Raw genomic sequence first — 121,896 nt, 5'->3', positions numbered from 1 at the left:
TGTCCTACAGTTTACAGAAGTTAGGATGTGTGCAATTAATAAATTAGTGGTTAATTTTTTGAAAACATAAATGGATTTGGGAATTTTAAGAGTACGGGAGAGTTAAAACATAATGTATTGAAATCAAAATTATGTGTATATAATTAATGAGCATTTAGTTCCACGATTTAATTAATTAAGATTTATGGATAACATTAAAGCCAGAGCGAGAGCAAGTCAGTTAAATATATACATAGCATGTACTCGGTTGCAGAGTCCAAAGACTCTCAAAAAAGCAAAACTCGTGTCGTCGCTTGCTTTGGCTGTGCGTTCAGATATATACAGCTATATAGCCGATATTTCCACTTCTCTCCTCGTAGGCGCACATTCGGTATACCCCTTCCACGCGTCTCCAAAATGTGCGCCTATATGGACATTTCCACGCGAATCCACTCTTCTCATACCCCTACCGTGCTTCTCAAATAAAAAAAAAAATGTGCGCCTGGTTCGGCCGCTTGGCCGCGGCGGGGCGCTCGAACCACTGGAAAAAAGTGGGCACACTCCGTAGCATGGCAGTCAGCAATCTCCCTATACTAATCTCTGCTCATGCATTGTTTACGAAACCTATCCTCAAGATCGGTGTAGGGCATAGAGGTATAAGAATAGAGGGGAAAAGCGCTATACTAGCCCATTAGCGGCAGCGACAGCATAACTAAGTGTAACGGGGCATCTGTCCTTGTTGCCAAAGCCACGTTATTGGCTACTTCTTCGTCCTGAATCCTACAGTTGATTCAATCTCATGTATGACTCGACCAATAACATAACTGCCAGACAAAGACAGATGCCTCGTTACGTAGCGAATTCTGCTGTCGCATATCACGCCCCCTTTTCTCCTCTATTCTTATACCTCTATGGTGTAGGGAGGATCGCTTGATTCGATGGGGAACCCTTCTCTGCTGCATGTTTGGCCATTTTGTCCACCTCTTCAATCCCTATTATTCCTGCATGCGATGGAATCCATACTAGTTTAAATACTTCATCCACTTCTAGTGCTTTTAGAATATTATTTTTGAATTTAAAAATTAAGTAGTGGAGATTCATATTTAAGGCCTTGAGAACTGCTTAATGCTGTCAGTATACACTTGATGAGTCTGAAGAAATGTGGTAGGAATAGCTTCCTGTTGCTAAGATAAAATCAAATGCTTTAATAAGTGCCAAGCACTCTGCAGAAAAGATGGAAGCATTGCTACTACTTAATATTGCCAGAGATTAGTAGGGAGATTGCTGCGACTGCCATGCTACGGCCAGTTAGCAGTTACGGCCTACGGAGTGTGCCCACTTTTTTCCAGTGGTTCGAGCGCCCCGCCGCGGCCAGCTGTCGAACCAAGGCGCACATTTTTCGAGAGTGCGAGACCAAAAATTGTTGCACGTACATGTTAACACAGGTACTTATTTTCATATGCATAGATTGCATAGGTTACCTACTGTGGTACGATAAAACTAATAAATGCGATAGTAAAATATACTTTAAGTATGTGGACATAGTAACCAGACCAGTAGTGAGCTGTATAGGTTTGCAGAGGTCGTTATTAGAAAGAAAGAGAGATAGACAGAGTGTAAAATGCCCGAGATATCAATAAAAAGTAAGCTGACACAGTTCTTCAACTGTCGAATCTTGAGACATGGAAGGATTTCTGTAGAGGATTTATGGGTAAGGGGTGGCAAGATCATTGATCCAGAAAAAATATTTTATGATGAGAGAGTCAAGCCTGATGAAAAAATCAACTGTAAAGGTGCCCTGATATCTCCTGGCTTCATTGATATTCAAATAAACGGTAGGCTAACTTAAGTCTGACATAATGCCTTAACGTTTTTGTGCTTCCTGAATAAAGAATCTGTTTTGTATACCTATTTGTTGAGCCAGGTGGTTTTGGAATTGATTTTTCATGCAATACTGAAAACGTTGAAAGAGGAGTAGACACTGTGGCCAAAGAACTTTTATCCTCAGGGGTGACAGCTTTTTGTCCAACATTAGTTACTTCACCTAAAGAATTTTACCATCAAATTCTTCCAAGAATAAAAAAACGGAATGGAGGTAGGCAAGGAGCAGCCATACTAGGGGTGCACGTCGAAGGACCGTTTATAAGTCCACTCAAAAAAGGAGCACATCCCGAAAACTGTATCCAAAAGTTTGAAAATGTGATTAATAAAGTCCCTTTCAATCACCATTCTTCTTGCTTCTAAACTATAAGTAACCCAGGTATTTTTTAATTCTTTCAGGGTTTTCAAACTCTGCTTGAAACATATGGCAGTCTTGAAAATATTTGCTACATCACGTTAGCTCCAGAAATTGATAATGCAATGGAAGTGATAAGAGAATCAAGAAAACAGGGTATAAAGATTTCTGTTGGTAAGTACAAACAGTAACAAAAGTATTATTCAACACAATTTAAGATCTTTATGACTAACTACTGACAATAATGAGGTGCATTAGTCTGATAATTATCTGAGGTATATTTGACATACATTGCTTTCAATGCATTATTATTCTTTAATCACATTGTAATTTTCTGTAAATTAACAATTACTTATAATTTGCAGGTCATTCTGTAGGAGATTTAAGCCAAGGAGAAGAAGCTGTTCAAAATGGTGCTACATTTATAACACATCTGTTCAATGCAATGCTACCAGTAAATTATTACTGAAATCACTTATAATATATATCTAATCAAAGGAAAACGTTATCATCTATACGTGATAAATACCATTTTTCAGTTTCATCACCGAGATCCTGGCCTTGTGGGATTGCTTGCTTCTGACAACTTACCACCAAAGCAAACAATATACTATGGTATAATAGCCGATGGTGTTCATACTCATCCAGCTGCTTTGAGAATTGCTCATCGTACGCACCCCAAGGGTACAAACTTTGTTTTGAAATTTGCAAGGTATGATCATGAATATTTATGAAAATTATTTTCTCTCTAGGTCTTGTTCTAGTAACAGATGCGATTTCCGCTCTTGGCCTTCAGGAAGGTGTACATCAATTAGGGCAACTTGCTATAGAGATTAGACAGGGTCGTGCATACATTGCAGGTTCAGAAACGTTGTGTGGTAGTATAGCTGATATGGCAGGATGTGTCAGATTCTTTCAAAAAGCATCAGGTAAATTTTTAAAGTAAACCTTAAGACAAAATCATTCAAGGAAGTTTGTAATTTTGGTGGTACAATGTTTAAAAAGAACCAACCAGTGGATAGTGGGTACTTTGGTATCCAAGTATGGAGCTACACGACGTTATATGGTAGCCAGTGTAATTACGAATTTTCCTGTACCATATACCTTCTATGAAACGATATTGTGTACAAAGGTGGTGCAATTATCGTTCGAATGAGTATACCTACATTCATTTAGTGAGGTTTCAATAAATACTTTAAAATTTAATAAATGGACGATTATTAACAATACACTACTTAGATAAGAAAAGTTTTAATCAAAGTTACAGCACAATGTGCTATCAGGCTGGACAGTACAAGAGTGATGAGCGCTTTTATCACATCTTTTGATGATTTCAAAACAACTTCCTACCGCCTATGCTGATTACATCTCCAACGTCATGCTCACATCTGTCACATACGCTCGCACATTTATTCCTAGTCCGTATTTAATACCCAAAATATAGTTGGATTCAAAAGGTTTAGAAAAACCATCGTGTAGTATCACTTTTTAAAATAGAGCAGTATTATTTACATATACCAGTGAATGTCCCTACAGCACGTTCATCACGTAGGTTTTTTTGACAGATGTTATTCAAACATCGAACATATATTCGAAATAGCATAAAAAATTGCCCTTGTTTAATATGCTTCCCGAAATGTTTACTTTTTAAAAATCTTTATTTTACATGTAACATTATGAGAGAATCACGTAAAATTGCATTTATTTCATCTGTAGGGATCTCCTAATTTTTTTTTTGTGAGAAACATTACTTTTAGATAAACGTATTAAATTTTCAAATATATCCACAAGTGGTTTAAAGACCCCCCACACCCCAGCCGAATAAAGCATAAAATATCAACAAAAAAAAGATTCAGTCGACGTATTTTAATTAGCTCCTGTCAGAAAAAAGTTTTACAAAATTACCTCCGTTTTATAAAAAAAGGTTATAACAAAATTTATGAGTGATGTCGACAACTTTGATATCTTCCGGAATAGGTCATATTTTTTAACTGGACCAGGCTTAAAAAATAGCTCCCAATAACCTCCAATGGCCCCCACCATTATTTATTGATCAAAAGTTCATAGATTTGTAAGAAATGCAAAAAATTGATTTTTCTATGGTATGTATATAGGGTGTAATCCGCAATCGCCGATCGCCGCCAGCAGTTACATGTGTGAGACGTGACGTGACACGTGACAACGTTGCGTGGTTGGGGGCGCTACTGTCAATTTACTGGTGATGTGATCCGCAATTCCGCCAGCAGTAAAGCAGACAACGTCGGTCTACTTACTCTTTTTCGTGACATTTTTGCTGTGATCCCGCGCAATCCCGCTAGCAGTAAAGCTGTTATTTCCATTTTTCTTTTTGGCACTTGAAACTATTTTTTTTGGTCTGCGTGTTTATTTACGTCTAGCACAATATACTTTGTTTACAATCGGAAAATATCACGAAAAAGAGTAAGTAGACTGACGTCGTCTGCTTTACTGATGGCGGGATTGCGGATCACATCACCAGTAAATCGACAGTAGCGCCCCCAACCACGCAACGTTGTCGCGTCTTACATATGTAACTGCTGGCGGCGATTGCGGATTACATCCATAGAAATCGAGAGGTCATCTATTCGCTATGCGCCTATGTCAGGTGGCGCCGTCGAGTGAGAGAAATTGTCCCTCGCTAAGATCGCCAAAATACACGGAGCCTTATAGGGAAATTTTTTAATAAATTAAAAAAAAGGTTACTAAGAGTGGATTGACCAAAAGAATCCGTGATTTGATCGTGTATAATGTAAGTGTACAGTAACAAATTTTTTTTGGTGTTGTCCTGTGTACTACAAGATCGGAAAAAATAAAAACATAGATTGCGACTATGATAACATAGCAAATAATATATATAAGTGCATTGTACATGCTTACACTAATATATATATAACGAGTGACCAGTTTGGAGCGAAACAACTTTGAAAGGTAATATCTCTGGACAGGGTTATTGGATTGAGCCTAAATTAGGTTTCTATGGCTAATTATGCCTTAAAAATCGATTGGTACCATTAAAATTCAATTTAATGTGTAAACGGAAAAAATAAATTTTTTATTTTTTGAATTACGAGATAGAGTGAGGTTATCCGTAGTTTTAATGAAAGCCCTGAACATGACTATCGATATTCAACAGTTTTTATTATGAGTAGTTTTTTAGAAATAAAGTAATGAGCATTTAAATACCTTTGTAATATCTCAGCGTTTGGTTAAGTTTACGGTATACACTACCATGTAGATGTCTGACTCGTTCGTTATCGCTATCACTGAAAAAATTCTATTGCCGTATTCAGCGCCATGAGTGGTGCGATAAACGTACTGAGCACATTCGGCGCACGTACACTAAAGAATATTTAACAAGTCATTTTAAAAATGAAGAGAGCTACACCTTAAACAATTCAGGCAATAAATTAGTTAAAGCTATGTAAAAAATTTACATACAGATATAAAATTTTCTCTTGCATGCTTTGCATGCGTTTAATCACTCTTTCCGCTCATTGAGACAAAAAATATCGTACGATACACGTGCGTCAAGGTAATCTTGACTCGGCTGATTATGATTCTCGCTTCGCTCAGGAGGATTACGACGAGGGCGAGTGTTCCGAGCTATCCCTGGCTTTTGCGTCAAAGAACAAAAAGATACCGGTCTTTGACAGGTAATGGAGGAACAGGGTTAAGAATGTAGTTCTCTATCACAAGGTGGTAGAGTAGTAATTTGTATATTTATAACGCACATAATACATCGTATAGATGTGTATATATGCAGCATGTACGATATTTAAAAGGGTGCTCTGATCGATTATACTCTGCAAATTTACCTTAAGCACTTCAAAAATCGATGTTTTATTACTCTACTAAAAATCAGTATAAATTATAGCAGAAAATTTTCTATTGTGCAAGAAATCAAAATGTCTATGATTATATGAAAGAGAAATTGTATAATATTTTGTTTTATACGAGTTTATGTTTCAACTGCGATCAGAAGCTATGTTCACTCGTATTTTAAAAGATTTTCTTTTTTTCTAATAACTTTTCCAAGAGAAAAGTTAATTAGAATGTACGCGATTTTGGTTGAGTGTGACAATAATTCTAGAGAGGCTGCTAGACAATTTCAGCGGAGATTTCCTTTCGATCTGCCTTTTCCTGGACACCTGGCGTTTTACAGGTTATTTCGATCAGTCATCATAGATCAGTTATCTACGTTTGATCATGCTTTGTCTTTGATGGCACGAGTTTTTTCTTACATCGAATTGAATTTATTTCAACGTTACTAGATTGGGTGTAAGATTTCAACAACATGGAGATGTCGTGGCACCCGCGCCAAGACGAGCGCGTCCAGTCAGGGATGCCTTAGTACCGATAGTCCAACCAACCAATCCAAAGCGCACGTAGAGCTGCAATTGAATTAGGTAAATATTAATATGCTATTAAGTCTGATAAAACATGACAAATAAGGCATCTTTTGAAGGAGGCTCATCACTTAATTAAAAGTCGAGAGAAAATTCTCAAGCTTACATATGTCAAAAGTTAACCCATTAACGCCCAAGCGTCTCGATTTTTTGTCAACTTTTCGACGCGATTATTTTTTATGTTATTGTCTTTGAAAAAATTCTGTTCTAACATATTTCGGCGTAAAATTTTATGCACTTTCCGAATCCGTTGTCAAAATTATGATTTAACATTTAGAAAGAAATATATGGCCGGTTTAAATTCAAAAAACGAGAAAATTAAAACAAAAATTTTTTCTTGATTTTTTTTTCTCATAATGCTACCGCGAATAATGTATGCTCTGATTGTGGACAAAGGTGGACAAATTGCTTTAGGTTTAGGAGGATATTTTTGTTATCTAACAATTTTTTTGTAGTAAACAAAGTAACTGTTCGATAATTATTTAATACTGAAGGAAATAAGAGTAGCTGAAGAGTATCTGAAAATTTTGAGACCGATACATTAATTATTGTTTAAGTAACAGCAAGTAAAACATTGTGATTAGTCCGTTGACCTATATATGAGGCGTTTCACGTCAACTCTCCAAGCGCATTGCGCGCGTGCAAAATGAGCATACTTTTTAGCTCGCTACTATGCTATTAAAATAATTTTTTTACAAATGCTTAAAACACGGTTTCGATGTATTTTTTTCTCACCTTTCAGATGCATTAATCAGTTTTTCAATAAAATGTCAAAATAATCTCAAAAATTATAAAAAAAGAATAAAAGCGGAATATCTGAAAAACTCCATTTTTAATTTTTTTTCAAGTAGTTTAGATCGAAAGAAATGGTCTTTTTACGTCGGTAAAGCAATGTTAAAGGATACGTTTTTTTTTATTTTGGAGCAATTAAAAAAACAAAATAAAGCATCGCGCGTTCCCCTTAGCTCGGTTTGGACACTTGATTACTTGATATCGAATCTCTAAATTGTATACTGTTAAGGAAAAGGTATGAGTGGATGTGTGCCGTATGATTTTGCTGCTCTCCATTACTTGTATTCATACTACTACACAGATGACAGCACCTGTCTGCATGCGTAAGGCAAGCGCTGCCCATCATTGTCTAAGCATACAGCGTGTAAAGAGGAGATAGAGGTGTGCGCGCGACTCTCTGCTGTCGAGGGTCAGATATTGCTCGGATGCTCTGCCGGTCGGTCATGTGTGCATGTGCACGACTGCACCTCGTTGAACTTGCGTTATGTAGCTGTGTGCCTTTGTGATTGAAATTGAATAAATTTTAATTGTGCTGTGTACTAACAGAATCTAAATTCACTACCACTATCCTTCATACCATCCCCTGAAGTTTCGGCGGCTGACCTGATACATCTCTCTGCGGTCCTACCGCTACAAATGGCGATCCTGCCAGGATAGTGGTATCTAGGGAAAAAGAAAAAGCCCGCGCGCTCTGTACTAAGAGCCGTGCAGTCATCACGCAGCGAAAAGACGTTAAGTCACACAAAAAGCAAGCACGCCCTGCAACAAGAGGCGTACACTCAAGAAAAAATTAACAAGCAACGTTACGCCACGAATTAAAAAAGTAAGCACGCCCTATACCAAGAGGCGTATCGTCAAGCATCAAGCATCCATCGTTAACACCGTAGCGCATCAACAACGGCCATTTTAAGTCTTGCAACTCTTGTGTTAAGTGCATCGGTCTGTGTTAGTGCGCGTGTTGGAAAAGGCAGCGTTTCTACGAAATCCAGCAGTGCTAACCAAAACAAAAGACGGCATCATGCCTGACGAAGAAAAAGCAGAGGTTCTCAAACTACTTGATCAGTTGTACCCTGATCAGGCAACGGCTATAGAAGCATTATACCGTGCAATCGACTACGTAAAAACACTTAAAGTTGAGCATCGAATTTTGCCAATTCTGAAAAGTCGATCGGATCGTCTCGAACAATGTTGGAGTCAATGCGAAGAACTACATCGGAGCATCTGCTCATATGCCACTCAAGCCGGCATAAATCAAGGAAGCTACTTCACGGAAAAACAATTTCAAAATGCCGAGGTAGAGTACATCAGTGCCAAGGACCAAGTAGCCATCTGGACTCATGCAGCCAACCCACCAACTCGACAAGTGACGGATCGGCTGGGCGGCGCGGAAATCAACGTCAATCTACCCAGGTTAAGCATACCTTCTTTGTCCGGTCAACTCACAGAATGGGTGCCGTTTCGTGACTCGTTCACAGCGCTTGTGAGATCAAACGCGTCATTAAGTGATATCGAAAAATTGCATTATGTGAAAGCCTGCGTCAAAGGCGAAGCGAGCGAAATAATTTGTAACGTACAACTTGCTCACGGGAATTTTAATACAGCATGGACTTTACTCGAAGCTCGGTATGAAAATAAGCGAATTGCCACTAGTGCACACTTTTCGGAAATTTTAAAAGTAGAGCCCATTAAAAAGGAATCGGCTTCCAGTTTGTTGAATTTACGAAATACTGTTCAACGTAACCTCGCGGCTTTACAGAATCTCGGGTGTCCTACTCAACATTATGGCGCAATTATTATTCATATCCTTACGGAAAAACTTGATCCGCAAACTCAGCGTGACTGGGAGGTTAGTATTGCTTCTACTACTACTTTACCTCAATATGACACCTTTGATAAATTTTTACTAGAACGAATTCGGGTTTTAGAATCTCTCGGTCAAGCTGAGTTTCAAAAACGAAATGTTCATTTAAATCAAAAACAAGTAAGCAATCAGTCACAGAACCGTTACGATAAATCTAAACATATGGAAGTAACATCGTATATTGTAACTCAACCTGGGTCGTGTCCAGTATGTGACAGCGATCATAAAATCTATAGTTGTTCAAAGTTTGCAGGCATGTCTGTGACTGACCGCTTTGATCAAGTGCGTTCGTTGAATTTGTGTTTAAACTGTTTAGGTAAAGGGCATAAATCCATAGACTGTCAGAGCTCAGGAAGCTGCAGGCAATGCAAAAAGAAGCATCATACTATGCTTCATAGAGAAACACCTTATCAAAATAATTCAAATAATCAGAATTCACCTGCTCATGGTCAAACGCATCTGATTGCTGACAATCCCATCCAAACTCATATTTCAATTCAAAGGCCACTTCAATCCCAAAAAGTACTGTTAGCCACCGCCAGGGTTTGGGTGTCGTCTCACAATGGTCGAAAAATTCAAGTTCGCGCGTTGCTTGATCAAGGGTCAACTTGGTCATTCTTATCTCATAAAGTGGCGGTTGCATTGGGATCTCCTTTGATCAATATAGCTGCATCAATGACAGGATTGGGTGGCACCCCAGCTGGTAGTACATCTCATGCTATCAACATTAAATTGTTCAATCAGACTCACCAGCTTGTGTGTCAAACTCAAGCCTTAGTCCTACCCACAATCACCTCGTATTCTGCTCATGCACCTGGTCCATTGACCAAGTGGAATCACCTTAAAGGTTTAAATTTTGCTGATGATCTTTCAGCCACTGATGAAATTCAATTACTCATCGGGGCTGATCTATACGGTTCTATTTTACTTAATCAAATACGCAAAGGAAGGATCAACGAACCGGTTGCTCAACAAACAGTGTTTGGATGGGTTGTGTTTGGTCCCTGCTCTAATGTGTATCCCACTATAGAGTTATCTGTCCCAGTGCATCGTTCAATAGCAGTAAATGATCTTGATCAGTTACTTCAGAGATTTTGGGAAGTTGAAAGTCTTCCTCAACAACCCATCATTTCTCCCGCAGATGAAGAGTGTGAAATGCACTTTCTCAAAACTCATTCGCGAACCAATGAAGGACGATATGTAGTTCGCATGCCATTCAAGTTTAATATGGCTCCACAGGTAGGACAATCGCGATCAATCGCAGAACGTTTACTCAAGAAAGTCGAAACGCGTCTAAGTTCTAATCCGGTACATCAGTTGCTTTATGCTGAGTTCATGAATGATTATGAGTCTCTCGGCCATATGACTCGCGTTGACAGTGGTCAGTCGAATAAATCTTCGATAATTTATACACCCCATCATTCCATTATTCGTTATATTCACATGCGGTGCCTACATGGTGGTATGAAACTTACCCTCAGTACTCTCCGGCAAACTATTTGGTTAATTAACCCTAGGCCGCAAATTAAGTCTGTTATATTTAAGTGTCTTCCTTGTGCACAAATACGCGCCAAATTGTCATCTCAGTTAATGGCCGATCTACCAAAGTCCAGGGTAACTCCATCTTCCCGCGCATTTTCATCTTGTGGCATTGACTATGCTGGACCCCTTCAAGTACGAATGGCGGGCGGTCGTGGTATTCGATCCCAGCAATGTTATATCTGTGTCTTTGTGTGTCTCGCAGTTAAAGCAATTCACTTAGAATTGGTCTCAGATTATTCTTCTCCAGCCTTCATTGCATCATTCAGACGTTTTATATCTAGACGCGGGACTCCCTCTCACTTGTACAGTGACCGAGGAACCACATTTCAAGGAGCTGATCGTTTGCTCCATGAAGAGTATATCAAGACTGTTTCAAGTCTACCATTCCAGTCATTTGTGACTGAGGAACACATTCAATGGCATTTTATCCCCCCCGCAGCACCTCATTTTGGGGGAATTTGGGAAGCGGGAGTCAAGAGTGTTAAGACACATTTAAAGCGTGTGTTGTTGGATCAAACTCCTACCTATGAGGAGCTCACTACGCTTTTATGTCAGATCGAAGCAGTTTTGAACTCTCGACCCCTCGGACCTTTAAACGATTTGGTTGACGACCTGAACCCACTGACCCCTGGGCACTTTCTTACTGGTGGGCCACTTAATTTAGTGCAACAATGTTCTCTCCTTGACAGCAATTCGAATCGTTTGACTCGGTGGGCTAGGATGCAACAAAATTTAGAACTGTTTTTGACAAAATGGTCCCATGATTATCTTCAGTCTCTGCAACACCGCACTAAATGGCGGCTACCTGAAATGGAACTGAAGATAGGTCACATGGTTCTTTTAAAACAACCTAACTGTCCTCCTGCAAAGTGGAATATTGCACGTGTAATAGAATGCTTCCCGGGCTCTGATGGTCATGTTCGCACAGTGAAAGTTAAAACTGCGAAATCTGAATATTTGCGACCAATTACGGAGCTGGTACTTTTACCGATTGACCTTGAGGAGAAGGATTGTAATTAAGATTTATGACTCCATGTGATTTAAATTTATACTTTTCATGTTTGTTGTTTCTGTAAAAAAAAAAAAAAAGTAAAAATGAATGGTTACTGCCATTCATTACTATGAACCGCTCCATTGATTGTATTGCTTAAATGATTTAAATTGGCTAATCGAACCGTTTATTGATAATTAATGTTTAATACGTCACTTTAATCTGTCTATATACGTGTATGTAAACTGTTCCTTTATTATAACTGATTATAAATTATACCCTACACGATAAGTTCATAGATATCTTTTGTTAAACTCAACACATCAATGTATCTAATTGTTGAAAATTGTATTTCAAGGCGGGCGATTTGTTAAGGAAAAGGTATGAGTGGATGTGTGCCGTATGATTTTGCTGCTCTCCATTACTTGTATTCATACTACTACACAGATGACAGCACCTGTCTGCATGCGTAAGGCAAGCGCTGCCCATCATTGTCTAAGCATACAGCGTGTAAAGAGGAGATAGAGGTGTGCGCGCGACTCTCTGCTGTCGAGGGTCAGATATTGCTCGGATGCTCTGCCGGTCGGTCGTGTGTGCATGTGCACGACTGCACCTCGTTGAACTTGCATTATGTAGCTGTGTGCCTTGGTGATTGAAATTGAATAAATTGTAATTGTGCTGTGTACTAACAGAATCTAAATTCACTACCACTATCCTTCATACCATCCCCTGAAGTTTCGGCGGCTGACCTGATACATCTCTCTGCGGTCCTACCGCAACATATACCATAAAATGTATTTTGAGAAATGACAAATATACAGTTTCGTTATTTTCATTTATTAAACTTACCATGCACACATCCATTTTTGTGGATGACCAAAAAAAATATAGTATCATAAATATTTTTTATTCTTATTGAGAGAATTTTAGTTTTTGATGCTTTGAAAACAGGTAATTGTAAAAAAAATGCCTATAGTGATACTGATAATCATAATGACTATTCTAATTAAATAAATAAAACTAAATTTGTTAATGACCATTGAAAGAACAATCGTTATTTTTACAGTTACAAAATTAAAATATTACAATAGTAAAAATACGGATCATCCTAGCTATATAAATCAATTTTTATATACATGTTCTTACTTTGTATTCTTTATTGACTTTTTAGATCTTTTGCACTTTTTCTAACTTGTTAAATTCTTCGTCGTTGCTTTTCTGAGCTTTGTAATAAATTTTTTTGGGAAAATTTTATAGTCGGAACACAGAGAGGTGTTTCTTAATATAAAAATGACGTATCCATCGGAATAATAGCATGATATTGTAGAGTACCTGGAATGGCTTTGGCTTTATCGATTCTAATTTTTAAATCCAAAACTGTCTTTTCATAAGACTCCTTACTGCTATAAAATATTTTCGTTTCTTTACAATAATTATGTGCCCAATTATACAGATCTTCTGCCTTTACGAATCGTGGAGCCCAGGCGAATGCGAGATAATTTATTTTGTTTTTTTAATTGCTCTAAAAGAAAAAAAAACGCATTCTCCAAAATTGCTTTACCGACGTAAAAAGACCAGTTCTTTTTATCTAAACTACTTAAAAAAAAAATTAAAAATGGAGTTTTTCAGATATTGCGCTTTTTTTTCTTCTTTTATAATTTTGGAGGTCATGTTGATTATTTTATTGAAAAATTTTACATTTTATTGAAAAACTGATTAATGCATCTGAAAAGTGAGAAAAAAAATACATCAAAAACATGTATTAAGTATTTGTAAAAAAAAGTATTTGAATAGCATAGTAGCGACCTAAAAAGTATGCTCATTTTGCACGTGTGCAATGCGCTTGAAGAGTTGACGTGAACCACGTCTTATACGGCTGATGAGCCTCCTTAAAGAATGCTTAATCTATCTGAACGCTGAAGGCATCATTATCAGGTCTCACAAAAAATTCTATTTATACTTGAATAAACTTCATTAGTACTGTCGGTAAATACAAATTTTTCCAGGTTGCGCAAGAGAGTCGCTTAGACTCGTTTTAAGGAAAGATCTTGATAGGCGCGCTTATCACGTACAGAATCACCAAGGACTGAATGACTTTGATTTGCTAAGGCGCCTAAGATTTAGTCGATGGATGCTTCTAAGAATTTTAGCTGATGAAAATTTTCCAGCGAGAATTTTATTCACAGACGAAGCTACATTTACAAATAAGGGAACGATCAACAGACAGAATGTGCGCTATTGGTCTGACGAAAATCCTTGCTGGATGCTCGAGAAACCTTTGAACCAATTCAAAGTGAACGTGTGGGCAGGTGTACTTGGTGACAGAGTTATTGGCCCACACTTCTTCGACGGTAATTTGAATGGGCAAGTGTATAATAATTTTTTAAGAAATGAGTTCCGAGAGCTTTTGTCCCAAGCTGATCGTCGCAACACCTGGTTCATGCAGGATGGAGCTCGCCCACACACAACTCTTGCTAACATGACAGTTTTAAGGTAATTAGTTTTGCCAAGCACGTTAGTATTATCATTATCATTTTTTACTAATCGTCGGCTTAGCGCAAGAAAGAGCCTTTTCGAGACATCAGGCAAGAGAGAGCCTTTTCGAACTATTAGGCAAGAAAAAGCCTTTTCAGATTTTGCGGCAAGCGAGAGCCTTTTCGAACTATTAGGCAAGAAAGAGCCTTTTCAAGATATCAGGCAAGAGAGAGCCTTTTTGAACTATAAGGCAAGAAAAAGCCTTTTTAAACAAAATTTTTTTTTCTCTGATTTTAAGTTGGTAATACGCACTGGATAATCTAAATGAAAGAATAAAAAGTGCAATTAGAAAACAGATCTGCTTCGGTACTATCTGCTAGAATTTTTTTTATTGAGAATAAATATTTTTCTCTTTTTCGGGATTTCCATATATTTTATTTTAAAAACATAATTTTATTAGACTTTTATTAGAGATATGTGCACGCAGTATGCTCTAAACCTATTAATTTTATTATATTTATTTTTCCATTTAGATAATCCAGTACGTATTACCAACTTAAAATCAGAGAAAAAAAATTTTGTTTGAGAAGGCTCTTTCTTGCCTTATAGTTCGAAAAGGCTCTCTCTTGCCTGATGTCTCGAAAAGGCTCTTTCTTGCCTAATAGTTCGAAAAGGCTCTCGCTTGCCGCAAAATCTGAAAAGGCTCTTTCTTACCAAATAGTTCGAAAAGGCTCTCTCTTGCCTGATGTCTTGAAAAGGCTCTTTTTTTCGCTAAGCCGGCATAATTACTAGACATACCAAACGCGCTTCGCGCGTTCTTTTTCCTTAAGTTAGTTGTCGGAAAAATTGATGATTTTCTTACAATTCTTTTAAAACTTAGAATCCGTGTTTTGAGAAGCGCTATCTTTGTGTCGTTGAAATTTTAGAAGGCCCAACCATACTATATTTTAGATATTTGTGTATAAAATTTTACTTTTTAACACGATAATCTCACAATTTGTATTACTCTGAGCCACCGTGCATCTAAAAATGATTAAAAAACTGCTTAAGACTACCTCAGAAAGTAAGGAAACTCATACATTTTTTTGAGAATTTTTACTACAGTTTTTGAGTGATAGTCGTCAAAAAGTTTTCTTCTTTTTTTGTAACATTTAAAATTTAAAGAAAAAGCCTTTGATTATTCATAAAATTTTTTTTTTTAGATACATTAAATAAATATTTTATTAAAACATGACTATAACAATGAGGAAATAACTCATTTTAAGCCCATTTAAAAAATTGGTGTACTTAATAAACAATAATTTTAATTTTTTGCCGGATATCTGAAGCTAAAAAAAACACGCATTATTTGACTTATTCATAATATCATATATGATTAAAATTAAAAATTTTTGACGTAAAATTTAACATTGAGATTTCATTTAAATAAAAATTATGGTTTACTTCAAGAATAGTTATTTTAATTTTTCACTGCGGGTTTTGTTTAAATCAAAATCAAGTGTCCATCTATAGCCTAAACGAATAAAAGGCTTTATTCAAAATTATTCTCCATTTTAAGATAGGATGTGTTGATTTATATTTTTACTTATTTTAACCGTTAAACAAAAAAAAAGATTTAAAAAACTTATTACTACGTACAGAAGATACTTTGGACGTCGCTTGATCTCTCAAGGATCAGATCATATTTGGCCATCCCGTTCTCCAGATTTAACCGTTATGGATTTTTTCGTATGGTCATATGTAAAAGAGCGTGTATATAAAGCTACACCAGCTACTCGTGAACAGATGTGTGATAGAATAAGATAAGTATTTGCGACCATCACGCCAGAAATGCTTCGCAATCGTCGAAGATCATTCGCACAACGCATTGAAAAATGTATAGAAAACGAAGGATCACACGTAGAACATGAAATATAACGTGAGTAACATAACTAACAAAAAAGTAGTATCTTTTTTTCCCTAAGTTGTGAAATAGTTGTTCTAAAAACGTATTTATTATGGTTTCTTTCAGATAATAGGTTCAGATACTGCTCAAGTTTTACTTAACTGTGGCTTAAGTACCGCCCAATTACCGCTAGAGTAAAGCTTGAGTCGCTTCTAAGTCCTGCTTAACTGCTGTTCAAGTAACCTTAAAGTGTACGCGCGAGTTACTGTGATGAAATATATTTATTTATTTATATTTTTATTTATTTTTAGGTGCTTACCAATTCTATTATATTCTCTGCTATACTATTTTTTTTTGTAAAAAGGATTTTTGCCGCTTATAAAAGGTAGTTTTAAATTGACTTTTTCTTAAATAGACTTGTCAATGATATCATTAAAACCAATGCCTTGACGAATCAAGTTTTTAATGAGTTGTTTGGATATGACAGATGAAATAGGCTCATAAGTAGGTGGTAATTTTGCTTCATTAGCACACATTTTATTTTTTTTAAATACTTTTCTAACAGAAAATTAACTATTGATGTATCATCCCACTATTGAGAAACCAACAACCCACGTGCCCGCGATGATGTATATAGCAATTAATACAGGCCTTACGGGAGAAATCCAGTTATTTATTTTTTTACCCTATTAAAGGATTTTAAACGGCAAAAGAGTCGGTATGGCGTATTGAGCTAACAATAAGCGTTAGACTGGTATTTTTTTGTTTGGTGAAACATTTCGTAAGGCCTGAAAAGCCAGTTATAGAAGAACTAAAGCGCGTCTGTGTGAGCGCGTCAACACATGTGTGAGTTAAATTTGCATCTCTGGAATAAGCTTAGGCACTCGGGTGATACTTAGGCAGCACCTGCACGGTATTTAAGCAGCCCCTGAGCAGTGCATGCGCAGCACGGTAGGCTACCGGCCGCAGCACAATTACAGCATGTAGAGGCACTATCACGTCTATTACACTTATTACTATAATGTTCGTCAGCGCAGTAGCTGCAGCGAGCTTTATTGACACATTTTTCCGCTATGTGGCCGTAACCAGCGCAATTGAAGCACTGCAGAACCGAGATATGATCGTCAACTCTACATCGTGTTCAGTTAACGCTGATTCTCCGCTGAGAATTTGAGACTTTTTTGAGACAAAATTGATACTTTTTGGAAACAAATTTGAGACTAAATTAATACTTATTTAAAGACTTTTTTGAGACAAAATTGATACTTTTTTAAGACAAATTTAAGACTTTTTTGAGACAAAATTGATACTTTTTTGAGACTAAATTGATACTTTTTTGAGATTTTTTTGTGACAAATTCGAGACTTTTTTGAGACTGAATTGATACTTTTTTGAGATTTTTTTGCGACGGATTCGAGACTAAAATGATACTTTCTTGAGCCTTTTTTGCGACGAACTTGAGACTAGATTGATAACTTTTTTTTAAAACTAAATTGATACTTTTTTGAGACAAAATCGTTACTTTTTTTAGACAAATTTGAGACTAAAATGATACTTTTTAAAGACTTTTTTGAGAATTTTTTGCGACAAATTTCAGACTTCTCTGAGACTTAATTAATACTTTTTTGAGACAAAATTGATACTTTTTTGAGATTTTTATGTGACTTTTTTGAGACTTTTTTGTGACGAATTTAAGACTTTTTCGAGACCTAATTGATACTTTTTTGAGACTAAATTGTTACTTTTTTAAGTCTTTTTTTAAAACTAAATCGATACTTTTTCAAGACTTTTTGAGACTAAATCGATACTTATTTGAGACTTTTTTGAGACTAAATTGATACTTTATGTGGACAATTTTAAGACTAGATTAACTTTGTTGCGACGAATGAAAATTTTGTGATAAAAAGGAAATTACTTTTATTTCAAACAACAAACATTTTTTATTTAAGTTGTATCAAAATTTCATTTAAACAATTATTTTGACTGTAAATTAATAATTTCAACATATATCAAACATAATCATTTTTTTTTTCAAAGAGTTGCACAGCAGAGTCATAGCTCGGCGGTAATCTTTTTCCGAAACCTGACAACCTTCATCCACTTCTTGGTTAACAAATTAAAAAAAAATTTTATAGATAACATACAAATAATATATTAAAATGTTGTTCAAAAGAAACAGAAAATAATTGTTTTATAAATTAATAAATGTTTTTTTTTGCTGCACGGACATGACTCTGAGCATATGAGTTATTTGATAGCAAATGAAGAAGTGATGTTAGTAGTAAGCCTCACACAGGAGGTGAAGGGTGCAGCTGTGCAAAACCAAAAGTTAGTTAGGAGAAATGTAGATTAGTGTAGTTTAATTTATTAGTTATAATGCTGTCAGAAGTATAGAGCAGCTCTCCGTGTAACAATCAAATCTTGAAATGTATTCTCACTAATTACGAATGCAAGGCGGTATACTTAATTACAATAAATAATAGCAATCTTACCTAGTACATCATCATAGATATCTTTAGGAATTTTGTTTGTTTTTATTTTTCCGGTAGGTGTCATGGTTTTTAGAGTTTCTTTTCCAACAATTTCCACCATAAGACGCCGAGCCATTAACGTCCCCTTTTTTTTGTTTTTTTGAATAATTGATGTCAACTTAGTCCTTGACACAAGGGATTTGATTCTAGAGTTATTAAATGGTGCTACGAAATGATGGTCTTGATTTGAATTTTGAGCCTGAATATTTCTATGGTCTTCCTGTATGTCGGGATCCTGAGGTAAACTCGATGCCGCATCATCATTTTCATTAGCTATACAATATTTAATTTATTTTATTTTTATATTCTATAGGGTTAACAAAATTTTCTGAGTGCCGAAGCCCATATATTTAAATAATGATACTACCGCAGCCGGTGTTACGTAAAAAAACAAAAAAAAAGTTTTTTTTCTACCTTTGGCGTTTTTAACCTTGTGCTGGGCACAGCACACAGTCTACTATTTACTACTTCGGGCGTTTTTGACCTTATACTGTACCCTTGGCAGGAAAAGAAGGATCAGTCACATAAGCGCGATGTAACCGGGGCTACCCTATTTCTACTTCTCGGGCGCAAAGTAAGGGCCCAAAGTAATAAAGTAATCGTTATTGTATTAACTAATCTCTCTATCCTTTCTTTTCTTTTTTCTTGAATTTATCACTGAAAGCCAGACGTGGTTTACCACAAGGCTTAAATTAATAAAGTTAATTCTTATTCTAATTATATTTGTGCACCTTGTATTCCTCTCCCCTTCGGGGAACCCGTAAAAATTATTATGTTTGACCCATCACGCTTTCCTTTTAAAATATAGCCGTTTTTTATATTTTTTTAGGCTATGTTGTAAAAGAATCTTTTAAAATAATAGCTTTGTTCCGCTCTATCTGAACACGGCCTTAGTCACTGCACACATGCGGATGGTGAATGTTGAACTCACTTTTCACCCTTAGGTGGTAGAAAATAGTAGTTTTCGTCGGGTAAGTGCCATCCCACCAGGGCTATTTTGCAGCTGTTTTCCGTAGGGTAGCCCCGCTTGGATCACGCTTATGTGACGGATCCTATTTTTCTTACTGAGGGCACAGCACAAGGTCAAAAACGCCCGAGGTAGAAAAAATAATATACGCAACTCAAGCGTAAGCCTTTGCGCCATTGTGCACACTTTCCGCCCTTCGACTACTTTGGGCCCTAGGGCGCAAAATTATACTTTGTGCTCTAGTGGCGTAATTTACTATTACTTAAGAGATAGTGTTAATAGTAGTTTTCGTCGGATGAGTGCCATCCCACCGGGGTTATTTTGCGGCCCACTGGACCTGCGAAGCAGGGGCCGAGGGTCTGTAGGGTAGCCCCGGTTGGATCGCGCTAATGTGACGGATACTATTTTTCCTACAGAGGACACAGAACAAGGTAAAAAAGGCCCAAGTAGGGAAAAAAATCTGGACACGAATTATACGTGATAGAATAAATAAACCTCATTTAAGCTTATGAAAAATAGTAAGAGGACGTCGGAGTAACTTGAGACACTAAGCGTGCAGTATTGTCAACCTTAGATTGTGATAAAGTCACTAAAGACTAAAGTAACTAACTAAAATGTAAATGATGCAAGGTGTGTCAGATACTGTTTTTTTTTTTGCAGTCTTGCACGTTCTACGAAAAAATACACCTTCGTCACTGTTAAAAAATTATCGCATCACTAAATTTAAACACTTGACATAATTTTGTTTTCCGTATAAACAAAAAGGGTGAACCACTTACAAGAAACAAAAGAAAATCTTCTGAACTTTTTTTCATTGCAATATAATTACTTCAAAACCCTTTAACTGTTACATACAAGATTAAAGAGTAACTTTTTGTATACATTATTCAAACGCAATTAATATAATAATAAGAAAGTTGTATTTGTTACCATGTACTAAATGATTATGTAATGTTATTTCAGTGTGTTAAAAGGAAATACATATTTATTGTGTTTCTGAATAAATTGATTTTTTCCATTCTCTCATGAAATTAAAATTGTTAAATTTATAACATTCATAATCAAGGATGATTTTAGTCCCAAGATTTCACTCTTACTTCAGGCTTAAGTACGGACTAGGTAGTGAAATTTTTACCTTCTGATAACCAATTATTATCATCGATTGAATCCCAGTTGTTAACTTTGAGATTAAAACCAGCCAATTTGAAGTGATTCATTTGATCTTTATGAGTCCATTTATATGGAACAACAATTTTTTTTTTTACAGTCCTCTACGATTGCTCTGGTTGTTATGTATAAATATATTTCACACGAAAACCTGCTTGGTGCTGATCAAAGAGCTCATTGGTCTCCATAAAGCCCATAAACTGCCGATGCACCAACCGCTCCGCTATCTTCGAGACTTCACACAGCTTAGAGATCGGTCTAGTGTCCGAAGGAGACGCCGGGGTCCTAATTTTGGGCAGTGGCGTGATTAACGCACGTTTCCAGAGCGCCGGGTATGTAGCCTCGCTGAGAGATTTATTAAGATTTACTAGCTCAGCTGATATGTCAAAGAATAGCCCAATGCAGTACTCTAGGTAGGGAAAAATTAATGCTTTGACAAGAAGAAATCGAGTATCGCACGGGATAGAGTCTCCGCACCTTCGCAGGCTTGAGAGTGCAGTTTAACACTTGCGAGAGACCGATACACAATGCGCACCCCAAGACAGCGTCCCGTCAAGTTCAACGCCCAGTATCCTCACAGAGCCACAATATGTGTTTGAAGTTTCAAACGTTGGAGCCCAACGAAAATCCAAAAAAAAATTTTTTTGTTTTTGTCGTAAACAACCCAATAAACCAACAGCAAGAGGTGTATAATACCGTTAAAAAAAAAACCAACATCTAACCAGTTTAAACATAATTATTAACCATCAGAGTAACATACGTATAAAACGAACATTAAGCACTACACCTCTCAGTGATACGTGGTGAAAAGAATCCGAAATAAATATTTCTGCATACCTATGGTTGTAAAAAATAAATAAAGTACTTTACAGGCCTCGAAAACATAACCTCAAATAGTAATAAACTCCTGAAATTAAAAAAAAATCGGAAAACAGACGTTTTTATGCTACCTACGTCCAGTAGGGACTGCGATGATTGTAAAACGTATAAATATTCTTACAAGCTACTAAAACTAGTTGCCCTGATTTTTTTCAGAATTAGGATACCTCACCTCACCGTGAAAAATGTCAAGAAATTCAAGAAAATAGCCTTTTTTCTGCCATTTTCGGTCATAGTCAGCCATTAAGTGCCCGTACAGAAACTGAATGATTTTTATTACTGTCTTTGTATCACATTTGGTACTATCAGTCATTTTTAGCTCTCGGAAACATAACCCCGTTTGGATATGTGATCTCAATGTTAGAAAAAATTCGAAAGAACGACGTTTTTACGCTACCTACGTCCAAAACTTGTGAATTATCCGCTAAACAGTTAACAACTTTAAAAGTAACTTCGTGGCTTTCTGGAGTAGTTCTGGACGCATATGCAGCAGTTCATGTTGACGAATGGCAGGATGTAACATATGCATATCAACAGATAGTACATCGTATATATTAGGAGAACACGCTTATGCAAGACACTGTAATATTCGGCACGTTAATAAAGTCCAATTTTGTTTGAAGAAACGGATATTCATGCTATATCTGATTCATAACCACTGGCAGCTTGTTATACTGAACACTGAAGATGGAACGATGATGCATTTTGTTCCTTATGGAAATGGCGCTGACAAGGACAGTGTACGTGAATGTCTTGATAGATTTATAAAATTTACCAATTCCTCTTTCAAAACATTGCAGGAAAAGGACTTAACATTTGTAGAACCACCCGCCAGGCCCACTCAACAAGATGGAGATGTGTATAACTGCGGAGTTTTTGTGCTTTTATACATGTATCATATAGGATTCGATGCATCTTTCCTACGCAACTTTAATGTAAATAGTTACCGATTAAAAGTTGCGCGTACATTACTGTTGAAATTGATAAATATGAAAAAGAGATGCTTGGTATGCTTTTCTGAGACGGTATCGAACAAAGTGCAATGTTAAACCTGTGATAGATATTGTCATAAGTCCTGCTTAAAGAAAATCGATGGAGCAACCAATGATGAAGAGAATGTAGTCACAAGCAGTATTAGAAATCGCAAACATGTAATTAAAAAAAAGTAGTATTATCAAATGATACAAAAAACGTTGAACAAACTGCAAAGAAATTTATTTGTAGACTTTGCCAACGTAATAAACTTGCTGATGAATAGACATTTTAATGAGAAAATTGTCATGACACAATTACACGTAAATCGGCAAATATCAACAAAAAATGTTTCTGTGTTCAGTGCCATATTAAAATAATTGTAATAAAAATATAGAAATCTCCAAAAATATTATAAAAGTCGTAATTAGCGAATAAGAGAATGTATATGCATGCATATTTAAAAAAAAAAAGAAATAAGCATCAAACAAATTTCCTATGATGTATGACATATGCTTAGTGCATCCACGCAGAAGTAAAGTATAATATGAACCACTTTGATATACGTAATAATTTTATGCAAGTTAAATTAAACAGTAGCTAGCATCAAGTGGCGTACGAAAACATAGTTAAATTACTGAATATCGATGTTTGCGAGAAATGAAAATGACTGTTAGTACCAAATGTGATACAAAGACAGTAATAAAAATCATTCAGACCCTGTATGGGCTTCTAATGGCTGAATATGACCGAAAATGGCAAAAAAAGGCTTTTTTCTTGAATTTCTTGACATTTTGCACGGTGAGGTTAAGTTTCCTAATTATGAAAAAAATTAGGGCAACTAGTTTAAGTACCTTATAAGAATATTTATACGTTTTACAATCATCGCAGCCCCTAATGGACGTAGGCAGCGTAAGAACGTCGTTCTTTCGAATTTTTTTTAACATTGAGATCACTTATCCAAACGGAGTTATGTTTCCGAGAGCTCAAAATGACTGTTAGTGCCAAATGTGATACAAAGACAGTAATGAAAATCATTCAGACTCTGTACGGACACTTAATGGCTGACTATGACCGAAAATAACAGAAAAAAGGCTATTTTCTTAAATTTCTTGACATTTTGCACGGTGAGGTTAGGCATCCTAATTCTAAAAAAAATAAGGGCAACTAGTTTGAATACCTTGTAAGGATATCTTCACTTTTTTCATTTATTGCAGCCCCTAATGGACGTAGGTAGCGTAAATACGTCGTTCTTTCGAATTTTTTCTATTATTGAGATCACATATGCAAACGGGGTTATGTTTCCGGGAGCAAATAATGACTGTTAGTGCCAAATGTCATACTAAGACAGTAATAAAAATCATTCAGAATCTGTACGGGCACTTAATGGCTGACTATGACCGAAAATGGCAGAAAAAAGGATTTTTTCTTTAATTTCTTGACATTTTGCACGGTGAGGTTAGGTTTCATAATTGTGAAAAAAATCAGGAGAACTAGTTTTAGTACCTTATAAAAATATTTATACGTTTTACAATCATCGCAGCCCCTAATGGACGTAGGCAGCGTAAAAACGTCGTTCTTTCGAATTTTTTCTAACATTGTGATCACTTATTTAAACGGGGTTATGTTTCCGGAAGCTCAAAATGACTGTTAGTGCCAGATGTGATACAAAGACAGTAATAAAAATTATTAAGACTCTGCACGGACACTTAATGGCTGACTATGACCGAAAATGGCGGAAAAAAGGCTATTTTCTTGAATTTCTTGACATTTTGCACGGTGAGGTTAGCTATCCTAATTCTAAAAAAAATCAGGGCAAGTAGTTTAAGTACCTTGTAAGGATATCTTCACTTTTCTTATTTATTGCAGCCCCTAATGGACGTAGGTAGCGTAAAAACGTCGTTCTTTCGAATTTTTTCTAACATTGAGATCACATATGCAAACGGGCTTATGTTTCCGGGATTAAAAAATGACTGTTAGTGCCAAATGTAATACAAAGACAGTCATAAAAATCATTTAGACTCTGTACAAGCACTAAATGGCTGACTATGACCGAAAATGGCAGAAAAAAGGCTTTTTTCTTGAATTTCTTGACATTTTGTACGGTGAGGTTAGGTATCCTAATTCTTAAAAAAAAACAAGGCAACTAGTAGTACCTTGTAAGGATATCTTCACTTTTTGCATTTATTGCAGCCCCTCATGGACGTAGGTAGCGTAAAATCGTCGTTCTTTCGAATTTTTTCTAACATTGAGATCACATATGCAAACGGGATTATGTTTCCGGGAGCAAAAAATGACTGTTAGTGCCAAATGTCATACAAAGACAGTAATAAAAATCATTCAGACTCTGTACGGGCACTTAATGGCTGACTATGACCAAAAATGGCAGAAAAAAGGTTATTTTCTTGAACTTTTTGACATTTTGCACGGTGAGGTTAGGTATTCTAATTCCAAAAAAAATCAGGGCAACTAGTTCTAGTACTTTGTAAAAATATCTTTACTTTTTTCATTTATTGCAGCCCCTAATGGACGTAGGTAGCGTAAATACGTCGTTCTTTCGAATTTTTTCTATTATTGAGATCACATATGCAAACGGGGTTATGTTTCCGGGAGCAAATAATGACTGTTAGTGCCAAATGTCATACTAAGACAGTAATAAAAATCATTCAGAATCTGTACGGGCACTTAATGGCTGACTATGACCGAAAATGGCAGAAAAAAGGATTTTTTCTTTAATTTCTTGACATTTTGCACGGTGAGGTTAGGTTTCATAATTGTGAAAAAAATCAGGAGAACTAGTTTTAGTACCTTATAAAAATATTTATACGTTTTACAATCATCGCAGCCCCTAATGGACGTAGGCAGCGTAAAAACGTCGTTCTTTCGAATTTTTTCTAACATTGTGATCACTTATTTAAACGGGGTTATGTTTCCGGAAGCTCAAAATGACTGTTAGTGCCAGATGTGATACAAAGACAGTAATAAAAATTATTAAGACTCTGTACGGACACTTAATGGCTGACTATGACCGAAAATGGCGGAAAAAAGGCTATTTTCTTGAATTTCTTGACATTTTGCACGGTGAGGTTAGCTATCCTAATTCTAAAAAAAATCAGGGCAAGTAGTTTAAGTACCTTGTAAGGATATCTTCACTTTTCTTATTTATTGCAGCCCCTAATGGACGTAGGTAGCGTAAAAACGTCGTTCTTTCGAATTTTTTCTAACATTGAGATCACATATGCAAACGGGCTTATGTTTCCGGGATTAAAAAATGACTGTTAGTGCCAAATGTAATACAAAGACAGTCATAAAAATCATTTAGACTCTGTACAAGCACTAAATGGCTGACTATGACCGAAAATGGCAGAAAAAAGGCTTTTTTCTTGAATTTCTTGACATTTTGTACGGTGAGGTTAGGTATCCTAATTCTTAAAAAAAAACAAGGCAACTAGTAGTACCTTGTAAGGATATCTTCACTTTTTGCATTTATTGCAGCCCCTCATGGACGTAGGTAGCGTAAAATCGTCGTTCTTTCGAATTTTTTCTAACATTGAGATCACATATGCAAACGGGATTATGTTTCCGGGAGCAAAAAATGACTGTTAGTGCCAAATGTCATACAAAGACAGTAATAAAAATCATTCAGACTCTGTACGGGCACTTAATGGCTGACTATGACCAAAAATGGCAGAAAAAAGGTTATTTTCTTGAACTTTTTGACATTTTGCACGGTGAGGTTAGGTATTCTAATTCCAAAAAAAATCAGGGCAACTAGTTCTAGTACTTTGTAAAAATATCTTTACTTTTTTCATTTATTGCAGCCCCTAATGGACGTAGGTAGCGTAAAAACGTCTTTTTTTCGAATTTTGTTCAACACTTAGATCACAGAACTAAACGGGGTTATGTTTCTTAGAGCTAAAAATGACTATTAGGGCCAAATGTGATACAAAGACAGTAATTAAAATCATTAAGACTCTGTACGGACACTTAATGGCTGACTATGACCGAAAATGGCAGAAAAAAGGCTATTTTCTTGAATTTCTTGACATTTTGCACGAAGAGGTAAGGTATCCTAATTCTGAAAAAAATTAGGGCAACTAGTTTTTGTACCTTGTAAGAATATCTGTACTTTTTCTATTTATTGCAGCCCTTAATGAGGGTAGGTAGCGTAAAAGCGTCTGTTTGCCGACTTTTTTTTAATTTCAGGAGTTTATTTCTCTTTGAGGTTATGTTTTCGAGCCCTATAAAGTACTTTATTTATTTTTTAAAACCATACGTATATTACTCTGATTGTTAATAATTATGTTTAAACTGGTTAGATGTCAATTTCTTTTCTTTTTTTTACGGTATTATACACCTCTTGCCGTTGGTTTATTGGGTTATTTACGACAAAAACAAATTTTTTTTTTTTTTGGATTTTTGTTGGGCTCCAACGTTTGAAACTTCAAACACATAGCAGCGTGACGCAGCCCACGTCTGCAGCCTGCCGCACATCCTCGATTATCTTCACGAGAGCAGTGTGTGCACTGTGCTGCTTACGAAAGCCCGACTGCAACTCATGCAAAATATGATTCCGCTCGACGAACCCGGTTATCTGCTGCCATGCCACAGACGCAAGCAATTTTGATGCCACGCAGAGTATGATCGACCTGTAGTCGCTGTGGGTGCCAGGGCGCGAGCATTTTGGTATTGGACTGACGATTGCCTGCTTCCATAGCGATAAAAAGACCCTGGACTGCAGGGAACAGTTGAAAATGTTGAGTAAAAATGGCTAGCAGGCAACGGCGAAGAGCCGCGAGTGGAATATTATCAACTTCACGAGCATTAGAATGCGCTGCACAGATCGCGTTGATCAGGTCTGAAAAAACAGTAATATGTTGGAAAAAGAACCGCTCACCGAAGCAAATCCGGACAGTAAGAAGCACGTCAGACAAGGGGAGTGCGGCAGTCGAGCCCACGAAAAATTTATTGAGTTCATTAGGGTTGAAAGACAGTGGCCTCTCGTGACTTGTGACGTCGCGTTTAAACTCCTCACTATTAAAGCTGCGATAAGAGCGAAAAGTTACCGTACCGCTGCCACCGAAAACCGCGAAAGTGAGAGTTGCAAACAAGGCGTCGTACCTGGAGATGCTTAGGTAGTGTACTTGTTCGAAGGATAACACTTGAGAGGAGTCGCTGACGCATAAGTAGTCGATCGTTGAGCGCAACAACAAGGAACGATATGTAGGGCCGAAGGGCAGTGGCTCCAGCGAATACTCGGACAAAAATTTCGTGAGTATAATACGCGGTGTAGATGGCGCAGAGCATGTCCAGTCAATATTTAAATTACCCAGCAGCATGGTAAAGTCGCGCGGTTCATCGCAGCCGCGAGAAACTTCACGGCACCGACGCGCATCGACACAAAGAGGAACTCGAGTCTCTTACGATAGACGTCCGGCTGAAGCGACCGCGCCACAATTCGGCATTGAATAGATTCGTGCACATACACAGCGACTCCGCCACCCCCCTTACCAATCCGATCAACATGCAGCAAATTATAACCCGCAATTCCGAATCGCTGGGAGCTCCTAGATGGCTTGAGCCAAGACTCACTAATACATAGTATGTGCACGCCTTAGTTGATAATCAACGAGCACACGTCGCAAAAAAGAGAGAGAGAGAGAGAGAGAGAGAGAGAGAGGCTTACACCACACCCTATTGAGCGGTGTACACATTACGGGCATGTTGCAGCATCATGAGCATGTAAATAAATTCTAATTTTAATTTTAATAAATTTTAATTGGAAGAAACACACGACACTCTTGGCTTTGGGAGAAAAAAGTAAAACCGCGAAGTGACTTTAACCTCTTTAATTTGTTACTGCGAAGTCCTCTTAAACTCTTACATTGATATTATTAAAACATAATTTATTAAATTGATTGTTATTTACCTTTATTAGTTTGGGTATCAATAATACACCGGTCTTTCGTAACTTCCAGGCCATCAAGATACTTTTCATCTTCTGCGAGATTTTATGTTAAATTTGATTTATAAAAACTATTGATTTATAAAAACTAAGAATCACTTACTGCTCCGCATCAATATTTTCATCGGAAAATATTTTTCTCCCCATTTTCCAAACCATTTGTTATTTACAAATTTCGTATGATCACTGGGTAAGACACTATATTCTCCTGATGGCCCGTCCCAAAACACCAAACAAAAATCCATTTTCACAAATATTAATCACGAGTAAAATATTGTATTTAAGCTTGTAATGTTGGACTTTAAACTTGTAATGATGTAATGAGTTAAATTTTTTGACAATTTGTGACAGTTTAGTGAATGCAGACTAACGTTAGTTTGAATGTACTGAAATTGCAGCGCTCAAATTTGTGTATTATCATGTATAGATAAAGAACATCATTTAAAAAAAAGGAAAAAAAAAACAACAACAGAACATGATACTGCTAAAAATTGTAACTGTTCTACATTCATAAATTTTTCTGAGCATGCAACTAACAAGGGACCAAGTTTATCCTCAAAGATTCGAAGACAGCAGTAGAAAAACAATTAGTTTTTTGTAAGAACAACGATGTTAGTGCATGCGGCTGGCTGCATTGCAACAGCTGTCACGCGCAGCAGACATGCAGATGGTGAAAATATTTAAAACACTTAGGTCGCGCCACCACTAAGCCTATACCCATGTAGCAGTTGCCGCCTTGTCGCCACAACAATCAGATCGAGTGTTCTTTATGGGACAAAATAGTCCATTTTCGATCTCGTCCAGTTTTAAAACGAATTGACTTAAAAAGATTCTACGAACGGCATCAAATTCGTAATTTTTTAATCTATAAAACCCTACCGGCTCCTAAAGTCCTTATGAATATCCCTGTATATTTTTTAGTACATGCGCTGAATGTGCACAATACGTTTATCGCACCACTCATGGCGCTGAATACGGCAATGGAATTTTTTCAGTGATAGCGACAACGAACGAGTCAGACATCTACACGGTAGTGTATACCGTAAACTTAACCAAACGCTGAGATATTACAAAGGTATTTAAATGCTCATTACTTTATTTCTAAAAAACTACTCATAATAAAAACTGTTGAATATCGATAGTCGTGTTCAGGGCTTTCATTAAAACTACGGATAACCTCACTCTATCTCGTAATTCAAAAAATAAAAAATTTATTTTTTCCGTTTACACATCAAATTGAACTTTAATGGTACCAATCGATTTTTAAGGCATAATTAGCCATAGAAACCTAATTTAGGCTCAATCCAATAACCCTGTCCAGAGATATTACCTTTCAAAGTTGTTTCGCTCCAAAATGGTCACTCCAAACTATATGTTACACAATATTTACGTGTTATCGTAATGAACTTGCAGAAAAAATTCGTTCAACAGTTAAAAATGTTTATGAGTTTGTAATATACACAACATTATGTTACGGAAAATAACGGAAAAATTTTATTATTTTCCACTGTGCGCACACTTATTTATTTCGGAGCAAAACGTTGTATAGCACTAAACGAGCGGACATGAATTGTGTGACGTGATTCTCATTCGGACCAAGTAAACGCAAAAGCACCTACATGGTTGAGAACCGTTGATGAGAGAGCACGCAGCTCACCTAATTTCAAAAAGGTTTAAGAATTATTTTCCTAAATTATCTAAATTATAGTACAGAGACGAGGGAAACAGTGCTTCGAAATTTTTACATTACTTTGAATAATAATGTTTAAAAACCGTATTTAACGGCATTTTTTTTAGTGCATTATATTTGCTTTGCATTAACCAACTGATAAAGACGAATCATCAATATTGATTTTTGCAAAAGTTATATAGTTTTATACGTGTGTTAAAACTACTAGTGTTAAACAAATCGCTATAAAATAGGTTCTTATTAACTTTTTTTAAAAATTCACACGGAATATTAAATTTAAATAGTTTTTTGAATTTTTGAGACCCGTTGGATCAAAATTAGACGACCACAGCAACTTTGGCGCATTATGCAATTAAGCTTCGAAAAAAATTTTGATCGTTAATAACTCTAAAAGTTAAAAAGCGATCGTTTTGGAATTTGGTGCAGTTATTCATATTAGTATTAGCAACATTTTCTGAGAATTTCAAGCTCCTAGGTATTTTAATTGTTGAGATATTGAATGTTTAAAAAAACGCACTTTTTCAACTTACAACGCAATTTGCAGGTTAACAATGGCACTTGGGATATCGCACCAGATCATATTTTGTAGATAATTAAGTTAGGAACAAAAAACTATATACATGCATAATGCTAAAAATGCACAGGAAAGGAGATACAAAGGAAAATGTAAAAAAAAATCTTTTTTTTTCCACAAATTGTTAAATTAAAAAATGAAGCACAACTTTTACAAAGTACGGGTAACGATAATCGTATTCTACGGCAAAAAATACATAAGAATCAATCGAAATATTGCTACCGCCCGGAAAATACACGTTTTCATATTATTTCGTCCCCGTCGTCTGGTCTAGATGTAGAATGCAGCGATTGCTATAGGCAAAAAAATTGTATATAAGCAAAAAATCTTACTTTGTTTTAATAATATTTGTGTAGAACTTGCATACATAATAATAGAAAGCAAAAGGATAAACTTTTTTTATAATAATTAAAAAAGATTAAAGATTAAGTGTTGCCAAGATGCAACGGCAATAATGTGAAAATTGAGAAAACCTGATTTATTCGTTACTGTTGCATATTACCCAAAATGGAAAGAAATAAAGAAAGTTTAGAAAAATTTTCTTAAAGGTACCGCTCCTAATAGTATACCGATTATTACTCTCAGATTGTCATACAAAACTAACGTCCATATTAAATGACAAAAGCAAGCAATATATTTTTGGAAATGTTATTTCGTACGTTTACACAATTAAATTTCAAAAAGAGGCCTACCAGGCTAACATTATTGTTACATGGCATCCTAACGATAAATTATTCACTACTACAGATATTGAGAACTATATTTCAGCAGAAATTTTACTTTATTTGTTCATGAACATTGATACAAGAGTATCCATCACAAATTATACTTTCGTGTGAAATATGTCATTATTTACAAAAATAGTGAAAAATCTATTGTTATCACCAATGTAAGGCTCAAGGAAACATTTAAAATTTTAAGGGGGGTTGAGGGGGCGAGGAGGTTGTTGACTAAATTTGGTCTCACAACTATATAATATAAGATATACTAAACCCGTGCCGTCAGACATAAAATGGTTTTTTGCTAATGAGTCACGCTGCCCGTTAATAGCACGAACGTCCTAAGAATTCTTTCAAAAACACCCCATCTATTGCTGCAGTAATCTTACATCCTGCGGGTAAGTTATTACTTTATCTACTTGCTATTCTATAGTTTTGGCCGTGGGTTATTAGATAATTGGATAAGTTGGAGCAATCGACTCGACACAAAATGTCAGCTTTAATTTTAGCGTAGAATCGCAAATAGAAGAGGATAAACCATGTGTGTACTAGTTGGAGGCTAGTAGCTTGGACTGCTCAGATGACTCAGCGTGTGGTACCTTCAATGCCGTTTGAGCTCTGAGCGCGCGGTGGCTCGGTCGGCTAGGTTGTGGATTGGGACGCGGGGGAGCCCGTGGTTCGATTCCCGGCCATAGTGCGACTTTTTCGGGCAAGTACCTCTGTGATTTTTCACATGTGCTTTTTCACCACGCAATGCTCCTCGAGGAGGGTTTAGGCGACCTTCTCGCAGCAAAATTGCCTAATTCCCCCTACCCCCCTCCCAGTGATGGGAGGCCTCCCATCCCTCTTCCCTTCCTTCTCCCAAGTGCTAAGTGCCCATAGTAGTGCCCTTATTAAAAGGAGCCGGACGTAGAGCACTATAATTTAAAAAAAAAAAAAAAAAAAAAAATTTGAGCTCTGATTTCAGAACTATACCTCACTATTAAAAAGTACGCAATCATTCATTTTTGATGTAAATTAAGTAATTAGCTTTGTAGTTTCGTGCACCTTTAGTTTAATCAATTTCCAATAATACAAATACGTATTTTGTCATTAGGGAAAGTCGTCAATTTTCGTGGCTCAACCCACCCGCGCTTCACCCTCGGGAAAAATTCAAGTTAAACAATACGGTATTCTAGGTTTCAACAACGCTACACTGCAACTCTCAGAAATCCGTCTTGATCCTGATCAAATGGCAGAGCAGTACAGGCTGTTGCATTCACTGAAGTATCCTCAGCAGCTGTTTGCATCAGCCGATCACAGTTACTTATTAATAAGTACATGCTCAATGACGCGATAACAAAGATTGAGATCATGTGATGTTTGCAATGTACTACCAGCATCCGCTCAAATTAAGCCGCTGCAGATTTTGCTTACATTTATGGGTATGTTTTATGTTTACCAACATTGAGATTGTTAAAAAAATTCAGCTCCATAAAGATAAGATTGGTTACATTGTAATTTATGGATAAGCTCCTCATTTTCGGAAGGAAGTTTTGGACATGTTGGGAGTATGAAGTCATGTTGTGGTGGGGTTCGATGAAGCATTAAATGAAGTATCCAAAAAGAAACAAATGGACCTTTTTGTAGTTTAGATACTGGGATCCTGCAACAAATTTAATTAGTACGTCACTTGACATCAGTTTTCTTTCAAAATGCCATGGCTACAAATTTGAGATCTGTCGTAAGAGATGCCTTAGGTTCTTCAATTGAAAAGAAACTGCTGTAAATATCAGTGGATAGACCCCCAGTAAATTTTAAAATGCTCAAGGAGTACTAGAAATAACTTCAAGAAGAATATAACACCTCCCTCATTGGCTTAGGTAGTTGTGGATTACACGTGGTCCACGGAGCTTTTAAAACTGGCATTGAAACCACTGAATGGAAGGTACAGGAGTTCTTAACTTCTCTGAACTATCTATTTTACAAAACACCAGCTCGGTGAGGTCACTTTACCAAGTCTACGTCTTCCAATGTCTTTCCTATACCATTCTGTTTTACTTGTTGGGTGAAAAATGATGAGGCTGGATCAAGGGCTATCGCCAGCTTGCCCTACTGAAGATATGGATTAATCAGGCCCGTAGTGAAGGAAGTAGTAACGTTTTAAATTAGAGGCACCTGAATTTCGGTAGAGTGGCCACTGCACTAAATGATAAGGTCCTGGGTGCAAAACTGCGATTTTTTGTTTCTACAGCTCAAGTTATTAAGCCTTTTCTGACCAAATTCCAGTCAAACAGTCAATTGACTCCATTGTTGTTCCTGAAACTGTAGTCACTTAGTATTGAATTAATCGAGCGCGTGGTGGAGAAAAAAGTTTTGCAGGAACATACTAGGATAATTAAGATTGATCTCACGGACTCCAATCTCATTTCTGCGAAGGATTTTTGTCTAGGCTTTGGAACAAAAGCAGTCACAAGGGACACAAATAAATCAAAAAGTTGGGTGATTAACAAATGAGAAATTTTCGCACAAGCTGCCGTAAGATGTACATCAAAATAATTTAAAAAATTTAAAAGCTCTCACCCCTAAATGATAAGATGATCCGTGCTGCGTCTTGTCTAAACTTCATTGTCGCTGCCAATACTCCGAGTCTAGCACAAGAAAGAGTTGAACTTGCCCTTGATATTTTTTGCACTCAAAAGAACTAGCTATCAGATGCTGAATCCGATCGAATTTAGAGGAGCTTTTCTACTCTTTTGAGAGAGCCTTACGTTCTGAAGCATTTGAAAGAGTTCAACACTAATACTACCAGTCTTGATGAACTTTGGTCGGCTCTGATAGCATTAGTACAGACTATCCTAGCCAAAGAAAACTGCTGCTTCTAACGTTGGAACTACGGTCAACATTCCTTTCTTTCTTGTTCCTCTTTGATTCACGTATTAGGTGAGTCTTCAGTAACCTGGTTTGCTCGAGATTTTCTCACACAGCTTAGCCACCAAACTAAGTCTTAGATTTGCTTGAAATGCACGCTTCTAACACGCAGCTTTAGCACTGAATTAAGACTTGCATTCGCTTAAAGGATACAACAAAACTCATTTTCTAACCTTTATAGCTACTTTAGAGCACTTGATAAAAGAGAAAGAAGAATATTGGTATGTGGAAGGAGTTTTTACACTTTTGCATTTAGGAGGACATGTCAGGTTAGATCAGTCAATAACCAATCAGAGCTTAACCCAATTGCTCTCGACTGACACGAGCATAGTCGTAGTTGAATAATTATGCAGTAGTTAATAGTTAAAACTGCTGATCTTCCCGATTTTACATTAGGTACAAGTTGCTGTCAAAATTGTGTAAGATGTTTCTTATGGATATACTCAGTAGAACGTGTTGAAATTATTAATTGTTTTCATTTTTAGATGTAGTAGTGCGAATCGATATTGTAAAATGAGCGCTTCATGAGGTTGTTTAGAGGGTGCACGCGTAGTTCGAGTTTTGCGACGGTAGCTTGTTACAAAAGAAGTAAGTTATACATCACGCTATTGCAGAAGCAAGCGTACGGCTTGATGTTTAAAGATCGCTAAACATTCGCTTTTAATAATTTGAGAAAGAAACTCTGTATTTCGAAGGGATAAATATTAAGTATAACATGGGATGTCACTACGTTTCAAAATACGAAACAGTGGTCGAAGACACAATGATTTCATAATTTCTTTTGCAATCATACTTCTATTACTATTTTATAAAACTGGAAGAATCTGTCTAAAATCTTCTCATAAAACAATTAATTTATCACTAAAATAGATATTGGTATTACTTAAATCAAGTTATGCTCTTCTAACTACTTTTCAGGCTTTTTTGGGATCATAATAGAAGCCTTGTCCTATAAAATCAAATCTACTTATCTCATTTTTTTTCAGATTTCAATTCCAAAAACGAGCTTTTTATATTGTTTAAGTCTAATAGTAAACGAAATTGTTTATGACTGGGAATTTTTTTGGAAGTAATATTGATACTATACTAGTTTATGCCATGGACAAAATTTTTTTTCCACGAAACATGTAATAATAAATTAACGTTTCTATTGAAATATTTTTCTAAACCTCCTGGGCCATTAATAAAAAAGTTCTAGAAATCGTGATTTGATCTTCATTTAATTTATCATACATTGATTGAGACATTTAAGTACAACAAATAATTTTTTTTAATGCTGTTTTCGTTTATTTCAATTTTTATTGGTGTGGGTTAATTGAAACTTTAACATAAATTTTTTTCTAATTGTAAATTTTATTTATATGTAAAAGTGCACGATTTTTGTATTGATTCAACTTTAAAAGGCAAACTAAAAAAATTAAGTATCTAACTGATATTCAGAAATTAAGAGGTTAGCACACAGAGCACGCAGGGGGCACGAAGCCCCAAAAGTATACGTGTATTTTCAGCCACCCTCATTCGTACTTGACCCTTAGGGCCCTCCAAAAAAACAGAGTAAATTGTTTTTATTCTAGTGGAAAATTAACGCACTAAACTTTCGATTCAGCCCCTCGTTGTTATAGTTTAATTCCCTTCGGCCCCCTTTCAACCCTCCCTTAGTCCCCCCCTTAAAATAATGCAAAATTTTTTAAATTTGATTGTAAAACCAACCCAATTAAATTTTTTCATTGCCCCTCATCTCAGCTCCCCAGCTCACCACACTTAATTTGTTCTTACGTCTACTCGACCCCTCTCATTGTTTTTCGACGCTTCTCTCCCCCCTTCTAGCAGAGAATCTAGAAGAGATCTCATAAAGAGTTACAATTTTCTTTATTTTCATGTAAGTTTTAGTAAATATCATCTTGTCAATGGTTCCTCGTAGTTTTAATCCAATTTGGTATATTTTTATCTATTTTTTCCACACCGTCGACGAGGCAAATGAACTGGCGCATCGATCCATTATTTGTAGTTATTATGTAAATGTGTGTATAATAAGATATACGCACCTGTAATTATAAAATGTTATGTTATAGGAAAATAACAGCAAGAGTGGAGATCATCGCCAATCAGTCTTTTTGTGAAACCATGACAATATGCTCTGTATGAAAAATGGTATTCATAATATAATAGATAAATCGATAGTACTCCATAAAACAATATTGCAACATGTGAAAAAGTAGCAATTTGTTAGCACTTTGCCAGTATGATATGATAAAACTATTGAAAAGTTAAAAAAAAAAAATTGTTTTTAAAATTTAACATTATCTAACGTATCCCTTTTAAACGTGAATCAAAGAGGAACAAGAAAGATGGGAATGTTGACCGGAGTTCCGACGTTAGAAGCAGCAACCTGATTATTGTCATCGCCACGAGTACTCTCGTGTAGGATTAGAATCATCGTTGCGGTCAACCTTGTGAGGTCTTGCGACTGCGTACGCGCAAGGAGTGGTCAACCAACGATCATAAAACTAAGTTGAGTTAAGAAAAATTACAAATTGTTAAAACATTATAAATGCGAATCTGAAACTTTATAGTTTATATTATTTGTAAAAATCAATTATTTCCGGCTTTACAAAATTTATTAAATTATTAGATAAGACATAACTTGGTTGTTGATTAAATTTATTCTTTTTATTCAAATATTTCAAGATTTAAAATTCTAATTGATAGAAACATAATTTTTACCTTGACGGATAAATTAAGTACGACTAAAAAATTAAATTGATAACGTATGGCAAGACTTTTACAAGGACGTGAGATTAAGAGACGAATAAAATATGCTACTACTGCATTACATAAGATATAAATTTAAACAGTAGGTCAACGCCAGCTCAGCGTACGACACAATAACACTACTGCTTACATATCATTCGTTGAAACCTAATACCACAGAGCTAAGTCAACGATTTAAAAGAAAACTATACTGTAAGTAAGAAAAAATAAGGCCTTCGGGCTGACGGTTAGTTCCTAACGAACAAAAATTAAATTCATTTGTTTGTAGAATGTATCTACAAATTTCGCTCTTCACTTAAAAGTATGAACGTAACAATTTAATATTTATATTCTTTCAATTGACCGATTATTTTCTAATTCACTTTTATTACTTTTTATTTTATACAGAAAACATTTTTTTTAGTCTTAGTGTTTTCCTCGACTATAAATAAATTTTAAGGTCGAAGTTTTAATATTATAAAATTATAATTAAGAAAACTACTGTTTTCGCATGGTCAATTATACGACGCGTTATGAAGATGTAAAAGTGAAAAAGGAATTTATATTTAAATAGAATTAGATAACAATTTGGAAATGAAGAATATTGTTTGGAATAGTATATTACGTACGAGTTTGCAAAGGCTTCGATTTACGAACCGAGAGATTGACGGCACGAGCCGGAGGTGAGGGCCTTAACGAGGTTCGTAAAAAAGCCTTTTCGAATGATTTTCGTAAACTTTTTTTCGCCTGAGAACCCAAATCAAGCGGCGAAGGTGCTATTTTGAGGTTAGAAGGGGGAAAAAATCTTTTTCATGTTAAGTTATCTAAAGTAGATAAAAGAATTTAATTTTTATATATTTTCAAAAGTATAAAATTCTATGTAATACTATTGCACAGTTTCTTTAAATAGTAAATGTATGTACAAAATGAATGAAATTATTTTAATATTTTTTATGACGTAATAAGGTAAATTTAAATAATTATTTCACACCGTTTACTTATCAAAAAAAACAACATTATACCGTGTGACTATACGTAAATATCATCCTCACGTAAATAAATACCTTCCAACCAAACAAAAACGTTAGATAAGTTCGATGTGTTGAGTTAATATTCTATAAGGAATTTCTGAAGCCCCTATACACTGGCAATGAATAGTATTCTTCCTAATAAATTTGTAGTTTTGGAAAATTCTGAAATCAAAGTATAAAAACGGTAAAATTATTTTTTTTTTTTTTTTTTTTTGCGCAACATACATTTTGTTTGACACTTGTGGTATGATTCGTCTCGTACTCGTGCTTCAACAAAATCAAACTAAGTAATATTTACCTTTGCCCTAATATTTGTGTATACTTTAGACATAGCAATTTAATTTTACAAAGTTAATTTTTACAAATAGCTCATAAATTTACTGAACGAAATTTATTTTCCTAGTAATATAGTTTCAGGATTTGTATCAGTGATGATTTTTTTTTTTCTTAGTTTTGTTAAACTACTTTATCGCATAATTTTTAGCAATTGTTTCTTTGAGCTAATAACATATATTAATTTACTCTTTCTAAAAAAAATTTTGAGATAAATCACTTGTTATTATACGCACCAAGTATTCCAAATATGTCATTTATTTGACTAGCTTTTATCATTATCTTTTTTATGTATTCATAGAATCAAAACATTTTAAATTGCAGTTATTAAATACCTAAGGGTTTCTCACAATAAAAAATTGTTTTTTACGAAAATGTGTACAAAAACCGTAAAATTGATATACAAGTTACTCATAAAATTGTCTTAATTAAATGATTTCTTAGTTAACTACCACTTAAAAAAATGATTATTTACGTATGATGAATAACTGCCCAAATTGCTGAATTTAATGAGGCTTAGGTTTACAGCTTGTTGTTCAGGCCACTCCAAGAAATAATTAAAGTTTCCTATCTTATTGTTCAGACTATGTTGAGACAATTATAGCTGTGTTACACGATTTATGTTAAGTAGCTGTTTCATCGAACAATATTTGAAGCAGTAAATTTCTTGATTGCATTTTTGACTCTTACGACACATGGTTAAAAAAAAATAAAAGGTTGCATCTTAATCGTTTGTCATCTCATTTTTCTCCGTGCGTTTTCAATTCTGTAGCCAAATTTGGGTTTCATTAAATATCAGAAACGGTAAAATTAAGGGGCATTACTTTTTTTTCCGATAAAATGGTTATTTTTTCAATAAATTCTGTTAACTAACTGGATACTTGGAAGGATTTTGTTGTTAAGGTAGAAAATTTCAGTAAAATTAAAATCAAATTTTTTTCTACAGTAAATTCGTCTACGAAGACCGTAAAAACGGTACAAGTAAAAACTTACCACTGTTACTAAAAAAATTATACAATTTATTGCTGATAATTAATTTATTTTTGTCGAATCTTAATATATATTTCAAAAGTAAGGTGTTCATGTTTTAGGTGCACGAAATAAGGTGCATAAAATTTGCTACCGAGTAAGTATCCTTCTTTAGCAACGTCACATCTCGTCTGTCTTTGTTTGGATGGTTGCGGATACGATTCGCCACATACGTTTCATTATTGATTGCCTAGTTGTGTGATATCCTAGTGATTAGGTTATATAAAAAACACCACCTAGTTATCGGCGAGGAAGTGATAAGACAGAGTCTTGGACCCTAGCCCTCCAAGCGAAAAGCTAGCGCTCTACCATCTCAGCCACCGAGAACTCCCAACGCTGCGCGCTATCTACTGTGATATTAGAAAGTATCTATAATCAGTATCACACTGCTGGCAGCTTGGCTTTGTTTAGAAAACATGCCTATCCCAATTATACACAAGAAAAATTTGGCTTGCAGCTAACTTAACAATAAGGATATTTTCGTAAATGCTGAGCTGGGAGAAAGTAGATTTGAGAATTTTGAGACACACAGCTCTCGTTTTCGATGTTCTAACGACTTCCTGGCCTATATTTATCAGTAAAGCTGTGAAAAAGGAATAAAGAGACGAATTAAACCAAAATAAATCAGGCATACCGGGAAAAACACGTAATTTTCGATATTTTAAAATTCGAGTATTCAAATCTGAAGTATATAATAGCACGGTCGTCGAGGCTTTATCTGAGTTTTCAAACTTACCTCGTTGTGCTCCCATGTGACTTAATTTTTACGTATCTTTAGTTGAAAAAAATTCCTTTTAAATGACTGATTTATTTTGAAAAATTAAATTTGTAACATTAGAACATTAAATTAAAACATGAATTCATATGTTTAAAAATAATATACACATCAAGTTTTTATTGCACATAAATTTTTTTCTTTCGAACGTTGGGCATTATCTAGGTTGGAGACGAAATGTTAAACTTTATTGAAATATTTAACATATTTTCATAAAGAGTAACAGATGATTTTTACCTTTTCGTGGTAAATAGCTAGCAAGGTCCACGGTTTTAACATTCTATAAGATTATTCGTTATTTTTTGATTTAGTATGAAAATATTATATCATGCTTTTATACATTTTAAATAATCTCATTATGAAACGTATTAAGAATTAAAGAGAAAAAAGCACTACCTTAACGGTTGTGTGAAAACGTAATAACAAATTACACTTTTCTGTGGTGATAATGAAAATGGGCATACTGACTTATCACAACATAATAATGTCAGAGTTAAGGAAAAACTAAAGAAAATTGTAAACAAAAATTATTATAATTTAAAAAAAAGAAGGTTGCACGATAATATAAACATTAAAATTCCTAATGAAAAACCAAAAATTTATAGCGTCATAAATAATGAAATAAAATTAAAATGTAACATTTTTACAAAAAATTTAGTCAAAAAATGTTATACATTTAATTACAAACGTAATTCCGCATCGTGCGCGTACCCCATAACAGTGAAAAAAAGCGTTTTCCATGTAAAGAAATCTCATATTTTCATGTAGCCTATCAAAAAATATTAAAAATTGCTTTTTTTCAGATATAGCATGTTTGTGTTTTTTTTGCAGTGAAAATACAATATTTTTAGTAAAGTAACCACACTATCAAAAAGCTGACTAAAAATATATTTATAATGCTATTTTTGACATTTATTGTGAATACAAATAAGGTCGCAAAAATGAGCTGACTTTGAGCACTCATGAAAAGGGTCTGGGACGTTTCGCGTAAAATGCCTCATGTATGTATATTTGTAGTGTTTAGTTTAATGCAAAACGTAAGCTTAAAGAGGGAAAGAGAAGAAGAGGAAGAATGCGAAAAAAATATTAGCCGTGGTCTCGATGTAGTAATGTATTTGTGTGACATGATACAAATACACATAATTTTAATTACATATCCAATTTAAATAATTTGCATGTATCTTATTTAATTCTCCCACTTTTACGTAATTTAGAAAAACTCTTTAAATGGTTTTAGTTATTAATGACCACTAGCTGAACTCATCAGTATGGCGTGCTTGTGATCTTAGCTGTAGACGAACACGACTGATTCTTGCTCTTTACGCGCTGACTTTTGATGAGTCTTCAAGATTGATACAGTGTGTTAGGAGAAGTTATAAGTAAAGAAATATGTTTGAAAATAAGTCAAAACTAAATCATACAATCGACAAAGATATAATAAAATAATCTTGTTACTCCTTTTATTTGAGTTTCTAGAACCTAAAAGAGTTAAAAATTCATTAATCTTATGGGGTATATACTAACTACACTTTTGCACCTAATTTACTAGTGGCCCCTCCATCTCGGCTTCGCCCGAGATTCACCGAGTTAAGCACCTTAGTATGTTGATACGTAATGAAGATCTTTTTTAATTAAAAATTTTTTATCTTTTCTTGTCACTTTTTGAAATAAAAAACTTCTGATTAAAACAGATTTTGTTCAAAATCTATGTAGTTTTGATCAAATAATAAGCTGTAAAAAAGTTTAAAAAAATATAATGATGCTGAAAAGTACCGTGCATTCCTTATGGCCTGAAATAATTGTTGGTCTTAGAAAAAAGGGCAGCTTATTTACACTTCCTAATGAAAAGAAATATTCGTTAAAATTTTAAGAATTTAAAACTGCCAAAAAATCTATAATCAACAATTTTTTTTTGAGATCAGAAAACTCAACTACCAGATTAATGAAGTCCTGGAGCCTCATCTCTTTATTTTTAAATACAAATATATACTACTCCACCCATTTCAATAGCTGGAAAATTTGAGCAATCAATGTCAGGGTTTTAATGAAAAGCTAATGTATTTCTTAATGATTTATTTATTCGTGATTTTGATGCTGAAGCCCTGTTCTGAGCTTTGACTTGAAGTCAAACTTATTAAAAAACTCTCTCCTCTCATCATTATACATAGCATACCCGTCGAGTACTCCAAGAAAGACATACATAGGTATGCTGTTGCACAGAATTTATCTGATTGCCAAAGTGACGATGTCAAAATCGTCTTTTTTCACCTAGCCAAGAGTATAAAACACAAGTCTTATGTCATCGAAGTCTCCCCTGAATGTTGAACTGCACTATTCTGTCGTGATCGGATCTGCCTAAGTTGGATCCAATTTCGTTTCGCTGAATATTTTCTCTGCTTCAATGCTACAAGTGTCGCAAACTCGCTTATGTGGCTGCCGATTACCAGAACACTACTGTATGTGCCCATTGTGCTGGTGAACACTCACAGAAGACTGCCCTCTGTTGCTTCAACTGCATAACCAACCAGCAGGTAAATCTCCAGCATTACGCCTTTGACGAAGATAAATGCCCTATTTTTTGAGCCAGCGTTGAGCGAAAAACACGTACTAGTAATTATGGGGAGTGATGTCCACTCGAACTGCACAATTCACATCAAACTGGGCCACATTAATTCTCAATCTTTTAGTGCACACTTAGTAGACATCCACTACTTGATGACCAGCAACACATATCAATTTTTGCAATTCGTGAGATTTCTTAAAAGCCAGGGATATCCGATCACTTGGTACATCTGCAAGGATTCAATATTAATAGACATGACCGTACAAGCCTGGGATGCGATGGGATTGCCCTATACGTACATCAATCTCTGACCTGCAGAATACTTGAGATATCCAGCCGTCCTTTCATTTACTTGAAGCGCACAGAATTTATACTTTCGGACATAAAGTTGTATTCTCTCACTATACTGTGCGTTGTTGTGTATAGCCCCCCCCCCCCTCAAATCTGGTTACTGGGTCGTCGTTGTAGTAGCCATCCTTAACTGTTCTTGTGCCTATGACACCCTAGTCCTAATGGGTGATTTGAACATTGAATGAATCTCTAACTCAACTACCTCCAGAAATTTTAAAGAAAGCGTGTGTCTTGAACAGGTGCCATTTTCACCTATTCATCACTGCTGTAACTGGGACTCTACTACTGATTATATTTTTCTCAGCTCTCCACATCTTCTTCAGCACGAGCAGCTCAGTATGCCTTGGATATCAGTTCATGATGCTATTATAGCTGTACTTGATATCCCTGCCCCATATAAGTCCCCACGGTACATTACTTGCAGGTCTTTGAAGAGTTTTAGCGAACAGGCCGTTGTACTGGATCTCAACAAGTGCAACTGGAACTAAGTCACGGAGCCCACAGATGTTAATGAGAAAGTTTCATCAACCTTATTTGGTCGTCATCTCGGTCGAGAGTCCAAAGAGCAGCATGGTGCAATACTCAAGTCGTGGAAAAGAAAGTGATTGAACGAGGAGTAGCCTAGTATCGCTTGGCATGCAGTCTTAAAGATGCTGGAGTCGTGAAATTGCAGAGAAACAGCTAGTTGCGATGGTAGTGTAATGAGGTCTTACAGTGAGAGATGAGTCGAGTATAGTCAAGTTTTGTCGAAAATATGCTAAAATCAAAACACATTACACCTGCGTATTGCTAATATAAGATCCTGTCTTTTAGCAGCAGGGTCCTCTGCTGCATGCTTAGTTGTTTCACCAATATTCTCAAGACTGGAACTCTCACATGCTTTCGAGAATGATTTTTTTTTAAAACCATGCCGTCAGATGCAGTCTGCTCCAGAAGTTCAAATACTAAAGTACTCTTTGTACCTAAAGCCTCCCTGGACATCTTTAAATTATTGTTCATCGTAGCAGCAGCCAGAGAATAGAACAAGCTATCAGTTGACCTCCGTAGAAATTTCTCAAAACTTAGCTTCTAGCACAAACTTCTGGACTTGATTCGATCATGTGATAGCTGGCAACGGGACGCTTAGCACACAATCTACCTGGGCTATTTTTTATAACCGCATTTATACCTATATTATTAATATAACATTATTTTTATTAATTCATTTTATTCTTATTTTATTTTATTTACGTAATCATTCATTTACTACACTCATACACCGTCTCTATGCCCATGTCAACGCATTTTCTTTTTAAGCTGCCACGCAGCTTCAATGTATTATCTTTAATTTTATGTACTCATTTTGTCAAGGCTACTCTAGGCTTACGTCCCTTAGCCTAATAAAATTAACTCTAATTGTAACTCTCTCTCTCTCTCTTTTTTTTTCAACCAATCTCTTTTTGTAATGCTAAGAGCTCTGTGGAGCTGGCCGGACCTGCAGCGGTACCTACGTATAAATCTTTTATTGCATGACTAGCGGCCCCCCCCCGTCTCCGCTTTGCCCGAGACTCACTAATTGGAACACCGTAGTGTGTTTACATGTAGTGTTAAACGTTTTCAGTTAAAAATTTTACATCTATTTTTGACACTTCTCAGAACAAAAATCTTATTAAAAACATATTTGTTCGGAATGCACACAGTTTATTTGATCCAGTAAAAAGCTGTAAAAAGTGAATAAAATATAATTATGCTTAAAAGTACCGTGCATTTCTTATGCCATAAAATAATCGTTGGCCTTAAAAAGCCGTTGATTTGCAGTTTCTCCCGTATAATCTAGGAACAGGGCTATTTTTGAAAGCTATAAAGATTCAAAGCTCAAAAAAAATATGTAGTTGAAAATTTTTTTTCTCTTGTCTCACAACTTTAAACCAGCAAAGCAACAAAGTTCTGGAGCTTAATCTCTACGTTTTTTATCGCAACAAAAATACAAACTCTACCTATTTAAACATCTGGAAGATTCAAGAGATAACTATGAGTGTTACAGTGAAAAACTGATCTCTCACTTAATAAATTCATTCGTCATTTTCTTGACGCCTAAAATTGTATTCATAAGATGCATTTCAAGTTTTACTTCTAATTCGACTTCTTGTGACTTTTGGTATAGTTGAGACTTTTGTGAGTTCTCAAGGCTTTTTTTTCAACTTTATATAAATCTAATGTATTTGTTGGCAAGGTAGTTTAACGTCCGATGACCCTGAAAAGGACCGGTGAGCTTCTTAAGTAAACTCTTTCTTGACTGAAGTTTCCAGCAAAAGTGATTGCCTCTATACCTCAGGGTGACCTTTTCTGGTCTGTTATTGCAGCACCACACTGATCAGGAAGAAAACTACAACTTTTGAAGCTTTAGAGCTAGTTGTAAAAACCTTTTCCAACGTCTCATGGTATAACGTTGAAGATGTTGGTGTCTAAAGCACCTTCTTTATTTGCAGCAGTTGTTTTAGTGATCTAAGGTGGAGAGATTGGTTTGTGATGCTTGCCCGTTGGAGACTGTCCCGTCGGCTCAAGTTTTTTTTCCCTTCATAGCTGTTAGGTTCGCCCAGCGCAGACCTTGGAAAGAATCGGTAATTCGTGGTTGAATGCTTAGAGTCGAGAGGGTAATGTAGGGTCATCGGTCACCGGGGTTCCCAGCCTTGCGAAGAACAACTCCGCTCGTGACGACTACCAGGGAATGACTGACTTGGTTTAATAGTGGCTGGCTTTACATAGTCTTTTAGTTGACGAATCGTCTCCGCAAACCGTAGTAAAAATGTATTTGTTGGCAAGGTAATTTAAATTTAAGTGGCCCTTCAAAGAACCGATGATATTGATGGTTAAGTAGGGAACGTAAATACTTATAATGGCCCTAAAAAGGGCTGGTGGTGAAACTTGCAGCTATTCCTTATTATTATTCTTGATGATGAAGAGCCAGCTGTGGGTAGCTTGACTCTTATTCTGTGAGTCTCTGTGTACGGAGACCGTACAGGAGGAAGGTATGACGCCACTCAAAAAATATATCGTCTTTAGGTCGTGCCCCGTTTAACCAACCGTTAATCGTTAGTCAGGAAAGTGGGCCTGGAGAATACCTTCTCTGTAGGTATGCCGTTGGGACGACCACTAAAAAGGAGGGTGTTGTGGCTGTCCGTACTCTTTAGGGATGTCTTCCCGGGCTTGCATTTGAAGTAGAAAATTCTCTAACGGCACCAAGTCAAATGGTTGAAGGGCCACTATGTGGTCAAAGTGTTTGAGCAGGTTGGGCTCTGGCTGTACACATCTCCTGGTATTCCACCGGAGACGTTGACGTTCCAAACGCCCATTTTTTGTGGCAGTCGGTTATTTTGACGATCCGAGATTATACCCGATTCATTTCGCTTACCCATAAAAAAAGAGTGTCATAGGTAGCCGGAATGCCCAGCTGCATGACGGACTACTCGGTTCTGGGTGTAGAGCCCATGATCGGCTATGATAATCGTTGTGTCGATGGGCCATGTTATAACCATTCTTTACTATCTCTGATTGCGGGTAGTTTCAATTCAACCTTGACGCCACCTAGCGGATCCTACGGAACTAAAGCGCAAAGCTATCTTATTTTAGAAAAACTTTGAGCTTTTTTATTGGTATTGTTATTAACTTTTTTAAGAAAAAAACTATGCAAAAACCATCTCGGAATCACCAAGAATCAGTATGCAAAATTTCAGCATAATCGGTTCAGTAGTTCTCGTGGTTAGCAATTACAACGGTTTCAGCGACTTCGCTTCAAATTTTAGTAAGATTCAAGTCAACTGGTACGCGTGATTTTGTTTTATCGAAAATATCTTTCAGTGAAATTAAATACACTTGTTTATTTGCCGGTATTAACACTAATGCCGTTATTAAATTTTTTTTAAGTGTTCTTCCACCCAGTATACAAGCTTTACGTGCGAGCTAAGGATGTTGCGAAACAGGCTATTTACGTATTACACATATAAATGCGAGCTCCAAGGGGGCTTACATTAATGACATTAAATGGCTGCTTAATAAACTAAACCTTGACATATTGGCTGAATCAGAATCCTGGCTTACGCTGACACGTGACTCGTCATTGTATTTAATCTCATCATCCGCCTTCTGCGTAATGACCGTTCCCTGAAATCGAAAACTGGTAAAAAAGAGTATGTTCAGGGTGAAGGCGTGGCTTGTTTCGTAAGAGATACAATTCGCTGCAGACTTCTTAGTTATATCATCCGTTAACGAAAATGAATTTATGTTTGTTGAGTTATCTTCATGAATGTCTCTAAAGCTTTTGCTGGAAGTTGTATATAGGCACCCTGAAGGTGAAATACTTTTGAAAATTTTTGAGGTCATCGGTAGGTCTTCCACGCGTTACTTTAATTTTAGGAGGTCTAAATATCGATATGGTCAGTACAGACTTCTGTTCGTCTCATTTTCTTGGGCTTCTTCGGGATCGCTCATTAAATTTGGTGGAGTTTACAGCCACTTATCACCGAGGGGCTGCAAAACCTTGGATATATCATTTCGTGGTTAATTTTCTGGATAAAAAGGTTAATATGGGGCAATCATTGGCACCGTTTATATGTGAGCATGATTATATCTGTATTCATTATAGAATTGAGGTGAAGTGCGATATCAGGGTGACTAGAAGGTTGCAGGATTTCAGGCATTTTCTAGGAGGGGTTTTTGGCTCAGATTTCTGAGGGTATGGACCAGGAGTCAAGCGTTTTATATAGTTATAACTTAAACAGTGCTCTTGCAAAGATCCGAAAAATTGCAGTTTCCAAGAAAATTCCTAGACTCAGAGGCTCCTTACTGTGATTGTCATTATCGTAGGCCTTCAGCCCCTTGGCTTACGAATGATCTGAGGGGCCGTTTCAGAACTCGCGATCATATGTACAGAAAAGCGAAGTGCACTAGCGACGCACGTTGATCTTTTGTGGGAGTATAGAACTCTTCGGAGGCTCATGAAGGCTGAAATTCGGTATGCTTGCGACACTTTTCTTCGCCAGGTGCTATTGAAGACTGCTTCTCCGCAGTCTTCGTAGCATATTCTGCGCCACTACAGCCTTGTTGCTGGTGGGCCCTCTTTGCAGACAAGCTTTTTTCCGCTGAATCTGCTAAGTAGATTTTATTCTTTGGTCGCATGTGCTTATGCCCCATTGTAAGAGATCGAAACCGCGCAAGTAATTTTTTGCTTTAAAAAATTTTATTATTACCGATTCTAAGTATGTATTTTTTATCCTATTGTTGCCTGAATCGCTAACTACCAATTATACATAACTATCCGATCTACTGTAATGTGCTGCGTAAACATAAGTAAGACCGCCGGGGCTAGCTGCCGTTCTATGTAATGGTCATAAACAAGACAAAAAAAGAAACTTAATTGTAAATTGTGCGGTTGATGAGCGGAAGTGTTGGAGTGACCATGAAGTGCGTTGGGATAAGTGGTACTTGACTCGGGGTGATCGAGGCACGAGAAATCCTGGCCTTTAGGCCAATAATCATGGACCTCGAAGGGCGCAATGTCCCGTTGTTATGAAGGTCACACAGCGTGCACAGGTAAAATTACCTGGGGCCGTTCAGGCTACAATTATCTCGATGGTGTGGGTTTTTGTTTGAATTCTCCCAGTTTGCAAGATAATTAACTTGCTTGACAAACCGACGCTCCACTCGTCTTTCCGACTATCGAAAGTCGAACGGTCGCAAAGCTCTTCGAAGTGCGTTGTGCTTGTGTGCATGTATTTGCGAGACGGTGAGGGGAAGGGGCAGAGAGGAGGAGAGGGAGCGAGAGGCGAACTGCGACGGGGAGAGTGGAGAGTTAGCGGCAGCGAGTCAGTTAGCCCACAGCGTTGAGCGAGTAAGGTGTGAATAACCATAATAATTTGTTTTTCTTAATAAACTAATCTAAAGTGCTATAAATCAACTTTGTCTGGTTTTTTGTATGTCTCATGTTCTTCCTTTCACATATTATTTACAGGATCTCGACCTTGTAGCCAGGGGTGCTTCTTGTGATGGCTTCTCATTTCGCCCATTTGCTGAGATTCAGGTGCGTCTGGTATTGTTGCACTGTCTCTCTGAGCGCAAAAGTCTGAGTAATGATGGTCTATCACTGCATTATCTTACAGATTTTTTTCCTGCTGTATCGCTCTTCTTTGTCCATATATTTAATACCTCATTGGCCACTCATACATACCCCAATCTATAGACGATTTTTAGTATTGTACCGTTATCGAAGGTTAAAAATCACTTGTGTCCCTCAAAAGCTCGTCTGGTAGCCAACTTTCCGCATTTTGGAAGGGTGCTGGACAACCTGATAGTCGATCAAATTTATAATTACTTAGAAAGCACTGCGTTCCTGACACCTCTTCAGTCAGGCTTTTGGTGGGGATTTAGCATCCAAACAGCTATTCTGTAGGTATCAGACGACATTCGATAGGGTAAGGATTAGGGGATAACCTTTTTTATATATTTCGACTTCAAAAAGGCTTTTAATACATTGGATCATCGTAGATTCCTGTTAGTGCTCAAACAGTTCAATTTCTTGGCTGATTCAATTTGTTTCGTCCACTCTTTTATGTTGGGACGTTCATTGTGGGTAATAAATGGGAGCCGGGGCATGACAGATTTGCTGTGTTATCTCGAGAATTCCTCAGTGATCTTCGCCTGAACCAGTACTGCTTCTCCTTTATGTTAATTTAATTACTTCATGCCCAAAATACAGTAAAGCTATGCTTTTTGCTGATGACCTCCAGATGTACATCCACTGCCTGCTTGGAGAAATCCCGGATACTATTGGGAGGTTTAACAGGGATATTAATGCTGTGGATTGCTGGACTGAGGATCATGGGCTGTCGTTTTATTTTTCCAAGATTAAGGCATTGATGTTGGCAACTCCTCAATTACATAAAACGCTTGACCGTTCAAGTGTACCATCAATTATTGTTCACGATACTGTGATGCCTTTGGTTACGTTGGTTTAGAATTTGGGCCTCATTTTCACGGACATTCTTACTCAAAACGCGCAGATTTTTCGGGTATGTTCGACTGTCCGTGGCACTCTGCATAGGCTTTAGTTTAGGGTGGGTTCGTTGTTGTGGTTCATAAAAAGGATTCTCATGGCTGCGCTCGTACTTCCACATATTGATTACGCATCGCTGGCTTACCTCGATCTCTTAAAGTACCTCCAGCTCAAGTTTCAAGTATACCATACGGTTGTAAGGTTTATTTTTGAGGTGAGTCGCGACGTTGAAATGAGGCCTCTTTATCAACAATTCGGTTGGCTCACTGTTAAGGCCCGAGGTACTTCCTGGGTTGTATGGTTCATCGGGTGCTTACCTTAGGAAAACCTTAGTATTCAGTGGAACTTTTTCCTCAGGTTGAGAGCCTGAGGATGTTTGTAAGACGCGTAACTGCTGTTTTTTTTATCCCTTTTGCCCGAACAGTTCCATACGAGCGATCTTTTGTTTTGAGTGCTTTGAAATTATGGGAGAAGATCCCTAGGTCTGTTAGATCAAAAAACACTTATGAATCTGCAATATTAATCAGAGGTCTGCTACGATATACATATAAATATACACACATACATATATATGCATATATATATCTTCCTTATTCTATTTTACAAGCAGTTTGTGGTTCAACTGATCGACCACAAAACCCACAATGTGCATAGCCTCCTATTTAAATTAATTTTAATTTTATAAGCATTAACTGATGCAGATTGATGCAAAAAGCGTTGATACATTATAATTTTTATCACGACGTCTGTGATATCACTTTAAATCTGTATTTCTGTATTATATATCCATTGATGTTTTATTTTAAATGACTTGTTCGTAAGCTGTGACGCTGAGATACCGTCGAGCCATCATCGACAGGCTAGGACGGATAGGGAAAAAAGGAAAAGAGGAAAGGTGGAGACGGCAGATAAGTTCGGGTCTACAAACGCGCGTGAAGCGTTTTTGTTGTTGTAGTCCGGATCCAGCCGTATGTGCCCGTGGCCGATCGAGGTCCACGGATGCACCCTTTTTTATTCTATGTATTTTGACCCCCTGAAAAGATTTATAAACGTCAGTTGCTTAACAACTGCGGTGTTACTGATCTACGAATGGTTATTTTCATAGTCTGCTGTATATCTATATACAATCTACGCATTTAACATATAGATCCAATCCATAGACAGCTAGAAGGTACAAAAACGACCATTCGTAGATCAGTGATACCGCAGTTGTTAAGCAACTGACGTTTATAAATTTTTTTTCATTTAGAAGTACATGCTTTGAGATAAAATATGAGTCTAGGTAAGTAAAAAAAATGCAACAGCAGCTGAGTAACACGTGATCAAAAATCTAAAAAAATGCATTTTTTCGATCTTGAGAAATTTTTTACTCAAATTCTACGGGGTTAAGGTATATGCATCCCAGTTGGTTTTTTTTTTCGAAATGTGCCAAAGAATGTCACCAAATTTTTTTTGGAAGCAAAAAACCAGATTTTTCAATTTGTTACTAAAAATTGTTAATAACAATTGAATGGCAATGATTCAAGTGATCCACCCTTTTTTATCGTGTTCAGGGAGTCAAAATGCATAGAATAAAAAAAGGTGGATCCGTGGACCTCGATCGGCCACGGGCCCATACGGCTTGTCCCGGACTATTGTTACGCGAGAAGCTTTTTTTCTTCGTTGCCGAAGTTCTGCTCGTTGTTGTGATTTTGTTGGTGGCATTAGGGGTGTTTGCGACAACTCGTGATATTCGAAGACCGCTGCGAGAGCAGATATCGCCAAGGGTGGGTGAACTGCCACGGGAAACCTTCAGGTACCGAGTGGCACCAGGTTGAAGAGCTGAGACACGACCCCAAGCGATCATCAGTCTTCATCAGGGATGCCTGCTGACTTGATGTCGTCGCACGTCCTCACTCCTCGACGATCGGAGGTACCAGCACTTCAGCATAGCGCCTGTAAGTACTTGCCAACAGGCAATTTATTGTAAAGGGCAGCGGTCCTTGTTAGCCTGCGTACTAAGTCTGCCCGTGGCGCGATTTTGCGCCACGAACACGTCAAGCGTGATTACTCGACGAGCGTACACACACAGACACACACACTCGTGAGCTGCGTTGTGTTTTTTTAAATATTTATTTAAAATATAATTTGTTTTAATTTCAAACTCATCTCGCGAGTTTTCATTCTTGGTGTGCCCGATTTCCCCTGTGTCATATGACGTGGAAGTCGTGAGAGACGATCACAACCAAGGTCGCTGCGGTGCTTGGCCCCGGTGGTGTTTCGACGGACGAGACCCACGTATAAACAATATAGTGAGTGTCGCCGAAGGTATCCAGGTAACATAGGCCCAGTCGAGGTCAAAACTTCCGCTTCGCTATTCCGCCTCGGTTGCACCCCGTAACAAAACATTTGTATTTGACTGTGATAACTGATTTAAATATTAGCCTGCGATTCAATCTGTATTTTTAATTTGTACTTTTTTGAACAAATAAATCTACTTCTACTTCTCTCTCTCTCTCTCTCTCATGTTCTCCCTCTTTCTTTCTCTCTCTCTCATCCAATCTCTTTTTCTCTCTCTTACGTTCTCTCTCTGTTAACTATACATGTGTGAAATGCATTTGATATGTACTGTGTTTATGTAGCGAGATCAAAGCGGTGCTGTGGTGCAGAAGACTAGGCATCTGATTGACACGCGGAAGACCTGGGTTCAAATCCTGATCAGTAGAACATAATTTTTTTATTAGATATCAAATGAAATTGATCCTAAATCATTCGTAGATAATACTTCTTCACGTGAAACACAAAAAAATATTACTAATCGTTGATGTCACTGAACGGCGCAAAAATTTAAAAAAAATGTGAGAGAAGAAACTCTAAAATAAAATGAGTAAAGTGAAAATTTTCAAGATAATATATAAGCCAATAAGGTATCAAAAAATACATGTGAACGTGACATTTCTAAATGATGCGAAAGTTTGTAAGTAAAGTTAAACGAAAAATTTTTTTTAATGAAGTAGAACGTTCAAAAAACCATATAAGATAGTAAAATATAAAAAAACTTATGGAAAACTAGATAGAAAATGTACGCGTGATAAATTTTTATAAGTTTAAACAGAAAATATTAAATCACCTATTTGCAGTGCTCTCCAACGCGACTGGCACATTTGCAGGAAATTCAAATACGTCAAAAATCCAATGAAAAAGGTATTAGATAAACACGATCTGATGCATTCATAGTTAATTATTAATGAAACTAAACTAACTTATAGTGTCCGAAAAATTTTTTTATCTTAAATTTACGAAACATAGGAGCTTGGAATACTAATCACTAGACTTGATGAAAGTCAGCAAACCCTCATTTTAACATCTGAAATGACTTATAAAAGGAAAATTATAATACAGTAATGATATAATCATGCTTGTAAATAAATTTAATTCGAGTTTTTTAATAATAATAATTCACAAAAGTTATAGCTAATGTATGGATGCAGTAGCGCACTGTTGTTTAATCTTTCCTGTAAGATGGATGACCACCGTCGTAGCAGTCTCGGGCGATAACGACATATATGATCTAGTGAAATGTGGTGCTTTTTAAAAACGCACACATGAGAGCTGCTGTACAAACTTTGACTGTATGACAATTAATACATCGATAATGGCTATTAATTAAGTGAGTAAGTGCACCCGAGACTGCTCGTTTTGAATAAGTATTAATGTTCACGAAAAAAGACTCCTTTAACTCAGGGACAAAGTGCGCTTGAGTCTTTTCGTTATTGATAAGTAAGAATATTAATTTATAAACGAGCACTATTAACCGAATAACATGGTGCACTCAAGTATCATAGTGCACTAGGAGTCATGACTTAAATAAATAATAGCGTTAATAAATGATAAAGTGCATTTAATTAGTGACCCAGTGCGATCAAGTTTTTTTGTGTACAATAAACAATAATTTTTAAAAAACAATCTGCTCTCGAGCCTCTTTATCATGCATAAATATTAATGTTGAATAATAAATGAGTACTATTAATCAAATGACACGATGCGCTAGAGTTTTCTCGTTTTTTACAAAAAAAAACATGAATTTATAACCGAGTAACATAAATTTAATGGTGCAGTGGGCTTGAGTCCTAATATTAATAATTAATAATATAATGGAATAAATTAAAAGCTATCAACCACGAGTCGCAGAGTGCTTGTGTCTTTTCGATTTTAATACATGATAATGTTCAGATATAATCATAGGAAATTAACTTTAAGAATAAGTACGCTAAAATCTTTATGCTCTACAAAAAATGTTGTTTTACCAACAAGCGCCATTAACCTAACAAGCAAGTGCGCTTGGATCTTCTTGTTTTTAATAAATTATTATTTTAATCCATAAATATGGGCCATGTACTGTAGGCTACTTCAACAGCCTACAATTTTTAATTTTATTTAATGCTACGGCATTGTCGTCGTTTGCAGTGCTGTAGTAAACTTCCTTGGATATTATTTCAGCTGTTAAAATGATTAATAAAATGATGGCCCAGGCCTACTTCAGAAGAATTAAAAATTTTTTTCATAAGTTGTCATGATTAAAAATGATTGATCCTTTTGTTATACCTCCAGTATTTACAGAGATATAGGAGTTAAAGGTTTAGGCTATTTTTTGGCCATACATATCAAATTTTAAGTAATGCGACGGCTGTGTAGAGGTTTGTAGTAATAGGGTGAACTGTCAGGAAAGTTTATTTGGTTCATAAATTAATTTTTGTACCGTTGGCTGGAAACAAGTAGATGCGAGTTGAAAAAATATTTTTTTTCAATTTTAATGATTTAAAATTATCACTCATTCCGCGATATCTTCATTATTTACGGAGATACGGGCGTTTAGAAACGGTCAAGGGAATAAATTCAGTTGTTAAAAGGTTTTTGAAAATGATGGCTAGGGCCTAGTATACGCAGAATAAGAAGAAAATTGTTCATGAATTTGTATAAATGTTGATAATAATATGAAATTATTGCTTATTTCGCAATATCTCCATTATTTACTGAGATACGGGCGCAGCTATTTTTCTAGCCGAAAATATTAATTTTTATTGAAGCCATGGCTTTGCTGTCCTTCATTGTGATATAAGAGATTCTTCAGAAGATTATTTTGGTTGTCAAAATAAGTTTCTAAGCCATAGCTAAATCATAGTTCACGATGTCAACCGAAAAAAAAATTTTTTTTAATCATACTGATTTCAATTTTTTGCTTATTTTGCGATATCTTAATTATTTACAGAGATATGGGTGTTCTATGCTATTTCTCTTGCTAAAAATATTGAATTTTTGTTAAAGCTATGGCTTCGCTGACGCTCGTAAAAATTAATGTGTCTCTTCAGAATATTATTTTAGTTATCATAATGATCTTCTTAGCGTTGCCTAGGGGCTGGTGAACGTGAATCATTAATATAATATTTTTAAGAATTCTAATGATTTAAATTTATTGATCATTTTGTGATATCTTCATTATTTACTAAGTTACAGGCGTTGAAAGGTTAGGCTTTTTTTAGTCAATAATTTTTAATTTTTAATACTGCCTTGGCTTTGTAGTTGTTTAGAGTAATGTAAGAAACTGTAAAGAAAACAAATTTACATATCAAAATGATTTTTAAAAGGATGGTTAAAATCTAGTTATATACTCAAAATAAATAAAATTTTTTTTCAACAATTTCATGATTTAAAATTGTTTTTTACTTTGCGATATCTGCATTTTTGCGGATGTACAGTCTTTGAAAGTTTTTGAAATTTCTATTTCTGAAAATTTTGAATTTTTGTCAATTTCATGGCTTTGCTATCGTTTGTAGCAATATGAGACACTACCTAAAAAGTTATTTTTGTCCTGAAAGTTATTTCCTAAACGTCGGCTAAGGGCCAGTAAAAGTGATTAAAAAAAAAAAAATTATCACACATTTTTAGTGAATCTATGACTTTGTGCCGTTTGTAGTAATATGAGGGACCATCTATAATGTTAGTTTTCTGCTTAAAAATATTTTTTTAGCCTAAGCTTGGGGCCAGTGAAGATGAACCAAAAAAAATAATTTTCATGAATTTCTATTATTTAAAAATGCTGCACATCTCGCAATATTTGCATTTTTCGTACGCCGGAGATACGGGCGTATTTTTACCGTCAAAATATTTTTTAAAGCGATGGCAAAGGGTAAGGAAACGTTAACAACAACAAAAAATATGTATAAATTTTAATCATTTTAAGTTATTGCTTGTTTTTCAATATCTCCATTGTTTACAGAGATACGGGCGTTTCAAGTTTTTACGATTTTTTAAGCTAAAAATTTTAGATTCTTAGTTAAGCCATGATTTTGCTGTCGTTCGTTGTAATATATACGACGGTTCAAAGGGTTATTCCAGATTTGTAATGATTTTTAATGGATTGGCTCGGGGCCAGTGAACGTAAAATAAAAAATAAAATTTTTGTGTTCTTTAAATGATTTGTAATCATTGCTCATTTCGTGGTATTACAATTATTTACAAAAATAGAGGTGCATGTCACGTAAAACGTGACACATACTGTGTAAGACAGGTCGCGGCTTATTAGTAAAAGAAAGGAGGACGAGTAGTGGAAGAAAAAGCATAAAAAGGCCCGCAGCATCGGCTTGATGCTCTAAAATGTGGGGACTAAAAGGAAAATGATCGTAGTAAGTTAATTGGGACCGCGAAGCGCCTTTCCTCAAGAGAATATAAAAATAAAGTAATCGATTTGGTTTCATTGTCTTGTTATTTTTAAGCACCCCGGCCATTAAAATTCTACGTAACAGTTTTGGTATTAAGTGTGGGGTAGCTTTTGTCTAGAAAATAAATTATTTTTTTTTTTTAATTTTTACTCGTGATACTTTGGAATTTTTGGGCAACCATCGGGAAGCACACATAATGCAGTGCAACAACAGGCATAGAAAAACTAGGACAGTCATATATACCAGCTGGCGAGTAAGGAAGGAAAAAGTTTGACAACCACATACAAAAGAGCCCACTATAAAAATGTTGACTAGCGTTTTACTGACGCTCGTCACTTCGTCCCGTGCTTCAAAGTAAGTAATTATTATTTTTTTTTTTTACCCAAATAGACACTTATTGTTCCTTGTAGTTGTTTCGTCCAAGGAGAGACGCATAAATACACAAACTTATAGTTTCTCTCGTTCTAGTAGCCAACAAAATAAAAATATAAAGTAAAAATAACATAAAAATTTTTTTCCTCTCTTTTCTCTCCGTATGTAGCCTGATCCCGACTAATATAATTGAGCACACACCACTGTAACAATAACAGAAAAAATAATGTCCGACTTTGGGAAAGAAACAAACAATGGTCGGGCTGTTTTAAACGATACGTTTTCCATGACTAAAGAAGAATTAGATACAATGACGGTTATGCTTGAACAGGACCCTGAATCGTATGCACTCTGAGAATAGATGGATAGAAAAAATCAAATTATTATGCTGAGAGTATTTAAAACTATAAAACCTAAGATTTCATTTAAGGAGGTTTGGGAGTAATAATAAAATGCAGAGATCACAATAATATAGAGTTTTCTTGATAGTCTAGAAAACGTAGAACTTATATGAGTTTTTAAAATATTTATTATAGGTCATTTTTGAAAGAATTTTACAAACGAAAATCATGTGATTAACATAAGTTCTTGTGAAAAGTAACATCTTTGTCTCGCTTAAATGGACAAAACTTTTTGAATAATGCAAAGGTATTAAAAAAAATTTACTTACGAATCAATTACTGTTTAATTATTTGGTGAGCAAAATTTAGAGTCATGTTATTGTGCATTTTAAACAATGCAAACGTTAAACGTAAGGAAAATATTGAGTTTTTGGGGTGCATGAGAGGGTGCGCCGTAAAAGGGGCCAAGCTGCGCGGGCAGAGGGGACTCTCCCTTCCTCTTCCCTTTGAATGATACTCCCGAACCTCCTTATGAAAAATCTCAATTTAAAATCAGTGGAGGCAATGAATGGAACAGCAGAAGTAGAGGTATTGAAAACTGGACCAGGAAAACTACAACTAAAGGAGAATGTGATTGAAGAAATAATAGGCGTAGACAAAAAACGTTATCAAATAAATATGAAAGGGATAGGCAGAACAAGTTAGCAGAAAAAGTATACCAAAAGGTTAGAACAAGAAAATACGAACTTTAAACAACGTTTTGTCCCATTCTGCGACTGGTCATCTCCGTATTTAAAGGACAAAAATTATAACTACCATTCATTAAACAATAGAACAGATAGACTAAGGTTTGGATACGAGAAAAATTACCATTACATGTGTACAAATAGAGCATACCCTTTTCCTTCGTGGGTCCGTTAAACCGAGCCGCTGATTGATAAACAGTCAGAATTTTTTTAGATGTTGCAAAAACTAGTTCCGATTGAGAGGGCCTAAGGTACTTCATTTATGACCTTAGTACGTCCTACAGCTGGAACGTAGTGGGCTGTGAACCAAAGACATAAGAAGCCATGGTGGTGGCTGTTACAATAGATGATGAAAGAAGTCTACGCAGGGAAACAATAGCGAATCAGGTGAGGAAATATAATGCTAAAGATCTCAGAAGACAACGAAATGTAATGATAGTTCTCGTTAATAGCGAACTACCTATAAGGAAAGTGGATACAGATGAACGAAGTAACAAGACGTGAAGGAGAAATAATTAAAAAATTTAAACTGCCCGAAGGAATAAAGAAAGGAATCAATGATGAGAAACATAATAAAAATAATAATCAATATAATTATAACAACTGAAAGGCCAATGACTAAAGAAATTTTGAATAGAAGTGGAAGGCATTGTAGGATGGGATATTGTCCTGTCGTATAATGGCTAAATTAATGCCGGAGACAATATATTTAAATTAAATGGAACCGAAATTGTGCTACGAGAGCGAACAAAAATATTGTGAGAGACGATTGTTTTAACGACGACGGCTATGGTAGCAAAAATACACCATATACTTAAAAAAACATTAATACAGTTGACTTAAGTAACAGAAAAGCTGGAGTCGATAAGATAATTAGTAAGTTGATACATCGGGTTGCAATGGAAAAGAGAAAAAACCTGTGCGAGGGCTTATTTAATTTAACCTGTACGTGTTTGTTCCTGATGGGGAATGACTGAAAGCGACAAATCTACTTAAACATCGGATAAATACTATATAAAAATAGCTGTTACGGACTATGCGTCTCTGAAACATTTTCACACATTAAAAAAACGAGATATTAGATTTAACTGGCTTAAAGCCGAATTGAGAGGCTATGACTTTGACATAATATATCAGCCAGATGTATCAAATAAAGTACCAGACTCACTTTCCCGAAACCCATTACTCAAGGTAGGGGAAGTGAGTTCCAAACGGCCATGCCAAGAGTTATATCAGCTAGCAGATAAAAAAGAGAATGAAGGACTAGTCGATAGCGATGGTTTGTTGCTGCGCTTATTCAAATTAAGCGCAACTTAAAGGAAAAGAACCAAAGCCAATCCCAAGAAAATAAAAATCTACTGCCCAGATTCAGAGGACTCAAATGCAGGAGTACAAAATAAAAAACGACACCACCGTTAAGTTAAGAAAGGAAAAATGGATATAAGTGTAAATGGAGAATTTGACGGTGAACCTGACTCCAAGTCTGAAGAAAAGTTAAAATCAAAAAATGCAGGTACAGATATTATAAAAATAAATGTGAATAAGGATAAGCACTGGTATCACCAGCTAGCACAAGCTGGACTGCATGTGGAGTTGGTCAAAAAGAAAGAGAGAATCCTCGACCCTATAAATACTCTAAAGAAGATGAGTGCGGTCGCAGGTATGTTGAGCCAGAATGAGAATAAAATAGAGAAGGAAACTGACCGGAAAGAGAATGACAAACAGCAGCCAACTATATCGAGTACGGTTGGATTGAGCCTACAAACACCGAAGAGAAGGGTGCAGAGTAAACTGCCTGGTAAGAGTGTAAGGCAGGAATAGATAAATAATTTACTACAGTGTGTATAAGCAAAAAAAAGCCCAGAAAAGGGTGTAAAATTAAGCGAAAAAATTGGAGCGATACTTGATGACTCAATAGACAACCTTCAGGTAAAAGTTGGACTAGATTTTAAGTGCCGCGATGTCAAAGGTAAGTCGGGCATCAGAATAGATGCTTGAGAATCTGATTCTACCTCCGATCAAATTCTGAGCGATCCGATAAAAAGCACGACTAATAATGTAAACAGGCCTGAACGGTCTTAAAAGAAAAGAAGAATAAGCTCAGGGGATGAAGATAATTACATAAACGGAAAAAGCACTACTTGTGAGCCATCATAAGCAAATAGAAATCCATCAGGAAATGAGAATACAATAATTAGTATAATAGAAAAACATAAGGGAAAAAATAAAAACAAGGGGTGAAAATATAACCTTACGGAATTGAAGATATTGTTGCGCAGAGTCAAGTGATATTTTGAGACTTTTCGAGAAGCTTCTGGTAGTAATGCCGGGTAACTGCTTATTCGACTCAATTATTGTTTCCTGTAACTTGCAATTGACAGCACGAGAACTCTGTGATAGGCTATAGTATTCAATGTGGGGCAATATGTGTATTGACTTGAAAGAGCTAGAAAAAAATCTTGCAGTCTGACACGAAATATGGTAACAATGACTGTATATTGGTATTCGTGCAGAAATTCAGAACAAATGTTTGTATACATCTGCAGGACACTAAGAAGGGGACAAAGTGCAAAATTTTCTAAAGTTTTATAATATACGAGAGTGAGGAGTATGCATACTTGCATCTTCTTAATAACCACTTCTCGTTGCCATAAATAAGCAAAACGAAGAAGAACAAAATTCAGATGGGAGGGGGCCACTGGTCACTGACAAATAAGACGTTGGCATTAATTGGAAAATCGTGGCAAACGAGCCACCGGAGAAAAGAGAAAGATGATAAGGAAACTCAGCACAGTGAAAATAACTTTACGCAAGAGGGTATTCACGAAAATAGGGTCACGCCCCTACCTGATCCAACACCACCTCTCGATTCCTCAAGAAATTTAGAGTCACTAAATGATGACAGTGAAGAGAAGGCCGGCAAGTCAAACTAATAAACTAGTGCGTGTCAAAAATAAGAAAGCTATGCTAGTTACAGACACGCCCAGCAGACCTTTAAAAAATATCTCGATTGAAAATTACGGGCCTATCATGAAGACTTCTCTCCGTGACGGTTCTTGAACCTAGACCAGATTAATATAATAGTTAAAAATGTGCTAAATCTGATGGTATAATTATTTGTATTGCCCACCCTGCAAAATTTCAAGATATTATTTATTTTATGTAGCACTTTTTCACACGAATTCTTGTAGCAGAGCTTCCACGCGCGATGAAAGCAACCTTATAACTTGAATAAATCAACGGGTTCCCTAATAATAGTGCACATATGTTGTAGAAAAAGCCTCATTTTTAAAATGACGCTTGGCAAAGGAAGTAATACCCTTAAAAATTTCGAGATATTCTTTTGGTAATACATCAAGTTATTTTATTTCCACAGGTTAGCCGACATTCCCTTGCCCGAGTGATGCCAACTATATCTAAGTTTGTGAGAAAATTTGTGACCTACGATGTGTGTTGGAATCCCTGCACAAGGGAGCTTCTTTAATAAGCCTTCAACAATCGGCTATCCATACATCTTCTAAATACAGGTTTGGCTGACCAAGTTAATTATATAAATACCAGTACAAGAAGCAACAGCTAAAAAAACGGTAAAAGCTTTAACAAATAAATTTTTAGAATACTTTGGAGCGCTAGAAAAGTTATTATCTAAAATTATAATAAATTCAATTAGTGCAATCAAACGTATGCACTACGTCCTAATAGAATACTTAAAAGCTTACGTTAGCAAGACTGAGAAACGGGATAGACACAGGTTGCACACCCTAGAAAATTATATTTAGCCAACAGGCAAAACTTTTGTTAAGCCTCAAAGACCAGAGGTGGGAAAAATATATACAGAATCATAGCAACAAATAACGGTGACGCTCGCACAATTATGAACATTGGCAACAATTACCGAGATACAAAACAAATACTGGTCGAAGTACTACCACGACAGGATACTAAACACAAATTTCTGTATGGAAGGCGAAATGATAAATGAATTAAAAGAGCCGTCTTAAGGGAAAAACGACGATCAGTACGAGGGGTCGTAAGAGATTGTTAGCATCGATTACAGGACTTATAATGTGAAATTACAAAGAAACGAGAAAATATGAATTTCACGCGTAAAAAAAATACAAAAGGCCTGTGTATTAAAAGTGCCGTGTCCAAAAAACCACAAAACCAAATAGTGAAAAAGATCAAGAATCATTGGGACCGACTAAGACAATATTGCCCCCACCTTGACGTTTACTAACAGACAATAGCATTATAGAAGAATTTTAGGCAAGAACAGACATGAAAATGAACACTTTCTCTCTTGGAGACTTTTTTTCTTTCGCGGCCCTTGGACGTACTGCGCAGTTTGATAATTGATTTACAAAAATGAGAGTCACAAAAAAAAACAGCGCACATGTACATGTACATAAAAGGAAAGAAAACATATTGTAATAGCCTTTACCAAGCTTATTGATTAAATAATATTGTTTGAAAAAAAAAAAAAAAAAAAAAAAAAAAAAAAAAAAACAACGCAGGGAAGAAACAAGTGTGCAAAGGACTATCCTGGCCCACACGCCTGCACAGATCTTGTCCGTTAATCCTCTGCTGTGGTGACGTGCGGGCTCTCTCGTGGGGTGTGTGTGTATGCTTTTATCTTTTGTTTTATTTAGCCATCCCGTAGCACCGCAAGGAGAGAACACGCGTAGCGTTCTCAACCTCTCACGTTTTGCCCTCGTTCTTCGTGATCTTTTAATTTTAAAGACCACTTGGTCCGCCAATCGCTTTCTGTAATTAGTTAGGGCGCTAGAGCATTAAAGGGTGGTGGTCTTCCGTCTCTTTCGGTGTCTTTCGGTGACGAATTTTTTCCTTTTGTAAAATCATCAAGTAAACAACTTTTGAATTCAAAATTTTTCTCTAAAACGAAAACTTTCTGAAATATTTAATAAAAATGGAAAAAAAGCGTTGTTTAAGTTATTTTGCGATAAAAAACAATGACGCATATCTCCGTCGAAGTAGATGGTTTAGGGTCTTATGTAACGTTCTTTTCTTTGAATTTTAAGCTAAATATCGTATTATTATTATTATTATGAAGGACCACCACTTTCTTCGATTTTTTTTGCTCTGGCGCCCTGACTAAATATAATAATTATCGTCACACTATGTGGCTTGTTAGCCCAAATAAATAGCGTAGTAGTCTGAAGTTCTTTCTTTCGGTGGGTCAAAATTGATCACTCCACGACTCTTGATATTAGTGGGGCCCCGTCGTGCTCGTTGGCATGTGTCTAACCACGTCTGTGAACGTGTATTGTATCTCTATTAGTTTTATTTGTTTTAGAAATTCTTGTCTTGTATAATTTAAGTATTTTTGAAAAGGTGCACCTGATCGTTTGTTGAGTATTTGTAATTTATTAATTTGTTTGAATAAATATATTTTTGTGTATACTTTTGTGTCAAAAAGAGTTATACGTAAAATTATTTAATTGACTCTAAAAATTAGGACACTAACCAAAAACTTTTGGAGAAACCTTGAAACAAAGGAATCTCTGACCATACACAGATGTAACCTGTCTTATATTATCCGTGGCACCTGGACTCGCTGCGTAGAATATAAGAAAAGTAAATAGAAATTAAAGAATGTTTGTAATACACTCAGAAAACGCGCAAATAACTATTAATGATTGTAATACGAAAAAACTAGAAAAGCTTGATAAATAAAATATACACGCGATCCATTTTTAGTATACGATACCCCAGTCATCCCCTATTAAGTCCATAAAAAAAAGGGGAGAGAAAAAGAAGAATACTTGAGTCAAAAATTTTTATGCGACAAATAGTTTTACACTTAACCTTTGGAGAGACAGATTATTGTACAAATAAGGGTCGTTATTTATAATAACAAAATAATTTTTTTGTCATAAAGAACACGGGAAAAAACTATTGTGTTTTCATGTGAACAAAGAAAAGCATTGACAGAAAAAACAATAAATAAAGAAATACAACTATCATACAAACAAAAAAATTAAACACCTTAAATTCAGTTACGGGTGAATGTGGCCCACTTCAGATCTATATAATTGATAGATCTTATTCAATTATTCTATTTATAAATATTTTGATGTTCCTTACCTACTAACAAAATCAGGAGCAAAAAGAACGTAATATTGTGTAACTTTAACAACCGTCTGACTTTCGATCACAGAAAAAAGTTATGATTGCATAATCAATCATAATATTAAAGTGAACAGTGATCGACGAATAACAAGTACTAAGATTTTGGCAAGAAAATTGTTTTATGCAATAAGACTGAAATAAAACCACGTAAGAATATATATGTACACATACATGGGTATCTGTATGAAAAAAGGGTACTAAAGAAAACAGTATATCACTCTCGTAAACGATGTCAGAACAACCTTAACAGATAAACCTGTAGTATAGTTTCTAAAAACCCACAGTGGTCATAAGACATATTTCTGGAATAATTCAGTAAAGCTGCTACCGTAAAAGCATATTCCATCATCGGTAAATTTCAGCCATACCATGTCAGAAAAAAATACACACTAGAGCGAAAAAAACAGTTCGTTGAATGATGATGTAAAAGGACATCAAGAATCTAGATATCATAAGTGTTAAAATATTGTTAAACAAAGGGGGGGAAAAAGGTGCCAAACATATATTTTTCATCTTAGAAAGAAAAAAAACCAACAAATTGTTAGCTCAAAATACCAACGAATTGCCTATAAATTTCCCTTCGAAAAATATATACGCTTCTGAATCAGAAAAAAAACATAAATATACATATATTCATAAGAGCTGTGAGAGTATTGTTCATTAACATTGGGTAAAGGAAAACACACTTACATATGATTGAATCGTGTACGCAACCAATACATCTCTTATAGTCCCTTAAAGTAAGTAACGTAGACAATGACGTTACAATGATATGTAATAAAAAAACTAGTATGATCATTGTATACACGGTAGAGTCGGCTATAGAAAAGTAGTAATTTAACATACGTCAAGCAAAAATATGTGTAAAAGGAGTATAAAATACAATTATCTAACGGAAGATATCTATTAACATAATAAGTAATTAACTGATCATTTTTACCCTGGTACGTTGGGTAAAATATTCAATATCGTTACTCGACATACCTTATCCTTTTTCATTACAACGTTTCCTATCAAGGTAACTTTTTTAAGTAGGGGGCCTGATAATACTCAATTTGTCTAGAATTTTTGCAGGTAGAAAATAGAAACAACTTCGTAGCAAACAAAGATGCAATGAATCCTGTGGCACTGCAACCAATACTCATCTAAGTACATGGTGATTGGTGACAGGATAATCAATCGGTCAGCAATAACAAACAACTATCATAACAAATGAACATAATTTAGCTTAGTTACGTGCTAAACCTTAATACTAATGCATAAATAATGTTTTTTTGTGAACAAAAAAAAAAAACACCAAAAAAACCAAAGAAAAAGCGCCTTTCTTGACAAATATATACGTACATACGTAGAGAAATGAATAAATAGATGGAGAATTAGTAAGTCAATTCGTAAATAAGAATTGTTGGTATCCTTTCTGTTTGTTAGGTAATGCATTAAATAAATAAATATTTAAAAAAGAATACATTTATTATGATAATAAAAAAAAGGAATTTTTTTAAATCATATCGCGTAAAGTTGTTACATAAAATTAAATAAGTAGAGTGGTTTAAGAAAAAAAAGGAAAAAAAAAAAAAAAATGTACGAAATAACTATTAGAGTGAAAATAAGACCGAAGGTGCAAAACATTTATAAATCTATATATTTTCAACGGGTGACCCCCCTCTGTCCAAAAAATTAATTTTAGACTTAAAATTTAGGTTTTGAATTCTAGTTTTATTCACCGAGTGGCACCTATTGATTTCCGATTCTATAAAACCAATATGGCGCCTATAATCTGGGAATCACTAAAAAATTACTCGTTTTCTGCAAATGACCGCCTTCTACCCTAAATTTGATTGAGTCAAAAAAATTTAATTTTGGGCTCAAAATTGAGATTTTGAATTCAAGTTTTGTTTGCAGAGTGGCCCCAGTCAATTTATCATTACGTAAATTTAATACAGAGCCCACAATCCAAAAGTTGCTAAAAAATCATTCTTTTTTAAATGGGAGATTCCCTTAGTCCTAAATATTATTGTGTTTAAAAAATTAAATTTGGTCTTAAAATTTAGGATTGTCCCTTAAGTTTTATTGGCTGAGTGGCGCCTATCAGTAACTGATTCCAAAAATCCGATACGGCGCCAGCAATCTGAAAATTGCAAAAAAAGACTATAAAAGTTAGCTAAGTTTAAGTTACTTTATCTAAACAAAAACACTATCGATTTCAAATGAATAAATAAATAATCTTAAACAAACTATTGTTTTCATTATTTAATGTGTTTTCCAACCGAAAAAAATATGTAGAGAATTGAATTTACTACCAATAAATACAAAAAAATCGCTAAACAAGTGGACAAGCCCATGGAATAATCTAAGAATGTTTACTTCGAAATAATTCTGCTTTCTGATTACCATGTAAAAAAAAAAGTAAAATTCAAAATGACTGACTTGAAATGTTTTTTCATTGACCACTAAAAAATTAATAAGTCATGTACAGGATCAAAACTTTTGGAGTTAGTGGTCTTTGGGCTTTCTAATTAGTAATAAATTAATCGAATTATAATTATTAAAATTGCTGATACAATATGACAGTTCATACCTTCCCAAAGAATTCAAAGTTCCAGTGAATGATCTAAATTCCGTCTATAAGATTTTTGAGAACAGCGACTACTAATTAATTATGAAAATGATGATTTTATAAATAGTGGGTCAAAATAGATGTCATAAAATACCGATGAAAATTGTAAATTGTCGTCAATGATCTTGCATTTTTTTGTGAGGAGTACTTAGGTTCTTTGAGTATAAATTATTACGATGAAGATTTGTGGAATATCTGATTAATATAGGAGTCATTAGTTTAAAAAAAAGTCATAAACTCAGGTAAATGGATAAAAAATCTGTATTTTTTTGATTATAGGGTAAATTAATAATAAAGTTTCTGTTGTTCCCGTTATATTGAGACATACGTAGCTATTTGAGTAAAAATATCTGTTTGGGCTGTCAGGTAATGTTAAATAATAAAAAAAGATTGACTTCTATTTTTTATTATTTAACATTATTAAATATCAAAAAGAATTTGTTTTGGATTGAGAAAAACTGTATGGTATCAAAGGAGTCCATTTAAAGTGATGTATCACCTCATAATTAGCGTGATTAGCTTCTGTTAAAGTAAGTGATTCATGCATTGGAGGGCTTGTGATAGTCTAATTTTAATAGTCGTAGGCAAAATTTAGCTTTCAAATTATAAATAACTTATCAGAAATAAATTAACACTTTAAAATTTTTCATTTTTATAGTATTAAAAGACGTTTTGTATTTATTCATAAATCGCTCATAGAATATTTCCAACAGTCCACGTGATCTGCAAAAAAATATATATGGTACATAAAAAAGTTTTTTATCTAATTCAAATGGCAATGTATCACTAATCGTAAGTCAATTCATAACTACTTGGAGCGTTCGAATATCTTTTAACTAATAGAATTCCTTCTATTTCAATTGTAAAACTATGAGTTTTCAATATGTCTGGAATAGTAGAAGCTTTGCCAAATTGTTTTTTTTTAATTTTTTGATATTTTAAATGTTCTGCTAAACTATAACAAAAAACTTTTACATTCACCATTTTCTTCTTTGCCCAGTTATAAAGTTTTTCTGCTGATCAGATTGCGTCAGTGGGTTTACTTAACAGACTACATCTAGCAGCTTGTCTATTGAGAATTGCTCCGACACCATTTGATGCACCTTTTCCATGTGCAGTTGCACGAGTATGCCATTCTGATTTAACATTGAAATCTTGTATATAATTCATAAGGCTTATCATTTGAAATTTATTTTTAAAGTGTTGTTTCGCGCCATTACTGAAATAAATTAATTTTTTAGCATGCAGATGAACACGTAAGTACGGAACCAAGACGGCTTGCATAGTGTATACAGCCGGTGTGTCATGTTGCGTACTTTCTATTAGAAAAATAAAACTTTTGAGTTGTATATCACTGTTTTTTGTGAAGTAACAAACTACGGAAAAAATAGTACACTGCGTTTTTTTAAAGTTAAACGCTTGTGAAGCGTTTAGTGTTACATACTTATAATTTACTGAGAAATCAAGAACAACAATAATCTTTCCTTTCTGTAAGTTTGATTGTTTTTCTTTGAAGAATTGCGATTATTGTTTTGGAATAAACGAATAGAGCTTTAAAATTGTTAACTTCTCACACAGCTGCTCTATAAAGTCTTTTGAAGAAAGAATTTGAGTTTGAAGAATAGCTCTATCCGTTGACGTATACGTACTGAATTGAATTTTGTTGACATTTTTTTCTATAAATAACTCTAATAAACATTTTGCAAAATCATCTGTTTTTGAGCATTTGCTGCAAAGTCCAAGTGATCAATTTTCTGTCAATTTTTTACAATTTAGCTGTTGTAGGCAGTCTTTATAATCATTCGAAGATTTCTCTGACTTTTCAGTAAGTTTTTCAATGTTAAGAGCATCAAGCATTAGCTTGACATTTTCATCGAACGTACAAACACATACACAGTGAGTCCTACTAGCACCTGTGAGTATACAATCTGGTGGTTGTAATTCTGCAAACTTGCTGAAACTAACAGGGAAATTCGGTAAATTATCTTCATACAAAGTATAAAGGCCTTTTAAATCAACAAGTAGAAGACGCTTTTGCTCATGACGTTGGCCTTCTTCTGTTTTGACGGAAACTATATCTTTTTTCCCTGGTATAATTCTGCGGTTTTCATCATTCATACAAAATACTTGGACTTTATTCACAGTTTCTGCACTTAGAGGACGACCAATTTTTTCTGTGCAATTTGCCAGTACACCTCTCAGAGCTCTTAGATCTTTGGCTTGCTTCACAAGTTGCCAACTACATTGGAATTCTGTTACTACTTTTTTGACGCTTTATTTTCAGGAGCAATTGTTAAAATACGAATTCTGAGTTGGTCATTTACTGATAAAGGAGAGAATTTTTTTTTCAGATCATTTAACATATCTTCCAGGTCACTTTATCGCTCTGATAGAATACTTTTGTTATTTACTCCACAACTTGTAGTACCACTTCCATTATAAGAAATACTACCACTACTTGAAAAATCATCTAAAGAGGTACTTGCTAGATTATGATTAGACGATTCTATTCTTGAATTTGAACATGACTCTGAAGTGAAGCAATTACGTTTTAGTCAGCAGTCAAAACAAATTTTATCTGTATCAGATAGGTGTAGATTTTTTCCTTTATGTCTCGGTATCCCAGAGTTTCCTTATGGATAACAACATACATCAACGAGGAATGCTTTATTTGTAGACATAATGATTTAAATATAACACTAAAGTGGTGTTTTCAATTGTATTTTTTGTCACTTTTATGAAGGATTTGAACTAAAGTTTGTTCACAAATTAATTTCTAGAAAATTGTTTTGAGCTCATAAATCAAATATTAAGCTCATTATTGCAGAACCTATCGTATAATATAAATAAAAGTATAGTAAACATTATTGTTAAGCAGAATGAACCACTCAATGTTTGAAATTTACTATAATATTCAGCACGAAACATTTCTGTTATCAATCTTTTTTATACAGAATATTATTACTTAAAAATCAACATATTGGAATAATTCTTAGATTGTAAACAATAAATAAATATCGCACAACATTTCAGTGCATAACTTTGTAAGTATACGTATACTTTGCAGTATGTCAACAAGAACTAGGAATATAGCATAAATCTAAGGTCTTGACACTGGCAAAAGAAACTCAAAGTACAATAGTGAATGATAGGCAGGGATGATACGACACCGATCTAAAGTGTAGTCTTAGCGAGGTGGCAATTTAGATACATAGATGCTGAAAAATTAATTTTTTTATTTACTATAAAATGTATGACGAAAATTTTTTCTTTAAATCAAGTATTTCATTTAAATGAATAAATAAATTTAATTAAATAAATAGGATACTTGAACCACAGAAAAATTTTCTGTCAAACAGTTTATAATTAATAAAAAAATAATTGTTTCAGAACCATGTACCTAAATTGCAAATTGCCACCACGCTATTAGATCATTCTGATAAATAAGTTTTCGCTTAAATAAAGTAACTTAAGCTTAGCTAACTTTTATAGTCATTTTTTGCAATTTCCAGATTGCTGGCACCGTATTGGATTTTTGAAATCAGTAACGAATAGGCGCCACTCAGCCAATGAAACTTAAGGGACGATCCTAAGTTTTAAGACCAAATTTAATTTTTTAAACACGATAATATTTAGGACAAAGGAAATCTCCCACAAAAAAAATTATTTTTTAGCAACTTCCGGATTGTGGGTGCCATATTGAATTTACGTAATCATAAATTGATAGGCACCACTCGGCAAATAAAACTTAAATTCAAAACTCAAACTTTGAGCCTAAAATTAAATTTTTTTGACACAATCGAGTTTAGGGTAGAGTGAGGTCATTCGCAGAAAACGAGTAATCTTTTAGTGACTCCCAGGTTGTGGGTGCCATATTGGTCTTACAGAATCGGAAATCGATAGGCGCCACTCGGTAAATAAAACTAGAATTCAAAATTTTGAGCTCAAAATTAATTTTTTTTACATGATAATATTTAGGACAGAAGGAATCTCCCATTTAAAAAAATGATTTCTTAGCAACTTTTGGATTGTGGGCGCCATATTAAATTTACGTAATCATTAATTGACTGGCGCCAATCGGAAAATAAAACTTGAGTTGAAAACGTAAATTTTGAACCGAAAATTAATTTTTTTGACCCTATAAAATTAAGGATAGAGGAGGTCTCCCGTTGTGAAAGATTGACCCATATATATACATGTATATAGATCATGAATATGTAATTCTATATCAAGTTAGGATAAGACTGATGAATTGTAGTCAAATAATTATAGAGTAAGTTTAAGACCCACAAGGGCATATCTATCGAATTATTGTGTAGAAGAAGAAATCGCAAACACAGACCATATGTATAATATGAGAGCTAGTTGAATCCTAATCAACACCTAAAAAAAAAAAAAAAAAAAAATCAAACAAACAAACCAGGTGTGGGTCTCGAGACCCCCGACCGAAGTGAAACTTCCAACTAAAATGTTATTAAACATGGTACAACAGAAACTGAGAAAATTAGAGTGCACCTTATTTCAATAGGTCTTTAAGAATCCAACTTTAAAATAGTAACAATTTTATTATTATTACATATTTGAGCACGAGCGTGCATAAAATACATTTACTTATGTTACATGTGATTCGCGCATTCTATGTACTTCCATGTTTGCTATGATACATGTATTAATATATGTACAAATTGTTAGTCTTGGTATGCAGAATGAAATAAAGATTTTCACCATAGTGCCTGACAAGGTACTTTAGTCCAGTTACGTGGGACAAAAATTCCTTTTATTTAAAATTTTTCATTTGTGCAGGTGATATGATATTGTTACGTCGGCGCAACGTATTATTTGAGCCTAAGCTTTCGCTTAATAACTCGGGACTCGCACTGGGCGCGTAGGTGGGACATGGGGCTAAAGGGGAGTTATTTTTCTATTCGAGTATTCGAAAGGGAGCGAGAACGGCCGTTTTGATTAACCGTTTTGATTAAATTGACACGGTTGTCGAGCAATAATGCGATGCACTCGTTCGCGGCGCGCCTCAGATTTATCGAGGATACCTGGTGTGATGTGTCGAACCGTATCCCGTTCGCGATCTAGAGGTTACCAGTACCGTAACAAGCAAAGGTAGTTAGTTACACTCTAGAGGTTACGCAAGGGAGCAAAACGGTTTAAGTTCGCGACCGGTCTAGGATCCACCAGTACCATCTGGAGTAAATGTGATTGTCCTAGACTTAACGTGAAGACTAATTTGTCCATTTAATCTCGTAACGTGGTATTTACCGATACCGAATTTCAAACTCTAACAAAAACACGTTCGCGTTTGAAACCGAGAGAAAAAAAAGGAAAAAAGACTTTTACTTTAGTATTACAATTTGACTTACTTTTATTTCTGGTTTAAAATACATAGCGGAGCGAACCAGTGCGGGGTGTCCGAGATCAAAGATTTGAAACCACACTCGTGGAGGACCGTGAGATAGTAGAGGCGGACTCTAGCTACCTAGTCAACCGTTCGAGGGTGAAATTAAACTGTGACTGTACCTCGCTTCGCAGTAGACTGGGTTGTAGCAGAAGCGGACTCTTACTACTCAGTCTACTTTGAAGGGCTATCGTCGAGCCGAGTCGAGTCGAGTCGAACTCCGAACTGATTTTCCTCTGGGCCTCCGAGCCTTTTTATTGCGAGAAGCGGACCTCGGTCACGCGCTGGCTCGAAAAACGGAGGAAAACTTGCCGGGGGAAAATTTTTAAGAAAAGACAATAGCCGAAAATCTAGTTGGCTAGAACTGCTCTAGTTTAGCCACTCAGAAATTGGCACATCCCACATCGGGCTTGTTCTCCTCTATGCGTCAAGAGAAGGGAAGGTGATTCAATTACTCATGCCTTTCCTTTCTCTTTTACATCAAAAAGTTACAAGATTTTATCATAACTTAATATTAACGTTAAGTTGTGGTATTATCATTATTAACGAATAGTAAACATTGTTCACCCATTCAATCGAGCCCAATGCAAAAAGAGCGGTGAAAATCGCTTAATATTTAGGTTTGATTGAATAGATGTTCAGTACCTCGTGGTATTAATAATAATCTTAGCAGTAGTTAATTTAAGATATTAATAACTATAATAATTGCTAGATTTTCCGCTAGTTATACCTGTACACGTGAGCATTGATTGGACTAATAAATAATCATGAATGATTAATTAACAACAGCGGTTTCTGTGGTTAAAACACGTATATCTATAGAAACAGTAGTGGGGTGCTCGTCGCGAACTATTATATTGTTAACTTACTCAGATTTACCAATAATTTCCATTCATCGTTAGTTTTAAATGTATTTCAAAATGTTAGTAGCATTTGGTCAACTATGGTTTTCTCTGCTTGTCGTAGGAGAGGAAGTCGACTCAGGGTGCCTTGGGGAATCGGAAATTCCGTTACCCATGTTGAGGGCAAGAGTGCGGACTCTCTCTCGACATCTCTGTGTCAGGAAAAGGGGGAAGTGTCATGACTTCTCCGTTTTTCTAAACATTTGAAACAGTGACAGTTTTTAACAAGATTACAATTAGGACTATTGCAGTATGTTTATGAAATTGTTAACGCGATACAAAAGGGTTGTACAGTAAACCATGAATGGTAAAAATTGGATTATTCTTTGAAAGTCAATAAGATTGCTTTCGTAGGTTTATGTAATATTGTTGCTGGCTAATGGTGTAGCGTGTACAGGTTGTATTAGCCATATGTAATAATTCTAGCATTTGCTAATATTCTCGCTTAGTCTATGGATTTTAACTCTAAGTTATCCTAGTTTTTAACATCGCGTCTTTTAAACTCAATCTATATATACTAATATCTAATATTAAACCTCAGCGCAGCTGTTCCCAGTTAACCTTTTGCATCTGTTGGTTCTTTAAAGTTATTTTATTATTTCACGCTTTGAAAAGTATTTCATTTGATTCCTTTCCGGTCAGCATGGGCCAGCGTGCATGTATGTGAGTCGTGCATGGGCGTAGTACCTTAGCTACGAGCAATCTTGTAGGTGATTCACCTCTTTTCAGATGCACATTGGCCCTTGCGTTTAGTGTTCTAAAATCAGCACGGAAAGTTTTGAAGCAAGGGAAAAAAAAATTAATGTGGATCCACCGATGTTACAATATCATACATGTACAATCAGTTCTTACTGGAATCATTGTACCCGACAAATTTTTTTAATTTTGGCTGCCATGAAAGTAAAATAATCCACTTTAGATGATTGAGATTAAGGAGCACAATAGACATATAGCTATTTTCTATTGTAAAGTTGTAATTTTTCATTTAATTTGTTTTCTATAATTAATTATAATTTAATATTAAAATTTACCTGTACTTATAACTTATTTCTACTAATCTCAAAATTAATAATAAGAATACAGGTTTTGGTCACTCGACAATCATTCTTCTAATACATGATAGAGAATAGAATGTAAACCAATTTATAGCTAGGATATGTAGAATGTAGCTTTGCTTTTAAGGTATGACTCATTATTTTCAGAATTATTGCGATTGTTTGAATGAATCGGTGTAACTTATATTTTTACTCCTCAATAATTATTTTCTATCCGTGGAATTATTTTTGGCCTATCTGGCTTTCCTTTCAAGATATGACAGTTTTTCAAATTTCGAGAAGTTATGTCGTGACAAAAATATTTTGAAGATTTTATAAATGTCTATATTAATTTTGCAAATACGGCATACAAAAGAAAATTTGTTTTCACCCGTTTTTTTTAAGATACAGTAGAAAAAGGAAATAACTTAGGTTATGTTTGTGCATAGTCCTTCTAACTCTTCTATATTTGTGCACCTCGATTATGTAGTTCTTTTCTAGGAAACCCGTAAAATTGGTATTTTTTGGCAAATCTTGCTTCCATTTCGATATACAGCGTTTTTTCCCGTTTTCAAGTGTAATGTTGTCATATTATACATATTTAATACCTTATGCATCTTTTTTTCTATATATATGTATGCATATGAACATGTATGTAATGAGCGGGACGTGCGACACGTATATATGTATACAAAATACATACGTATACTTTGCCTCTAGTATAGGTTGCTGTTGTTTTTCTCTTCTTTTCTCTTTTCTCCTTACCTAGACCTCAGCTTCAGCAAGCGCATCAGTTTAGCGTTTAGTCGTAGCGTTGAAACATACATACGAACATACCTATAAAATATGTAAACATGTACAGATATAGTACCAGCGTGAGGGAAACGGAGCAAGCGGCGTACATGCGAGAGAATGAGAGACGGAACCGTAGACAGTAGAGTGTGGCTCGCGCTGTGTAAGAGAGAGATGGAGCGCTTGGGCCTAAGGATGGGTGGCTAAGTTTTTTTGTTACGCATTTCCTCTTACGTAGCTGTTCACGGCCCAACAAAAAAAAATTTTACTTAATAAAAAAGATGTGGATGGACATAAAAATACCTCATTTATTTAAAAAAATGATAAGTATAAATTACAACACGAATAACATAACACAAATACTACTTAAAAAATCATACTCGAGGTGGTAAAAAAAGAACGCCATCGAGGATGACGACGTAGTGGCCTTGGACGTATCACGTACAGTATGGCACATAGTGTATGGGAGGAGACACGGCTTATTAGTAGAAGAATGGAGGACGAGTAGAAGAAAAAAGCATAACAAGGCCAGCAGCAGTGGCTTGGAGACTCTAAAATTCGGGGACTAGAAGAAGTGTGGTCGTGATAAGTAAATCGGGACCATCAAGCGCCTTCTCTCAAGTGAATGTAATAATGAAGTGATCGATTTTGTTTAATTGTCTTGTATGTTATTAAGCACTCTAAGGTATGAGAATTCTACGTAACACGTATGAAGTTGAGGCTGCTTCATTAGCTAACAATTTGAAATTCCTAGTAATGCTGTGGCACTGCAGTTAATCCTAGTAGTATAGGGTACTATCTGGAAGGTTATTTTTGTTGCTAAGCTAATTTTTAAATCGATGTTTTAGAACTAGTATCCATAAATTGAAAAAAATGTTATTTTTGCATTTTATTGAAACAAAATTACTGCTTCCTTCGCAATATTACCATTATCGACGAAAATACGAGTGTTAAAGTTCCGGCTATTTCTTAAGTCAAAAATATCGTATTTTAAGTAATGTCACAGCTTCGTAGTCGTTCGTAGTGATAGTTTAAACTATCTGGGAAGTTCATTTAGTTAATAAATTGATTTTTTAGAGCTAGATAATTAATATTAGCAATAATAAATGGGTTCAGCAATGCGTCTAAGCCCCAGCATAGCAATGAGTTACGCAAGTACTGCAATTGTATTTAGTTGTGAGCAGAGCGAGAAGCGCTCGCAAAGCAAGTTGTGTGGAGACTGAATAATAATATCGATAAAGCTGCCTCGCAGGGCTGATAAGTAAAAGAACCATGTTCATATCAGTAGTATAAGTAATACAAGTAACATAATTTAGAAGCAATTATAAAGATAAAATTACAGGTAATAGTTCATCTTCGCAAAGGAATCTTATCATCAAGAATATGAAAGCTAAAGATTCCTTGAACTAAGAAAAAACGCGTCTTTCCGTATTATAAAATTTAGCACGGGAATTTAGACTTGAAATTAAAGTGTAACTATAAGTATAATAATACTGATTTGCTAGAAAATGCTTTGAACATTACAATGCAAGTATAAAATTTGATGAAATAAAAAAAATATGTACAATTAAAATTAGTTCAATCCTGAATACACACAAATATATATAAATTATTAATACAGTATTTAAGCGTGGATCATACTGCTCCCTCCTAATCTAAAGAAATAAAATGTTAAGTTACATGCCAGATACTCTGTCTCTGTGTAGAAAGAGCCTTCAATCATACATCGTGCGCTATCTGATGCTCGCGTAACAATTTAGATATATACTCTTATTCTAGCTTAACGCACAGGGTACCATACACGCACGCTTGATTCTGCTCTCTCACTTTAGTTTCTGGACATTACACATTATACACTTATCGTTCCATCGGCAGGCATACGCCTATAAAATATACTGCAAATTCATTGCTCATGCGTGTGCCAAACAAACACTCACACTAGAGACATATACAACGTATATTGCGCGTGCAACCGACGATGATGTGTAACCAAACTACGTATTAGTATTTTTTGATAATAGAAAATAATTTTATTTGGTAAGCAAACATTGGCAATAATTGACCTAACTGTGTTATAATATTGTTTTATAAAAAAATTTGTTGGGCGATCTATCATTTGTGTTAAGAAATCTGACAGTTTATTAATATTTTTACATATAAACATTCTATTTTTGTCGAGCCAGCATTGACAGTAAGTAACCTAGCATAATTACGAGTAGTATTTTGTAGAAAAATTAATTACTGGGAAAGCAAACCTCCGTTATAGCAACCAACCTGTGTTATAAGTTGTGTTAAAGAAAAAATCAAATAATAGATAAGCAGGCATTAGCGATGTATAACAAAAAGTTTTTTATTATAAACAAAATTAGATTACTTGGCGAATAAGCGTTGGTAATTAGTAACAAAATTATTCATTAGTAATTGTGTAATTAAAAAAAAAAAAAACAGTATTCAAGCGAAAAACATCGATAACTATCCAAACTTGTAAACAGTATTAAGTAATAAAAAATATATAAGTATGCGTAGTAATAAATACTTGACTGCGAACTTTTTTTTCAAACAATATGAGAAAACAGATAGTTAACTTTTTCTGATATTTACTAATGTAATAATCAGTTTTCTAGTTTAACAATACTACACAGCAGTTTTGTTACTCATTTGCAGATGCTTACTCACGCTAATAATAAATTTTTTCATCAAACAGTACAGTAAAAGTTGTTAAGATACTTAACGTTGACATTTGCTCGTTCAGTAATTCGATTTTTTTCAAACAATACAGCTACGTTGTTTGCTGTATATTATCAAGGCTAGCTCGCTTAGTTATTATTTAAATATTCATTCACACTAAAAAAGTTAGGATAGTTATTGATTATACTTACTTGCCAGAGAAAAATTTTCCTTCATCCAACAATACTTACAAATAGTTAAATTACCTGATTATTTAATTTTTTTTACTGAGCACTACTAATAAATATTTTGGTCAATCATTATAGATAACTGCTCTACCAGTAATAAATTTTTCCTTGGAATACTACTTGTCGCAGTTAAATTATTTATTGTCAATGCTTTATCTCCAAATTCTTTTTTTTTTTTTTTTTCAGGAATACTAAAAAAACAGATTACTTACCACGAATGATCACTCACCAGACAAATTTTTTTAAATCATGTGATACTGCATAACAGTTGGATTGATTGAGATACTCACCAACAATGCTAGCTCGCTCAATTAGTTTTTTAACGAAACCTGACCGATAAACACTATTCATTTCTGATCCCCTTTACCTAGTAACCGATTTTTTTGACTGCTGATAAATCACAAGGATGAACTACAAAGCCATGGCATCACTAAAAATTCAAAACTCTTGGCTAAAGAAATAACCTTAACTGAAATGTAACAAGAGTGTTGCTGCCCTGTTGGCTGCATTTATTTCGACGAAGTCAACTAGTTTATTAATTATAAGTTTACGAGAGATTGCGGCACAAAAAAACTACTCAATTGACAAACAAAAAATGAAAATCCACACAAAAAACAAAAATTTTAATAAATTTATCTGAACAGAGGATGAGAATGAACTGGGTAAAATAAATAAAAAATGCACTGATTATGAGCCACGAATAAAGATACATTTTGTGGCTGAATGGAAAAACTCCGAAGAGAAAGATCCAAGAGAAGAAAAATTAACGAAAATACAAACGAGTGAGGTTGAACTATAATTTCGAGATAAAATTTCCTGGAATGAAGAGTGTGTACGTATGTATGTGTATAGAAAACGTATACGTGCGCGTTCGCACGTGTCTCGAAAAACTCACGAATCGACAAACGTCGCATGGTCCGTGAAGCAGATTTTCGCCATGCTTTACTCGCAACACGCCGAGCTCCTCAAAGATGATGCAGATGACGATGATGATTAAGTGAAGGAAAGCATGAGAGAAATTAACCCAGAAAAGGTGACACCCAGATGCCCGTGTGCGTGATGATGATGAGAAAAAATGTAGAAGCCAAAAGGACGAATATGCCAACTATGCCAGACACTCGAGATCGCAGTTGACAACTGTAGACCGCTCTGTATAGACACACTGAAAATGAAATAGTGTACCTGCTCAACTAGAGGTAGGGCAGTTGTTACCTCGCTCACACTAAAGCAGAAGAGGCCTAAGACTAGTGCTGTTGCTGCGCGAGACTTGGGCAGAAGCTGCACAAGTCGTATGGTGCACGTGTTGAGCAAACTGCATGGTGCAGCAGCAACGCTAGTCATGGGGTATTTCAAGAAAGCTACATAACAATATAAGGTAAAGTACCCTCTATTCGGACACACAATTTTAGGTAATCCACTATTTCTAACTTCACAAAGAAATAAGCTGTTTTTACGAAAAAGACGGTTGAGATATAGATAATAAAGTAATTTTTCTGTCACTTGAAAAAAAAAAGTTCTTTGTGACCGTGTGATCATTGTTTAAAATAGTTTTAAAGATTTAGTCTCAAAACCCCTATATTCGGACAATGCATTTCTAAATAGTCCAAATATAGGTCCCGTTACGACGTAGGGACCATAGACAGCCGTGAATATTGAGAAAATGAGGTAATGGCAGATCTTTATATACAGTTATATTTTACTTTAATGGCTTTAATTTGTTAAACAAATGCAAAAAACAAATTATTATTATATTTTACTACATTGTATACTATTTCTTTGCACTTGTAAGCTAGTGAATTGCTGGATTATGTGTGTCCGAATATGGGGTACAGTTTGAACCGTAGTATCTAATTTCCGGACAGCAGCCAAACACAAAAAACCTTGATTTGCAAGAAAAAACATTTCTTTTAATGAATTATCAAATTAATACGACATATGTTGTAACTATCCTAAATCAATTCGATTCTATAGATTACAAATAAATTTTTTCATTCATAAATTGTAAAAAAATTATGTAATAATCGCTGCTGTCCGGATATAGGTCTGTACAAAACTTTTGTCCGAATATAGTGTACTTTACCTTACGCATTAAGAAAAATCGGTATAAATTCATAACACGCTTACGCATAAAAGTATAGTGCATGGTGTAACGCACAATTTAACAGATAATTGATTGATCAGCCTAGATAAATAACAAGGTTCACGCTCTGATTGCACTGCTCACAAGAGACAAGAAGCATCTGATGCATAGAAGGCATGAGTAGCAGACGCCTTAAGATGCGAGTGCCACTGACGTACAAATCTGGAATGTGAGCTCCCCTGACTTGTGCGACTGCTGCACAAGTGACTGAGATAAAAAGTATTAGGGTATTTTGTGTGATTTTTGCACGTGCTGTGGCGGAGGATGCACAATTTCATTTTCAGTGCAGATGGTTCGGAACTGACCCGGCGCGCTCACCCAAAGTAGTGGCAAAACCCTCCTTCCCTTTTAATTCTCCCACCCGCTACAGTCGTCAGGACCCGTCAATCCCTTACACCTTACGTGAAAAGCCATAAAAGAGAGAGAGAGAGAGAGAGAGAGAATGATATAAGCAATTAAGAAAGGGGGAAAAACCTATGACCCGAGGACATTTAATAAGAGAAAAAGAGATGGAGATGTAGGTGCAGTATAGAGAAGGAGAGAAATTTCTAGCTAATGAGAGAATAGAGAGAGAGATATAATAGCAGTTGGTGCGAGACCGATTAAATGTACCGACTGAAACAAAAGGAGAAAAAGTATGAAGGTAAGAAAGAAATTGACCGGCGCTTACATGTGTGAATATGTGATGAATTCTCTGTGAACTCGGTGTGCTACCACTTTCGGCGTGCTGTGAGGTTGATCCTCCACCACTCACGAGGCGGCCTACGAATTTTAGTCGTTTCGACTAAACATTAACTTTATATGCCTATATTTCTGTAAGTAATGGTGATATCGCGAAACGAGCAATAATTTCAAATCCTTAGAAGTTACAAAAAATAAATTTTTTTTTTTACGTTTACTGGCCCATAGCCAACGCTTAAAGAATCAGTTTAACAGCACAAATAATCTTCTGGATAGTCTTTCATATGAAACAAGTCAAAGCCATGAATTCACCATAAATTTGAAATTCACGGATACTAAAATGCTGAAACATTAAACGCCCGTATCTCAAGGTACAACAAGGATATCGCAAAATAAGTACTTAATTTAAAAAAAAAAAAACAGGTGTGGGTCTCGGGACCCCCGACAGATGTGAAACATCAAGGAATACGTGATTTATATCGGTAATATTTATTTGTCTATGATGAAAAAACATTTATTTTTTTTACCGTAAATAATGTTGATTTCATATTTTTATATTGAAAAGATAGTTTTTTTAATGAATATGTGTTTTTATCAGTGAAAATTGATAGGTTAGGAAAAAGCAAATAATAAATTGTGTTAAAATTTTTTTTATTCATGAATACATAAACAGAGAGAACGAGAAAGAACAATAGTGCACGGCAAAGAGTACTTATTTAAACTACCAACCAACACATAGATACATACATATGTTTAACATTACGTTCGTGTGTATTACTTTCTCTATCTCTCTCCTCTCTGTCTTGCATAATTGTGAACGTACAAAAGCTTTGTTGGCTCTTTACTAAAAATGGGTTAACATGCAGGAGTTACATGAACAGAATTGCAAGATCCCGGAAAAACTTTGAATTATGGTGACATTTTTATACTTTGAAATAATGTTGTTCGCCAAGAACCAATTTTTAAAAAATGATAAAAAAATAATACTAATTTTAAAATAAATTTGTCATTTTCTATAAGCGCAAAATATTGACAAAAGCAATGAAAAGCGCCTATAGGTATACGTGTATGAGTAAAATAGAGAAAGAGAGAGAGAGTGCGCGACATGAGATGATAAATGGCTCTTTCTATCTCACTTACTCTTACAGGTACTGCCAAACTGCATTACTCTTTTTTTTTCTCAATATTTTGTGCTTGTCAAAACAAAAAAAAGTGCTCATTGATGCAAAATTTTCGCCCTACACGCTGGTATTTTTATTTTTTTTGCATCTCAAACCGTTATCAGATATGAGCAAAACGAACTTTTAAACACAATTTTAACTTTATTTGACCACTTGAAAATAGTTATAACCATTTTATTCGCAATTAGTACGCTAAATTACATATTATATAAAAAACGCTGAATTATCGATCAATTTTCTAATTCAGAAGTTTCTCGGTTGGTATCCATAAGTAACAAGAACATAAATTAGGTCTGCGTGATGCGTAGCATAATGAATAAGGTCCCTGACTACCAATCAAAAGTTTGGAAGTTCGACTCTCGGAGTCAGAAAAATTTGAAAATTATTTTCAACAGAAATATATTTATATCATATATGCTCATTTGTATTCTTACATATAAATATATGTATACGCTATATGCATAAAATATATGATATTTAATTACATATGTTCATACTAGTAGGGCTTCGCCCCCCTGCGCGCTCTGCACGCCAAACTCCTACTGTTCTAACTTAAAAGGAGAGTCTTTAAATTTTATCTGTTCGTGGGGAGAGGTTGGTGCCCAGAATTTCGTGAAGAAAAAGAGTTTTTGATCTACATCGTTAAGCATTAGTTATACATTTATCAGTAAATTTTCACACCACCCAGAAGGTACTATTGTGGTACGTTGAGAGTTTTTTTTAGAATTCTCTGTTATGTTTAGAGAAAAAAGGTATGTATAACTTTTTTAATGATTCATTTATAAACGACGAAAAGTTTTAATCACTTTAATCACATATACATTATTTAAATTTTATATAACATATACTTAATATTATTTTTGTGACTATTATGCATTCTACATTTTATCAATTTATATAAGTGGTTAAAAAGAATTTTTTATTTTCAGATTCAATGCCAAATTTGGAAATAATTACTCCACAGTATTCCACACTGTAAATTAGAAAAATCGTTTGTACTTTGTACTATTAAAATTTAATTTAAAATTAAACTAAATATTTTTGAAATTTTTAAAAATGAACAATACAAAAGTTAGCGTAAAAGTAGACGGAAATTGTTTATTCAGAACTTTTTCTTATTTTCTGTATAGCGACAAAGATTTCCACATGAGAGCTCGTTTATTAGTAATCAATAATGTTGTAAATAAATGGCAGAATTATTATGAATTTATAGTAGGAAACGATTATTATCAAAATGTAAAAAATAGTGATAAATATATTAACATAATGTCTTATGGTACGAGTATAAGAATTAAAAGCTTCTCAGATTTATTCAATGTTTACGTTATAGTTAATTTCTCGAACAACGATATTCAAACATATGGAAATTTAAATAGTACTCTTAAACTAAAAATTAATCATAAAGGGAAAATATAATAAAAAATATTGCAATTGGTTGATTAGTTATTGTATTAAATATAGTAACAGGTTTGACATCGTTCAAAGACATCAGAACATATAAAGGAATAACTTATGAAACTTTTAAAGATACTGAAATTGCAATGGGTTTAATAGACAGTGATGAAAAAATCTATGATATTTTTAAAGAAGCAATTGCTGTTATGTTCCCATATCAATTAGGACAATTTTTTGCTTGGTTTTTAACTTTAAAAAACGTTTAAGGTGACAAAATATGGAATAAATGCAAAGAATTTTTTACGAAGGGTTTGCCTAATAATAAAGATAATTCAGCTTTTTTAGATATTAACCAAAAGAATCAGAAGATAAATCATGTGGATGCTTTAATTTTCGCTACACAAAAAAAAATTGAAAGTGAAAAAGAAGATATAGATGATGAAATACGTTTCAGTAAAGAAATGTTTAACTCAGTATACAAAAGTTTGAATAATGACCAGAAAATTAGATTTTATATTATAGGCGAACAAAAAAATAATACTTTCTTCATAGATGGTCTTAGAGGGTCAGAAAAAACTTATTAACATAAAACGTTAACTTATTTTTTTATTTCTCAAAATAAAAAAATCATGTCAATGGCATGGACTGGCATAGCATCAATTTTGTCTTCTACAGGGGATGACCAGTCATAGAATTTTGAGACTTCCTTTAGATCTTAATAATATGGAGAGTGCATTTTTAGAATTCGAGTCAGATAACAAAAAATTAGAAGAAGTTGATCTAATTATTTGGAATGAGGCTTTAATGATTCCAAAAAGAGCATCGGAAATAGTAGACAGAACGTTAAGAGATTTATTTAATACTGAAAAATCTGAAAAATATTTTGGAAGTGAATTAATTAATTAAGGAGGTAATTTTCGTCAGATTCTCCCAGTGATAAAAAACGGTAATAGAAAAATCATACTTGAACAATCTATTAAATCTTTATTTTTATGGAAAATTTAAAAATTAGAAATTAATATTCGTTCTAACGATGAAAGATTTTCAAAATTATTTTTAAAAATAAGGGAATGCAATGTTTAATCGACCAATTGCAATATTTTTTATTATATTTTTCCTTTTATGATTAATTTTTAGTTTAAGATTACTATTTGAATTTCAATATGTTTGAATAACGTTGTTTGAGAAATTAACTGTCACGTAAACATTAAATACATCTGAAAAACTTTTAATTTCTATATTAGTACCATAAGACATTATGTTAATATATTTATCACTATTTTTTACATTTTGATAATAATCGTTTCCTACGATAAATTCATAATAATCCTGCCATTTATTTACAAAATTATTGATTACTAATGAACGAGCTTTTATGGGGAAAAATTTGTCACTATACAGAAAATAAGAAAAAGTTCTGAATAAACAATTTCTGTCCCCTTGTACGCTAACTTTTATATTGTTCATTTTTAAAAATTTCAAAAATATTTAGTTTTATTTTAAATTAAATTGTAATTTGTTATATAAAATTTAAATAATGTACATGTGGTTAAAGTTATTAAAACTTTTCGTCGTTTATAAATTAATCATTAAAAAAAAAATGTTTACATTCTTTCTCTAAACATAACGGAGAGTTCTAAAAAAAACTCTCAACGTACCACAATAGCACCTTCTGGGTGATGTGGAAAGTTACTGATAAATGCATAACTAATGCTTAACGATGCAGATCAAAAACCCTTTTTCCTCACGAAATTCTGGGCACCAACCTCTCCCCACTAACAGATGAAATTTAAAGACTCTATTTTTAAGTTAGAACAGTAGGGGATTGGCGCGTGGAGCGCGCATGGGGGTGAAGCCCCACTATTCGATATATATACTTCTATACAACTATGTATAAGTAATATACAGTTAGTACACAATACTATATTTAAATATAAAAAACGCTCTATCTACATATCAATAGTTATATTGTTACCGTACATACGGATATGTAGATATTCAAGTTCTACTGCATGTATATATTTAGAGTGAGAGAGAAAGGAGTGCTTAGTGGTGGGATGAACAGCAACGGAGGAGGGGACCAGATTTTTCGTTGCACAGGTCCCCTCATGTGGCTGTTCACTGCCCACCATAAGATGTTTCATATCAATAATTAAAATTGATAAAAAAATATTTTATGTTTAAAAAAAAAATTTTTTATTCAGGCCTTGGTTGTCGCTTTAAACATTATTTTGATATTCTAGTTTATTTTCTTGGCAGTTTCTTATATTACTCCAAATGATTATAAAGCCATGGCAGTACTTATAATTTAAAATTTTTGGCAAAAATATATCTAAATTTTTTAATACCTGTATATATGTAAATAATAGAAATATCACAAATTGATTAATAAATCTAAATCATTGAAATTCTTAAAAATTTCATTTTTTGATTAACGTTTACCAGCCCCTTACCAACCCTAAGAAAATTATTTTAACTACTAAAATAAACTTCTGAAGAGTCTTGTATATAGTCTATATTTATATATATTAATACAAATGACAGCAACGCCATGCATTCACTACCACTTGAAATTCGTGGCTAGAAAAATAGCCAAAACTTTAAACGCCCATATTTCTGTAAACAATAAGGATATCGCAAAATAAGTAGCAAATTGAGTTCTAAAAATTCATGAAAAATTTTTTTTTTATATTGTAGATACTAGGACCTGACCATCATTTCAAAAATTATTTTCACGACTTGATTTATTTTCTTGACAGTTTATTACATTACGATAAGCAACTATAAAGCTACGGTAATACTTAAAGTTTAAAATTCTTGGCAAAAAATAGCCAAAAATTTTAAGGGTTTATTCGATTTTTTATATTAATTTATAGTTCTTATGAGAAAATTTGTATGCTTTTTCTCACGAACATTATGGACAACTTTTTTTTCTCCATTATGGTGGCTCATCACAACATTAAAATACTTTAAGCATGAATGAAACTTGCAGGAATCACACGTTAATATCAACTGAATCATCTCACAAAATTTTAAACCATGTAACTAGGCAGTTTTTTGCAAACGAATCACTGAAAAATATATGTTGAACTTGATCTCTTATTCGCTTTGAGCGTAATTCCAAAATTGCTCTCCCACCCGGCATTTTGAGAACGATTGGTTGTGATTAGAAAAGGATAGTACTATGAATTGATCTCCGTATGCTTGTAGAGAAGCGACACTTGAGGGTTGGCCAGCTGGTGAATGGAGCTGAAAGCTTGATTTCATAGTAATTAACTTTTCTAATTACGACCAATCGTTCTCAAAGTGTCCAGTGGGGGCGCGATTTCGGAATTGCGCTCAAAGTGAATAGAAGGCATTTTAATCTTGATAAGATTTAATGCAATATTTTCTAAATTATACTTCAAGTCTCATTAGAAAACTAGGGACTAAAATAAGACATCAAGAGCTTTTCAATATCAAGAAAATGTGGGTTCGCCAGGCAATATTATATACTATTTTATTAACTAAGTGAATGCTTATGAAAAGATACAGGTCACTTGATTTGTGACAACCTCATCAAGATTATCAACCTTAAGAAGTTGTATAAAGAGTGTCAGTTTTAACAGTTTTTTCTTATGATTTTGTGGAATAATTCTTTTTAAAATTTTGGTTTATGGTACATCCTACGTTAATGAATAATCTGCTTCTCAAAGTTAGGTAGTGTGCAATAGACTTTTTATTTAGTGTACAGCTACTTTTAAAATTAGCTCCGTTTGTTAGCTTTTTATACCTTTCTACATTATTATAAGAGAAAAACTTTTGTAAATCGTTTCATGCGCCTAAATTAAAGACTGCAAATAATTTCAATAATTTTTATGTACTTTTTTCTAGACTAATACTGGAAGTGTTAGAAAGTATTTCTTACATTAATTCACTTTTCTTTCAGACTGCTGTACAGTAGAAGCTTTAGAAGCTGCAACGCTACATCCAGCTCAAGCTCTTGGAATTGAAAATGAAAAAGGAGTTTTAAATTTTGGTGCAGATGCAGATATTGTACTTCTTGATGAAAGTTTGAAAGTAATTTCAACATGGATTGCCGGTGAATGTGTATATAAAAATCCTGAATGAATTCACCAGAACAATTTGAACACTTAATAACACACTACTCTACCAAGGCCTAAGGCTTATTGTCTCTCAATTTTAACAAGAGTAACTGTGAGAAGAAAAATGACTAAGAATATACGGCTTTAAATTGATGTTTATAAAATAAAATTCAACTATGTATAAGAAATAACGTGTACGTGTATATACATACATTTACAAGAAAAAAATTTACGATATTTTCTATTTGTATGAAATTTTATCATTATGTTAATGAAATACAATTTCAATCATAAAAGCTTCCAAAGATTCATATTTTAATAAAAATATTTCAACAATTTTCAATACATATTCTTTGTTCTTGTGCATAACTTTTTTAGAGTTGTTACAAATAACTGTCCAGCTTTAAATCTCCATGTCTCATTTTTCTATACCCATATTACTTACTATGATTCAACTTCTTTATAACCTGTGAAACCTTATTCGAAAATTCGCCTTGAAATTATGTACACGATTATTTTAAAAATGTATCATAGGCTAAGTACTTTAATAATGTTTGATTTCCAGATTTTTCCACGTAATTAAAATGTCGTTTAGAAACAGATGTTTTCTTCATAACTCGGTCAAAAGTACATAGTTTCTGCATCGATATTGATGCAGAAACCTCAATATTGGTGCATTGGTAGGCCAACAAGCTTCACTTATAATTGTGGGAACAATAAAATCTTGAGCCTACTTGAGCGTGGACATTTTTAAATTAAGGTACAGTGGCACATGTAAATAAAATGCTTCTTTCTTTTAACCACAAATTTTGTTTGAATCAGTTCTTAAAACTGTCAACAAAGTTTTTTTTTCTATATAACATTTACTTTTTATCTTTATAATCGTTAATATGACGATTAAATTTTAATTTCACACTCATTGAATGAACATGATGGCTCCATTCTAAGTCTAGTATATCCACTAATAATAAGCCATACGTAAATATCGATTCACTTACACAAAAAAACAGTATGTTCCTGCAAAGAGATTATTGCATGGTGAGAAGCCTAAAGTTACAATAGGTACAACCAAAATAAACTCCATAAGAACTTCATTAGTAAGAACTAAAATGTGTGTGAGCATCCGTGTGTACATGTACAGTAACTAAGGCTTGTTTTTTGTCTATGTTTTTTAAGCCTATTTTGTGTTGTACTGTTTCCGGTGAATCTCAATGGCTTACGATAGAAATAGTTTGCATAATATGAAAATATATAAATTTTAGTTTTTTGATTTAAAATTCCAAAAACCTTATAATAAATTAACAATCAAATATCGATGTGGTAATTTAAATTGAACAGAGTGCGTTGGTAAAACTGCTATTAACTGAACAAATATTATAATTTACATCATTACAGTGAAATTATGTTGACAATATAGAATAAAAGAACTGTTGTGAGAAGAAAAAACAAAAGAAAAAAAACCTTTTTATTGGAAGAGAAACTGTACAGAATTAAATCGAACAATTCAAGAACGTAAGAAAATACAAAACTACAATGAAGTAAAATGAGTGAAATAAAAGTAACGTAAAAATAAAATGAAATGTATTTACAAAGGAAATAAATGCACGAAAAATAATATTACATATAGAACTGTGTTATTCAGTCATGTGGATTGTTTACGATTGCATGTATGGCCCTGTTAGGCAAGTTACAAGACGTTCACTTGTAAGAGTTAAAGCAAAATCAATTGTGTAGATTGGCAATCTGAATTACAATAGCAAAATGACCTTGTTGGGTAATGATATGTGATAAAAAGTTACAGATGTGGCTTTACCTGCAAAAGATGTAGATTTAAAACCTCAATTGCATATTATTAATTATGCAAATCGACCGAGAATGTAATAATTTCATGTATGCCCGTTTACGTGATCTTTATGTGCTGACTAAACACACGTTCCGTAGTTGTTGCTTTGTGCTTTTGAGAATATAGACAAAACTATACACACACACACGCGCGCGCGCGTCCGAACGTCAGTCTAATTCTAGATGGCCTGCATGTAGTCACACGAAAATATAAGGATATTAACTCAATCCACTACATTCCTGTAACCAATGGTTTGACGGAAACCCGTTAACCGATTATCTAGATTTATTTTTTGCGTGTACTAAACTGGGACTCATCACATTAAAATTTTCGATGTATTTACAAACTAAGAAAATCCTTTTAATAGTCTCATTTACACAATTATATAAAGCTAGCTACCTTGATCCATATGCGTAAAAATAATTACACACTCACACACTCATGCAAACAAACAAGACCGGTATTTTTTTGACTTTCTCGAATGGAGTGATGTATACCCGGTAACATATCAGTTCACACCACCCAGGGAGAAGCAATGCTCTTGACCTCTAGAGCGTACGAGGGTTTCGTTATTGACGGCGCTTGAAATAGAATGGGTGATCCCTACCTAACAAATTGTCCTTTATTCGGGTGACACAACCTGGATTCATGTGGTAGTGGTTTTAATGCCTAGTCACATATCCGTCTTCTCCACTCAATTTTTTTGACTAATTTACTAACTGCTGCCTTTCTCTGCTTTTACTATTCCTCCCTCCCTATTGCCTACTAATTCCTTACAAACGCGACGGGAAAGTTGAGGGTGTTAGGTATAGGGCCTAGTCTGGAAATCGATTTACCCTACCTTCAGAAGATCTCGGCATAAATAGAACTTAACCACTATTTACTGAAGCAACATTAGGTCAGCCCTACCTTGACTGCCCAGTTAACCTATAAATACCCTTGCCCCATTCAATTTGCCTGAATGTAGTTAGCGCCCTCGTATTCCCTTACTTTGACTTCTGTTCTGGCATTGCGTTCGACGTATCAGGGGTATTGGTCACTAAGTTTTCACGCTGCAGGAATGCCGCCTTGAGATTTGTCTCTGATGTTGGTCGTTCTGAACACATCACCCCTGTACATAGGGCATTACGTATACTGCCTTTTACTGAGTGAAGACAGTACCTTTTTTTGTATCTCTTGGTTTCAGTTTTGCAGCACGGCCTGCCGAAGTATCTTGTTCAATAATTTCAGTTCAGGCCCCTTGGGGTTGGTGGCTCTCTTTGTTCCCAGTTTGATTAGGTGATCCCGTATGCTAACACCTCTTGCTATCAAAATGCGTTCCTCCGCATGATCTGCGCCGGTGCTTTGATTGGTCCTGTTTCAAAGTGCTCCTTTACTTGTACTTAATTGAGAAGACGTTTGGTCACCCGTAACTTATGTTGTTTTTGCTCATAACGCGTTATTACGCACTAAGTTTTTGTATGTTTTTAAGTTTGGTTTTTTTTACATATTTTTACTAACTTTTGTTTATTATCTTATATATATATATGTGTGTGTGTGTGTGCGTGTGTGTGTGTGTGTGTATGTGTAGATCATTAATATACACCTAATGCGAATTTTGTTAGGCTGATGCCAATGTATTGGCTCAGTAATTTGCCTCTTGTAGCTATTATACTATGCCTCGGCGTTGTACGACCTTGAGTCTATTAAATAAATTCAACTTAAGTGCGACTTTAACTTTTCTCTCTCTTCTCTCTCTCTCTCTCTCTCTCTCTCTCTCTCTTTCTCTCGTTCACTTTGCCCTTAGGTCCCTCAAATTCTATAGGCATGCATTGACCCCTCCCGTTCGTAAGCTGTTGGTTGAAAGCCTGGAGTTTCCTCACCTTGATTATGCCTGCGCGGTGTATACAGTTCTAGACGCAACGAGGAACTTAAAGCTCCAGAGAGCGCTCAATGCCTGTGTGCGCTTTGTTGTTGGTGGTCTCCCTAGAAGAGCGCACGTTACCCCGCATAGGCTCAAACTTCAATGGCTATCGGTGGCTAGAAGGCGACAACTTTTTATGGGCCTACTTGCGTTCAAAACCATCAAACATCAATGCCCTGACTACCTGTTCTCGCTTTTTTCGCTAACTGAGTATCGTCCGTTAACCCGAGTGCCTACCCGTCGAGCTTTGCCCCCCTTGCAAATACCGAACCAGCGCACACAGGCACTCAGAGATTCATTTCATGTACAGGCATCATACCTGCTGAATTCGCTTGCGCCCTTTTCCTTTGATTTGTCGCTCACTGCTTTCAGGACTTTGCTTTTTGATAGGCTGTTGGAGTTTGATATACACGACTGGGAGGTCCGAGTCGTGGAGGAGGGTCTGCCTACTGCTTAATAGTTATTATGTTTTTCTCTTCCCTCACAATATACCCTTTCCCGTGGCAAACTTGATATGATTATGATAATATTTACCCGCCTCTCAAACCTGACTTAGCCTTAGCACCGCTGTTACCGTGTGGGTACCTGTAAGCTGCTTATACGATATCTTGTGAACTTAGTATTACTTTATTTCTTGTTTATTTTTACAGTTTAGTCTATATTACCCGCTTTTTTGACCTTACCTTTGTTTGATTTGTCATTTATATATTTGTTAATTTTCACCTATAGTGACTGCATCATCTGTTACGAGAGCGATTTTTTACTGCATCATGCTTTTCGTTAACTTTTGTACAATCCTGATAGGCCAGATGGGGTTTTACCCTAAGGTCATAAATAAAAACCTTCAAACCTTCAAACCTTCTCTCTCTCTCTTTCTGTTCACTGTGTATATTGCCAATAAAAATATGAACCTGTCGATTATTTGCGCATCCCATATCTTGATCATAACCCCATAATAGTAATAGTAACAATAAAAGTATTTTTGATCATTTCATTTGTATTGTATTTATTTTCCTGGATACACAAATTCTTTAAGTGAGCCACACGGCCTGCCGGAGTATCTTGTTGAGAAATTCCAGTTCAGGGCCCTTGGGGTTAGTGGCTCTCTTCTTCGCTCCCAGTTTAATTTGGTGATCCCGTATGCTAGAACTGCTTTACTTGAACAGCAAATGCTATTCAATAGCGATGCCGAACTTTCGAATTTTTGAGACTAACTTAGTATGTTCGCGTGTGTATTGCTGCGGTGTAAAATGTAAATATTACCTACATACGTACTCATACGTCTTGTCAATGCTTGTTTGGCTGCATGAAGCCTTGTGACTATACATACAGCCTCACAGCCTAGACATTTAATCATTCGGCTAGGTTATTGGCCTTTTAGTGCTGTACTTCACACATATTTTAATTTAGATGGCAACACTGCACTTCATAGTACAAGGAAAAAAATCACGCACAAGCGTGTTGCTATTACTATTACCGCAATAGCACCCAGTAAAACTTCCTGTCATTCGTGCAAAAAGATGGAGAAAGAGCTAATGCATTGATGCAAGATGTAGCAAGTGTAATACACCGTATCACAATACCTGCCATCATTGGCATAATGTGATTCGGGGAGGAGATAATACACCCAAAAGTCCTACTGCGCCCTTCAACTTTACTTGCTACTTAGTTAGCATGTCCTCGAGAAGCAAAAGTGGTCAAACTATCAAAATGGGGCTAACCTTAAGCGGTGACCATTCTATACCGAGAAGTAGCACCTCCTCTTCGTTTTCTGCTGCAATGCCCACCTGTAAAACTGGCGTATAAAGGAAAAGAAAAAGAGGAGCATCAACATGCATGATGCCTCCTCACCTTAGCTCATCTCCTGTCTCAACCTCTGCACCGTCGTCCAATGTTTAACTGGTTACCTGTGAGGAGGGACCAGCCGTACAGTTAGTTAATCTTACTGGCACGACGAACGACCTGTGTAAACACTCGCCAACACCATACACCCCACCAACTTTGGCAAAATCCTGCGTCACGCAACTTCAAAAAGACAATGGAACATGGATGTCATCGTTATCATTGCGAAAGATTAAAAATTTGGACATAAGTAACGAAATTACTAATAAGAATTGCGATAATGACGACTTCTAATGCTGCCCGCCGAACAGTGACAATAAACTAAACAAATTGAGCACTATAATTTTGAAATTAATTTCATAACAAACCAGTGGACAGTGGATGCTTGGGTACCCAAGCATGCAGTTATACTTCTATAAAACTATATGGCAAATAATATAATTTTGAGTATGAAAAAACCTTTTATGAAACAGTATTGTGTACGAAGGTGATACAATTATCGTGGGAATGAGTATACTTACGTTGATTGGGTATGATTTTAATAATTATTTAATGAGTCAACGCTTATAAGCAAAATATATGTATATAAGGGAAAAATATTACATAAATAAATAATTTATTTAATAAACTAATTTTTTTAGTCAAAAGTTTTCTTCAAAAACTTAGAATTTAGTAAATTTTAGCAGAACTATTTTCCGATGTATTATTAAATATCTATTCACTTATCATTAATTGGTTACTTTTACAATAAATAAATAATTGTATATACAATTTTTAAAGTTACACTTTTATAGGCATGTTCTGCACTACAGAGCAAATGAACGATTTCAGATTGGTGACCTTGAGAAAAAGTGTAACGAAAGTAAATTTTGCTTGATTCTCCCCTCTTCGCCCCACCACCCTTGACGTACTTCCAGTCCCAAACAGTTTCCCAATGGATTCGAACCCCCTGCCCAACCTCCTGCATTCTAGCCGAGACCCTTACCCACTCTGCTATGAGCGGTTCCGATACGTAGAATTTGATTGCTTCTCTTTCTTGTTATGGTGTGATTCATAACTTTTTTTAGTGTAAATTTTAATTTACTGTTTATTTATAAATTTGGCTTGATTATGAATGACAGTGATAAATGCATGATTTATTTAACGAACAACTTTTTATAGTTAAACCTTTTTTTCGAAAACTTAGAAATTAGTTTTATATTTAATAATAAACATTTATTTAGTTATCATTACTTTGGTACTTTCAGAATAAATAAATACAATTTTTTCAGATATTTCACAATTTTCATATCCAAACCAAAATTGTTTAAACTGTATCAGTACAATAGTTGATTTTTATTGTGTTATCTTCTTTTGAAAGTTTTCCTTTGTTATAAAGGTGATTTTTTGACTTAAGGACGTTTATATCATAGTTAGTGGAAGTAAAGTTCATCTCAAAGTTCAGAGAGGTTGAAGAAGCTCAAATGTATGCAGCAACGCTCGAAATTATTTTTCTCATATGTATGTACTTACATACACGCTTTAACGCATACTTAACTCCTTTTTTCTTGTGTTATTAAAAAAAAAAAACTCAGAAGTTCTCTATTATGTCTATTCTTTACAAAAGTATGGATGATATAATTTATACTTCTGAATAGTAGAAAATAATTCATTTCGTCTTTTCAAAGAATAAAATACCTGCTGTGCATCTCTTTTCAATCAATCTATGCATACATGTATGTGTAAAACAGAAGAAAACGCTGATTATTACGATGTGGGAGCGTGCATTTGAAGGTGTGTGTATGTATAACTGAGGAGTATTTAAATTTAAATAATATTAATATAATAAAATCTTCATATTTTTTTACTAACGTCTGCTAAAAAATTTTTCGAAAAATGATAATTGAATGAAAAATTGTAATATTATTTGTGAAAATTTTTTTTTATTAGAAACATTAAAATTAATTTATAAACACATTTAGTACCTAAAACAAATTTCCCTAAATCGCTGCCTGTTACAGTCGTATTTAATCGCAAGTCAGTCATCATTTTAGAAATCTCATCAAACGTCAAAGGCGTTGAAAATAATGAATAACCGGAATCAGAAGTCTTATTATCACAATCTCTCATGTTGTTGCAGTGAAAATTATTTATATGAAAGACTCAATCTTTGACTTTGTTGAATTATTTCTAACAGTTGTCAGACTTACAAATAAATCTACTTGTGAGACTCTCCGACAAATTGATACAATGGTCATTTTTGAAATGTTTTTTAAGACTAACAACAACATAGAAATAAACATCGCAAAAACAACATCTTAAGTGACCCATGATAAGTTAAGGTAGTTGTTTCCCAATATACAGGTCAATCGTATGTATAGATATACAATACTAAGGTTATGTTCATATATCATCCCATATTCAAAATAGAGAAAAATGTGAGTGTCTTTGCGTACACTTATACGTACATAAACATAAACATCTATCTACTTGTACTCATGTGACAATATCACATTGCCCCATACACGATACCTGGTTATTTTCCAAAATTAAACTAAGAGCACTTTTTGATTACTATAACTTTAAAACTATTGGGTAAAAAATTCTCAAAAAAATGTATGTGTTTCTTTGCTGTCTTAGGTAGTTTTCAGTAGTTTTTTAATTATTTATAGATATGCAGTAAGTTACACTTTTTAAAATAATGGGGCTATGTAGTGTTTGCACCATTGCTCCAGTGTTAAAAGAATGATTTTTTGACAAGGATATTTCAATAACAACGTGGTAAATCGGTCTCAAATTTTTTACACATATTTCTCGACGCTTATACTAGTTTTGCTAAAAATTTCGTACCCTTTTAGATACTTTCAGTTTAGGAAACAACTGCCTTAAATGGATTATGATAATTTAGAGGTAGTAGCCGAGTTGGGTCCCGGAAAATTTACGACGTCATTCTATAGCCGAGTTGGGTTCCTGGCATTTCATCAGACTGCCGAGTTAGGTCCCGGTAATAACCTTAATGAAATAGACTTCTGACTTATTATAATTTCTAACTCAGCTAGCTTGTAAGCACTACAGTGTCACTTTATTCAAGTCTCACGTGTTAGTATTGCGGCCCTTTATCTAGGCGTCATTTTATATTATTTAATAGAGGAGATCTTGTAAAATTTGAAGTACAAATATTCGCTATTTATATTGTTAGTTTTGTAACTTTGTTGTCAGTCGTAGACTTGGTCTTTACACTTTGCTTGTGACAGAATAAAATGATATGATGCTTAAGTTCTGTATCAGTGAAAAAAATAAAAAAAAGTATGCCTAAAAATTAACAAGTGGAAAAATTCTGCGATTACATATTGGAAATTTATATTGCTCCCGATTCGCCTGTGCCCCCGACACTTTGGACACGATTTCCATCTTTAATATGCTGTTTAGCAAAATTTTTACCTGTATCACAACAGCAAATAAAAAAGCGATTCATGACAGGTGTTACAAAAACATTCATACAATTTATGACGAAATTTACAAAAACACAAACACAGTTTTAAACATACCAGTATGTTTTACTGTATGGATAAGTGTGACGGGAAAAAAGTGCTTATAAATTAGATTAATTCTTAGACTTAAAAGTCCATTTGACTTCTGGGACCCAATTCGGCAGTCTGATATGACATTCGGGACCCAACTCGGTAGTCTGATCAAATGCCTGGGACCCAATTCGGCATTTTTTTTTATCTTGGAACCCAACTTGGCATCAGCCAATTTGGATGTAATAGTGTAGACAGGAAATATAAAGAAAAAATTCGTTGTCCCTGCACTCAAGTTATTCACAATCCTGGAATAAGATTTTTCAAATTAGCAACTTAAATAATACTTGAGACTTATATATTTTAGGCGGCCTAATCAAACCTATATAAAAAAATGGAGTCTGTCAAAGCCTGTTTAACAGTCAGAAAGATTTCAAAATTTCAATCAATTTTTTTCTCTTATAGAAATCACAAGTTGAATTTAAAAAATATCTCTTGTACTAGCTTAACTTTTCACTCTCAGACAGTCTTCCTCAATAGGTTTGATCTGATGTTTGCTAGTGATGTTGACTGCATAAGATATATCTAGTCTTACCGTGTTGACCAAGTAGAGTAAACTACCTACGGCTTCTCGGTACGGCAAATTTTTAAGGTTCGAGGTCACAGCCAGAGTTTTGTTTTCATCTGTCTCTTTCTTGTCCCTTCTAGATTTATTTGCTACATGGTTTGTGACCATTTGTGTTTTGCAAGATTTAGATTCGTTAAATCTAAACCGCTCCAAGATCTTCTCTGTGTAAATCTGCTATGTCAACGTAATGTCTTTATTCTTTCTGTCTATTTATTTAAATATCTAGGAAATTTTGGTTTCACCTAGGTCTGTCATTTCCAAATCCTTTTCGATTTTTTCAAGTTTCAGTTGATTATTGCTTGCCATTACCATGTCATCTACATATAACACAAGAAGTAAGAATTTGTTGCATTTCTACAGGTGAAAAGATAAGGTTCACTTACGTGAACAGTTAAACCGTTTTTTATAGCAGTCTCAGTAAATTGTTCGTTCCAAAGTTTAGAGCTAACTTCTAATCCATAAAGGGCTCATTTTAATTTGCAGACTTATTTTTTTTGTCCGTTTCTGAGCATTTCACTGCCTCCAGAATTTCCATAAATATTTCATCTTGTATGATTTCATTGAGGAAGGCTGTTTTGACATCTAGTTGACAAGTGTCCTGGTTGTACTTGTTTATTACAGCCAGTACTGCTCTAATTAGTGCCAGTCTCAATACAGGTGCGTGTGTTCCTTGCAAATCGTAGGAGTTCTTATCTTTGAATCCTCTGATCACTAGCCTTGTTTTATATTTCACGGTCCCATTACCGTCACATTTTTTTTTTTTTTGAATACGCAACGGGAGTGGATTATATTAGGCTTTTTTTCCTTCTATCTCGATTGAGTCTATCTACAAGTTCTCATACGTCATTTTTGTACATGGACATAAGTTTTTCTTAAATGGCCAGTTTTTAGTTAGTCTTGTTATCTGTATTCATGGCTTCACTAAAGTTGGATGGATCCATGTGTATCTTTGCCAGTAGAGCATGGAGTAGTTGATCCTCAATCTTGATAGTTCCGCAACATTGTGCCGTCACATTTTTTTCAAGATCCTTATGGCTAAAAGCAATCTGTTTATTTAGATCTGTTGCAACTTGCATTCCCGAAAAACTTGAATCAAATACCGGTAAATCAGTTTTTATACTTTCTTTGCTTGAAGTGGTCTCAGCCATTATATTGTTCTTCCGAGATTTTCCTCTGCCTCTTTTAACTTGTTTCTCTCCCTCCGTTCTCTTGGATTCTTCTGTCTTAGCTTCGGTAAATTCTACCAGCCATTTGTCTTGGTCAATAGGTTTGGAAACTTCGATGCTGTTTCTTTAGTACACGTCTTTGTATACCAACCTCTCGTTAAACCTTACGTCGCTGCTTTCATAAAATTTACCGATCTCAGGTTTTAGAACTAAGTATCCTGTCAGTGTATATCTCAGAACTATGGTTCGTCGACCTGTAAATACAAATTTCCCATTCTCCTCTGTACTGTCACATATGCCAAGCAGCCAAATATTTTTAATTGATTCATGTGAAACCTTCATTCTGGAGCAAACTTCTAAAGTGGAACTTGCATGTCGATTGATTTATGTGGTGTTCTGTTATATGCATGTACTGTGGCTGTCAACGTAAGGTCCCACATGTTTTTTGGTAAGCCAGAATCATACATGTAAGTTCTGATTTTCTTTTGAATCGTCTGGTTTAGCCGCTCAGATTTACCATTCAGCTCTGGCGTATCTGGACTGACCAATTGCAAATCAGTGCCCAGAGCACGTAGAACCTCCTGAGTATATCCTCCTGTGAATTCAGTGCCTTGATCCGTTCTCAAATAGCATACATTTTCGTCGTAACCTAGGAGGTTGTGGGTCGTTCTTATAAATTTTTTCAAACATGATCCAATGTCACTTTTGGATCTCATTGGGTATGCCAGAGTCAGTCTCGAAAAATCATCTATAAAGACAGCTATGAACATATAGCCTTTATGGAAAGTCTGTGGGCTAATAAGCCCCATAAGATCGAAATTTATGGCTTCTAATGGTGTCATTAATCCAGCTTGAATCATTTTAAAAGGAAGTTAATAGACTTTCATTCACTGATATTTCGGAGAATTCCAGTTCATTTACATGATGTAGTTTTCGATCATAGATCGAACATTCGAAATCCATTTCGGTTCTATTTTTTTCTGTCACATCCGTATTAATCATGTAATGTACATTATCAATTGAACTCACTTCCTGACTTTTGTTACTTTTAGAATTGTCATTAACATGAATGCTATTCTGTGCTATTACGCTGCGTGTCTGCTATTTTATCCTTTTATTACTATTATCTGTCACCAAGTAAGCCAGTCTCCTTTTGTTACTGTTATTATTTTCAGTCTCGATATTGTTCCCATTAAGTTCTAATTTTACAGTTCAATAAGGTTCTTTACATACTCCGCTCAAAAATATTTCATTGGATTGGGGGTCGTATACATTGATTTTTTTGTTGTTTAAATACATGGTTAAACCAGACTCAACAAATTTCCTAAGGGATAAGAGATTTTTTGCAAACGTTTCAGCACAGATAGCATTATTCAGTCTCACAACATTGTTATCATTTATACCTACAATTAAACCTTCACTCATTGTTTTCAAGTCTGCCGCTGGATCTCTATTTGCACATTTAATGATGAAAGAATCAGCCTCTTTGAATTTATTTAAGTATACTTTGGAATTGACTAACTGCTTAGTTGCTCCAGAATCAGCAGTAAGATTTACTAAAATTTTTGAATCAGAAGTTGAAACTCGATCACCATCGGATAAACCAGAAATCAAGGATGAAATGGTCAAATCTTTATTTATGAACTTACCTTAATTTTTACTGGATTTTTTATTGGGGGATTTATTCTTAGAATTATCACTGCTTTTATTGTTGTCAGTTTTGTGTTTCTTGTATAGTAATAATACATCAGATAATGCAATAGTACAGCTTAGATATGCATCTTAATACTAATTTTGAGTGACTAACTTTGAATTTTAAGTTTTGAATTTCAGTGAAAATAAGTTATACCCAATACCTCTAATCATTTGAGCAGAATAATAAATACTTATAAAAAGCTGTTTTAAATGCCTCAAGTGACCCCTTCAAACGTATAGCCTCCGGTATCAAATTCTAGAGCCTCATACCACGCAAGGCAAAGGATGCATCATATGATGAAAAAGTAGCACTCGGCATATTAAAATAAGAACCAGAATTTAATAAACGCGCATATCTACGCACATCTTTTGCAGGAGATACAAACAATTTAAATTGGAACTGAGACTCCTTTGTATTAAGAATTTTATAGATAGTTACCCTTAGAAGATAATATCTTCTACAACTAGGAAGCAACCACCCAAGCTTCTTATAATAATGTAATATGGCTGTATCTCTTTTGAGGTTGAATATAAATATAATCACAGTATTACAAAGACGATCACGCTTTAAGGACAGATAACCCGATAACCCAGCATATACCAAGCAAGCGTAGTCGAAGTGACGCATCACCAAGGCACTCGCTAACCTCGCCTTGATAGTACTCGAGAGAAAATACCCCTTGTATCTCAGCCTATACCCTGCTCCATTCCCACCCGTACATCCTGAATTACCTTTAAAAGCGCTGATTGAGTGCTGCGATTTTTCTGAAAATCGTACTGCATTTCCGAAAGGAGGGCATTTCTTCTAAGTATGTTGACACTCAATGGGTAACTATACTGTCAAAGATTTTTGCCAGATGGGCAAGGTTAGTAACAGGGCGAGTATCAGCAGGGGATGTTGGATTGGCCATCTTTGAAAGCGGGATTGTGACTGAGTTTTTCCAAGATTTCGGATAAGTATTTAAGAAAAATGAGAGACTGAACAATTTAACTAGGTAAGGTATTAGTTAAGAAAAGAGTCCTTGGAAATAACTCAACGATAGTCCATCAAAGCTACGACCCCTAGTCCTAGTAGTACAGTGCATTACGGCCTGTGTAACCTCAACACATGTCACTGGCAAAAACTAGAATCTTGATGGAACAATCGGATAACCAGAAATAATCTCATGTAATTGAACGTCCTTGCACAGAGGATGAACACACGTCATAGCCGAGAAATGATCCGCCAAGGAGTCCGTCGACATGATGTTTAATGGTGAACCACGCACCTCTCTAATCAAACCATACTTACGCATGAGACTCCAGCATCGAGACTGATCTTGTTCACGCTCAAGTAAGCTTCGCAAAAAGCTCTCACGAGCCTCCCGTATATCCTTTTTAAGAACAGTCCGCATCTGTCTATACTGAAGTAGTTGATCCGAATCACCAGTTCTCCTAGCTAAGGCAAACATCCGATCATGTAGCTTACAACGTTCTTTAAACGATTTAGTAAACTATGGCGCAGGCCTACGCCTATGCTCCTGGTGCTTCCTCATTGCCGTACAAATACCTAAGTTATGAAGAACAACTTTTTTGAATTTATCAAGAAACAAATTAACATCAGTACGATAATCACGGCGAAAACAAAGCCTCAAGTCGACCAGCTGATAATAATGGCCATTTATATATGGTGCATCAGGCGAGCAAGATGACACAGCCTATTTCTCAGAGTGAGTTAATGTAACATCAAGCCAAGTATGAATATTTTTAGTGTGATGCGTCGTACCGAAGGGTACAAGGTACAATGAGTTTTCTAACATTAGCTGACGTAAGTAAAGTAAGTAAGATGGAGACGGAGAGAGAGAGAGAGAGAGACAGAGCGATAACCAGGGCCTTCTATGAAAATTCAAGCCGTGGACTGTGTCGGCTGAGTGCGTGCAACAAAGCTGGACTTCTCCTGCCCCACACACACTCACCCCACAACGTCCAAAGCCAGCGCGCCAAACGCAAGTAAAATCACTCCCCCCGTCCTGCCCCTCTTGACCGCGTCTCTGATTGTTCCCACCAAGCCTTGGCAAATTTCACAAACTTAACACGTGTTGTCACAAAAGATGGAGAGAAAAGTAAAACAATCGAGACTCACCCTTGGCTTTTCGACCAATCGCCCCCTCTGGTGCTAGCTTTCTGGATGACAGATGAATGGCACCTTGTCTGCCTCAACATCCTCGCCACTCTGTATATCTCCAGCCTGAGTACTTATCACGTCTACCTCCAGGTCGCGCAGCCTTTCCTCGTCACAGGTCTTCTTGCTCATGACTTCAATTTCTTGTAGCACGTGCAGTTACGATCTCACCAGTCACACTAGCACCGTCTCACGCGCACCAAAAAAAAACTTAAACATAGCTTGCCTAGACCCATAACTTGATGGAAGATTTACTTAAGGCAGGGTGGTAATAAATCGTAGTACAAAAGATTTACAAGATCATGAAGATTTATTAAAGAAACGCGTGTGTTCAATACAAAAGTCTGTTAGACACTAGTTTCCGCAGTCATAGAGCTGACACAGCAACTGGTGACTCAAGGCGACGCCACCTACAATAAGTAGAAACGGGGTGGGCGCGTAATTCAAATAGTTATAAGTCCAACAAAAATTTTTTATAGGTAATTTTTTATATTGACATTTACAAATTTTTTTTAATGTATTTTTTTCCAAAGCAGTGGCTAATTTTACCACATTATTTTAGCGAGGATTTTTATTTTATATCAGTACTGTGAGAATGTTGTCATTTTATTGCATTAATTGTTTACTGTTTTATGTACCATTGCGTGGATATTTATAATTTAAGTCAACTTACTTATAAACACCAAAAATTACATTTTAAGTTAATAATGCAAACTGTAAAGAATATAAGAAAAACATTAACGAATTATCACATTAATATTATATACAGTGTATTTACTAACTATTCCTTCTAAACAATTTTGTTTCTTGATGATTTTCCATTTTCGTTTCTTATTATAGATATGAAGAACAGAAGTCCCCAGAAAAAAAAGATTCTTTTGAAGGCATCTTTTGATGCAGCGTAGCAAAAACATGGAACAGGGCATTTTTACAACAGTTTGAGTGGTAAAAAAGAATTCATAAAAAAAAAGAAAAAAAAAAAAAATTGTAACTCATAATACAATCACTCATCTTAGGTCACAGTTTTGCAATAGCATACTACTCTGGCAAAATTGTTTCTTACACTTTTAGAAGTAAAGACTGATTAGAGACTGAAAGATCATGATTGTCACAAAAACTATGACGAATTGAAATATAACAAAAGGTGAAAATCCTAGTCTGCTTAAGTCTGTTACAATTCTGTCAGAGTCTGTGGACAAGGTAACCGAGGCAGGCTTGTCCATGGCAGGATTGCAGGCTGAGGTGAAGGTCATCAGAAAGGTTGTAAACAACCTTATTACTGACATAGACCAGTACTTTGGCATTGAGGTAAAAATTGGTGGTCTGTCGTAGGATTTGCAACAGCTTACTCATGATGTGCGCGTGCTGAAAAACTGTCCCCCTGCACAGAGTGAATCCCAACTATAGGATGCTATGACTGAGTACTAGGAAAGATCGTAAAGAATGCTCAATATACCGCTATTTAGCGTTGCTGAGAATTTGAATAATGATACGAGGAAAAAAATTGTTGAGGTTAAAAAAATCCTTCAACCACTTAAATTGGAAATTAAGCTGAAAACTAACAACATCTGCAGAGTTGGTAAGCTGGCAGATGGTAAAATTCGGTCTATCATTGTATGTATAAGTACCAGTACTAAAGTTAATGCTGTACTAGCTGGGTAGTGTGATTTGACAACTGATATATCAGCTGCAATGGACCTGACGGCCACCCAAAGAAGTCTTTTTCAGTCCCTGTGGCAAGAACCGCAACTATTTGATGATACTAGTACCGAAAACAAGAAGACCGTAAGACCAGAAATTAGTAAGAAGATTGCTGACTGCAATGCTACGGAGTGTGCCCACTTTTATCCACTGATTCGAGTGCCCCGTTGCGGCCAAGCGTCGAACCAGGTGCACATTTTTTCAAGTTATACTTCTATTGGGGCGTTCTGCCCTACGGAGTAAATCAACAATTTCAGATATTAGACCTTGAGAAAAAGTGTAACGGAAGTGGATTTTACTTGACTCTCCCCCTTCACCCCACCCCTCTTGACGTACTTCTGGTCCCTCTACACCACTCAACATTATCTAACTACACCACGCTACACAACATAATTGCATACCAGCTACACATTTTGAATTTTACTTATTTCTTTCTTTTAACTAATTTCTAAAAAAAAAAAAAAAAAACAGTTTCCAAAAAGATTTGAACTCTCTTTCTCTTTCACACTGGGTGAACTCCTTACCCACTTTGTTATGAGCGGGCCCGTCAAAGGAAAATCAATTACTTCATTTTGTCTTACAGTTCGTAACTTATTTTCAATGTAAATTTACATTTATTTGGTTTTATTTTACATTAAATAAATAAGTTACTTAATAATATAAATTTTTTTGGTAGATATTTTTTTCAAAAATTTGGAATCAAGTATATATGTATTAGCAGAGCAGCTTTCATATTTATAAATAAATATTCATTTATTTATCAGTAATTTCTTACGTTTAAATTAAATAAATTATTTTTTTATACAATTTAACATTTTTTTCAGAATTTTTATGATTAAAAAAAAAAAAGTTTTCGTACTGTATAAACACAATATTTGATTTGTATTGCGTTTTCTTCTTTCACAATTTTTCCTTTGTGATTGAAAACAAAATTCAGAGAGGTGGGGGGAGCGTAAATATATGCAGCAACGCTGGAAATTATTTTTTTCACATGGATAAACTTACATACAAGCTTTTACGCATACTTGTCCCCCCTTTTTTAAGTGTTATTAAAAAAACCAGTGGATAGTGGGTGCTTGGGTACCCAAGTAAGAAGTTATACTTCTATAAAATTACATGACAGATAATATAATTATAAATATAAATAAATCCATGAAACGATATTGTGTGTACAAAGATGGTGCAATTATCTTTGGAATGAAAAAACCTACGTTAGTTGGATGTGGTTTCAATAAATATTCTAATACTTAATAACTGAAACATTATAAACAACATATGATAGCACAATACAATATAAACAATTTGCTTTCAGGAAATTCATTACACATAGGTTTTCTTGACAGATATTATTCAAGCATCAAAAGTATACTCAAAATATTATAAGAAATACCCCAATAAATTGCAGATGACTCAACTGTACCCTTTTTCACATGTTTATTTTAAAAAATTTGCAATTTAACATACAACATTATAGAAAAATCACTAAAAATTACATTTATAAGATCTGTATAAGCCCCCAGTTTCTTTTTGTATGACAGATTACTTCTAGATATACCTGTTTCATTTTCAAATAGATCTATTTTTTTTTTTTTTTTTTTCGTTTGATAACACACAAAAAAAAGCGGTCAAGTAAGCATAAAAGCGTGTATGTAAGCTGATCAATATGAGAAAAATAATTTCCAGCGTTCCTGTATGTATTTGCGCTCCTTCCATCTCCCTAAATTTTGTGAAAAATGAAAACGCAATAAAAATCAATTATTGTAATCACACAGTACCGAAAATTTTTTTTTTCAAGTATGAAAATTATGAAAAAATGTGAAAAATTATGTAAACAATTATTTATTTATTTTAAAAGAAACAAATAATTAATAAGTAAATAAATGTTTGATAATACATATGAAAGCTGCTCTACTAATATATACTAATTTCCAAATTTTTGAAAAAAACGGGTACAAAAAAATGTATTTTATTAAATAAATTATTTATGTATATAATGTTTGATTAAACCAAAAGTAAATAAAAATTTACATTAGAAATATGTTACGAACTTTACGATGAAATAAAGTAATCGGTTTTCCTATGTTGGGCTCGCTCATAGCAGAATAGGTAAAGGGCTTGCATAGTGTGCAATAGGACGGGGGTTCGAAATTCTTTGAAAACTGTTTTTTTTTTTTTCTTAGGAATTAGTTCAAAGAAACAAAGAAATAAATTCAAAATGTGTATTGTAGTAAGTGTGGAGCTTTGCTGTCGTGTTATGTGGTGGCGTTGTATGGTGTGTAGGGGACCGAAAAAACGTCATGAGGGGCAGGGCGAAGGGGGAGAATGAAAGCAAAATCCACTTTCGTTACACATTTTCTTAAGGTCACCAATCTAAAATCATTGATATACTCCGTAGGGCAGAACGCGCCTATAGAAGTATAACTTCAAAAAAAATTACTCATCTTAAAATAATCTTTCATACAAAAAAAATTGGAAGGTTTATGCAGATTTTTTAAATGCAATTTTAAAGAATTTTTTTATGAGGTTACATGTTCAATTGCAAATTTTTAAAATTAAATATGTAAAAGAGGGTACACTTGAACGATCTGCAATTTTTTTTGGTATTTCTTACGGTATTTTTAGTATACTTTTGATGCTTTAATAATATTTGTCAAAAGAACCTATGTGTGATGAACGTCCTGAAGGGACATTCACTGGAATGTAGTACTATGCTATACTACAGGATGATTTGTCTTAATTTTTGAGATACAATCATATTTGGGATATTAAATATGGACTAGAAATAAATGTCCGAGCGTATGTGATAAATGTGAGCCTGACGTTACATATGTAATCAGCGTAGGCAGTAGGAAATCGTTTTGAAACCAGTGGAAGATTCGATGAAAGTGCACAGTATTGTACTAGCCAGCCTCCATATTGTTTACATTGTATTGTGCCATAATACATTGTTTATGATTGTACAGTTATTAAATATTAAAACATTTTGTGTATTGTGTGGAAACCACACCCAAATGACGTAAGTATAATCTTTCCAACGATAATTGCACCACCTTTGTATACAATATCGTTTTATAGAAGGTAAATTTATATTTATAATTATAATATCTGCCATGTATTTTTTAGAAGTATAACTTTTTATATGGGTACCTAAGCACTTACTATCCACTGGTCTTTATTTGAGAAGCATGATAGGGGTATGCAGCTACAAAGGTTGGAGTGGATTGGCGAAGAAATGTCCATATAGGCTCCGCGCACAAAAACCTGCAGTGCCAACTTGTGGCGGAATTGTGAGTCCGCGTGATTCCAAAAATACACGGTGAAGCACAGTTGCCTAAAGTCAATACTTTTTTTCATAAATATGAAGAACCTTTCTAGTAACCCGATCATCTCAATCATAATCCCTAACTCCTTAACTTAACGATGATATTTTTTCAGCATGAGATTTTGCTTTAATAAGTTGTAAGAAATATGTACATCCCTTGTAGCATGTACGTATGAGCTCTAATGCATTGTGTTAGTACTAAGTGTTCTCTATTCCTCTCACACACTTAACTTTCATATGCAATGTAGCTCACTCGTACAATGCTACTAAAGAATATACATCTTCTTTACAACTTATTAAAGCAAAGTCTCCGGCTGAAAAAAATATCGTAAAGTTAAGAAGTTAAGGATTCTAATTGAGATGATCGAGCTACTAGACAGGATCTTCACATACATGTAAAAAATTATTCACTTTAGGCAATCATGCTTTTCTGTGTATTCTCGTAACCACGCAGACTCACCAATCAGCCTTAAGTTGGAGCTGGTGTCTTTGTTCATGGAGCCTATAGGCGCACTTTTAGAGACGCATGGTCGCGTGAAAGGAGTATACCGAATGTGCGCCTACTCGGAGAGGAATGGAAATGTCCACTATATAGATGTATAGCTAAGCGAATAACAAAAACAAACGATGACGACTGCGACGAGTCTTTCTTGCTATATCACTTTAACTACATAAGTATAAGTGATTATAATATGCTATTCGACTGACTTACTTTAATCTTAAGATTCAACATTTTAGAAGTTGTAGGGGCATAAATCAATGATAAACAAAAAGTTTTGGCAGATGTTTATAAGAAAAATCATTTTCTGTCCCTTTAAAATTCTTTAGTAAACATGAAAATTTAAGAGAGACTGGTCATATGATTTTAAAAATTAGGTCGTGAAAATAAATACTAATAATTATATGCACAGGCTTTTGATTTCAATACATTATTTTTTAATGCTCCCGTACTTTTAAAATTCTGAAATCCATTGATGTTTTTAAAAATATGTACAGCTTAAATGTTTTTTTAAGGTTGTCAGTTCAGCTGTAACCACCAATTTATTAATTTTACATATTATAACTGCTGTAAATTATAGAACGAGCTCCGGAAGATATCTATGAACATATGTGACTTCGAAAGTAACTTCCCGTGTCCTTCGGATAGGTAAGAAAAATAAGACTTATGCCGCTTCGTCGATCGTTTTGCAATCCAGGGTTCAATTCCACATCATGACGAATTTTTTTTTTTTTTTCTTTTCAATTTAGTTTATCATTTTGTTTTTATTTCTTTTACTTATGTTTCATTTAAAAATATATCTGTGTCGTTAACATTTTTTTCTAAATTAGAGTACCATATATCAGTGATCGTCTACTGCCACTTACTAAATGTTGAAATTTCAATTAGTAAAGGAATTGGATAAACAACATAGAAAATAATTTTGTAAAAATTTTTAAGTTGTTTGCAAATCTTTAATAAGGTATGCTACTACTTTTTAATTTTAGACTGCCAGAAGAATGTTAATCAATGAAACAGTTTGATTAATAAGCAATTAAGGAGGTTGGATACATATCATTGACAATAGTTGGGGGCTCTAATTTAGTTTTTGAGTCATTATATGTGTTATAAAAAACAAACGTACTTTTTTGGGCGATCTCAGCCATGTAGTTATTAAGATATTTCAAAATAAAAAAATTAACAATTTAACAAGGGCTGTTAGGGGAACAATGTTGTGATCTAAAAATGGCATTCCTTAGTAATAGTTAAAAAATCGACAAAAAATATATTTTGATACTTCAAATATTGCAGATTCATATGATCCTCAGATTTTTGTCAGTATCCATACTAATTAAAGAGAAAATCACGGTTTTTGGAAATACAAATGAAAACTTTGGTTAGCTTTATAAGATGGATGCACGTATTCCATAAGAATATGCTGTATTACGTTCTGTCGGTAATGCTGTGAGCTTCCAAACCCTTGACCCCGCTTCACCTCCCTTCTGAAAGATTGTATCCAACCTCCTTAAAATTATTTTGCAAGATTCTGAGACAAAATATTTTTTCAAATACCGTAGTGTTTTATTTAAAAAAAAAAAACTTAATTATCTCTTGGAATAAAGATCTTAAAAAAGCTATTGTTGTGCTGCAGATTATTAAGAAAATTAAATAATTTATATTAAGAGTCTCTAAAGAGTCTTTTTAGAGTAAAAGTCAAGAAAGAGCTTTTTCAGATTTATGGGCAAAAGAGAGTCTTTTTAAACTAAAAGAAAAACCCTTTTTATACAGAGATACTCTAAAGTATACTAAGCTGGCGTCGATCGGTACAACAAGAAAGACCAAGCCGAAAGGTGGCCAGTAAGTACTCTATGTTATTTGGTGATATGCGATTCTGTTATCAACTAATGCTTTATTAATCATTAAGATACTCAGTAACTGCCCCATCATACATAGTGATTGACGATAATGTTATGATTTAATACTTTATTTATTGATATGTATGTATACGTAAATGTAGTACCAACTTAAAATAGGAGGAATAATATTTAAAGGCTCTTTCTGATATTCAGTTTAAAAAGGCTCTTTTATACCTATTACTCTGTAAAGACTGTTTATTATTCTAACCTGATGGATTATTTAGAGTCAGAAATTGTGAGAACTAAAAAATTTTTTAACTACAAATTCATGTATTAATAAAAATGAGCCTGGATCTATTTCTGCTCGTACGAGCTTCCATTAAGAGTTAAAATAGTATCAATGAATATATTTGTAGTGCAAAATCTTCAAAAAATTTACAAAGTTTTCTGAAAAAATTGACCAATTATTTATTCTAGTTTTCCATGTTTTTCCGAAAATCGTGAAGTATTCAAAATAGCTCCCTGTATTCATGTGCCTATACTTCTTCTAACCTGTGTCACGTAGTTAAAGATACCGATAATACGAGAAGGTACTATAACTACAAAAAAAAAAAAAAAAATTAGCTTCCATGCGTTGTATGGCTAGAGGTGCTTTTTAATAGTCTATATTATCAACTACAAACAATCAGATAAATTTATGCAGAACATTGTGTGTTGCATGAAATGTAAAATGATGAGCTGATTGTGAGGATTGAAAGTGCAATTTTACTATTTTTTATAGTAATTGATCTATCAAAATATATACAACGCCGCACTATGGGTCAAATGGGTTTTTTTTTGTTTAAAACCTAATAACTTGAGAAGGAAAAAAGATTAATCAAAAATTTTTTTTGGAGCTTCAAGCTGAGATAATAGAGAATAGAGGAAAACTATAGAGAATGTCTCGTCGTTGAAACCTAACCTCAAAATTAATGAGAAAACTCGAAAAAACAGTTTTTTTAGCCGAAAAATCACTCAAATCACTTTATAACAACACTGTCACTTTTATTCTTCAAACAATTCTAACTTTTATCACTAGAGTTTGAGTTTTATACTTCCAACATAACCTTAAAATTCCAGATTGCAGGTAACAGTGTCAGAAACCTGATATTATGTTAAGAATAAGGAATACTTCGAAAATTCTATTTAGAGCTTTTAAATAAAGTAATAGAGAATAGAGAAGTAGTATGAAAAAATATCATATTGTTAAACCCTAACCTCTTATTTGATTAAAATACAAGAAAAAAATATTCTGAGCCAGTAAATCTTAAAAGTGACTTAATTTTAACTTTATAACATAATTATTTTGAATGATCGTAACTACTATCATGAGATTTTAATTTTTGTACTTTTAATATAACTTTAATATTGGAGATTACAGGCTTGTAGTGTCAGAAATCTGACGTTATGAGGAGGAAAAAGAATAATTGGAGAATTATTTTTTGAGCTCCGAGATGAGACGATAAAGAATAGAGAAGAAATATTGAGAATCTCAGATCGTTAAGTACTAACCTTAAAAAAAAAATCTAAATAACCTTCTTACACGGAGAGAACTCTGACACTACGATAGTATAGAACTCTGTGTACTACGTGAGTATGCAGCAGCGCGCACTGTAGTAGACTCGTACTGTACTACTGTAGCATCTTGCCGTGCTGCGTTTGCTCGGGAGTCATATCAAATATCTAGGATTAGACTGACTCAAAAGTTGTATAATTAGGGCACCAGATACAAAGAGTGATTGTTGTGGGCTTCGATCATCATTATCATTGTTGTCAAATCTTTGTTGAGGGTTAGCGTAATCAGAGGCACCATCAAATCCAGTGGTAACAGACAACAAAACTTTACTTAAAGCATTTTTAGGCCAATCAGAAGCAACTGATTCGCATAACCGTTCAGCAGTTTTTTCTAGCATCTGTTGCAGTGGAACGGATACATCAACCTGATGATAAAATCATGAATATGTGATATTGAACGAAAAGTTTGTATGACAGTCACAAAAATAAAAATTTATCAAATGTGCTGAAGCTGCATTCGAAGTCAAAATCGCTGTTCTCTCTCAGATTTTTTAAAATTAAGGAAGAAAAAAATCACGTGAAATAGAAATGTTATAGAGTGGAAATGAAGTCATTTCAATGTTTTTTTGGCTCAGAAAATTTTTTTTATGTTTTCTAATCAATTCAGTGGTTAGGGTTTAACAATATGATATTTTTCATACTATCCCTCTATTCTCTATTACTTTAGTTTGAAGCTACAAATGGAGTTCTCGAATTATTCCTCATTCTTATTATAATTTTAAGTTTCTTACACTGTAAACTGTAATCTTGTCTTTTGAGGTTATGTTAGGAGTACAAAAATATAATTCTAGTAATAGTATTTACTATCCATGAAAGTAATAATGTTATAAAGTAAAAATTAAGTCATTTTTACGATTTATTGGCTCAGAATATTTTTTTCTTGTATTTTAATCAAATAAGAGGTTAGGGTTTAACAATATGATATTTTTTCATACTACTTCTCTATTCTCTATTACTTTATTTAAAAGCTCTAAATAGAATTTTCGAAGTATTCCTTATTCTTAACATAATATCAGGTTTCTGACACTGTTACCTGCAACCTCGAATTTTAAGGTTATGTTGGAAGTATAAAACTCAAACTCTAGTGATAAAAGTTAGAATTGTTTGAAGAATAAAAGTGACAGTGTTGTTATAAAGTGATTTGAGTGATTTTTCGGCTAAAAAAACTGTTTTTTCGAGTTTTCTCATTAATTTTGAGGTTAGGTTTCAACGACGAGACATTCTCTATAGTTTTCCTCTATTCTCTATTATCTCAGCTTGAAGCTCCGAAAAAAATTTTTGATTAATCTTTTTTCCTTCTCAAGTTATTAGGTTTTAAACAAAAAAAAACCCATTTGACCTATAGTGCGCCGCCTTTAAAACAGAGAACAAAAATTTTTGTTAGCTGTATACGATTTACACGCTATGAAAAGATTTTGGTCACTATTTCTGTAAAATTACAATGACAATTTATTGTAGGTAAAAAGATTAATTGTTAATACACAAGACAATTTTTTTTTTTAATCCATACTCCAATTTACAATTGATTGAAACTAGTATGTATTGAACAAAAAAAGCTTTATCTAGTCTCTGTAAGATTTTTTACTCTAAAATACGCACTATTTATTAAGACTAAGGAACTGCTTTCATGTTTCTACATATATGGAGTACGAATGTTGTAAATATAATAACTTCAAGGTATTCATAAGGAATGTATATAAGCTAAAAAATATAATATATGTCGGTAGATAAATATTTATATATAGTTAGATGTAAGTTGTATTTTACTGGTAATAATAATATTTGATACTTTCGTAACAATAGTATGAGTTTTCTTCTGCCTCGGACTTTTTTCTGTCAATGTATCAGAAAAAAAATATTGACGACACATATATTTTTAAACGAAACATAAAAAAAGTAATTTTTTAAAAATGATAAATTGAATTTAAAAAAAAAAAAATTTGTAATGATGTGAAATCGAATCCTACATTTCAAAACGATCCACTAAGTAACATAAGTCTTATTCATCTCAGTTATCTGAAGAACACTGGGAGGTACTTTTGAAGTCACATATGTTCATAGATATCCTCTGGAGCTTATTCTATAGTTCATAGCAGTTATAATGTATAAAATTAATAAATTGGTAATTATAGCTGTACTGACAACCTTAAAAAATAGTTGAAGCTGTACATTTTTCAAAAACATTAATAGATTTCAGAATGTTAAAAGTACGGGAGAATTAAAAAATAATGTATTGAAACCAAAAGCCTGTGCATATAATTATTAGTATATAATCTTACAACCTTATTTTTGAAATCATATGTCCAGTTTCTCTGAAATTTTGATGTTCTAGAAGATCTTTTAATGGAAAGAACATGATTTTTCTTATAAATATTTGCTGAAACTTTTTGTTTACTATTGACTTATGCTTCCTTGATTTCTAAAACGTTGAATCATAAGATTTAAGTAAGTCAGTTGAATAGCATATTATAATTACTTATACTTATGTAGTTAAAGTGCTTACTTATACTTGCTTTTTTCATTCGCTCAACTATACAGCTGTATAGCCGACATTTCTATTCCTCTCCTCGTAGACACACATTCAGTATATCTTTTCCACGCTTCTCCAAAATGTGTGCCTATATGGACATTTCCACGCCAGTCAACTCCTCTCTTCGTAGGCGCATACCCCTACCCTACCATGCTTCTCAAATAAATAAATAAATGTGCACCTGGTTCCACGTTTGGCTGAGACGGGGTGCTTAAACTAGTGAAAAAAAGTGGGCATACTCCATAGCATTGCAGTCAACGATCTCCCTACTAATCTCTAGTAAGGCTAGTTAAGGGTGTATCTTCACTTTGCACCATAGACCTCAAAAATGAAAAGAGAAGTTCTCGAGCCTCAGTTGAACAATGTCCTTCAAAAAACTAGGTTCTCTTACTACAGTATATTATGAGAATGTAAATGGCCTGCGCACTAAGCTCTCTGCATTCCGTAATAATGTTAGGCTACTTGTACCTGAACTGGATGTCATGCTGATCACTGAAACATACCTGTATGGAGATATAAAGGATGCTGAGTTGAGTCTTTCTGATTACGTGCGGTACCGTAGAGACATATACACGGAAAACTGTTGTTACCAGAATAAGCTATACCAAAAGTGTTGAGCATAGAAAAATAACGTATAGGTCTTGAGATTTCTGCAACCAGTCTCATATTTTTACATACTTATCTGGATCACCGAAAAACCTGTGACTAGTTGGTTTTATAACTATACTAGTACAAGTTTTTCAATAGCTTTGGTACAGGATTTTTCTGTACCATGGATAGTCTATTAAATTTGTATACTGCGCATGGCTTTCTACTGTACCGCGCATAGTACGCACGCTTATATATAGTGGAGATATGTACATATCTTACTATATTATAAAGTCGTAATAGTTAGAGCGAGGTTTTGCTCCCCCCACCTCTTCAGCTCCCCCCAGCTCCCTTCAAATAAGGTAGTTATTCTTTCATTTTCTTGCATTTTTCGAGTAATTCTACTTTTTTGCTAGCTCCCCCCACCTTCCCCCCGCTCCTCCCAGCTTCCCTCACGACTCCCCCCCAGCTTCCCATTTATAATGTAAATATATTCGTAAAGCCTTATATATTAACTATTACAAGTGGTCTAATTTTTACATATAATTTTATTTCATCATAACAAAAAATTTAGTTACAATTATCTTACTTATGATATTTATTTTGATAACATACTCTAAAATGTCTTTATAGGTGCTCTGCTCTTACATAACCTTTTCCACAATTTTGACAAATATTTTTTTTAACGTTTTTTTCATGACTTTTCAAACGTTTTTGTAAGTGATAATTTCTTTTGAAACTTTTTTCGCATTTAATACACTTAAAATTTTTTTCAATGTTTTGGCATTCCTTTGTGTGACGCAAATAGTTTTTCTTGTCTAATATTATAATGCTACACAGATAACATACAAAAAATTTTTTTTTGTGAATTTTTTCGAGCGATGATAGACACTCTTGATTTGAAAATTTTAAGTTACATTTGTCACACTGATGAAATTTTGCATCCATGATGGTGTATCTGAAAACATATTACAAAAAACGGATTGTTTATGATTACATAAATCTGGGTACTAGACGGTACTGAAATTTGCTTTTTTGATGAAAGAGAAAATTTGCAAGAAAGTATAAAAATAGTAATGAACTATAGAATAGTTTTTTTGTTACTCTAAAATTTCATTCCAAACAATATTTTTAATTTCAAATTTGTTTTCTGATTCAATTTGGATAAAAATTTTTTTGGGATTTCTACATCTAGACAATGCAACATATTATTGCACATGAGAAAATAATGGTTTTTTGAGGTATAATCCTAAGGCATCAAAACTTTGACCTTGAGATTTATTGATAGTCATAGAAATAGCTAAGGTAAATAGAAATTGTTTTCTGTACAATATAAATGGTAGCAAAGAAGAATCGTTTGTTTGTAGTGTTATTCTTAGAAAAAAGACTTTATTTCCTTTTTTTTCACCTGTGATTATTTCAGCTTCAATGTTGTTTTCAAATAATTTTGTAATTCGTAATCTTGTACCATTGCAAAGTCCTTCAGATTTTTTTAAGTTTCGTATCAACATAACACTAGCGTTAATTGTTAAATTCGATTCATTTGGAGGAAGACCTTCTTTAATACTATTTAAATATTCTGTAGAGAAATAAATATAAATATTTTCGTCTGATTTATCTACTTCTTAGTGAGTTGCTTTATTAATACTATAGTACGTTACTAATGTTCCTACCATGCTATTTAAAATTGTTTTGTTCAAAAAATAAGTGTATTCATTGCGAGATGTTAATATAGCTTTACTTATTAAATAATCATCATCATTATTAAAAATTTTAGTACATACATCATTCGTTTTCCATGTCTCAGGAATTATAAAAGTTTTTATTTTGCCTCCTCCTATATCCAGTAGCAATAAAAAAAATTTTTTATCAATTGAACGTATATTATTTTTTAAATAAAAAATATTAAATAAAGGCCAAAAATTGAAAAATTTCATGGTTTCTTAAACAATAGTAATTTTGCTTCCGTTTTTTACTACTGGGAGAATTTGACGAAAGTCTCCACCTAAAATTATTATTTTATTTCCAAAAGGTTTATTACTACTAGATAAATCTTTAAAGTTCTATCAACGATTTCTACCGCTTTTTTCGGTATCATAGAAGCTTCATTCCAAATAATTACTTATACATTACGTAATTTTTGTTTAGCTGGCTCAAACTGGAAGAATGCACTTTCTATACTGCTCAAGTCTAAATGAAGTCTGAAAGTTCTGTGAGTGGTCATTCCCTTTGGAAGCAGAATAGAAGCAATACCTGTCCAAGCCATTGTAAGAATTTTTTTTAATTGATATAAAATAATTAATTAATGTTTTGTATAGAAAAGTTTTTTCAGATTCACTAGGACCATCGAGAAAATAAAATATGTCTCCCAAATTTTATTATTTCATAAAAAATTACATGTTGACCATGACTACGTTGTGAAAACATTTCATAAAAATTATTTTTTTATTATTGTCAGTATCGATTTTTTTTTCGTCGTTTCTGTTGGTTCTGGTAAACTGAAGTCTTTACAAGACATATTTTCAGAATTAAAAATTTCGTTTGATTGTAAAAGAGCTTTATTTTGATTATCTCTACAATCTTTAATACAAATTTTTTTGTATTTGTTCCAAATAATATTACCAAAAAAATTTTCAGACATAATAAACCATGCGAAAAATTTCCGTAGTGGAAAAGGCAGCAAAACTTTACATGCTTCTTCAAAAATTATATCGTTTTGAGAATCGTGTTCTACTAATCCCATAGAAATAGCTGTTATTAGTCAGGGAAAATAAAAAGTGATTTTTAAAAATTCATGTAATTAATTATGATCAATATACATTTTTTACTTATATAAATTTTAAGTAACAATTAATATCATTCAGGCTTTTTTCCATACTTCGTAAATCTAATTTGCAATTACGGGGGTTGGTGCGCAGAGCGCGCCGGGGGCATATATAGTTATAGAAGCTTAGAAATATCTATTGACTCATATAGGATAGACAGCTCATTTATAAAAGAGAGCCACTAGAAGAAATAATAAAGCTCACCAACGGAAAGTCGAGGGCACATCTCTCTGTCTATATAAACTTTACCACTTTTATTTGAAATTAGCAGCTTGTTCTTCATATTTCCTTAAAAGCAGACCAGTAATCATTCCCAAGCGTAAAAAATTTATTCCCGAGTATTTTCGAAAAATGCCATAGTCTTCCGAATTCTGTAAAATATACTTCAATATATTATTTTCATACTACCAATTAATTTAATCATTTTTTAAGGCTTTAAAAAATATTAATACAAACCTTATTCTGAAAAAATTACACTTATAACTCAATAAAAGGGGGGGGGGTTGGCGCGCGGAGTGCGCTGGGGGGTGGAGCCATATATGTATGGGATTGTCATTGTTATTTTGGCTCAATATGTAAATTGTTTTTTGCGAGTGAAAACTTATATGCATGCATATGAGGCATTTCATGTCAAATCGCACAGGCTGCGCGCGAGACCACTTTTCATGCTTTGATTACAGTATCAAATTAAAGCGGAAGATAAATCGGAGTAAGCATTTTCGACGTATTTTAACCTCAGCTTTTTAATGAAATTATTAAAATTACAAAAAAAAGTCAACATAACCTCAAAAAAATATAAAACATGTTATATCTTCAAAAGGGTGTCTCGAATCTTTTTTTTCATTATCTAAAACGAAAGAGAAGGTTTTTTTACTTTTGGTATAGTGATTTTCAGAGTGTCTACTATTATATTATTCGAGAAATCTAACGTCAAAGTCTATGCTCTCGTGCCACCGCGACGGACGGCCTGGCCGGTGGGGCGCGGTGCGGCGCTGCATGCGTGCTATATATAGCAATTTGTGACCCACTGAACCGAGAAGTCTGCTTCTTTAGCCTTAAATTATTAGTTGATGTTAATACAGTATTATTTTTTACAATAATTATTTAGACATATCAATAATAGTGTTGATATCAGGCCCGGTTCTCCTCCTCTGAGTTCATTTACAGCAGCAAAATTTTATTACTCTATTAATCGTGATAAAGGTTACGGCATCAAATAATTCTGAGATTTGTTTGCTTGAATAATGTATTTTGTGAATTTGCTATTCTTTAAGGAGTTTATTGAATTTTGAAAAAATTTGGTAAGTATAACTGAAGGTTCAGAAGTTGTCTTTTTAATAAAAAGTAAGGGTAAAATGATACCAGGAACTCTTCGATATCACGCATTTATCCCTCTTGATGAAAACACATTTAAGCTGCGTCATACATCTTTAAGTTCAATATTTCAATCATTTCCGAAAATTTCCAATCCAAAAATTAAAAAATCTTCTTTCAAGAAAACTGCAAAGGTAAAGAAAAATATTTAATTGTTTTTATACGATATAATAATATATTGCATAGTGTACAGTATTAAAGTTTAAATTAAAGTTTAAATAAATACAAATTGTTTATTATTATGTAAACATGTCAATACTTTATTTTATTATAAAACATTTATTAGGAATATTGCGTTGTTTTCAAACGTAAGATATGGTACGAATGCGGCGCTACGTCCACCGCCAGGCCGTCCGTCGCGGCGGCACGAGAGCATAGACTTTGACGTTAGATTTCTCGAATAATATAATAGTGGACACTCTGAAAATCACTATACCAACGTAAAAAAACCTTCTCTTTCGTTTTAGATAATAAAAAAAAAGATTCGAGACACCCTTTCGAAGATATAACATGTTTTATATTTTTTTGAGGTTATGTTGACTTTTTTTTGTAATTTTAATAATTTCATTGAAAAGCTGAGGTTAACATACGTCGGAAATGCTTACTCCGATTTATCTTCCTCATTAATTTGATACTGTAATCAAAGCATGAAAAGTGGTCTCGCGCACAGCCTGTGCGATTTGACGTGAAATGCCTCATATATATATCCGAACATGTTGATGAATATTCATTACAAGTATATTTATATATATACAGCTCCCAGCCACCTGATGGCTCTGTCGGTAGCGTGTCTGTCTACAGATCTTGATGGCCGGAGTTCAAATCCCACTCTGGACAAAATTTATTTATTAATAAATGAGGTTTTTTTTCTGGGTGGAATTTAAGCTTCATTAAACCTACCCATTTCCCTACCATTTCACATACCGTAAATTAACCAACGTATGGCTAAATACACTACACATATACTGACATTCTGAATGCTTCCACTGGCCGACTAACTTTCTGTACTGGTACAGGAAAAACCCGTACCACGTATCGGATTTTGATGTACTAAGCATAAAGTTTAGCTATACTCAATAAGGTACTTTAAAGTATACTACCGTACCAAATATACCTGTACTAGTACACATTTTTCTTGTACAGAGTATCAAAATTACTTGTACTAACATATAAAACCTGTTTTTTTAGTAACAACAATTTTCCGTGTATTTAGATGGCTCTACAAGCCTTGTGGTGGTGTCCTCATATCAGTGAATAGGCGATTTGACAGCACTAAGTTAGTCTTTGATGAGATTTTTGAGCAGTTATTTGTTAGCGTGAAAGTGCCTGGTTTCTCTTGTATTATTGGAGGAGGCTAATTGTGCCCCAGATCACCATTGTCTAGCTACCTGTGCTGTTTTAACACTGTTAAGACTCTATTAGATAAATACCAGAGTTCAAAAGGTAATTGTAAGGCAAATGAAAGCAAATATTAACAAATGCTCATGTAAAGCTTACACTGGCAGCAAAACTGTAGTAACGGAACTGAAAAATATGTAAGTCTACTTTACGTACTTTTAAAAAAAGGTCAGTTTCCCCTTTATTTTACTAAATTCTCAAGGTATTATGTCTATTTTCAAGGGTACATAAAGTAGAATTCTGTATTTTTCTGTCTTATAATACGGGACTCCAACTCCTGCGCGCTCCGTGAGCCAACCCCCGAAACACTATTACAATAATCTTGAGCTTAAACTTATGATCATACTAAAAATTTAGTACGCTTGATCGTTTCGCTTTCTTTTTAGAAAAATATGCTTATAAGTTTTACTTTTTGAAAAATGTTGAGTTTAGTCTTAAGCAAAATTATTTTCATAACCCACGAATGTCGTTTAAATTAAAATCATGTGCTCTCAACTCTAACCAATCGCATTATGACAAAATGGCATTGTTCAAAATAATTAGTCTTTTCAAGATCGAATGAAGACACATTGAACTCTCCTTAAAATTTTTATACAAGTTTCTCAAAAAGAAACGCTCTGAATACTTTTACAATTTGCTGTCGAAATATGGGTTCTTAGAGAAAGTATTTTTGAAAGTTTGAAGTTACGTCTGAACCACATTTAAGTGATTGTTTTGTTTATTTACGTTTTAAAAACAAACATAATTTTCAATTACACAACATTTGTAGCTGCATGGCAACGGTTATACACCCTCTCCAATCCTATTGACGCCGATCATCAATGCAGCTGGAGGCTCTCCAGAAGCCAGATATACAAACGAACACACATCCTGTCATTTGAAAGTGGAGCAGACAATCATAATTTTAACCCATACATGTTTGTGTATGAAAAGGGTCCAAACATTATATTATGACCTAGTAAAAGTAGCGAGAATCATTACTGCATGCGCTGTATAATGTAATTTTCGCCAAATAAATGGGTTTGTAAACTTTTTTATTCAATCTTAAATAAATAATTTTTTTTTAATCATACAATGATAAGCAATATATTTATTTCAGAATAAGTTCTAATCTGGATGTCGAAATGATTAATGGTCATAATAATAAGCATTTCGAAGGAGATTACAATGCACGGAATGAAGAATGATGAAAAATTATTAGTAGATAATATCAGGAATAAATATTTAATCATGAGTCTTTAGCATATTTGTTATAAAAAGGCATAGGTGGTTTTAAGAGTGCTTAGATAAAAGTGCCGCCATCTACACATGCGCCAATTGATACGATGATAAATGCATTAATCTTGCTTGTACACCTCTTAGAGTCATGTTGAAATTTCTAATAAATATTCTGATAGATCAACCTGCAACTTATTTAAGTTAACGTGCATTACAATACATTTAAATTTCATTACAAGTTGTTACTTATTTAATTATATTTGAATTATTAAAAATTGATATTAAAGTACTAACATCTAATTAATGATACTATTGAAAACCATTCCTTAAATAATTCGTTAAACTCTACCTAATGCTCAAAATTGACGCGTAGGGATTG

The 121,896-nt window shown here is 34.4% G+C and overlaps 1 protein-coding gene across 2 annotated transcripts; it reads left to right on the top strand.

The window, feature by feature from the left end:
• The first annotated feature begins 1,369 nt into the window (after window positions 1-1,369).
• On the top strand, window positions 1,370-88,072 carry LOC106644453 (N-acetylglucosamine-6-phosphate deacetylase). Of its 2 annotated transcripts, none has more exons than XM_089596413.1 (7): window positions 1,370-1,814; window positions 1,904-2,178; window positions 2,260-2,389; window positions 2,581-2,669; window positions 2,755-2,899; window positions 2,968-3,144; window positions 87,719-88,072. In XM_089596413.1, the coding sequence occupies exons 1-7, from the start codon at window positions 1,601-1,603 to the stop codon at window positions 87,898-87,900; spliced, it is 1,212 nt and encodes a 403-aa protein (XP_089452539.1). In that variant the 5' UTR covers window positions 1,370-1,600; the 3' UTR covers window positions 87,901-88,072. The 2 variants fall into 2 exon arrangements, with proteins under 2 accessions (XP_089452539.1, XP_089452540.1); XM_089596414.1 differs by lacking the exon at window positions 87,719-88,072 and adding an exon at window positions 3,221-3,390 and having other exon boundaries at window positions 1,371-1,814.
• The last annotated feature ends 33,824 nt before the right edge of the window (window positions 88,073-121,896 follow it).

This window comes from Copidosoma floridanum, unplaced genomic scaffold (assembly GCF_036245765.1).
Source record: "Copidosoma floridanum isolate Cflo_tuat_1 unplaced genomic scaffold, Cflo_Japanese_pri ptg000030l, whole genome shotgun sequence".
NCBI lineage: Eukaryota > Metazoa > Arthropoda > Insecta > Hymenoptera > Encyrtidae > Copidosoma > Copidosoma floridanum.
The sequence above is the reverse complement of the archived record's forward strand: the minus strand, read 5'-3'. Positions and strand labels throughout refer to the sequence as shown.

Bases quoted from the DNA above. Each gene is read 5' to 3' on its own strand.
- LOC106644453 (XM_089596413.1), top strand. From the start codon at position 1,601: ATGCCCGAGATATCAATAAAAAGTAAGCTGACACAGTTCTTCAACTGT. The intron at 2,670-2,754 runs GTAAATTATTAC...ACCATTTTTCAG, and splicing joins TGTTCAATGCAATGCTACCA to TTTCATCACCGAGATCCTGG. The intron at 3,145-87,718 runs GTAAATTTTTAA...CTTTTCTTTCAG, and splicing joins ATTCTTTCAAAAAGCATCAG to ACTGCTGTACAGTAGAAGCT.